Source organism: Drosophila willistoni (genome assembly GCF_018902025.1).
Source record: "Drosophila willistoni isolate 14030-0811.24 chromosome XR unlocalized genomic scaffold, UCI_dwil_1.1 Seg143, whole genome shotgun sequence".
In the NCBI taxonomy this organism is placed as follows: domain Eukaryota; kingdom Metazoa; phylum Arthropoda; class Insecta; order Diptera; family Drosophilidae; genus Drosophila; species Drosophila willistoni.
This window is the reverse complement of record NW_025814056.1, coordinates 5,730,945-5,875,123: the sequence shown is the minus strand read 5'-3', so window position 1 is coordinate 5,875,123 and position 144,179 is coordinate 5,730,945. Positions and strand designations below refer to the sequence as shown.

At 34.5% G+C, this 144,179-nt stretch overlaps 8 protein-coding genes across 21 annotated transcripts; 4 read left to right on the top strand and 4 right to left on the bottom strand.

Moving 5' to 3' along the window:
• Window positions 1–6,723: 6,723 nt before the first annotated feature.
• On the bottom strand, window positions 6,724–8,672 carry LOC6645666 (tetratricopeptide repeat protein 36 homolog). The gene is made up of 4 exons (XM_002068100.4): window positions 8,466–8,672; window positions 7,174–7,322; window positions 6,937–7,112; window positions 6,724–6,872 (listed from the first exon to the last, which is right to left on the bottom strand). Exons 1-4 carry the CDS (start codon window positions 8,627–8,629, stop codon window positions 6,801–6,803), a joined length of 561 nt encoding a protein of 186 aa, XP_002068136.1. The 5' UTR covers window positions 8,630–8,672; the 3' UTR covers window positions 6,724–6,800.
• An 8,864-nt stretch (window positions 8,673–17,536) lies between these two features.
• LOC6645663 (whirlin) lies at window positions 17,537–62,591 on the bottom strand. 8 transcript variants are annotated; one of them, XM_047011852.1, is made up of 18 exons: window positions 61,969–62,591; window positions 46,291–47,167; window positions 46,083–46,221; window positions 45,041–45,171; window positions 41,887–42,182; window positions 41,504–41,824; window positions 41,268–41,439; window positions 41,077–41,187; window positions 40,947–40,976; window positions 39,083–39,177; window positions 38,518–38,839; window positions 36,594–36,665; window positions 27,159–27,164; window positions 25,149–25,229; window positions 20,502–20,588; window positions 18,140–18,337; window positions 17,964–18,056; window positions 17,537–17,896 (listed from the first exon to the last, which is right to left on the bottom strand). In XM_047011852.1, the coding sequence occupies exons 2-18, from the start codon at window positions 47,152–47,154 to the stop codon at window positions 17,768–17,770; spliced, it is 3,147 nt and encodes a 1,048-aa protein (XP_046867808.1). In that variant the 5' UTR covers window positions 47,155–47,167; window positions 61,969–62,591; the 3' UTR covers window positions 17,537–17,767. The 8 variants fall into 8 exon arrangements, with proteins under 8 accessions (XP_046867808.1, XP_046867802.1, XP_046867804.1 ...); XM_047011846.1 differs by lacking the exons at window positions 38,518–38,839; window positions 39,083–39,177; XM_047011848.1 differs by lacking the exons at window positions 20,502–20,588; window positions 38,518–38,839; window positions 39,083–39,177.
• On the top strand, window positions 29,501–35,864 carry LOC6645664. The gene is made up of 2 exons (XM_002068098.4): window positions 29,501–29,517; window positions 35,165–35,864. Exon 2 carries the CDS (start codon window positions 35,230–35,232, stop codon window positions 35,500–35,502), a length of 273 nt encoding a protein of 90 aa, XP_002068134.1. The 5' UTR covers window positions 29,501–29,517; window positions 35,165–35,229; the 3' UTR covers window positions 35,503–35,864.
• A 5,513-nt stretch (window positions 62,592–68,104) lies between the features above and the next one.
• On the bottom strand, window positions 68,105–88,776 carry LOC6645661 (ral guanine nucleotide dissociation stimulator-like 1). 4 transcript variants are annotated; one of them, XM_023177359.2, is made up of 6 exons: window positions 83,598–84,186; window positions 77,128–77,781; window positions 71,405–71,506; window positions 70,388–71,314; window positions 70,164–70,316; window positions 68,105–70,085 (listed from the first exon to the last, which is right to left on the bottom strand). In XM_023177359.2, exons 1-6 carry the CDS (start codon window positions 83,598–83,600, stop codon window positions 68,940–68,942), a joined length of 2,985 nt encoding a protein of 994 aa, XP_023033127.1. In that variant the 5' UTR covers window positions 83,601–84,186; the 3' UTR covers window positions 68,105–68,939. The 4 variants fall into 4 exon arrangements, with proteins under 4 accessions (XP_023033127.1, XP_023033128.1, XP_023033129.1 ...); XM_023177360.2 differs by having other exon boundaries at window positions 70,388–71,311; XM_023177361.2 differs by lacking the exons at window positions 77,128–77,781; window positions 83,598–84,186 and adding an exon at window positions 88,484–88,776 and having other exon boundaries at window positions 68,106–70,085.
• A 3,841-nt stretch (window positions 88,777–92,617) lies between these two features.
• LOC6645660 (dnaJ protein homolog 1) lies at window positions 92,618–93,966 on the top strand. Its single transcript, XM_002068094.4, has one exon. The coding sequence runs from the start codon at window positions 92,747–92,749 to the stop codon at window positions 93,695–93,697; it is 951 nt and encodes a 316-aa protein (XP_002068130.1). The 5' UTR covers window positions 92,618–92,746; the 3' UTR covers window positions 93,698–93,966.
• A 4,924-nt stretch (window positions 93,967–98,890) lies between these two features.
• LOC6645659 (G patch domain-containing protein 1 homolog) lies at window positions 98,891–101,974 on the bottom strand. Its single transcript, XM_002068093.3, has 3 exons — window positions 101,874–101,974; window positions 100,409–101,812; window positions 98,891–100,353 (listed from the first exon to the last, which is right to left on the bottom strand). The coding sequence occupies exons 1-3, from the start codon at window positions 101,929–101,931 to the stop codon at window positions 98,936–98,938; spliced, it is 2,880 nt and encodes a 959-aa protein (XP_002068129.1). The 5' UTR covers window positions 101,932–101,974; the 3' UTR covers window positions 98,891–98,935.
• Window positions 101,975–102,278: 304 nt separating this feature from the next.
• On the top strand, window positions 102,279–107,191 carry LOC6645624 (dynactin subunit 1). 2 transcript variants are annotated; one of them, XM_002068092.4, is made up of 4 exons: window positions 102,279–102,381; window positions 102,563–102,613; window positions 102,678–104,066; window positions 104,523–107,191. In XM_002068092.4, exons 3-4 carry the CDS (start codon window positions 102,690–102,692, stop codon window positions 106,998–107,000), a joined length of 3,855 nt encoding a protein of 1,284 aa, XP_002068128.1. In that variant the 5' UTR covers window positions 102,279–102,381; window positions 102,563–102,613; window positions 102,678–102,689; the 3' UTR covers window positions 107,001–107,191. The 2 variants fall into 2 exon arrangements, with proteins under 2 accessions (XP_002068128.1, XP_015033259.1); XM_015177773.3 differs by having other exon boundaries at window positions 102,675–104,066.
• Window positions 107,192–114,957: 7,766 nt separating this feature from the next.
• On the top strand, window positions 114,958–143,757 carry LOC6645623 (bicaudal D-related protein homolog). Of its 3 annotated transcripts, none has more exons than XM_023177263.2 (7): window positions 114,958–115,162; window positions 117,612–117,796; window positions 141,290–141,586; window positions 141,653–141,841; window positions 142,259–142,324; window positions 142,696–142,876; window positions 142,944–143,757. In XM_023177263.2, the coding sequence occupies exons 2-7, from the start codon at window positions 117,629–117,631 to the stop codon at window positions 143,621–143,623; spliced, it is 1,581 nt and encodes a 526-aa protein (XP_023033031.1). In that variant the 5' UTR covers window positions 114,958–115,162; window positions 117,612–117,628; the 3' UTR covers window positions 143,624–143,757. The 3 variants fall into 3 exon arrangements, with proteins under 3 accessions (XP_023033031.1, XP_023033030.1, XP_023033029.1); XM_023177262.1 differs by having other exon boundaries at window positions 115,121–115,183; XM_023177261.2 differs by lacking the exon at window positions 114,958–115,162 and having other exon boundaries at window positions 117,104–117,796.
• The last annotated feature ends 422 nt before the right edge of the window (window positions 143,758–144,179 follow it).

Here is a 144,179-nt window from a genome sequence, read left to right as displayed (position 1 = left end):
CCGACTTGGGTTTGGAATTGCTGTTGTTGTTGTTTTTATTGTTGTTGGAAGGGAGGCGATTCGGGGGCAGTTGGAGGACTCTAAAGTTTTCGCCCGCACAAAACAAATCTCTGACAGTTGAACGCTGTTTGTCGTAATTAGCAGCAGCCCCTGCTACCAGTTAGTTAGTTCAACCAATTGGGCTTCAACTATTTTGACCATTTTTGGTTCGTATGCGAAAGTTCAATTTCTTGGCTGGCGGCATCAGCGGCTCAGCTAACTTTTCGGGGTTTTTACCGCGGTCGTTCGGTCGTTACCTTAGCTTGGCTTGGACTCTTGACTTGTTGGGCTGGCTGTTTGACTTTCTCAAATGGCCAACCCACACGCTGACACAATTAAGCCAAACACATGTCGCCGCTCTCAGAGATAAGCCATTTATTAACTTTTCACAGAACACACAGTCAACAGAGAGTCACCCATAGTGAGAGAGACAGAGAGAGAAAGAGAGATCCTTCTGGTTTCTACTAAATGATGCCATAATCTCCGCTTTCGGTTACGACAGATGAGAGAAGGAAGCTATCTACCAAATAATATATATAAAAGATGCAAAGATAGAATGGCAAATGATTTTTTGTAATAAAATTAAACGAATCTAAAAATACCCTTCAGCATGGAAGTACTTACATTTTATATAGCTAAACCTAATATGTCATTTATGTCTTTTAAATGCTAAAAAAACAAAAAAGTCAAATTAATCGATTCTTTTAATTCTTTGAATCCTATAAAACGTTCAAATCACAAAAATAAATGTCGTATGGGAATAAAATATATATATCTATTTAATTATACATTTAATTTTAAATGCATTTTAATATAATTATATTCTGACTTATTTTTATTTGTTTACCTTTTTCTTTAATTATTTGATGAGTAAACAAATTCCAATTTGTTTTTTTGTATGTAGCATCTGAGCATATTTAGCATCTGATTTGTCTGAATAATAGTTTTGCTTTTACATGTGATTTAATTATAAAATATTGTTTAAATTATTTGATTTATTATTATATATAACAAAGAAATTCCTTTTAACACGTTAAGAGTTTTTAGAAGAAAACTAATTAAGACCTCTTAAGTTTAAGTTAAGTTTATTAATTGAATGCATATTATTATATTAGATTTTTTTTTGGAAAATATTCATATGGCATTAAATAGTTAAGATGCTTTTTTGGTAAAGACATTAATTTAGTATTTGCTACTGTTTGTAGTTTGTTTACGGTGAGACCTCCAACGAGCGCCGCTTGACAAGACCCAAAGACGCGAATACCAGAAAGCCAAAGCCCAACAATTGAACTGCAATAAAACAATTTACCCAAAATAGCGCAACGACGTAGAGCGAGTGAGGAAGAGAGAGAGAAGAGAGAGACAGAGACACAAGAGCAATCTGCGGCTCTTGGCAACTTAAACGAGTGGAGAACTAGGACTGGGCATTGGGATACACTGTAAACTCTTGGACTTCTTCGACTCCTCTGTGAACATTTATCATTGAAATGTGGCGTGCTGCCTTTACGCAAGTTGAAGTTTTCGTTTTGGCTTTGCGGCACCAAAACGAGCCCGCGCCTGACTTCTTGGCGGTTGCTTTGCATATGCCCTATCTCCCACCCCTTCTTCCTGCCTCCTTGCAACTCTGCAATCTTTTTGACTCTTCTTGAACGTCCCTCGTTAACCACCAATCTCTGACTGGGCGGGCGGGCGATAAACTAGCCTGGGCAGTCGCGTAAGTCAAGCCATCGATGGGGGCATCCATAGAAAATCAATTCATTGAAAACATTCTGAACAGATTTCTCTCTCTCGCTCTCTCTCTCTTTATTTCTCTCTTTCTCTCTTATCGCTTCTGCTTCCTCTTAAGTTTTGAGTCTATGGCCAGTATGGTTTGACTTCCTCTTCTTCGATTTTGTTGTTGTGTTTTTGAACAATTGGCCTCGAGTTGTGGGTCTAATTTGCATATGTTTTGGCTAGAAGCTGAGATGCGACAAAGGCTCTCATAATTGCTTGATTTAGCGGCCCATTCATGCCGCTGATGCAGACTAAATGTGAGATGTGAAGATAAGTAGTGTATTGTAGAGTTGGGTGAGCTGGAGTGGGGTGGGGGTTCTATCTGGATGGCGCCGCCACATTGCTTAGCCTCTTCGAATAGTGTGGATTGCCGCCACAGTGTAAATTGCATAGATCGGTTACTTGGTTCTTGGTCTCCCCGCCACCCGTCCAAAAGTGAGTTGAATCTTCTGTGCGCGGGTGTCTCTCGTTGTCTGTCGCTTAAATTGCCAGGTAATTCATAAATGTCAACGCGTGTTGCCTGCCGGCTGCCTGCTTCTTTAAAGGCGGTGAAGAGACGAAGATACAGAATTGAACTAGGTGGGAGATTTATGAGTTGAGTGACTTTATGTTCCGCATCGTCTCGCAAACGACCAATGACAATTAAAACTAGCTTAAAATACAAAGCATCCAACACAAATCACTTAATTTTCTTTCATTTGGATTGCATTTCGAGTCTTCAATGCTTCATTGAAATTGATTTTCTTAAAGTTAAGTTAAAATTATCTAATCGTACTATCATGAATACATGATCAAATCTTTTGAATGCCATTTGACTTATATTCAATTATAAGTCAATCAAATACATTACATATAGAAAATAGCAGATCACACAAAGAAAAAAGTATAGAAAACTGAAAATTGCTTTCAAATTAAATTTCAATATGAAATAGTTGTTGCAGACTTTTGTTTTTTTTTTCTTTTTGTTTAACTTATTATTTGCAATTTCTCGACAGGACAAAAAAAAAGTTTTAGTCTAGACAGAGGCCCAAAAGAAAGGTCACATGGGTGTCATTAGCTTTCGGCGTCGTGGTGTTGAATGTTGACTTAAAACTTGAGCAGTGTCAGTATCGATGAGTCTCCAAATTTCGACTTCCGATTCGAACTATATGTAGATCTTTGTATAAAACAGATTTCCCAACCAACCAAAGTGCCTTATGTTTTGAAATTGTTGGAGAATCCTTTACATTGAAGTTGGTAGCTGAGTCCTAGTTGTGTTTCGTATGTCCTTGTCTTATTTTGTCCTGTCTTGAGGATCGTTTTATAAATAAGTGGCTTATTTGATAAGCTGAGTTATCTCCAAGTGGAATTTTAAATTAAAAATGAGTTTTAGTCCGCTTGAGCTCAAAAAATCTTATGAATATAAAAGAGTTTAAATCATAGGCAGCACACAGGATCAGCAGGTTGTTCGTATAGCTATATCAAGAATCACCACCAAATTACATTTTCTATATATATGTAAATGATATATAAGTCGCACTTGTTCGTTATTGCATCTAGTTTTTCTAGTGCTTGGTACCATGCCCTACAGTACGCCCCAGATCTATTTATTTAAAATAGGAGACAATGCTTAAATGTTTAGCATCTAATATTTACATAAAATACTTCATTCGACCTGTAATCATATATACATTCTTATGCAGTAACAATAAATTAAATCGCTAATATGAATTAGAGTTGCAAAATGGCATTAAAGGTGAAGAATGTTGAAGAAAAAATGAAATTTTAAGTCCTTTAAGCTGTAGATTCCGCTGTTAGAGTAATAAGCAATACGTCATAAGATAAGGATTATCTTTTCTCTAACGTTTTTGTGTAATAGTTTACTATTATTTGGATTATTGTTTGTTGTCAAAAAAAAATACAAGATTTGCTATGAAAAAGTGAATTATTGATTTTGAATGAGAGAACTTCACTTCAAAACTTAGGTCTGTGTAATTTGCAAAGGACGACGATAACTTAATTCTTAAATATATGGACATAGCTAGTTTTGGGCTTGGAGATATGATATGGTTATTATAATTTTGGATTCTTTACCCAGCTTAAGATTTTCCAGTTTCTATTAACAAATTTTTCTCGATTCGAATGATAGTAAAACTATTGATGATAATAAAACTATTTGATCTTACTAATTGAACTATAGAAAAGCGTAATGAGGTTGAGTTTAAGTAGTAAATTGAATAAATGTGACGAACTAATATATAAATTGGCAATTTCTTGATCAAAAAACTTGCAATTAAACCATCTTTCAGTCATTTTTTCATCGTCCTCATCCTTCTCCTCCACCAAGGGCTTTGTGTCTTCGTCTCCTTCCACCTTTTGGTGCTTGCGATCAAAATATTTGCATAAGTCCAACAGACTGAATTACAGTTGAAGAGTTGTGGTGGTGGCGGAGGAGAAGGAAGGAAGAGGAGGGTGAAGTAGGAGGAGAAGCCACATTTTCAACAACCAGCGTCATGTGTTGGTCAAGCCGGCTCAGATGCCAATGCGAACAAAAAAAAAATAAAATAATACAGAAACAACAACGAGGACGAGGACGTCGTCGTCGACGACGACGACAGCCGGCACGCGCCTCGAACCTCTGAACCCGGAGAGGAGTAAGCAGGAGAGACAGAGACAGAGAGAGAGAGAGAGAGAGAGCAACTAAACATTCAGGTACAACAAGCCGGCAGCAAAAGGGCAAAGCAAAGAAACAAAAGGACATGGATGAAGCAAAAACTGCAACTGTTGACTATACGGACATATTGGACATAAAGACAGCAAATAAGACTGAGTGAGAGAGATAGAGAGAGAGAGAGAGAGAGAGCAGATCAGTAGTGGGTAAGAGAGGTCAGGGTGAATAACCGAAAGAATCTCGCTCTAGTCTTCAGACTCCTTCGATCCGTCAAGTTTTGCTTCGATTGTTGTTGTTGTGTATATTTTGCTGGCAGGAAGAAAGCTTTTTATCGTCTCTAATATCTCTGTTTTGGGACCTTGGATTTTTCTTGGATCCTTCTTGATCAAATTACAGTTCCGGTCAAGATTATGTGTGTGCATTATTTTTCTGGTTCCGCTTTTTTCGCCTCTCATCTTTTCTTCTTTTTTCTCTTTCAGAGGATGGAATCTTCAGTAAGGTTTTATTTTTTTTTGTTTTGGGGATGATGATGATGATGATCATCATCCTGGTTGTTGCTTGTATGCGGATGTAGTGGGGGTAGGGGGCAACCGTTAACCTTAAGTTAATGATTTGCTTGATGCCTTTTTGCCTGCGCTTCAAGTGCAACATATGGCGTCCTTTTACTTCAACACAACTGACGCAGGATACGCAGGATTCTACCTACTACACATACACACGCACACACACACACACACAGTGCACGCTTCCTTCTACAACTACAGCTTAGCTCCACACAAACTAAGAGCGAATACTGTAAAAAAGATCAATCAAAAATTGGTTTTCACTGAGGGTTCACTTACGGTTCGGTCCGGTCCGGTCATCGCATGAACAGCCCTCACCCTTATGTTTATTCTCCATGTGTGTGTGTGTGTGTGTGTGTGTGTGTGTGTGCCTAGAATGCATTTCATTTCATATTATTATACCTATCTGAATAATAGTAAAGTCACTTGACTTTCAGTGGGTTATCCATTGCATTTCCATACAATAATCCAACTAATGTAGATCCCAGTAGTTTAGTCACGGCTTAGCTAGTCTACTCAATTATTTGGTCAGCTAAAACACAAATCACTTACCCATAAAGAACTTATTTTATTTGACTTAACCCTTTTACTTGCAAATCACATCAAAATTGTTTGAAAAGCAGAAAAATTTGCCCTCCTCCTTGGTATAGGGCATTTAGTTAGTCGCTAAATTTTCCGCTTCTCCTAGCTTAATATAAAATTGTAGGTCTTTTGTTTAAATTTTGTTCCTCTGTTTTTTTTTGTTGCTCTTCTCTTGATTCTTCCTTGAGTTTTTCTGTTGCTGCTGCTGCGGCTATGCACCTGCTTTTTCAGGCGCAGGACGCGCGTCTCTTGACCGCAATCGTTGCCAAGGCTCTCAATACAGACTCAAACAGGCAATAAAAACCAAACCAAAGAAAAAAAAAAAAAACAAAAAATTTAAGAAGCAAAAAAGCAAATACCTCTCTTACACTACTTACATACAACAGGCAGGAGCCAATTCAACAGAAGGCTTCGTTTAACTGTTAAAGCTTTAGCGCGCTTACATTGATCCGGGGAGACGACAATCTCCAGAGAGAGAGAGAGAGAGACAAACAGTCAGAGAGTGAGACAGAGGCAAAGAGGACACGAGATCCTGGATCCAAATAAAAAAAGCGTGCCAAAAACACAAACCGCACAAATCCCAATCCCAATCCCGAGTTCTACTACCAATGCACCACCATGCACCTTCGTCCTGCTGGGCCCAAGACAAACCACTTTCGTTTATTTTAATTTGCCTTGCGGTCGTCGGGGACTTGGATATTGGGAACCTGACTGCCTGCTTGCCTGCCTGATGCCGCCTGGTGCTTGGTGGCTGGTGGCTGGTGGCTGGTGCCTGCTGCAATCTGACAAGAAGAGCCTGCTGCATTTAATAACTGTTTTCGTTTTTGCCGCTGTTTTTTTGCTTCAAACTCGTCGTCGTATGTAATGTGTGCTGCCCCCCCGAGTGCTCACGATTTTAGCTCTGGGACTCTGATACTTAAACTGAGACTGAGACACAACTTCTACTACTACTACTACTACTACTATTGCCGTTCCCGTTTCGTTGTTTCATTGGTTTGGTTTTTTGGTTTAGGTCCACGTGCCACTTTTTGCAGCTTGCCACCAGCAGCAGCAGCAGCAGCAGCTTTACCATCACTTGATGGGTCGCCTTCCTCTTATCGCATAAAACAACGCGTCTTGAACTTAATTAATTTTTATTTATGTTAACGAGCCGTGGCCCTTTTGCTTGCAAAATCAAAGCATCATCCCTCCGTTTATTTGAGCTGATCGAAAGCCTGCCGCAACATTTGATTGCAGAGAGCCGCAAAGGGATTGATTTCCACCAGCTGAAATTGAGGTCATCATTGAATAAATAATTTGGAATTGGAATTTAAATTTGTGTAAATTTACCTGTTCTCTAGCAAATTTACTGCCCAATTTGGCGGCTGACTCAAAATCAGCACGAGCCTTATCCAAATTGTCCAATTTTCGATATAGAACTCCGCGTTGGCAATGAGCATGACATTTGGTACGAATCTGTTGATCGGTAGCCACACTTAAAGCTCGGTTCAAATCCTTAAGGGCATCTAACATAGTATTTTGTGTTTATTAAATTAATAAATTGCATTTGTGTTTATTTTTCTTTACCTTCATCACGTCTAGCCAAAAGTAAAGCTTGCGCTCGATTATTTAATAGAGAAGCTTTTTCAGTCAATTTTAGTGCTTCATCGAATATGGCCAAAGCTTTATCGATATCTCCCTCTTCTGTTAATCGCACAGCTTGCAGTTCTAATTTTCTAAATGAAACAAAATAAAAATTTTAATGTTTAAAATGACAAAAATGTTCGATTTCAAATTTGGCGGTTATTTGCATTGGCGTTGCCACTTTGGCTGTTCTACTAACAGTGCTCACCAATGATGCTGTTAAATTGCTGTTAACATAACAGTGCATTCGTTGTGAATGGCAAATTAAAAATTCGCGCGCACATCAGGAATTAAGTTTGTACATATTTGTTTTGTAAATTAATCTGTAAGGCATGCAATTTTAAGTTAAAGTATTTTCAAGTCGTGACTTTACGAAATAACTAATATTTTTTAGCTATTCTTTGAATTGTTAGCATTCAGGAGCAGGAAAATGAAAAACTTTCTTTCGGAATGCCCTGAAAATCATAGCTTGGAAATAACAATTGAGAATTTTTCTCCAACTTTTTGATTACAAACACAACCGCAAATATTAAACACACGAGATTTCAATTTGAGTAGAACACTAAGTATTGTTTTTTCGATTTTCTGCTGCCAGCTATTATTAAAATGGTTTGTAAAAAGGTCTCTAAGTAAACGAGTTCAGAGAGAAAACATCAAGGTATAATCAAAAAGCTTCAATAAAAGAACCAGTGACTTTGTTTTTTCTGAGTTACTAGTTTCCAAGTTGGACAATCAAATCGAAATCAAAAAATCTTCGCAGACATGGAAATAATCACAACTGTTACATACGAGCTCTGTTTAAAGAAAATGCTAAACATGAATAAGAAAATGGTTTCTAATAGTAAGCAAATAAATAAACTTACAGCTGAGAGTAGAGAGAGCTTGTTTTTAACTCAATAAAAGGATTCATGTCTTATCTTTAGTGACCGAAGTTAATGAATTATGGACCCCATAACTTACCTTATTATTGACCAAACGAAAGAGTAAGTTAAAAACTTAATTAAAATTAAAAGACAGAAAGATAGCCAGGATTCAAATTAGACGGGGGCAGTCATGATTTACTGAAGTCTTTCCCTCCCCTGCTCATCCCTAGCTACGTCCTCGATAGAGGATTATCTAGTTAACACAAAGAAAACACACAGAAGCTTTGATTTTCTTCTCTTTTTAAAAAGAAGTCATCTAATCTCATCTCAACTAAAAAGAGTCACACCGAAAAGAGTAACATGTTGTCTTACCGTGCAGAAGATGCTAGCTCAGGTTCCAAATCAGTGTCTATATCTGTTAGTTCCGATTCAGGATGCACTTGACTGGATATGCTGGAACTTAATTCCAGCGGATTGAATATAGATTCCAACACCTGTTGATCGTTTGCACTTAATTGAAGATTGGCTGATGGCATTTTTCTCTGTGTTGTTTTCCCCTGACTAACTGACACTAAACTAAACTATATTAGAATCAAAATCTAAATCTGAATCTGAATCGGTTTCTCTGGTCTGGATAACACGTTGCGCACGAGAGCCGCCGCCTATGCAAATCAAGAGGTTCAACCGGTTGTTATATATATAAAAAAAAAAAATTGTTTTTATTTTTAATTTCATTTTTTTTTTCTTTTTGCTTTGTTTGTCTTTTTTTTTTCTTTCCTCTTTCTGTTGTTGTTTTACTTGTTTTGTTTTGTTTTTTTCTTCTTCTTCTTCTCATATATGTATATGTAAATACCAAGGACAATATCATTTTGTTGTTGTTGTTCAATAATTAATAATATAATATTAAATCAGCGCTTCATATAATTATTGTTATTATATTTTTGCTATGCTAATGCGTTTTACTTTCCATTTTTTTCATTTTGTTCTTTTAAATTTTGATAAATACAATTAATGTTAATGTTTTCATGTTGTTGTTTTTTTTTTTTTTTTGTTTTGCTTTCAATAAGTTTTTGTTAAATGTTTAACTTTAATTTTTTGGGGTTTCATAATTTTACAATATACACAACTGAAATAATTTGTTTTTTTTTTTTTGGTTTTTCTCTCTATATATTTATGCACTAGTTTAGCTCGATCTTTTGCGTTTATGCCTGGTGTTTTCTTGTGTATTTTAGTTTATCTACCAATTTTTTTGTTAATTGTGTTTGTTTTTGTTTTTAGTTTAGTTTTTGTTTTGCTTGTTTTTCTTTTAATTAATATATGAGTTGATTTTGTCTCGCAGGAAAAAAGTAATGTTTAAGGGGGGACAGAAAGCGGGAGAGATGGAGAGGGATGTGTGTTTGAGTGTAAGTATGTAGGGGGAGGAGGAGGAGGAGGTCTTGGGTTAGCGGCTCTACAAAGCTTCAAATTAAGTACATATACATACATACATATACATATATATATATTATATGTATATCCTTTTTTCAATTTCTATATAAATATATTGTTCATCTTGTTGTTGTTGTTAGGTTTGTTCAGTGGTTTATACGGTGCTTCGTTTTTCTTGATATAAATACGTATGTATTGTGTGTGTGGGTGTATGTGTGTGTGTGTGTGTGTGTGTGTTGTTGGTATGTATGCATATGTTTATTGTTGTTGCTTTTGGTATGTATGTATGATAAAAATATAAAAGTGAGCATTCGATTTATTTGTTGCTTTGTTACATTTGTTTGTTTCTTTGGGTTTGGATTCAAGTTTAGTTTCTATACAATTTTTGTATTTTTTTTTTTTTGTTTTTTGCAGATATATAACCATTTTCTTGTTATGTACTAGGTGGCACAGTAGATTTTCTTGTAGTTGTCGTTCTTGCATTATTATGTGAGTGGTTCCGTGTGTATGAAATATATATACATATATATATATAAATATTTGTATATATATATATATATATATATATATATATTTGTTTGTTTTGATAAGAAATCAAAGACTTTTCTTATCTTGAAGATATACATATACATATACATACTTATAATTTTTGTTGTTGTTGTTGGAATGAAAAGCGAGACTTTAAAGAGATGTTTTCACATTATTTGTATGTGTGAGTGTGTGTGTTTGTGTGTATATAGAATTTGATGTGTACATATTTATGTGGTATATCTACAGCAATTCACGATCTCATCTCTCACTTGTTTCCTATCTTGGTTTTTTTTTTTTTTTTTGGGTTTTTTGGGTTTTTTGTTTATATATATTTTTCAAAAGTTCTAGATCAATCTTATCCCATTTTTCTTTTTATAATTTACATATATGATCATTTCAATTTAGTTGGGTTTTTTTTTATATTTACTTTCAACTAGAATATATATTTATTTATATATATATATATATGTATGCTATTGCTATTTATGTTACGATATTTTAACTATATAGTTGGGTTTATGGTATTTATAAGCTTTGGTTTAGGTTGTTGTTTTTTGTTTTTTGAATGATTTAAATAAATTAAATGCCGTTTACCCTTTAGCATTAGCATTGGTAGCCAGTTTGTTTTTGTTTTTTGTTTTTGTTTCTGTGGTTTGTTTTAAATATTTTGAAATTTTTGCTTAAAATTGCTTGTCATTGTCTTTACGTTTTGGTTTTGTTTTGTAAGATATAATTTTTTTTTGTTTTTGTATATGCTTTTATATGTATGTATGTATGTATGTGGTTGCTGTTTGTTGTTGTTGTTGTTGTAGTATGTATGCTATAAATACGATTACATGTTACACTTAATGTTTAATTAGTTATGCTAAGGGTTTTTGTTTTTTGTTTTTTTTTTGTTAATCTCAAGCCTTTCAATTTGAATTTGTTGTTGTTGTTGTTGTATATAAATAGAGAATAAATCATATATACCAACTACATGTACATGTACATATGTATTTGTGATTTTCCCTCAATCAATTCAATTAAAAAAAAATTGATGAAGCAAAATACAGAAACAACAAACAAAATGTAAAATATATTCCTATTTATTTATATATATATATCTATATATAGCTGATCTTGCCATATCTGTCTGTCTTGTCTGTTTGTGGTTTGTTTTTTCTGAATTCTCTCAGAATTTCATTCATTTAACATTCGGATCGGTCTACTATATACACACATCTCCTCTACTTTAAGGCAATGATTGTACAATAAATCGAATTTCCAATGAGAAAAGAAACTTTTATGATCAAGTTTTAATATTTTTTAAGGATTTTCATCATATTTTTGTTAATCTTAATTAAATAACAAAGACAGAGACAGATTTAAATGATAGAGAGAAACAAACAATAAAAAAACAAACAACTTTAGTAAATTTTTTTTAATGAATTCTTGTTAATTCTGATAGATTTACTAACAATAACTAACAGCATGCGCTTTTCTTTGCTTTTTTCCTTGATTTTCTTTATTCATTTATAGTTTTTTTTTTTTGTTTTTTGGTTTTGCTTTTCTGGTAATTTTAGCTAAAAATGTACATAACTAATATACAGTTAAGCGTTAATTTTTAGGGTTTTTTTTTACATAATAGTCAACAAAATTAACATTTCTTAATGTTCGTTTAATTAGTTTTAATTTGTATATATTTTGGTTTCCTTTTACAACACAGACATATGTATAGAAAATTTAAGCAGAGAGAAAGAGAAGGAATTTTTGAGTGCGAGTGAGAGAGAAAGAGACAGCGAGTTATGGATTTTGCCGAATGTTTTTTTTTTTGTATGTAGAACAGAAGAGCACAAAAAGCGCCATGCATTAATTTTTTTTGTGTTTTTTTTTTGTTATACACATACAGAGTATATATTTTTATCTGATCCGATTTTCTAGACACAAAAAAATGTTCATTTTCTTTTTTTAATTAATAAATTTTCTTTTAATTTGTTTTTTCTGCTTTCTTTTTGCCGTTTCATTTGATTTTAACGCTTATCACACACAACAAACAAAATCAACAATGACCAAGTGAATGATTGAGACAGACAGAGATAGTTAGATCGCATAAGAAAAAGACGGAAAGAGAGAAAAGATATAGAGAAATCAATTAATTTCCATTTTTGTATAATTTTTTTGTTTCTTAATTTCTTTTTTTTTTTTGGGGATTTTTCTTGTTTCTTATATATTTTACAATACACAAATATGAAAGTTCCATTTTGGTTTTAGATTTTTTTTTGTTTTGTTGCACAATTTTGGTTGTTTGTGTTCTTAAGTCGTGCTTTTAGTTTAGTTTAGTTTTTTTAGCTTAGTTGAGTTTTGTTTTTTCTCTTGGTTTTTTTTTTTTGTTTAGTTTTTGCTCCTGATCGCGCCCTGTCGGCTTATTTTCAACATCGTTTTAACATTTCCCTAGCTTTTCATCTTTTATTTGTTTCGCGTGGTTTTTTTACTTTTTGTATTGTTAGTATTATTATTATTTTTACTTAATGCCAATCAACCTCAAATTTTAAGCGTTCGTTTTCTCTTCTACAGCATAGATTCTTGTTTGGTTTTTGTTTTTGTTTTTTTGCGTAAATGTTTAGTTTATTTTGCAGTTAGAGTTAATGGTAGAGAGAGAGAGAGAGTAGCATAGCTTTTTACTTTTTTTTGTCATAATTCGTTTACCATTTTAATTTTCTTTTACTTTTTTTTTTTGGTTTGGTTTTTTGGTGGGGGTGGTGGAGGTGGAAAAGGGTTGGGATAAGGGAAAAATTTAACAACTTTGGATTTTTTTGTTTTTGTAAATTTAGTGAAGGGAAATACAATTTTGCAGTTAATTTTAGTTTTCTTTTTTAACTTTTCAACAAACATTGAAAAAAGTGCAGTGTGCAGTTTAAATTGTACTAATTAACACATTGTGTGGTATTCATTGAAGAAAGTTGATTAAATAATTTGTTGTAAATGAAGTTTGATAAAAAAAATTGCAATATTTATATTACAAATTACATATGTGTGTGTATATGCTCATTTCCGAACCTAAATCGACCACAATTTTGCTGATTTCGTTTTGTTTCACTCGGAACCAAGTTTAAAAAAAGTTTAAGGAGATTCGACTGAACATCGGTTCTTTTAAATCAATTTTCTGACGGTTGTTTTAAACCATTAATAGTCAATTTTAAGTTCAAAATATTGAGAAGTTTTACATATATTTTTGTGATCTATTTTATATCAATCATTTGAATAAGTATGCTCATTAATTTTTGGTCAAAAAAATGACCATTTTAATTTGATGAAAAACGAAATTAGAACAAAATGTTTATGAAATCAAAATATTCATATAAATGTTTAATATATCCTAGTTGGACATTGCATTTAGTGGAACATAGATTATGGAGAAAAGTATGCCATGTTCAAAAATTGTGAGTCTTTACCCCTCAAAGTATGCAATAGGCTTTGAACATTTATTGCTGTCAACAAATTTATAATTCTTCTTATGCCTGATAACTTAGAACAATTTTGGTTTCAGCAATTATAATTTATTGATAGGACATTCCTAAATTTTATTAGGTGTTTAAATAGACGAATTCTTAGACTGTTTATTGCATACTTTACGGAGGCATAGTTCTCCTAATTCGTAGCCCTAGATTCTCAAATGGCTATAAGCAGTCGAAAATTTCCTTTTCAGAATGTGGTAAAAGAAAGGATTCTTGTTCTTTAAACAAATTTATATTGCATACTTTGGAGGGTGAACTTTCTTTTATATTTCTAGATTTCTTTTGGATACATAAGGAAGCAAACGCATATACACATTTAGAATGTAAAGATCATTTTAAAATTGATTTGATTTTGAGTTGTTTTCCATAAGAAGGCAAAATATTCAAACAAATGCTTGACAGAAAACCTAAATTTCGAATTGAAATCATTGTGAAATTTTGATATCTTAGACTTTTAACCATTTCTTCTTTTTGATTTTCATTAGTTAACATTTATTCAATGAATACCTTTAATAGCTTGTAATACTTTTGGAAGCATTTAAACTTGGTGTGGATTATGATGTTAGGTTAGTTAGTGGGCGTATGTGTATGTGTGTGCGTGTAGGTGTGGGTGTGAGTGTGAGTGTGCCTCAGCTGCTGAGACGCATGTGAGATGAAGTGCTTCTTTGTTTAAAACGACACTTGTGGCTTGCTTTTTTTTGTTGGGGGGTGGGGTGGCAGGGGTTAAGGAGGGGGTATAATTTTATTTTGTTTAATTTCTTACGTCCTTTTTTTTTCTTTTGTATTCTTAGTATTTTGTTTTTATCAACTTGATCTTGATTTGTTGTTGTTTAATGTAGTTTTGTTTTTTTTCTTGATAATAATTAAATATGCTTTGTAGTTGTTTTGTTCTTGTTGTTGTTGTTGTTGTTTATAACTTTTTACATGTGATACATTTTAGATTATTTTTACAAATTAATTTTTGCTTTACTTTTCTTTGCTTAGGTGGGCTTCATATTTGTTTCATTGTTGTTTGTTTGTTTGTTTGTTTGATGCTGTTATAAATAATAAAGCATTATGCGTGTGTGTGTGTGTGTGTGTGTGTGTGTGTGTGTATATGTGTCTAGTGCATGTGTATGTATATTGCAATTGTTTGTGGGTGTGTGTGTATATTTAAGCTTGCCTTTCTTTCATAAGCTTTGCACTTGTTTCTTTTTTACAGTGTATTTTAGTTAGCTACTTCGTTTTGTTGTTGTTGTTGTTTTGGTTATAATTGTTCTTCCTTTCATTCTCTTGCATTACTTCTTACTTCGCTTTGCTTTACTTAATGTGTTATTCTTCTTTTTCTCTGCATTGTCGTCTAATTATTTATAAATTTATTTAAATTTTTTTTTTGTTGCTTACTGTGTTTAGAAAGGATATTTTATAATTTGATTTGTTTTGTTTTTTCTTCATTTTTTTTATTGTTTAAGCTCTGGTTTCTTATTTACTTTCCTTTTTGTTTTTTTCGGGGTGTGTATTTGCCATATTGTTGTTGTTGTTGTTTTTGTGGAAAGGAAAGGGGAAAAGTGGGTATAAGTTTTGTTTTGTTTTTTTTCTTTTCTTTTCTGTTTTGTTCTATTCTCTTACAGTAAATAACTCGTGAAACTAAATATATATACTTTCTCATATTCTTTTTGTTCAACATAATAATTCTTATTGCTTGTTTGTTTGCTTCTGTTTTAAATGACTAATCGTTTAACACTACGAATCATAAGCATAATCATTCATAATCAGAATCAGAATCATATATAATAATACAATACAAATACAATACAATATGATATACAGTTTTACACACACATTTCCATTGTTGCCAAAGTGTTGGTTGTTGTTGTTGTTTGTGTTGTTGTTTCTCATTTGATAGATATATTTGAGGGGATTCGGTTTTGTATAGATCCTTACAGAAGTCCTAAATTGGCATCGTTTTCTAAGTGTTTGTGGTTAAGGTTGTGGGTATAAGAAGAGGACCTCATTGGGGATGGATTAATGTACATATATACATATATACATAGGGATATATATATATATATGTACACACATTATAAAGTTGGAGTTATACATATCTACATATTGCATCAGTTTTAGCCGTTAAGTGAGATGTCTGCGCGTTGCTTCTGGTAATTTTTTATTTTTTTTTTGTTTTTATTTATTTTTTTTTTTTTTGGGTAGAGTTTTGATATATATATTTGTTTTTTTTTTTTTGGCAGTGTCTTAATTTTTTTTCATTTTGCTTTTCTTTCTGTAGCTGATATATTTACAAATTAAGAATCACATAAAATTGATCAAATTGAAACATTTCTCATCTGATATGCAAGGGTCGTTCAATAAGTTTTCCATGAGAATCGAAATCTATCTACTGAAATGAATGAATCAAAATGCACTGAGTGTTAAGAACTAACCATGGAAGAATCCACGGGGGAGTCCGGGAATTTATATCCAAAGTAATCAATTCAAAGTAATTCAAAGTAATCGTTCGATTTCAATAAATTCTCATAATGGCAAAATGCCTTTATCGCAATTTATTAAAATGACTATGCCAAATATCTTAAACCTCTTGAAAAATATTTTCTAGACCCCTCCATTAAACCCACTACAGATTCTTGTCGGTTTTTTTCATCTATATTCAATTCTAGCGATTTCAAACATTTTAAAGGATTTCGTTTGCTGTTCAAACTATAAAATTTTGTATAATCCGTATTCGAAACAAGAGCTCTAATCGCTCACTGCATAATTTTTATGATTGTAATGTACAAAAATATTCTGAAGGACCCTCGTCATAGAAATGAAAGAGAATTAAATCAAAGGATTTTCCAACTGAAATTTTTGTTTTTTTTTTTGTTTTTTTTGTACTTTTTTGATATATCTTTCTATTTTTATTGGGGTTTTTCTTTTCCAGAGCATTTTTTGCGACTTACGGATTTGGATTTTCACTTAACTGGAGAGTGAAAGAGAGATGGATGGAGGTGGAGGAGGGGAGGGTGTAGGTAGTTGTGGTGGTATTTATGTGGTCCAAAGAGGATCGGGAATGCGGTTGGTAGGAGCCTAGGGGAAAGCTTAGACAACAACGTTTAATTTAAATTTGATTTTGGGTTTTCATTTTTGTTTCCTCATTTTTTGTAATAGCATTTTTCAAGCGTGTTTTTCGGTTTAGCGTTTGTCTTTCATCTTACATTTCGTTCAGTGTAAAAAGGCGTGCATGAGACAGAGGATGAAAGAGAGACTAATAGAGAGTGAGAGAAAGAGAGTAGGGGGAGTAGTGGAGTTCTGGGGGGTGTGGGGTAGGCACAAAGTTTAGCACAATTAAACTGTTTACTGATTCGAATTATACTTGTTTTGTTCTCCTTGTCCAATAAATTTACATACATTTTGATGAATGATTTTGAATATCCGGTTATTGGGTTTTGAATTCATCTGCATTTTTCTTTACTGGTAAACGGAATTATTATGAGATTTGTAGCGTTGTTGCTGCTGCTGTTGCGAGGATGTTGCTGAAGACTGATGCTGCTGCTGTTGCTGATGATGATGATGATGCTGTGAATGATGATGTGGATGATGATTTGTATTGTCGTGATGATGATGATCTCGATGATGTTGCTGGTGTCCATGATGTTGGCTGTGTTCGTGTCCGTGTTGGTGTTCACGTTCCCGTTGCTCTCGTTGCTCGCGCAATTGTTGCTGTCGTTCGCGATGATGTTGCTCCCGTGTGGGAGTTGCATGTTGCGATGAGTGATCTCGTTCACGTGTTGGTGTTGCCTCTCTTGAGGCTTTTGTTGGTGTGCTTGTGTTTTGTTGTTGTTGTTGGTGTTGGTGTTGGTGTTGTTGCGTTGTTGTTGTTGTTGTTGCTGGTGGTAGTGTTTTTGTTGGTGTTGTTTGTGTATTAACCGTATTGGTACTGGGATGAGGGTTAGAATTTGAATTGGAATGATAATGTGACTGCTGCTGTTGATGATGTTGTTGCTGCTGCTGTTGTTGATGTTGTTGATGATGATTGTTGAGCGCAGTGTTTGTTGTTGTTGTTGGACTGCCATAGTTGGTATTATCGCTTTTATGATGAGGCAGTGGCGGTGGATTTTTGGCTTTTGTCAGCGGTATTGGTGTTGGCATTGGTTTTGGCGTCTCTGTTAAATCGATGCCCCATTCATAAAGGAACTCAAGCTTTTGTCGTTCCAATGGGTCACTAGCCGGCAGGGCAAGCAAATGTTAGGCTTCTAAAAATATTAACGCTGTTGGTTTCGGTTCCAAATTTGATTTTTTTGCTTCGACAACTAAGAAGGTTATTTCAGCCTTTTCACGATTAGCAAAGCATTCGGCTATTAATCGAGCAACCTCCTGCAAAGAAACAAAATGCGCATTCATCATTTAATCACAATTATCTTGTTACTAATAATAAACTTACCTGATGGTGTAGACCTTCCACCTTAGTACCGTCTACCTCCAGTATCAGTTGACCGACTTCTAGTCCGCCCGCTTCAAATGCTGCACCATTTTCCTATGACAATGAAATGATGAATGATGAATCAAGAATTGCAGCTGTGAGAAGTCATCAATATATTGATGACAAACTTTACTTACATGGATGTTTATTATTCTAGGGAGCGGGTGTTTTGTATTAGCACCACCTTCGATAGCAATACCTAAAATTGGTTTCGTTTTCTTAACTGTAATGTGTAAGTTGCCTCTATGATCAGGTACGACGTTTGGATTGTGTTCATGTGTTGTTTGTTCAGTCGTTGAACCACCATTTTGCTCAGCTGACAGACGCTGCATGGACTAGTGTTGCAAAAACACATAAAAAAAAAAACAGTTTGGAAAAAGACGAGAAAGAAAATACCAAGAAATTGGAAATTGATTAAAATTATACAATAGTACAAATTACAAAAAATAAAAATTAAAATTATTATTATCAATAAAATTTATTAATATCAATTTTTATCGTTCACTAGCACGCTGTGTGATTAGAACAAACGTAAAACTAAATTGGAATCCTACTTTTTAGCTAAATTTGTTTTGAATTGTAGCACTAACCATAGAACACATAGATAGGACAAACTCATGATTTTTTGATTGCAAACGCTAGCCTAGTCATGGAACCCCAGAGAACTTCGGGAAAACCCGAACGCTCTCACTCTCAATGAGAGCGTAAAATGGGGAGAGGGCAAAGCAGCTACGAAAAAATTTCAGTCTAGCACAGACTACAGAACGACGAAGGCAGGCCTACGTCGCTTGTGATTTCGTTCTGTCTATGTATGTGTACACTCGTCGGTACATGCTCAGGCTTCGTAGTGTGTGTGTGACGTGAAGTTGTACAACATCGCATTTCAATAGCTCGCTCGACCAAAATTTTTAATTTTCGACAAAACAGCGACAATGCGAATAAGAAATGCCCCTGTGGAAAGAATATCAAGAAATATTGCCATCTTCTTCGTATGTATCCCGGTGGCTGTGCCGATAGAGTGTCCGCTTGGCGATCTGAATGTCGCTGGTTCGATTCCCACTTCGGAACCGACCAATATGGTTTTTTTTTCTATTTTTTAATAAATAAAAAATAAATAAATAATAAATGAATAAAAAAGAAAAATAAACAAAAAATAAAGAAACAAAAAATCCACAATAAAAAACAAAATTATAAAATAGAAAAAAACATTATATAAGCCAATGATTTCGAGTGGGGAATCGAACCAGGGACATTCCCCAAGTCACATCACGAAGCGAACACTCTATCGGCACAGCCACCGGGATACATACGAAGAAGATGGCAATATTTCTTGATATTCTTTCCACAGGGGCATTTCTTATTCGCATTGTCGCTGTTTTGTCGAAAATTAAAAATTTTGGTCGAGCGAGCTATTGAAATGCGATGTTGTACAACTTCACGTCACACACACACTACGAAGCCTGAGCATGTACCGACGAGTGTACACATACATAGACAGAACGAAATCACAAGCGACGTAGGCCTGCCTTCGTCGTTCTGTAGTCTGTGCTAGACTGAAATTTTTTCGTAGCTGCTTTGCCCTCTCCCCATTTTACGCTCTCATTGAGAGTGAGAGCGTTCGGGTTTTCCCGAAGTTCTCTGGGGTTCCATGACTAGGCTAGCGTTTGCAATCAAAAAATCATGAGTTTGTCCTATCTATGTGTTCTATGGTTAGTGATTGTAGTTTAGAAATTTGTGTATCATTTTGTTTTTTATTTTAGCAACAGATATAAATTAGATTTAGGTGTTGGAGTAAAGGCAAGCAACTTTAGGAATTGATGCAATAAATAGGGAGTTTGTATTTATATATAGTTTGGTATATATGTATTTCAGGTAAGTGTATATGTCTCTGTGTATGTGTGTGTGTGTGTAGAGGTCAAACCAAATGTACATAATTTGTTTTGATATTTGTTGTAATAGCTAAAAGTAATTCCAATTGAATATAAATACTTTTACTAAGGAAAAACATTTTAGAGGCATATAAAAAGGAGAGATTTGGTTTTTCATTGAGCAGAGTTTTCAGTGAGTGAAGGGAAAATATGGATCATGAAATGTATGTAGATTAGATTAATTGGATCAAAAATTTGTATGTGCTATTGAATTGGATCATAAATTAAATTATATGATATAGAAGAAATGTATTGTAGATACATATGTTTCTCTTGCTGTGTGTGTGTGTGTGTTAAAATTGTGTTTTCCATTCAAGATACTGACAGAAAATTGTTATTAATATTAAGCTTTTCAATAGATAGATTTTCCATATCAAACCGCAAACATTTTGAGCTGATTTGAGTTTTTGTTTTTTGTTGGCATTCAGTGCTGTGGTATTTAATTTGAATATTTTATAGTTATTTTATTATTATTTTTTTTTGTTTTGTTGATATTTCTTAGTAGTTTTTTGTTTGTTTTGTTGTCTGTTTTATTTTGTTGTTGCTTTCACCAAAAAAGTGTAGCACTCACCTGATGCCTTCGTACAGCTTTATCGCCCAACAATGTGCCGCCTTCTTCCTTCATATCGAAACTTCTTGAGAGTTTTGTTGCCAACTCCTAATCAATTTGGTATTTTGTTTTTTGTTTTTTTTTTTTTGCATTTTCGTTTCGTTTTGTATCGATTTTTGTTTGTAATTATTAAATGGCCATTTTTTGATTTTTGTGAGAGGCATAGTCGAATTTTGTTGTAATTTGATTTTGTTATCGAACAAAAAAAAAAAAAATTTTTGTTTGAGTGTAAAATGAAAATAGTAGAAATATATAAATTTGCATAAGAATTTATTGCACATAGTTGAAAGTACGAGTTATTTTCTGTTATTATTATTATTATTAATTTTATGTTTTTTTTTTGTTTGTAGTAAGTTGAAATAGTTTTGTGTTACGTTTTTATAAATATTTGTAGATATATATGTATATATAAATGTATGTAGGAACTTGTTTTCGTTTCTGATAACAAAATTTGTGACAAGAAATGTCGAAAATACATTTCATTTTGTTGTTTTCCATTCATGTTCATGTTACAAACAGATATATGTATATATATGTAGATACAGGTACAGATAGAGAGTTTTAATTGAATAAAGTAAAAAATATATATTTGAATAGGTAGAGAATATAATGGAAAGAGACAAGAATTCTGTGAATAGTTTGGGCATGGATTATGGGGGAGAGCGGGGGGATTAAAAGCATTTTTGCTGCGTGCTGCTCGAGAAAAAGAATAGAAAATGGAGTTTCGGTAGGGCGGGCGGGGGGTTGTTAGAAGAAAGTGTATCAAATTGTATATTTCATCCAGGACTACTACCATTTGGTAGCAAAAAACACTGATTTGTGTTTTAGGTTGTCCTCTTTCAATGCAAAAAGGCTTTGCAGTTGATTGAATGGCTTAAGACTGCCAGAGAACTGAGGTAAAAGAGGAATTTGGCTTTTATTTTTGACAAAGAAATGGTATTCATTTCCAATGCAATTTCTCTAATTGGCATGCAAAAGTCAGTCACAAATTTGTAAATCAGACAATGTAAAGCATGGCCAATGGTTTTAAAGAAACATTGGATTTTAAAGCACATTTGATTATGAAAGTTGATTTAATCATGATTTTATTTAAGCCATATCGATTCGCGGCAATTCCCTATCAATAATTCAATTGGCTTTTTTCTTTGAATGTACTTTTAACGAATGGGTTTCATACATTTTGTTTTTCACTCGCAAACTGACATCGAATTACTACATCGTCAGTTTAATTAATACATTTTTTTTTTTTTTTGTAATTTACATAGAGATTGGAGAGCCACAGAACAGTATTTATGAATTATATAGCTTGAAGGAATGAAATGTTATCCCTTGCAATATTTTTCAGTTGCTCTCAATACGACGACAATACTTAAAACAATTAACAGATGATGTTGGCAACCCTAAATCCTAGATTTATTCAACACGGTGTGTTGTACATATGTATGTTGTATGAGTGTGTGTGTGTGTCTGTGTGAGTTAGAGGGCTACACGAATGCATTTACAACTTCGCTGACTCAAAATATCAAAGTACACATTAATAATAAGAGATAATCAGTTTTTGAATAATTCAGTCGTGCCAATACATTTATTCGTTTGCATAGATTTCTTCGCTTGACTTTGATGATTTAAAGTTAATTTTTTGTTAATAGTACGTATATAATTTAATATGTTGTATTCAAATATGAATTCGAAAGCCATTTAATGTAATTGCACGACTGAATTATTAAAAAACGTAGAGAAGTCTCTGGTTATAGACAAGTATGTTAAGTATTCATCAGTATTCAGTCTCCCACGAAAAGATTATTGATGATTGATGAATATGTTGTGTATTCATTGGTATATATATCAGAATGGGTTTTCGGAACCCTTTTTGACTCTTTTATTTCTTAAGCCCATTATTGTATAATGTTCGAATTTTCGAACAGCAAAATTCAAACATCTTTTTTAAATATTTACTTAAGTTACTCGAGTCCAAAACGCGCTTCAACTACTAAATTTGGTATCAAACGAAAGAGAAAACGAGCACGACCTCAGGTGCGCCTTGGCGATTTATTGTGTAATTTTTGTGTAATTAACAAAAGAAGAATCATGTTTTCAACGGGATTATAGCTAAAAGTAGCTATTTCCGGCTAAAAGAAGCTGAAATAGTGTTGCCGGATGCCAAATTTCGGATACTCGAATACGCGGGCTTTTTAAAACTTTTGTTCGCATTCCTCTCAACAAACGAAAATATTGTGGAGTTTAGCTTATTTCTTGATTTCAGATAACAAATATAGTTCAGAATACAATATTCGGCTGCCAGATCAGCCAAATATTCCCTAATTCTATAATTCAGAGTAAAATATTTGGCTGCGGTCAAATAACGCGCCAAATAAAAAACAGTATTTGCCAACATTGAAATCTAGTTTTAGCCGATTTTTTCACTTTTCAACACTGAAATCTCGAGTAGCTTAAGTAAATATTTACCAAAACAAGGAACTTTCCATTGAAAATGTGAACTTAATTATTTTCCGCTTGAGAGAAAATAACTTAAATTTGACCATTAAGCCAGGCAAGGACTAGTTCTAGTCCTAGTAGTTCAAACCCTACTTAAAGGGTCTTGTGCTTAAATGAATACTCCGTCGACTCATTTATATTCATTGGGTTATGTATTCATTCGGTTATTGAGAGGAGCATTAAATGAATAAGTGAGTAGTAACAACTTTGTAAGTTGCATTTATTCGATTTATTATGGGATTGAATATTACGAATGTCGATTTGAATGCATTCATCAAGCCTTCTAATAAGTGTGTGTGTGTGTGTGTCTGTGTGTGTGTTTGTGTGTGTATGGGAGTATCTGTGTGTTCTACGTTAAGTCAAGTGCAAATTATGGTATGCGAGTGCTGTGTGTTTAGAGTTGGCTCTCGAATGCATGTATGTGTGGGTGTGTGCATTTAGAGGCGTGGCAGTTCTATAAATATGTTGATCTACATATAATTTGTCTATACGTACATACATACATATATATTTTTTTCTAAACAAATTTCAATTACCATATAAGAAAACATTTTTGCAAAAACTTTAGCAACTAAGACATTTAGATTTCGTAAAATTGTTTTGCTAGTCTAAACCAAATACCAACTATTTTTAAATTTTCAGTTATTAATATTTTGAGATAAGCGCTAGCCAAAAAAAAAAACAAATGGAAATTTATTTTACAGTTCTAAAATCTACAACTAGAACATATATATACATATATATATATATGTTTGTGTGTGTGTGCTGGTGGGTGTTGTATGTGTGTGTGTGTATATGTATATAGGGCAGCAGCAATTGAAATAAGTTTTTTTTTTTGTGGGGGGAGGGGTGTGGGAATTTCACACTAATTACAGGTCAAACAAAAATAAAAGAAAACAAAAAATTAAACGAATACCAAAAATAAATACTACCAAAACGTAATGTAAAATGTGGGAAGTAAGTAATGAGTTTTTTTTTTTCGTTTGGTTTTTTGTTGTAATTTATATGTATAATAATTAAATTTATTTATTTATTTTTTTTTGTGGTTTTTGGTTTGAAATCAGGGTGACTCATGCGTAAATGTGCAAATGTATTTTTCAAGCTTTTATTTTTTATTTTTGTTTTTGGTTTTTTTTTTTGTTGCTTTTTCGGTTTTCGATTTTAAGTCTTGTTTCTAGTTTTGAACATTTCTTTTGGTTTTAATTTGCATTTGTTGATTTTCAAAATTTGAGTGTGGTTGAGTTGAGTTTTTTTTTTAATTATTTTTAGTTTGTTGTTTTTTAATACTTACATTGACAATTACTTTACAAAATAGACTAAATTCGGGGTGCGCCACGATTTAAGTACAATAAAACGAACTAAGGAAAATGATTTACTAATTTTGGAGAACGAGAATTGGAATGTTGTGTGGTTGTGGTGGTGGTGGTGGTGGTTGGGTGGGTGGGGCAAGCAAAAATATGAAGAAAGAGAGTGGAAACTAAAACACAAATCCTACTACAAGTACAACACAACTAACAAAACAAAAAAACAAAAACAAAAAGAAAAGAAATAGAGAACATAAAATGCATTTTAGTTTGCTTTTTTAAGTTTTATTTTTAACAAATTTAAGGCACTTGCATTGTGCTTGCTTTTGCTCTAAAGGTTTTTTTGTTTTTTGTATTTAAAATATTTTAATGCACATTCAAAACAGTTAAGTTTAATAAGATTTAGTTTAGAGAGCAAGAGAAATAGATAGACAAAGGGCTTAGGTGACAGAGAGAGAGATAGAGAGTGAGTGAGAGTTAGAGCATTATAAAACGTTGTAAGTATGTTTTAATTTAAGTTTTTTTGTTTTTATTTAGTTAGCAACAATACTAAAAAACATAGTAGTAGTAGTAATAGTTCGGGCTAGTTCTAGGCGAGATGCAAATTCAAAAAAAAGTCGTTCAAAAACGCAGACACGTGAAAACATTATCGTTATCCATGTAACACAATTTCTGTTTTGTGGTTGGTATTTCCTTTTCTTTTTTTTTTATTGTTTTGTATATTTTTTTATGCTTTTTGTATTACTTCATTTTTTTTTTTTTTTGTTTTTTTTTTCGTAGTTTGTACGAAAAATACATTGGCACTTACAAGAGGTCGTCCCCAATACCATGATTTGACACGTTGTGTTAAACCACCCAAATGTGAACGTAGTCCATCTAAGTAGCCGCCCTGAAATGCACACAAATGAACAAACGAGAACAATTTTTTTGTGGGGAGGAGTTCGGGTTAAGGTTGTTTTTTTTTTTTTTTTGTTTTTTGAGATAAAAACTACACAATTCCTGCTTGGATTGCTGTGACATGTTACGAAATGAACGAAAACGAAATGAAACAAAAACATAAACAAAGTAGTAACAAAATTAAATAAATAAAAACAAATTAAAACCAAAAATGGTGCCAGTTTAAATGGAAATGAAAGTTAATCATTAATCAAAGATAAACAACTCAAAAAATAGTGTGATTGAGAAAGTAGGAAAAACAGAGAGAATTGCAGATAGAAGTTTTGGGTAATTTTTCTTTTGTTGTGTGTTAAAAGGGACTCAATTTTTATTTATATTTGTGTATATTTGTGTATATATATATATATAGAGATAATTTGTATACTATTTAGGAATTATAAATGTATATCTATATAGCTACAGGGGACCTAAATAAGTTTCCATAGAATGCTACAGTTTTTTCTTGTTGTTGTTATAATTTGTTAATCAAAAATTTTAAATTTAATTTTTCTCTAGTTATTACGAGTTGTAATTGGCTTTTGTTTTAAGGCCTAGCTACATTTTATAATATAGAAGTTTTATATACATTATACTAGATATGATGATCCCAAATATATAATTGTTAAACTAAGAATACATTTTCCTATGATAATGATTCTACAATTATATGTTTTTTTATATCATATATATAGAAATTTTAAATTTCGCTTATACATAAATACTTTTGCTACAATTTCTTTCTTTGAAAGAAATTACTGTTATTGTCAAACTAACAATCTGGTGTTATAATGGAAATTTTGTTTGATAAAAATCTGTAAATCAATAAGATCTTGACCGAGGCAGCAACAGGAGCAAGAAAATACATACATATATTATGAGAAAGAGAGAGAGAGAAAGATAGATTTTGCTTCTCTTGATTTCTCATGCTTATCCATATAATCCAATACCAACACATATACTTAAAAGGCTTGAAAAATTGGTCCGTCTATGGGAGGTGAGAGATCTTAATTTTCAATTTTGTCGCCAAAAGCAGTTGAGAATAAGCAATTTATCAAACATGCGACTTTGTAAGAGCGTTGTCGCTAAAATGTATGCACTTTCAAGGGTTAATTCTGAATTTCAATTTGAAATCTGCAAAAAAAGCAATCGAAATCTGGCCCACTCTGTGTAAGAGCTAGTTCAATGGAAAAGGTGTGGCATCTTTTAGGTATTAACTTGAACTCCTAAAAGCATGCAACAGACAGTTAGTTATGTTGTCTTACAGTAGCATTTGTTGCGCTCCTTCTCAGCATCTCAGGCAAATTCGAGCCATTAGCTAATTGGCTTGAATTACGTTTTGGAAACGTTTGCTTGCGGTGCAATATCTTCCACAGCAGAGCATAAATTTGTATATATGTACTACCTGTTGCCCACCTGGCCCCCGGTTTTCGGTCTTTGACTAGTTAATGCAATGCATTTGAAAATTATGCGCACAACCAAACAAATGTAGCGTCTAAATATATATTTTCAACGCCTCCTTATGGTGTAGGAGCTTGGTTTTTTTTATATGTATTTTCCGTTTGTTCGTTCGTTTCTCTCTCTAGTTTTATGATGTTATTGCTGATTTAAGCTGCTTCCTTATTGGTTTTTTTCTTTCTTTCAGTTTTGTTATGTATAAATATATCAGTGTGTATGGTGTGTGTGTGTGTGTGTTTGTGTGAGTGTGATTTGTATGTATGTTTTAAAAAAGATAGTTTTTTTTTCATTTGTTTGTTTGGGTTGAGTTTTTTTTGTTGGTTTGTTTCTTTAAAAAAAGTGCTTAAAGTATAGAGCAAACGACGACGCACACGAAAGAAACGAATTTCAAATAAAGGAAAAAAGCGAATGAACGCAAAGTGCTTACCTGTTCCTGCATATATATATGTATATAATTGTCGTTCGATATATTACGCATACGCAGCGTATCCGAATGTAAGCCAAGAGATTTTTGTGGAAAGAAAAAAGGGAAGAGAAGAGAAAAAAAGATAGAAAAATACGAAAAACAAATTAATTAACCATGTTTTTTGAATCGTTTTGTTTTTTGTTTTAATCGAGCAAATGCAACGGTAAATCGTTATATATTGCAGCTCATCTCATTTCAATGCCAAATCGCGAGTGGCTATATAATAATATGTATTTGTATGTGTGAGTGGAAGTATTTATGTGTTTACGTCATGCCCGAGCAAAACAACCAAAAAAAAACAAAAAATCGAAAAAAAAAGAAAATAAAAAAACGTATAAAGCACAGCTGCAGTCTGTCAGCTTCAGATACAGTATCTTATAGCTACATAAATATCTTTTTGGTGTTTAGTTTTTTTTTTTGTCACTGTTGTAGACCATTGCGTAAAGCTTACCACATTTTGTTTACACACACAAACACAAAGACAGTGTGTGTATGTAAAATAAATAAATTTATGTATTTGTTACTCTTTCGATAATTTTTCCGTAATAATAATTTTTTGCCATAAATATTGTAAATCTTTTGTCTTTTAAATTGTCTTTGTAATTATTGTTATTGTTGTTGTCACTGCTGTTGTCTCTGTGGGTAATTTTGTTTTATTACTACCCCATAAAAACTAACTGAGACGATAATTCAAGACAAAGAAATGAATATGGAGACAGTGAGAGAAAGAGATAGAGAGAGCAGAAGATAGAGAGAGAGAGAGGGAAAATAGAGATAGAAAGAGAATGAACCCAAAGCAAGCTAAAATTGCAAGTAACATGACTACTAAATAGCCAAGTTAACTTCTTTACATCAAAGTCAAAGATGTCTATACACTTTCAATGTGTTATAGAAGTATCTTTATACCGTTTCAGAGTATGCTTAGATGTTTTTGACCTCATAAACTATATATATTCTTGATCAGCATGAGAAGGCAAGTCGATATAACAATGTCCGTATATCCATCTGTATGTAAGACTTTCAATAGAAGGCTACTGGAATGAAATTCGATAACTTGTTAAGCTTTTCATTGCCCGCCCAATGGAGTTAAAGTTCGCCTCTCCAGTGAATCGGAACACTATAACATATATCTGCCATAGAAATGAGAAATATCTCTTCAGAAATCTAGTAAAATCCTCACGAAATACAAGAAATATTTAAAAAAAACTAAACTAGTTAAGGAAATTATTTATGAATTAACGATTTAAAAATGACAAGGGTATTAAAACGTCGCCGCAGTTAAAGTTAGCTTCTTTTTCATCAAATTGTGGCTTGGCATTTTTATTTTACTTCATTTTCATTTTTAATTCATCTGCTAAGTTAAACTCTTTACGTAAGTTATAACATTTTCAAGTATATCCAAGGTAACAATTTGAAAATCTTTGTGAACATTTCACAGAGTATCTTACATCAGTTTTATATTTAATGTTTCATATATATAAACACTTTTTAAGTGCTAAAAATATTCTTTCTCTTAATATATGTAGAAGTAATAATCTATAAATTTAAGTACTAGAAAAGATTTCTGTATAAGCTGTTGTGATAAATTTTAAATTGAATTTCACATTATAGACACGACCCTGCAGTTAGGTCGTGTTATTGCCTTTTAAATAATTAAGAAAAAGATCTTAAAATTCTTTTCAAGTAAAGTGCAAGAGACTTATATTTCTCATTAACTCAACGAAAGATGAAACGAAATTGTCTGTATTTTAGCACACACACGAATCTGTTTAGGATATCTAATAAAAATGTGTTGAATTACTCTCAAAGTGCTATAATGTCAGAGATTTATGGCTAATGCTTTTACTATATCTCTAAGAAAAAGAAGAGTATTAAAGCATGTTTGGCTAGAGGGCTCATCTTTGTTTTTGATTGCAGTAAGAGTCATTTTATTTGGCCATTGCAAGGCTAAAAAGCTGTGTGTGTTACTATTTGTCTATATGGCCAACTCATTACACACTTCTTACCAACTCTCGGCTGTTGTTGTTGATGTTGCTGCTGCTGCGGCTGCTGTCTCTGTCGACTTCAGCTTCAGCGGTTTGGTTTGGCTTTTCGGCCAGTCGGTTTGTGTTTTTCATTTTTTCTACCTTCAACGGCGTCTGCAATTTCAGTTGCGCGTCGTCGATTGAAGCGTGAGGTTGCAACTAAAGCCAAGAGGCGCATCTACCAAGTTTTTTTCATACATTTTTGTCGCTTGTCGTTTTATTATTGTTTTGGTTTTATTTTTGTTTTTTATTTTTATTTTTTGGTTTTTGCCAAGCAAGACACAAACAAAAAAAACGTGCGTATAAATACCATTAGCAAAGAATTTATAATTATACAAATATAATAACCAAGTTGCCTTTATTTTGTGGAGTTGACAAATCTCGCGTTCGTTACCATTTCGCGCTCTGTTTGCCACAAATTGTAGCAATCCCAAAACAGAAGTTGTGGTCGCCCGCCCTCTCCTCTCTAGACAGTGTGTGTGTGTCTGTGTCCGTGTGTGTGTGTGTGTATGTTTTTGTTATATCATCATTGTTGTCTGTTTGGCGTTTTAGTTTTGTTTGTGTAACAACAATTGCTCAGGAGAAGTCTACCACATGTGACGGTAGCTCTTCTTCTTTTCAGCTTTTTTTTTTGGTTTTTGTTTCATTTTTGCATTCAATTAACTTCTGTTTCTCACCTTCTACTTGGTTTAATATTAACTCGTTTTTGCTCTTACTGTGTTTTTGTTGGTTGCGCTAATTTCTTTTGTTTATGGTTCGTTTTTTTGTTTTTAATTACCCCAAGTCTCTGTCTCTAAAGATGTTAAGTCCGAGTTGGAGACAGAAACTCAGCTTCGTTTGATTTGTTGTCCAACTTGCTTGTTGGTTTTTTGTTTTTGCCCTCAAGTTGGTTGTCTTTTTCTTTTTGTGCTGACGGAAATGAGGATTCTACTAAATGGTTAAATCTAAAAAAAAGTTCTTGCTAACCACTTCGACCCACAAAAAAGAAAGCCATTGAGTTATCTTTTGCGTTTTTAAGAGCCATTCAAAATGTAATTTTCTTCAAGAATTTTACCATAAAAAAACAAGAAAGAAAAATTCTTTTAGAAAAAAGGAACATAAATTTTCATTTTTATACCTTTGGAAAAACATGCTATTAGAAATATATTAAATATTTAACTATTTGGCAAAGGCAAAAATTTCATTTCCCAAAATTAACTTTAACCATTTTATTATTTAGAGATAAAAAAAAGTAATCGTCTCCTATTACATCTTACCAACAGTTTTAAACGTTTTCCAAACGGAAAGGCAACAAAACTTAACGATTTCTACTCAAAACTCAACTTTACTACGTTTAAGCTGCTCTGAAAGATTTCGATTATTATTTTGACCCAATTCCATAACGATTCCCCCCATTGATCAGTTATCAGTCTCGTCTGATCAGATTGCACAATAATCCCCAAAACAGACAAAACGCCAGTGATCATTCGGTTGGTCAGCTGTCATAGTTTTTCATTTCTATCGTTTGTAGGTCAATGTGCTCAAAGTTCTATTCACTCACTGGGGCGGGTCTTTGCATAAAGTTGAGTATCTGAGTCTGAGTCTAAACTTAGACCGAGTCTTGGAGATTCTGTTGTGACACAATGACAGCCAGTAAGTAAATGTGAGTCTGACTTCATCATAAAAGACTGAGAGACACTTCATAACAATAGTGTGAATTAGACAACAAATTAAAAAGGCATCTTTTGTTTAACAAAGATTAAAAGCTCAGAACGCTCTGAGAGAGCGAGATAGAGGAGATGCTTATGAGAAAAGAGATGGAAGTAAAAGTTTCACCCAATGTTTGTGGTTTGTTCTGCTAGAAGGAAAAGTTGAAAAACTTTCACAAACAAGAAAGAAAACAAAACAAAAAACACAGAATTTTTCCCTAATAACAATGAAACCTGACGTACGTCAATTGCCAACCCATTTAACTGTATTTTTCCTCAACTTTTCGAAATATTTTCGGGTTTTTAGCTCGATTGCTGTTTATATTACGCACATAATTTTTCAATTTGTTGTTTTTCTTTTTTTCTTCATCTTTGTTTGATATACACTAAGCCGCTTAGGGCGACCATTTGAAAAATCAATCAAATTTATGACTTTGCAAACTTTGCCACAGCGGTTTTTGTGTAACTAAATCCCAAAAAAAAAAAAAACGACATCAACACTCTCTGGGCACTATATACACTGCTGTTTGATGGTGGCAATCATCTTTTACCCATGGCTCATGCCATTGACCTCGTTGCGTAGCAGTTGATGACCGAACTGAAAAGTGTTGTATCAGTTTGTTGTGTGTGTGTGTGTGTGTGTTTGGCTAGAGAGCGGTAATGGGTGATGGTTTTGATCAAGGATGGCCACGTAGTGGCTCTTTTGGCTCCCGTGGCTCTTTACCGGCAGAGGCTGGGCAGAGAAAAAGGTCACTTTTGCGAGTCGACGCACACAAAAATTTGTGTGCCTCGAGTTTTATGAAGGGTCATAAAACGACCTTTTTTGGGTCGAGCGAGCGATCGTCGTCGAACTTGTGGGCAGAGGGACGGACAAGTCCCGAATTTTACGGGGAGGGGGAAAAGAGTCGCGATCTCGAGCTCGCTACTTGTTGGCAGAGAGACGGACAAGTCCCGAATTTTACGGGGAGGGGGAAAAAGGTCGCGATCTCGAGCTCGCAACTTGTGGGCAGAGAGACGGACAAGTCTCGAATTTTACGGGGAGGGGGAAAAAGGAACGCGATCTCGAGCACTCATCAAAAACAACCCTTATTTTTACTTGTCCCTCACTCCCTCTGCCCACAAGTTGCGAGCTCAAGATCGCGACCTTTTTCCCCCTCCCCGCAAAATTCGGGACTTGTCCGTCCCTCTGCCTACAAGTTCGACGACGATCGCTCGCTCGACCCAAAAAAAGTCGTTTTATGACCCGTCATAAAACTCGAGGCACACAAATTTTTGTGTGCGTCGACTCGCAAAAGTGACCTTTTTCTCTGCCCAGCGTCTGCCGGTAAAGAGCCGGCTCCCAAGCTAAATTTCCGTGGCCACCCTTGGTTTTGATGGTTTGATTGGTGTGTGGTGGTGGGAGGAGGAGGAGGAGTACGAGGAAAGGGTGAACGTTTTGTGATATATTTGATATTTTATATAGAGTATCTTGTATCTTGAACTCTCATATGCACAAAAAGCTAGCCAAACTGTCATTAGATACAGCCGATTGAAGTTGCAAAATGGTGGGTTTTTTTTTTTTTTTGTTTTGTCTCTCGTTATTGTCGTGGCTGTTTAGGTGGGAGATTTACTATAATAATTATTCAAGGCCATGACGATTGAGGTCGACATTAAAAATGATATTCAATATGATCCACAGAGATCCGTAAGTTGACAAATTTGGCCATGCAAAATACAAATGAACTTTGTTCGCTTGAAAAATAATGAAATCATAATCTGATTGGTCCTTGAGTATTACAAAATCATTTCCACTCTATAGCTTAGAGAGAAAGAGATCGTGAAAAGGATTTGAGGTTCTCTCAAAAGGCACAATCAAAAATAATGCATTATATTATAATTATCCCTTAGTTTTTAAAGAAAAATTTTTGTTTTAAATCATCTCTAAACGAAAATTTGTTTATTGCAGTAGTTTGCCTTTATATTTTCTTTGATCTAGTTTATCGAAATTTTACATTTCAAACATTTCATCAGTAGAACGAGTACTCTGAAATCATAATTAAACTTGTCAAAATTTGACAAGCTCAAATGAGAAGAGACTCATTAGTTCAGAATGACAGAAGATGAAGATGAAAATGAGAGAAGAAGATAATAATAATAATGAGGAAAGATGGGCGAGATTATGAAGAGATGAAGAAGATACTCAAAGCCAAACTCTAATCCATAGCCAAACTGGAACATAACTGTTAATAAACTTGTCAGAATTGACACTTTGTTTTCCCTTAGTTTACCTCAATTAGTTTTGACTTCTGTGTCTGTTTTTTTTTTGTTTTCTACTCTTTTTATACTCCTCTTTTACTTTATTGAGTTGCTTTTGTGTGTGCTGTGTGTGTGTGTGTGTGTATGTTGTTCTAGCCAAGTCAATCAGGTCCCCACTCCTAGCCTCTCTTACTCTTCATTATTATGATTATATTTTACACCCGTTGACTTTTTAGACCGGATTTTCGTTTGCTACGCATCGAAATGATTTATTTACGTCTATTTACATTATAAACAACTTTTTTTTCCACTGCTTGACTGCTGCTTGGTGCTTGCTTTTTGCCACTTTCTTGTTGTTGCCAATGGTTGGGGCAACAACATTTACTTTCCATTTATGTTGCTGTTGCTGTTGGGGCTGCTGCTGTTGCTTCTGCTGCTGCTGCTGCTGCTTGCTCTTGACAAAGTTTTGTACCTTATTTAGTACGTTTCTCTAATGACCCACTTTGAGTTTTGGTCTTCTCAAGCTCTTCAGGCTGTAATTTTGAGACACGACAAGGCAAAAAGTGAGTGTCCCATTGGCCAGACATCCAACAAACAACAACAACAGCAACCATAAAAAGTTGTTTGTCAGTTGTGCGGTTGTTGTTGCTTTTTAGTTGAAATCAAACTGGTTACTCAGCTGGCTTCTGGTCAAGTCAATTGCCGAATGGTGTCAGCTGTGTAAACAGGGCTAAGCAAGCGGATCGTTCTTGCCTCTCTTTCACCCTATTACTCTGTTGCTCCCCCTCTCTGTCTCTCGCATACTCTCTCTCTTTCTTTCTCTATCTTTCTTACATGTCTCGCAACTTTTCTAAATGCATCCGAAAATCAATTTTCAAACACATTGAACTTGACGGTGCATGCGATACGGTTGAACGCCTAGGCGGAAATCATTTGCAATTTTCTTGTCTAGAAACGCACACACACACACACACACACCTACACAGATACATACACACTCGCTTAAACATCAGGAGTTGAGTGGTTTTTGGTGGTTAATTCACTTTCACTTTTGTTAGACTCGCAAATTTAATACACTGCCTGCTAGTTAAGCATTGCCGTTTCTTTTTAAAACAGTTTTCATCCTTAATGCAATATTTGAATTTCACATACATTTTTAACATACTTATAAACAATTTAAATAGTTATTCCAACTAATTGCTAATAATTGCTCTATTAAGTATGTACAATAAATTTTCTTTGCTTATTAAACTACAAATAAAACGTTGTTATATGAATTTTAGCAAGCAGATTGAATGCATCTTTTAGAAGTTTTTTTTTTTTTTGTTTTTTGCAATGTTTGTGCAATTTTTGTATAAAATATTTAATGTTATTTTACCGTTTCTTGGTAACTATGATGCCGCAACATGTTATTCTTTATAAGATCGAGCTGTCCCCTTTATTTAAGTCTCAAATCTTATTAATTGAGATTCAAATCTAATTTCAAATGATATTTTATATATCATTGTCTTCTTTTTTTTTTGTCTTTAGTAGAAAATAAACGACAAAATATTGAATTTTAATTGTCTCACAGCTCGTAAATGAAAGACTTGAAGTTCTTTTAATAACGATTGGTTCTAAAAAAAATTTTTTATATAGTTTCTTAATTTTTAGGGAAAAATTCGATTCTAAAATCATCTCCAAACGAAATTTAAACGTTCTCGCATTTCCTTTAGCTTTGCCCAAAAATCTATATTTCTTAGCCCTGAAGCTGAAAATTTCCAAACTCTAGCTCACTAATTTACAATCAACCCACAATTCTGATCCAAGGATCTAAATATGTATACATATATATTTCTAAAAACAGGGCATTGCCAATTCGTGGCACAATTTAACTTGTTTAGCTTATTTTTGTTTCTTTCTCATTGCTTGTTTCCAAGTGGTTGCAATTGCAAACTGAAAACCCGACACTCCACATTGATTGCAACTTGGTTAAACAACAACAAATCAACATTTAAACAATCAAACAAATCATCAGCAGGCAAACGGAGGGTCAGCAGCAGCGATAATAGTGACAGAGGCAACGGACAAACAGACACTTGAAACATGGAGACCTATTTAACAGAGATCAAACAACTGCGCATACCGCGTCCGAAATTCGAGCCAAACAGTTGCCATCAGCAACATCAACATGCGGTGACAGCTGCAGCAGCGGCAGCGGCAGCGACCACACCCACTCCTCCTCATCATCAATGGCGACACTTTGTGCGACCCTTTACACCGCCACGCGATTATCATTTACCGATGGCCGTGCAGGGAGCAGGAGGCGGTAGTGGAGCCTGGGGTTCCGAGGAGAGTTCAAGCCACGACAAGATGTAAAGAGGTGGCGAAAAACAACAATAAACGAGGTGGTGAAAATAAAACAAAATCGAAAAAGGAAAAGAAAAGAAAGTAGGTGGAGGTGGAGGTGGAATTGGGTGGCCAATGAATGGGATATGCTGTCTATTTGACTTGCATTGCATTGAATTGAGTTGCATCATATCGTTTACAGTTATTGGCTATATAAACTTATAATCTATCAATAAAGTTAAAAGCTTTCTGTCTTTTTTCCCTCTTTCTCTCTCTCTCTCTCTCTCTCTCTCTCTCTCTCTCTCCCTCTGTCTCTTTAAATACCGCCTCCCAACCCACCCTATAATGTATCTTGATTGCATAATTAAGTTCTTAAGTTTAGTGTTAGTTAGTTTAGGATTTTTTATAGTTACAATAAAAAATTAAAATTTATAGATTGTGTTTATATATTTTATGTATGTATGTGTATATCTTATGTATGTATATATAAATGTATGTAGGTAAGTAAGTACTATCCCAACAAGATTAAGCATACCTAAAAGAATGTGTAAGTACTAACTTTGCTTATTGAAAATCATGCTAAATATATATGTATGTATAGCAAATATATAAAGATTGTGTTCAAGTCTGTGCAATACGTTTGACTTATGAAAAAAAGAGTAGAAGCCAATAGGGCAAAATGTGAGTTTTATGAATGAAGAGACACACAGACAATCGTTAGCGATTTGGAACCAGAATCATTAATATCCTTGGCTCCTATTAGTATTTATATATGTTTGTATATAGAGTTTATTATATGTATTGATCAAATGTGAATGACTTGAACTAAATTATGATTTTCAATGATCGATTTTGAATGGTAAGTACATTTAGTTTTCAAACCCTTTTTTAAACCTAAAAACTACAAAAAGTAATCAAACTCATCCTAATGAACCTAAAGACTTTACAGATTTCAGAAAATTTTAACCTCAGTTGCCTAATTTGACTTGGCAGGTTTTCTAAAAACCAAAATACCGCCTAAAAAACTATTATTATTTCAAATATTTGATTCTTACATCATGTCATTACATTTGTTTTCTGTTTTTCTTTTATGTTCAATCCGGCCAATTTGGCTTACTCACCGCATCTTGTTCATATTCCGGTAATAGGGTTTCACTGCCCCGGCGAGTTCTATGCTCATCACAGCCGTATTCCTAAGCCGGGGGCGAAATAGAAATATAGGAAACGTTTTTGAAGTTGAAAATAGCCAATTTTGTTTTTTGTCAATTATGCTGTTGGCGCTTCACATAATAAATTTGGTAGATTTTTCAATTATATAGATATGATAATAATAATTTGATTTGTTTACAACAATTAGCAGCCAATTAAGATAATTTAAAATGAAAAGAAATGAAACACAATTAACAAAACAAAAGAAAAGTGAAAGAGGTAACTAAAATTAAACACAAAACACACACCACTTAACACACTCGGACAAACATTTCAACAAATTTACTAACGTTTTTGTTTTTTGAACAACAAATAAAAAGGAAACGTAAAAAGAATACAAATACATCAATACACATAGACACGGGTTAAGACAAAATACACACACAAATTGGAATAACGTTATAATAAAATATAGAGAAAGCCTCAAACCGCGCCGATTTTTTTGGTTTTGGTTTTTCTTTTCTTTCTTTCTTTTTTTTTTTAGTACCGAATGTCAATTTTTTCTTATCCTAGTTATTTGTTAGGTATTGATACAAAGATGTATATAAATTTTAAATATATACATATATAAATAATTGTGCAGAGCCAAAAGTCTCTATTTCTAAAGGTATTATAGTTCAAAGATATAGTAAAGAATCAGAAGAGGTGCTACATACAATTGTGACCGTTTCAGAAATATTTTTCAAATTTCTAGCAAAATCAAAATCTTTTTTCGTTGCCAGCGTAGATTTCAAAAACTTTTTTTTATAATTATGAAGCATTTGAATATATTTCATTTCATTCTCTTGAAGAAGAAATTGCGACCTCATAAACTACATATATATGTAGATTCTTGATCAACGTGAGAAGTCAATATAGTCATTTCCGTGTGTTCTTGTGTACATTTTAACTTGACGCCCTTAAGTAACTGGTAACTTTTTAAGCTTTTTATTATTTACTTGACATTATTTTGACAATTTGTCGGATGAGACCACTATAACTTATAGCTGCCATAGAAACTATCGATCGAAAAGCCTTCTTAATGAAAAATATCTCAGTGAAAATATAGAAAAATCTTATTAAAGTTGGCTTGAAGAGAAATTTTGAGAAAATTTCATCTTATGAAATACAAAAATGTTTGAAAAATGAAACTTTGTGAAGAAAATTTGATTAAATAAATTGAAAAAAATTTATACAAGGGTATTCGAAGTTTGACGCAGCCAAAGCAAATTTCTTCTCGGTTTTTATCTAAATCCTTGTAATTTGAACCAGAATGTGAATCTCTCACCTTAAGCAGTTGTAGGGCTTGTCAGAAATCTCGAAATCTTTAAGGAACTGCGACAAAATCGACTTCATTTTCGATGAATTTCAAGAACGTTGCAGTGGGGTAAGGACTTTAAGCGGAAGGACCCTACTGAAGACAAGATAAGTTTCGTTTTTTACCACATTTAATGATCAATAATGATTGCAAAGGTATATAAACTTCGGCACAACCGAAGTTAGCCTCTTTGATTTTGTTGGCCATTTTGTTGTATAAGTATGTATGAAAATTGAGGAAATTGGAAAGCAACAATAGCCTGAGAAAGAGATGTTGAGAGTCTGGGGAAAAATGTATCTAGATTTGTGATAGATTTATGTGTGTGGGTGTGTGTGTGTGTGTGTGTGTGTGTGTGTGTGTGTGTGTGTGTGTGTGTGTGTGTGTGGGTATATGATGTTTGTGTGTCAAGGTAGAGAAAGTATTTAAAAGAAGGATATCGATGTGATTTGTTGTGGTTGTTGTTGTTGTTCGTTTTGGTTTGCTGTGTATTTGTTGTTTACGTGTTTATGTTCTATCACTTTTAACTCAACATTCCTGACCTGTTGCTGATTGTCATTGGTTTGCTTGAATTTCAAGTGATTTGGTCCCAACTGATGCGTATGCGGATGTTGATATTGATGCGGATGCTGACGCAACACGCCTCCTCCAATGCCTCCTCCAAGATGACGCAATGATGAATGATGTGGATAATGTTGTTGTTGTTGTTGTTGATGTTGCAGTTGTTGCTGCTGTTGTTGTTGTTGTGGGGATAATGAAGTTGTTGTTGTTGTTGTTGCTGGCTGATAATGGGATGCTGTCGGTTGTGAACGATGCAAAATTGGTCCCGCCGACATTGGGCGATAGGGCAACTGGAGTGCGGGTCTATTTCAATTGAAGGGGTGGAGGGGAGGGTAACAACATATAATATATGTAACATAAATAGTTAGACTCAATAATGGTCAAAATCTGGACAGTATTTCTATCATTATTTTAATAGTTATTTATCGTTATTATTAATTTTTTTTGTATTCTTTTTTCTCTTAAGGTGCTTTTGCATTTCTTAAAGGTTTTGATTTTTGAATTTATTGTTAATATTTGTTTTTAATTTATATTTTGTTTAGGTACCGTTTATGAATATCCGTTACGGTCATGCCCAGACCCGAATCGGATGAGGGACTACGTCCTGTGGCCGCAATTATTTCCAAATCGTCAGCTGTTACCTGTTAGAAGGGGGGAATAATGGAATGGAACGAACGAGTTTTTTTTCGGTTTTTTCTGTTTTTTTTTTGTTTTTTTTTTTTTTGCATAAGTACACATGAAAGAGTGAGGGGGAATATCCTAGACAGGACTTCTACAGAGCATAAACACACACATAGATAGAGACAGACAGAGAGAGGGAGTGGGAGAGAGAGAGGCAGAGATAGAGAAAGATAGAGTGAGAGAGACAGACAGAGACAGAGTGAGACAGCGAGAGTGAGAGAGAGATAGAAATACTATTGGCTGTTAAAGAAATTGAAGAGCGACAGATTTATATTTTGGGGTAGTGGTGATATATATGAATCATCTGGTGTGTATAGATATATGTATAGTGCAATTTCATTTTGATTTACGTGTTTATTTGAGTGTTAGCGATGTACATACATATATATCTGATATATATATATATATATTTAAAGTGCTGTAATAACTTTTGATCTGGGTGATTATTTGATGTATAGTTGTTTTTCAAAATTCTCTAAGTGCTAAAATATGTTTTATATTTTACATGAATCGATAGTGACTTGAAAAAATTTGTTGAGTGTATTGTCCCTATTGAAGTTTTGCGTTTTCGATTTTTTCATTTTGTACATAATTTTCGTAGATTTATTTCGAATGTAATTCTGTTCGGCTATAATAATAATTTCACATTCAAAATTTTGGTTTGATTAAATGCAATTTAAATCAATATATCCCATGATTCTTTGATTTGTTTTGTATCAATTCGATCATTTTTTTCTTAATTTTATTGAAATATGTAGGTATATACATATAAAGTTGCCTTTTTCTTTTAACTATTTAAGGCAACTGTACTTACTACTTAAGGCTTAAAGGAAAAATAAGTTTGTCATTTTGTTTTAGATTTGTGTGTGTGTGTGTGAGGGTGTTGCTTGTAAAAGTAAAAATTGACATTCGTTTTATGTTTTCTTTTGTTTGCTCTTAATTGTTGTTATTGTTATTCTGTTTACTTTTATTATAATGTATTATAATTGTTATTATTATCATTGTCTGTTTGCCAGAACGTATTTATTAAAGTAAGCGAGTTTTGTTGAATTTTTAAAGCTTCTCAAAATCAAAAAACATGCAGCATAAAAAAAATGAAAGACTAATAGAAATTAAAAAGTGGAAACATTAAAAACAAAATTGAAAATTGTTAAGATTGTGATGTGTTTTCTTATTATTTCTCGTACAACAATTAAACTACAAGATTTGTTTTGTTATTATTATTATTTTCTTTTCTTTTTTTTTGACTGTCAAGTGTATATATATATTTTGTCTACAGAAAATGAATAGTATTAAGAGTAAAGTAAGAGTTACAACAACACAGCGACAACAATCAACGACAACAAAACTAGGAAAAAGTTTTATTATTTTTTTTTCTTTTTACAAATAAACATTTAGAGTATAGAGTTTAGATATATAGATAGACAGATAGATAGATAGTTAGATAGAGAGAGAAAGAGGACAACAGATGATAAGACAGTTTTCGTTTCTATTAAAACAATAGTTCATTATATTTGTTGTATATATGTAAAATATAGTTGCTAAACAAATAGTAGTTGAAGTAGAAGTAGTTAAAGTTGTAGTTGAAGTTTGGAGTAATTGTTTATCATAACATGCTCAGAGATAACTTTTTGGTTTTTGGTTTTGTTATTGTTTTTTGTTTTCATTTTTGTTCTATTTAGGTATATATGGTGTCTGTGTCGTAGAATAAATCTTCTAAAAAGCTTACCGGCAAATCACGTGCTGGGTCTCCTTTACGCTGTAATTATAAGGCAAAAAAACAAGCAAAATGTGTTTAAATGCAATAAAATTCAATTCACATATCAAAAGAGGATATTAAAAAAGGATTGAATGCTTACCCTATGCCTATCCACGCTATAGGGATCTCGTTCTCTTCGATAAACCAACTCATCGTAGCGTGTTCGATCCTCGGGAAAAACGAGTTCACGAATTTCCGTCACTAGCGTATGCTGGCAAATTAATTATGGGATTTTTTTTTTTTGTTTTTTTGTAAGTTTTGCTAGTTAGTTGAGATTTTTAAATTATTTACCTTTTCGTACGTATCTAACATCTCTAATAAGACGGCAACAAAGGCATCTATGGTCATTGCTTTCGCACTATATTCGGCAATATAATATGAAAGGCTTGCAAAATGATGTCGTGGCAGCAGAGAGCGTGCCTTCTCCTCAACCATGGTCGCAATTTGACCTTTTCGGCGTGCTCTGCGAAATCAGAGTAAAACAAATTTATAAACAACTACAACTAGATGTTTCGATATGAACTTACCTCGTGCCCGTTGGACTGTACGCATCCCAGGGCTCCATTTCAATGGATGTACAGGAATGCGGCACTTTGCCCACATCACGTATCACTAGCGACATGCGCTTGTGGTATTTCAATTGACCAACCGCCTCATCGTGCGTGACATCGAGAAACGATTGGCCATTGACCTCAAGGATTTCATCACCGATCATCAGACCGGCACGATCTGCCACGCTATCCTTATCAACGCCAGTGACAAAGATGCCCAGACCATACTCAACGCCTCCGCGTATCATAAGGCCCAATGATTGCCCCGGTTCAATAAGCAGCTCCACACGTCGGATTCTATCGAAAATCAAAAGTGTGAGATGAGAGAGATGATACGGATAAGTGCGTATCTAGTTTACCTATCCCGACGATCGCTGCGTCTGCCGCCATATTCCATTGGTGGCGAGGCGGGACGACCATGACGATCCATCCAGGAGCAGGTTTGACGAAATGGTAAACCCGATCCACTGCCCGCTGCCGATGCCGCTGCTGCTGCTGCTTGATTTTGTGGTAGCAGGGGTGGCGCCATCGATGCATACATTGGATCCCTTGAGGGTGGTCCGAAACCATGGAGCGGGGCCGTCGAATTCAGCGTAGGTGGCGCTCTCACCGTCATACTGATTTGACGTGACGATTTCAATATCTGCACACATCTCTGCATTAAGAAAAAATGTGGCAATAGAAGAGACACAAAAGAGAGACAGACGAAAGATGCGAGCAAGAAGAAGAAGAAGAAGAAGAAGAAAAAACCAACTAACAGGGAACAAAGAGCAAAAAGTGATCAACGCAAAAAAAAATAAATAAATAAATAAATAAAAAAAGAAACTAACTAAAACTAACAAAAGAAAAACTATAGAAAAATCGAAAGAAAAAACAACAAATTCCAAATAATTATTTAACCTAAAAAAGTATATTTATTTATAGAACACATTCTTCTTTTAATCAAAAAGTGGGCGTGGCGTGTTTGTGTGCATGTAGGTGTGGTAATGGGCGTGTTTCAACTTTGTTGCGGTTTCACCTACATATATATTGTTGCTTGTTGCCATTATTTTAATTGTTTTGACCAAAAAAAAAGAAGAAAATTAAACCAACAACAACAAAAACTAATATGGGAATTTGTGTGTATTGCTGCGTGCAAAATTGTCTGTGAATCCCTCCAGGTGTTGACCTATTCCACTCCCAATCCACCTTCAAGCCCACCAACTCATCTATGTATATGTATTTGAAACCATTTAAAGAGTTTCAGGCTTTTGGGTTTTTGTGGTTTACTCTGGTCTGGTCTGGGCTGGGCTCGTCTGGGCACTGGCCTGGCCTAAACTGAAGTGGAATGACAGCGTAGGCGGCGGTGTCAGAAGCCAAGTTTTTATTTTTTGGGTTGGATTAAGTTTTTGAAGGACATTTTGTGGAAAATGAATGTGTTATGTGTGGCTAAATTGGATGGAATAGACAAAATCCGATGATTATCGCAAAACGAAAAGGTTCAATTTGTTGGCACTTTTTGAAATTGGTATTTGAATTTGACAATACCACTAATTTCCGCCCCCTGCCCACTCGAGTCGAATCCCCTGCCACAAAAAAAAAAACAAAACCAACGAAAAACAAAGGAAAGGAATTTAAGAAAACAAATAAAAAACTCAAAGAAAAATGCAAATATTACTCAAATATATGTTATTTACAATTAAATATCAAATGCGACTAATCTATTGCCAATTTTTTCTCAGTGTATATTTGTATTAGTGTATTTTTTTTTTGTTTTTTTTTTCGTTTAGTAATATTTATAAGTCGAAAAAAATTGTATCATGTTTATCATGTAAAGTGCATAAATAGGTATATAAAAAGAGGGAACTACTAAATAACGTTCAGAGCATACATGACACACACACACAGACACACACTCACACAGGGTAAGAGTAGAGCGAGAAAGGGAATGCAATAAGTAACCCAAAACAAGTTTGTCGAAAAATGGTTAAACTTTTCAAATTGCAAAAGCAGCGTGAGAAATGGTACAACATGTGCACAAATACAGTAAAGGCTTCTTTCTATACAGCAAACAACGCCTACCCACTGAACTTGCTAGACTAAGGGTCTCCTAAGCTCCCTACCCAACACACACACACCCAACACACACAGACATCACCCCACGAACACATAGACAATATGAAGAATTATATTGACTATCATAACGTGTCACATAAAATATTCTACAATAAATTGACTTTCGTTGTTAGGCAGCTGCTGTTAGGTTACTGCCGGACTAACTGACTGACACTCTTGCTCTTGCTTGACTTTGGCTCATAAAAACCTCATAGATGGTCGAACCCCTAACTCGCTTGCCCCCCTTTCTCTACCTACATGGAATAAATATATATATATAATATGTATATACATATATGTTTTCGTAGTAGCATAGATAGCATCCATTATCATCACTATTAACTACATACACCAGCTTCTGCTACAGACGGCTGTTTGGCGCTGCTCAAGCAAAATCTCATTAAAAATCAATAAAGTGTACAATAAAATTAGATTCTTCTTTTTGTGATTTTTCTTATATATCCATTTTTTTTTTGTTTTGTGTGTGTTGCTCACACAAGAAAGAAAAAAAAAACAAGTACATTGAAAAGACTTTGGCACGGCCAAGACCAGAAGAAAGGCTTGTAAGCTGACTTGTATTAGTCTAAATTATAGAATTTAATTCAACTATAGGAAACATAAAGTAAGTACTTTTTAAGTATTAATCAGTACAAAGTTAATGCGAAATTCACAAGGTTGTAACTATATTTATCAAGTACAAAGGATTTGGCTATATTCTAAAGCCTTCCAACACAAATAATTGAAAATTATTCGTAAATGTCTGTCAAACAGTAAAAAATCTTGACAAAATTTGATTGATTTTTTTTTCTTGCCAAGCTTAAAAAGTTTCGCCCAATAAAAATTTTTTAGTCTTATTATTTGTCTATCTGGCACCCTATGCGTATACATTATTTGTTAGCTGGCAGGACGTTTTAAAGCCTAACATAATGAAAAAGAAAAGACATCCAAGTTTTAGTAACACGATCAGTTAAATTCACCATTTCGTTTGACCTACATTTGCTGGGCTCAATTAAAACAGTTCCATTTAAAGAAACTTAGTTAAAACAACTTTTAAATTTCGGTTGGAAATATTCTAGAATTGTTTAGGAATATATGTACTTGTATATAAGTTAACTTGTCTGTGGCTGTACTTAAAGCATGTCCTTTGTCAGTTTGCCTTAAACTTGCTCTACTTCAAAGTGCAATCATGTGAACTGGATGAATAATAAAAAAAAAACATAGCATACTTTTTCGGGCTATGTGACAAATTTCAAGTGGAAAAATTTTTTTAGCTTGTTTCTTTTTGGTGTTAACATTGTGGCCTGTGTTTTTTTGGTTTGTGGTCATATGGGGTGATGTATGCTCTAATCGATTTTGTCTCTATATATGTATAAAGAACATTAGCTACTACATAATATTTGATATAAATAAATAGATTACCTTCAGCGCCTCCTCGTGATTGATTGAGGTAAAAGGTGTACCATTCACCTCTAGGATTGTATCACCGGGTCGCAATCCGGCCCTTTCAGCCACCGAATTCTCTTCGATGCGTGAGATGTAGACACCTAAACCTAAAAGGAGAAGATAAAAAGAGGAAAAAAAAACAATTAGCAAAGCATAAATAAGACACGCCCATCTCCCATAATCATGACGCTTCATTCCCGCTCCCACTTTACACCACTCGACTCCATTCCATTTAGTTCAGTTCACATTGCTTTTTCTTGTTTTTGTTTTTGGTTTTGGTTTTGTTTGTTTGTTTTCTTTTCATAAGCCTTTTTCATTAGGTAAAAAAGTGGGAGCGGGAACGCCATTTTATGTTTAACTTATAAAGCACGTGTGTCTGAAAGACCAGCACATTCCATACATAAACACACACAAACACACTCACGTAATATATATATATATGGATGGATGAATGTTTGTATGTTTGTACACGGAAGGGCCAAGCCTGCCTGCCTGACTGAATGCCTCGTTGCCTCTTGCTCTCCCTTTGAAAAAAGGGCCCAAGACTTAAATAGATTTTTATCGATTTTAAAGCCGACACTAAAAATAAAATGTACGGACAGGAAAAGCAAAAAGGAAATGGTAATGGAAGAGGTACCCAGGTGCAGAATGCGCTTGAAAATGTCAAAGCTGCTGGTGCTGCTGCTTCTGCTTCTGTTTCTGCGGCGGTTTGTCACATACATTGAAAGACAAAATATATATATATACGTATATATATGTATGTATATCTATACTAAATGTATACACATATAAGACTGGAACAAAAAACTGAACCAAACAGACGACAATAAAAAGGGGAGACAGGGAGAGAGAGAGAGAGAGAGAGAAAGAACAAGCAATTGACTGGGCGTAACATCAAATCAACGAACATGAGGCGTGGCCAACTGGAGAAATGAATAAAGGAATGAATGTTTGATATGGCGGCTCTTTAAGACAACGAGATTCCCCCAGAGATCAAGTGAAATTTAGCCAAGTATACCTGAGTCTTTCCCTCCTTTGACGCATATGCCAAATCCATGATCAATTTGCTGATCACGCGACATGGATACAGTACGCGTTGTTAGCTCATGTATATTGGGCACACTGCGATCTCGATCTCGTTCACGATCTCGATAGATCTGTTAAAAGAAAACAAAAACAAAAGGGTTTAAATTGAGAAACTAAGATGAATGGTTTTAAACGCTCACCTGATGCGTCGTTGAGGGTGGACTGCTGGCAGGACTTCGTCGTCCTGTACGATCCCTGGTGCCGCCATTGCTATAATGATAGCTACTCGTAGGAACTGAAGACGATTGTGTGGCGCCAAACATGCGCAACACTTGCTCCGGCGAAATGGGTCGCTTCTTATTGCCATTACCCATGGCCGACGACGATGAGCCGGCGCCATGTCGCCCACTGGCCGCCGTTGATGTGGGCAATGTGCCCGCCGTACCGGCGGCCATATGACTAGAGGGTGAGGAGCTAAGATACGCTGATCCGCGACCAGGCAGTGAACCACCCTTAGTTGGCACACCAGCCGAATTGTAATAATAATGCGGTGAATGTGGTCGCTCAATGATTGTGTACGATGTGCCTGGCGGGGAATAATAGAGGCCAGACCGTCCACCTGCTCCCACTCCCACTCCACTGCCTACTGCTGCACCGCTGCTTGCTCGCAGCGAACTGGTACTATTACCGACACCAACGCCCACACGTGAGGCGTAGGGTCCGCTACCTGGCGGCGGACTTATCATGCCAAAGGCCAAGCCAATATCCTCGGCCTCGTAACTGCTTGGCGCTCCGGCGCTGCTTCGTAAATGGTGTGCCGTGAGTCCAGCTGATCCGCCCGTTGGCACACTCGACGATGATTGTGTAGCACTGCCGATTCCTCCAATACCCCCAATTCCACCGCCGCCAAGTCCAAGGCCAGCTGCTCCAGTTGCATGATAACCATAGGCGCGTGCACTCCAACGTGAGGGACCAAGATCGCATAATTCGGCATAATCGTTGCCAGCTGCGCTCATTGTCAGGGGGTCGCCGTCGTATGGTATGCCACTGCCCCCCAGGCGCATTACACTGCTGGAGCTGGCAAAGCAACAAAACGAAAACACACAAAAATAAATTCATCAATTTCTGAATTATTAATCCTTAGGCTTATACACAATAGAGTAGATGACTATGTTTTGGATATCCATATTTAGAATTTATTCTTAGTTCGAAACCTTTTCAAATTATTTCCCATAAAACAAAAATTTAACCTAGTCAAATCAGAAATATATTAAATCTTTGCAGTCCTCGGTAGATGAGTTGTCTAATTGTAAGTGGCCCCATTTAGTCAACTGAACAACGAGGATCCGGGTTCGAATCCCAGGCTAGTGTATGGATGTAGTTTTGGTCTAAGCCGAAGGCCTTAGTTGCCAGTGCTTGTAAAATATAGTTAGGTTGATAGTTTATAACTATATCCTATACTTTAATAATAATATCAATATTAAATCTTTAGGCTTAGGACGGCCCCAATCATTACCTTACAAACATTTTAGAATTTTTCACATGGGAATGATGAATAAGGATGAATAAGGCAATTATTCTAGGCGTTCTGCATAATCATTTAGATTCCAAAGTCTAGAAAAGCTTCCACTGCTCTAGTTTCTGTTAAGTAGTAAATTCTAAAATATTTTAAGTCGTATGTTAATATAGATAACAAAATCTTGTACGAACTATATGTTCAAACATCTCCAGGATTCAGATTAAGTACTAGACTACAAAGAAATATCTTTAACTAATTGTTAGGGCCAAAGTTAAAAGAAGCTTCAACAAATTCATTAAACGTTAAACAGAATTAAGTAAGTAAGTCGTCCCACCAACTGCGAGTTAGGTAATCATCAGTAAAAGTAAAGTAACTAACCTTAATCCTTGAACATAAACGAAAATTTTGAGATATTTTGTTTATTTATTTTTAATATAAAATGTCTTACATTCAAGGCCTAACTTCAATACTTAGTCGATTATAAATATTTTATCCTCTTGTCAACTTCCTTAGACTCGTGTGAACATTTTTTCTATTGGCGATAATGGATAATTAAACGATTCAGAGATATCAACAGATAACTTTCAGAGCTCAAACAAGTGCTAGCTGATTTTAGATTGTTGGGCAAAAGTGGGCCTGAGCTCAATTAAAACATTACCCACACACTTTTCCCCTTTTAGAGTCTACTTAAACTCATGCTAAGGACACACAGCCAGAGGTGATCAATCAAATTGAGTGTAAAATGTGTGGGATCTAAAGTCTAGACCTTACAGCAAATACACCTAGTTAGGACCTTCAGCTCAGCCTCTAGCTCTACCTCTTTGTTCTTTCTATTTTATTTGTACTTGACTATTATGGTATGGAATCCTATGGGATAATAAGTAAAATTAGGTTAAGCATTCATTCTCTCACTGGTTTTATGGGTGGAGAAAGGAGCAAAATGGAGAAAGGCAGGCACCATCAGACTGGCATCATTTTGCTTTTGGCTGTAGGTTTTTTTTCTTCTTTGTTATTTGCTCATTCATTGCATACGCAACCGCTAAGCCGCAGCTCAGACTAGTCAGTAACTACACATGTGTTTGTGTGTGTGTGTGTGTGTGTGTGTGTGGGCTTGTCCGCATACATATGCAGACACTGTAGGGCCACCACTGCCATTACAAACAATAGCTTAATCTCCAGAGTCATATGGTTTTTTTCTCTCCCCAAGTCACATATACACCATTACGCGTGCGTGCGTGCATGTGTGTGTATGTGTGTATGTGTGTGGTCATACATATACAAGGATGGCCCATTTGTTTGGCTATGCCTTTTGTTTCGAAATCAATAGGAACTTATGCCCCATGCTTCATTATTTATGTGCCAAAAAAAAAAAGAAAACAACAAACTTTGTTGGACCAAAACAACAGAAGCTCCACACAGACACGCCCGCGCACCACGCCCCCCTCTATCCTCCCCGGAGTGCCCTCTATATTCACATTTACACATTCACACGGATGCGAAGGGTTTCCTTTTTTTTGGATTTTGTTTGTTTTTGCAGGAGGCACTCATAAATAGTGAGCAAAATTGCCGTGCTCACACTTTTGGCACTCACTTTGGCACACCAAATGTCGTGCACATGGGCCATAGCTCACACACACACAAACACACACACACCCATAGATGATTTTAAATGAATTTTAATAATAATAAAGATGCCAAAAATCGATAGAAAATGCTTTCAAAATTGATACGTTAAGTTTTCCATAAACAGATATAGAAAACGTGTTAAATGCATTGTTTAATCGAGCAGATATATGTATGTGCATTCATATCTATATCCTTGCGTGTGTCCGTGTATAAGTTGAAGTTAAGCTAGAGTGCACTCTGGGCAGCTAAAAGCGCTAAAAACAAAAGCGTGGTGGCAATTTTGTTTGACGCTTAAGCGCACTTAGTGGTCGACGATTTGCAAACACAAACAGGACACACACACACACACACACCCACACGTATGGGGAGAAAAAAAGAGTGCGAGAGAAACAGAGAGATAGATAGACACCTACGTAATGGTTGGCAATTGTGCTTACGTCTAACAAGCAGCCAATAATGTCCTTTTTGATTTACGGATACACATTTGCATTTGTTTCCACTACAAATTGGCAAGCAGACGCCATTATAACAATCACATACAAACAAACACACACACACACATACACATACATATGTATATATGCATATGTATTTTACTACAAATATCAATAAGAAACATCAAGCTTTTTTCATATACATTCATATATATATCTATATCTATCTATCTATGTATGTATTTAGTATATACATAGAACAATAAATTTTCTGCGTGTTGGTATTTTTATTTTTTTTTCTGTATTTTTTTTTTTTTGTGTTGTTTTGTTCTATTCCATTTTGCTGGCTTTGTTGTAAAATAAACAGGCAAAAAACAGCATGCTCCAAAGTATTTACTCATGACCTTGCTAAGCAAAGCCAACACACATACACACACAAAATAAGGGAGAGATATACACAGACCGAGACAGTGGCAGGATACCATAGAGAGCGGTGGCAGTGGCAGTGCCAACGAGTTTGCCTGGCGTTGGCGCTTGTCACAAGGACATTTTTCATGTGCGCAATGTGACATTTTTGGAATTTGTTACTCTGGCGCTCTGGTTTGTGCCGGGCACACACACACACACACACACACACACGCATATTCACACACACACAGTGTCCTGGCGGTTTATTAAAGAAAAAAGGCAACAAAAAATCATTACAATGCAAATACATAGTTTAACATTGACTTTTAATCAATCAGATAGGCTGTCAGGCAAATAGGCAGGCCTCTTTTTCAATAAGTATAAATCGATGACGATTACACTTGATTCCCTAAACTGGTGTGTTTATATTGGACCATTTTTAAGAACATTTATATGAGAAACTTATCATAAAGAAAGGAACATTTGGCTTTCATCTTTTTACATGAAACATAGTTTGATATCTGGCCCATTGAATTAACGATTTTTTTAGTATTTTAGCAACTAAATTTTTTCACTAAAGTTTCATATTATTTTCAAGAATTTTTCGCTTCATGTAGTTAGAATACCCAACTATTTTGGTGGTTCTTGAAATAGCCATAGATTTATTGACTACATGCTGGCTAGTTTCAAATATATCGATATCATAGTATAAAGCTTACTTGTTATCGGCTAACGTACTGCAATACTAATCGAGAACATACAAAACGATTATGCAGTTGATTAATATTGAACACAACTATAAAGTATTGTATGAAAACTGGAGAACCTTGCCACACAGTAGTAAAAAGTCAAAGGAAAAGTTTATGACATTTAGGTAGAAAAGTTTAAATCATTCTAAGCTAATCGAAATTGCTTGTAAAAATCTTTATTTCGATAATAAAAGTACATTTTATAGCATGTAGTATTTATTTGGTGTCACTGTGCAAGTGAATTCCTTTTTTGCTGTTGCTTTTTTGTGGCTGTTCCTGCATCTGTCGCATTGTTGTTGTTGTCATTTCTCATTCCACACTTCCCTTCGCCGTCCTTGGTGTGTGTGTGTGTGTGTATGTGTATGTGTATGTGTTTTTTTGTATGTGTCGCTTTTTTACTCTTTGTTGTTGTTTGATTTGAAAATAACTTTTGTATATTCTTCACTCCAGTTTTTATGGCACTCAAGCACTTGGCATTTTGCATGTTGCATGTTGCATATTATATGTTGCATGTGTGTGTGTGTGTGTGTTTACTTTTATCTGCGGTAGTTCTTTTTTTCGTACTTGTTTTGCTTCTTTATTTATTCAGTTTTGTGCCGCCCAACTGCAACAAATGCCGGACAATTAGGTTCCCTTTTGTTTGCTTGCCCCTAAATGTAGGCTATAAAATAATTTCGCTTATAAATAATTCATAATTAAAGTGTGTGTTGGCATTTAATTTGCCTCAATTTTTTAATAGTTGCTAATAGCATATAAAAACATTAAAGCTTTTTATTTTTATTTATGTTTTTTTTTTTTTTTGGGTAGAGGACAAATTTTCCCTCTCATCGCATCCCTTTTTAAAGCTAAAGAATTAACGCCTTTTCCCTTTTTTTTGGCAAGGACTTTTCCTAATTTTTTCTGTACGGGTGATTTTTTTTTTGGTGGGTACTGAGCCCTCAGCATTCATCAACATTTTCAGCATAATTTCGTTGTGCATAAAATTCCGGGGAAGTAATTATGATAAATGCAGGATATACACATCCTACGTGTAAATGGGTGTGGTGTGTATTGGTGTGTGTGTGTGTGTGTTTGCCTCTGAGGCATGTCAAACTTGTAACTGGGTTAATTGCGCGTACAGAAATGAAAAAAAGGTAAAACATAACATGCCCATATTATGTCTGTGTGTGTGTGTGTGTATGCGCGGCATTATGTCTGTGAGCATGCATATGTATGCGTTTCTCATTTCCGCTTGCTGTCAATAAATCTTGAAGATCTCAGAATTCTCGATAAGCCAAAAGACAATATGAAGAAAAGGCAAAAAAAGAAAAACTGCTTCCTCTGTTGAGTTACGTGCAAAGTGAAGTCTCGGAGCCTTCTTTATTCTTTATAGAATTGTGAGTGGCATATTCTTTGTAAAGTTTGGTTTTTTTCCTTTCTTTTTCATCTTCTTTTCCTGTTTTGTTTGTTTGATTATGATGATATGCATAAAATACTGTAACGTGCTTTATATTCAACTGCTTGATTTTTGGACCAAATGATTGCAATTAAAAGTTAGCAAAGTCTTAAAGAACTTGGTTTGAATAATATTGACACATAACGCATTCAGTTTCAGGGAATGGAAATAGAGCATTTGAATAATGAGTGTTTAACTAGATTATTCAACAGAATTCAAAAACAGTTTTGTGTTTTGTCTTCATTTTCAATAGAAGAGACAGTGCACTATAGCCCAATTAGCTGACGCCGGCTGACAAAAATCAATTACATCGGTTTTAACTTATTTTACTTATCTTTCTCCCTTTTTGTTTCCCTATGCCATTATAGGGAAATTTCGTATTTATGCCAGAAAACAATTTCTGGACCATAGTAAAGTAATTTAGTGAGCTAAAAATAAATATACTTTAGTTGTAGATAAAACATAAAACGACAGAGTGACAAAATTGTTAAAATTATTCCAATTTGGTTCTAGATCTAAGGGATTTTTAGAAAAATTGTATAGTCGGAATTTGTAGGACATCTCTTAATAGTCTTCTAGAGGTAAAACATCGTTTTTTTAAGGTTTATCTTAACAATCGCTAATCCAAATTTCATAATATCACCCCAACAAACAACGTATTGTCTAAGTATTACGTTATACCAAGATCTGCCTAAAAAAATTTTGGAATCTTAGATTTTCTGCTCAACTTGTTGTGCTTTTGATGCTTTGTTACAAGACTAAATCATATTGGCGACCTATTTCAAATGTGTTACATAGGAAAGTTCACTTATTTCCCTGACGCGAACAAATAAGGATGGTGATAATTGCTGTTGCATTTAAAAGGAAAACTTTTTAGAGTTTTTTATAGTTACAGATAAACTTTAGAATATTAAAAATTGGTCCAAGTTTTAGAAAAATCGTTTGCCTAATCGATTATTTTCATTTCTTTTCATTTAGTCGTGACTAATAATTGCCAGTTTCGATTAATTATAAGAGTCAATAATTGATACATTATTTTTTTGTCATCCCTATGAAATATTTAAGTTTTTACTATTAATTGAACTTAATTTCTACATTTTCAAGTTTTTTTTGCTCTTGGTTTTATCTATCTTTGGTAAGACCAAAAAAAAATATGTAGATTGTTTAATTGTGTGACAATTTCTTCATGTAACTCAAAAAATCGAACTTTTATGATTACGACTTTCAAGTAAAATTTAACATCCTACTAAAAAAAGTTTTGTCTATAGAAGACTATTTAGTGATGTCCTGACATACGTATAAACAGTTTTTTTTTAAATTTTGTCATTCTTTAAATCGAATTAAAACGGTTTCATAAATATGCCACACTATGTAATACATACATAAATCGAGATGTAAATGTTTTCTTTAAGCTTCTTCATTAAAAAGCTGCAATAAAAATAAGTCAAACGGAATTTCTGTACAAAATTTACGACCAAAAATTAAGTTAACATATAAACAAACATAGCTTAGTGCTTCGATTGAACTTAAACCTTTCACAAATATTCGTTCAATAAATAAATAACTAATTGCAGAGAAATTTGTTAAGTCTTTTGATTTTGCACTTGTGAAATGGATATAATCTATTTATTAGTTAGTTGGTTGATTGCATTGCCAAAAGCAAAGCAAAGATATCGTTTGACAAACAAAAGGAAATTCCATATACATATGTACCTACACACACACATACACACATGGTTTGTAGATAGATTTACAGAGATGTGGCAGATGGCCACAAATACTTATATTAATAAGCTTTGAGCATGTTAAGGCTCAATTATGTGAACAAGAGGCCGTTGGCTATTTAAGTACCATCTGTAATAATAGGGGATCAAATGCTTGACTATCGTGATGGGATAATTGTGCTAAGAAAGAGAGAGATAGAGAGAGGCAGAAAGAGAGAAATGCAAAGCAGAGGGAGAGGATTAATAAATCCATTGGATTATCATTACAAAATTACAAAACTTAAATGAAAGCTAATGAAAAAGGGAAAAATTATACCTATTTAATTGAAAGGCCACTCTGTGTGTGTGTGTGTGTACGGGCAAAAGTAGGCAACAAATTGATCAGTTGAAATTGATTTATTTGACAAACTGGCTACCAGCAATTGAGTGCTTGTGTAAACTCACTTAAAAACCAGGTAACTTTCTACAGTTAACGACACTTTTTCTACTACATATTTCATGAGATGCCTACGAAAGATCTGACACATTTTATATGTAATCTCTCCCTTTCTCTCTCTTTCTCTTGCAACTTCTTTTGCTTTTTCAATTTTCTTTTGAGAAATTGCCTTGTTCGAGGGATTTTTCGTTCTTATTTTTTTTCTCTTCTTCTGCTGTTTTTAACTGGAGCGTCACGTAGACAGAAGACAGGCACAGACCTAAGTAGAGAAAGAAGTATGAGGTAAAGTGGTATGCCAAAGAGGGTGGGTAAAATGAGGGGAAAGGAGGAAGGGGGAGCTAAAGAATCTGTTATAATCAGATATGCGCAATGCACATGCATAAGTTAAGTATTGTAAGTAAGACGGCAATGTGTTTTGAAAGCAGAAACAAGAAAAGAAGAAAAGAAAAATAACATAAGAAACAGAGAAACGCCAACTAAGTTGACTTACATACATGTCAAATATTGATTTTTTAATTAAATATTAATGAAGCACAACGACGAGGAAACAAAATATAAAAATGGCACGAAACCAGAAAATAGGACGCCTTGAGGTATGCCATAAAAAAATAAAAGAAAAAGAAGCAGCAAGAAACTGACATACAAAAAAAAAAAAAGAAAACCAAGAGAAGAAAAAAAAGGGAAAATATATGGCCAAATTACGAATTTTTAATCACACGTCGCGTTTCAGTTATATAAGAGGAAAGAGGCAGTGACAGAAACATGGCGAAGAAGAAAGAGACAGAGGAAAAAGGAAACCTTCATTGGAGGAGGACAGAAAGCTCGAAAAAAAATATTACGAAAACTAAATCAAATAAAATAAATATGCAAAGCGGCGTCTCTTCGTAGTAGGTCGACATTGTCTATGCACAGACACGCAAAGCAAAAGGCGAAAAGGAAATGTGTGGAAATGTAAAAGGCAAATGAAACTATCTAAAGGGAATGACGAGCAGCAGGAGGTGGAGCATGAGGATGTGTGTGTGTGTGTGTGTGTGTGTCAAGTTGTGCCAGCTGAAAGACAGAGCTAGACAGACATTTCCTACCCAAACGCCAAGCATTTTGTCCAGTCACGAAAAAGTTAGTCTAACAAAACTATATGAGTGCAGGTTAGCAAGACCCACTCAAGTTGGAAAACTACAGACTTGTAGTTATTTTTTTTGCTTGTAGTTTTTTTCCCCAGTTAGTTCGTTTTTTTTTTTTTTCGTTCTTTTTTTGGGCGGGGAGGTTCTTAGCCAGTCTGGAGTACACTGACTGAAGAACGCACGCAATTTACAGGCAAATAGTCAGCCAGAAGAAGGAGATGTAGTACTAGAAGAAGGCATGCCGTCCTATTGAGGCATTATGAAGGCATAACGTTAGTTATTTTTATGTCTCATATATTTCTAGTTTGCTTGCCCCTCGGTCTCTCTCTCTCTCTTCTTGGGTTTTACGTGCAACGTTTTTTACGAGTGGATATTTCTTTCTTTTCAATTAAATGTTTGCATACGCAAATAGAAAATTTATGAATGGAAATGCAAAGCAAGAGAAAGAAAAAAAAGTGAGTTATTTTCCTTATATTCAATTAAATTTAATTGATAGCTTAATTTATTTGACAAAAACATTTTATTAATTAAAAGACAACAAAACATTGCCAAAATTCAGTTTGAAAAAACAATTAGAATTTAATACCATGGAAAATTCGTTTACTTTTTAAATTTATTCTCATATCTACCTTTTGAATAAAAATGTATAATAATATATAATATAATATGTATATAAACCGATGTATATGATTGAAATGGGGTTAAGACCATGATCAGAGAATTTCTACGGTGTCAACAAGGCGGCGTTTTCTTGAAAAATTGCTTTTCCATCCGCCCTGTTATCCAAATTTGCCCCAGGGAATGTTTTAGTGAGAAGATTTTTAACTTTAAAGATTAAATTATAAAAACAACGCTTTTCCTAAAAAATGTGGAAAGCTTAAAGATATAATATCCATATTGACTTTTCGCAAATATCTCGAAAAAGTTGCTAAAGAATAACAATCTGATCTCTTTACCATGTTACTCGACCTTTGAGTACTGCAAGAAAGTTTTAACTTTTTAAAGTTCCCTTTTAATATGTATAATGAAATACAACCTTCTACAGACATTATTGCATATCATGGATTTCACGTTACTTATATTAACTAAACGTGTAACTCTAAATATGTATATATCTTAAAAATAAGTAGAAATTGAATACAAATATTATGTCAAACGGATTTCTTTATATAGGCCTTTGGCTTATTCTGCTTAAATATCGCTCTCTCTTCTTATACACTCACTATTCTTCACTTCCCTAGCTTCCTCTACTTCCCTAGATACTTGATACTCCAGAAAATCAGTATTATTTTTGGAGTAGGTCCTCCATTGATCCACCTACTAGAGACTCACATATAAAGAGAGATTTCATTCAACTCAATCTAATTCCTCAATATGATAAGTGACTTTTTAAATGATTATGATATCCCATAAGTAATTCTCTCTTATAGTCAAAAATCAACAATTTTCCGTTTTCTATAACTAAAAAAGCCCTTAAATTTTCCATGTACCGCAAGTAGGATCTCTATTGTAATTTTTAAAAACAATGACATATATGTATAAATGATGATTAATGAGTAAGATAATAAAAGGTTTCATTTTCCATTTTGCATTTCGTTAGAGTACATTTTGCATGTGTCAGAGAGTCTGCTTGAGTTAATAAATCGCTCAATTCTTGAGAATACATACATACATATGTATTCATGGATGTATAATAAAAGTTTCTCGATGCCATAAAATACAAATAAGCCAAGCATAAACAACAACTAAACAAGAAGTAAGAAGAGTAACTAAGCGAAAGCCAAATGCAAAATCAATAATGAAAAACAAGTAGAAAAAAAAGTACAGAAAACGGAACGTCAAACCAATTGAAGACAAAATGTCACTCAAATTGGGATTGGGAGAAACAAAAAACAAAAAATGTCATAACCATTATAATCGTCAAGTCGCGTGGTTAAGGATTCGTCGAAACCATTTGAATGGGATAATAATAAGCCAGCAATTAGTGTCACAGGGCAAAGTTGATAAAGAGACTCAAGAATAGACACACATTTAAAGCACAAATAAAAATGCGAATGCAAAGGAGAACATAAGAGAAGAAAAGAAAAAAAAGGAAAAGGTTAAACGATTGGGGCACACCACACATTTATTATCCCACATAGCCATTTCCATTCAGTTTTCCCCTCTGTTCTGGTTAGAAAAGTTGCCAGGCTAAATCGCAATTCCACTTTTATTAATATTTCTTTTTCTTTTCATTTATTTTTCTTCTATTTGCCTATGGAAAACTACTAAGAGTTTTCTTCTTTTCAAGGAGAAGAACTTTTCTATTTTCCTACAAGATACTTAAAGGACGAACAAGTTGAAGTGAGAGAGCCAACGGCGGGGCTCAATAGGAGAACAAGAGAGATAGCGTAAGAGAAAAAGAGGAGAGTGGGAGGGAAAAATAAGAAGTCCAGCATTCAATTGGCACCTTTAGCTAGCGAATTCTGAAGGCTGAATTGCAATAAGAATGTCTATATATAGATGGTTATAGGTGTGGGTGTAAGTGTATATATATGTATGTACTATATGTGTGTGTGGCGTCTTAAGTGAATTAAGAGAAAAACTTGCAACATTTTTTATTTCCCATTCCCTGCGCCATTCTCCTTTGCTTCTTCTTGTGGCTCATCAAGGTTTTTCTCACTTAATGAGAAAGTCCTTGCCCAAAAACCTAAAAGCAAGCATCATATAGGAGGGTGTTTCTTTTTCCTTTTCCTTTTTTTCTCTTATGGAGTTACAGTTCGTAAATAAGAAAGGATTATTTTTATGGGCCAAGCTTTGGTAAATACCTATTAATGATTTCTTTTCTCTTTGGCCTGTCTTCAGTTGGCCTTGTCCTCTTACGAGGTGCCAGGTGGCACTCCCACACCGCCATATAACCGCCCGCACCTCTTTGAGTTCAAGTGTAAGGCTTTTGCGTTGCGTTTTAATAAAATAAGATTGATTGTTATAAGGGTATGAAGGGTGTGGGATGGGTGGTTTGGCCGTACATACACAAGCACTGGCTGGCAGCCACTTAATGATTTCGAGCAAATTTTTGCGGTGTTCTTGGCCTGCTGTGCCTTGGTCAAGGATATGGCATAGGGCAATTATTGGCATTCGATTTTTTTTTCTCCATTCTTTTTTTTTTTGTTGCCCTCCATTGTTGTTTCCATTCTTTTTTTTTTGTGTTGGTTTTTAGTTTGTGTTGTGTTACAATACATAATGTAAAAATGGGGCCAGCTGAGAAGTACCACAAAGCATACATACATAGGTATATATATATACATATTTATATATATATATATATATATATCTATATATATATATATATATATGTATGTGTATTGTTCATTATGGTGAGAATTTTTTTTTGTTGTATACCCTTGGTAAACGGGTAATTTTATTTTGAAATATGTTTATAAGAAAGACTTCTCTTTTTATCTGTTTGTATGGATCAAGTGGATTATTAGCTGAAGAAACATAGCTAGTTCTTTGATAACACAAAGGTTTATGTAATTAATATTGAATATATATATAAATATAATGAAAAGTTATTTCTTACAAATAAATATGAAACTTTTACCCAAAAGGTCTACAGTTTTGTTCTAAATCAACAGTGAAAGCGCATAGAAACTTCGACAAGACCAAAATTTAGGCCGGCCTCTTTTTTTGGCTTCGCTTTATGTTGCTTGTAATTAAAATTTGTATGGGTGTGGGTGTGTGTGTGTGTGTGTGTGTATAGAAATTGGTCGATATTCCTGACACACATATTGGTTATCAAATCGGTTGTCCTTTGTTAAGAAAAAAAACACCACCTCTTTTTGCTCTCACTTTTCTTCTAATTTAATTAACCTTGCCATAATGTCATTTATTATGTTGACTTGACCTACCTTTTGGCAAATTATGGTATATACTTTATTATGGTATGGTAATACCATCATCATTTACAATGATGTATTGTCAAATTTTGACTTGACAAATTAATAAGAACTTTTAGCATTTTGCACTGACAGTTTTCGTTGGTGGCCGGAGTCAAAAATGATAGTTCTGCGGGCTTTTTGTATACCACAGTCGTCCTATAAAATTGCTCACTCTTCTTGTTCATCTCTTTGGAATTCATTTTGGCAGTAACTTAATTATGATCAAGGCATTTAATTAAAATTTGCGCCTAATTAAATGTCAAAAACGCGACGGCAAGCTGACTAGCTCCATGACAGGACATTACTAGGCGTATGAGTGATGCCTATATTTCTATTTATAATTCTATTTCTATTTGCTTCTCTGTGTGTGTGTGTGTGTGTGTGTGTGTGTGTGTGTTGGTGTGTGTGTGTCTACACATAAGCGTCTATTTAGTGGCCGCTTTTCGCTAAACAATTTTGTTTATTTGTTTGCTTTGGGCATTAATTGAAAATTGAGGATGGCAGTAAATTGAATTTTGTGATTTTGATTTGACGGAAATAAATATTATGACTGATTGATTTTCAAATGGAAATACGTCAAAAATAAAAACAAAAATTTAAATTATAGAAAATGTGAAATAATTACACAAATATACACACATACACACATGTACATAGAAACATTCATAAAATATATAATTTTTAGTTTAATTGACGGTCGAGCTTTTAATTGGAACTGAGCTGTGGTTATTACAAGTGTAAGAGGATGGCAGGAGGCAATGTCTGAAAGGGTCATGTCAGTTAGCGTTCAAATTTATGCAAATTAAGATTGTACTTAAATCCACCACACCCCAAGCTGTCAACTAACCGCCCATAGTTCATTGTCCAACGCCACATTCAGTGAGTATTGAAGGGTAAATTGCAATTATAACGATATATATAAGTACCATACTTCAGTAATTGGAATGCAAAGTGACATGGCAATATAAGATTTCTCAGAATGCATGCTCGAGTGAAGAACTTTCGTTATCCAATTAATTTTCCCAAATGTTTTCCACAATTTCATTCGCAAAAGAAAAGCATAAAGTTGTTAGCGAGATCACAAGTCTTTAATAATTTTCATATGCACCTTTATTTTCCTCATTTTCACAATCTCCAAGCGTTTTCGTATGACAAATAAAAAGCTATATTCTTTAAAATTTAATAGACTAACACTTTTTTTTGTTATTTGGTTAAAAATCAATTGCAATTAAATTTTAAATAATATAATATAAATAAAAAGTGTTTTAAGTTCACTACTTAGATGTCCTATAGCAATTATGGGGTGCTGATCACGACCGTGTACTTAGTTTTTGTCTATTTCGTCGGGTTTTGGAAAAAAACGGTGTTTAAATTTTTGAAAATATCTGTATTCGCAAAATTTGATTCTATTATATTTATTTAGATATTTAATACTTCTTTGCAATAATTCATAACATCTCACCCTTTGGGTGGCATTCTAAAATGTGTAAAATTTGCACTCAAAAGTATGCTAAAGGGAACGATTTTTTTTTAAATTAAAGTATTTTTTGAATTATTTGTTAATAATGATTGCAAAAATGGCCATTCTATTTTAAATAGGACACTCTAAGATCTGTTTAAAATTAATAATTAAAAAAATACTTCGACTGTCTATAGCATACTTTTGAGTGCATATTTTACACGTACTATACAAAATCTTCACGTGGTGGACAAAAAGCGAGCTCATATTCAAAATCATCGTACCCGAGTAAAGTTTTTGAAAGAATTCATTTGAAATACCCAATTAACTTATTTAATTCCAATTGAAATTGAAAACCCTTAGCTTGCATTACTTGTAATGTTTTATTATTTATGAAAGAAATCAATGGTAAAAACGAAACCTTTCATCAGATCCTCAATTCAGATGTAACTATAATAAATATAGATGTATATCTATTGTAGGTTTGTTTTATAATTAAAGAAGTAAACATAACTTGTTGCATTAAAGTAATAACTCAAATAGTTTCGAATTTAAAATATTCTCGTATATATGCGTTCAATTTGGTTTATAGCATACTTTTGAGGGCAAACAAAAGTTTCCATATCGCAGTATAGTTGATTAAGTATCGTTAGAAAACCCCTTGGGATAAAAATTTTAAGATTATCATTCATATAGCTTATCAAATATTCAACGTTTACGAAAAGTGAAATGGAAAAGGGACTCTAACCTGATGACGCGCAGTGTATTTTAACGTGTAACAAAGTTAGACCAAGTTTATTTTTATGATTCATGAATAATAATAGTTTTTGTTCTAATAGTTTTGCTGTTATATGTACATATATAGTAACCTCATTCCATAGTCACTCACTCATTTATTCATTCGTTCATTCATTTGTTTCAATAGATATGTCATAGCCCCGTAATTCCCCTATCTCAGTTCCTTTTGGGACATAACAAAAAAAAAAAAAAAAAAAACTTTTCATAAAGTTTTTCATTGCATTATTTGCTTGATTTTGCTTTGCTCACCTGTTTGAAATTCTAAGGATACATTAAAATTGTGTTTGGTTTGCCTTTTTTTCAGTTTTATTTTTTTCTTTTAGCTATTGTTGTTTGAGTTACGTTGCGTTGCGTTTCCTGTTATATCCTGGGCACTGCACAAATGTTTGTTCAAAGGGAAGGAATGACAGAAAGACAAAGAGATAGAGAGAGAGATAGAGGAGGCTATTCAATTGATTATGACAGGGCCGGACGGAGTGTATAGTTGTAGGCCGTCGTCCTCTTGCCTGTCGGACTTTCTGCAACAGTCAGCTGCTGCTGATTACTGCTGCTGTTGCTACTGCTACCGCTGCTGCTGTTGCTGTTGCTGCTTGTGGCATGCACAAATAAGGATAAAGTTTATTTCTCCGATTTTGCGGACTTTGCTGCGGATATTCGTGTTGATTTTTAGTTTTGTTTTAGTTTTTTTTTGTGTTTTGGATTTTGGTTTCAGTTTCGGTTTCGGTTTAGGGTTATTCTCTCTCGTTTTGAGTAGATTGCCCTGACAGTTTATGCGCTTCCTGGCACTTGCGAGATTCCGCCACGTTGTGCCGAGAGTGAAAGTTTTCTTCTTGTTCTTTTTGGGTTTTCTTTTTCGTTTTTGCTTGTATTTTGTCTTTGTCGTTTTTGTTCTTGCTTTTGCTTGCGTTTTCTTTTTTTTTTCTGAGTTCAGAGCCTAACAGTGAGGTGAATTTCTCTCACAGAGAGCTAAACACATTTACTGGTTGAGTTGGTTAAGTTGTTAACAATTCTGTTCTGTTCTGTTCTGTTCTGTTTCTGTTTATTGAATTTTGTGTTTTTTTTTTCCTTTGTCGAATTTTTGCCAAGAATTTGAGAATGTTTCAGAGACAGTGTGTATGAGAGTATATAGAGGAAAAGATTTGGATTTTTGTCGAATTATAATTTGTTCATTTTATAGGTTTTGTTCTTTTCTTTTTTGTAGTGTTTTTATAGTAGTAGGCACGCAGTAAATTGGGGGTGTGTGGTGAGGTGAGGTGGCGCGGGTGGTGTCTACTCGTCGGATTTCGGAGTATTTTTCGGAATCCGAATTGTGGTACGTGGCGAATTTTGACGTTTTGTAATTTAACCTTCTGCCCTACTCTCGAATGCGTCATCGAGGCATCGAGTTGCCTTCACTTCACGCACACGCTAACGTACACGAACACACACAACACACACACACACACACGCAAACACGCACACACAGAGATAAGACATTCACATAGATTTGTTGTATTTTGTATATTTGTTGTTTGTTTGATTAAGGGGTTTTTTAACCATATTATACGTTTTGGGCCACAAACATTTCTTAGTTTGCAATGGAAGCAATGCCATGTTGTTGTGCACATTCAAGGCTTAAAGCAGAGCTTAAAGAGCTCTTCTCTTTATTCTTCCTTCTTTGACCGTCTCCAGTTTCAGTTTCCTCTCGTCGTCGTGGACGTACTCCCCCTCCACCTCCTTCTCCTGTTCTCAAGGTTACTTATTTTCGTATTGTTTTTCTTCTCTTTGCTTTTATTTTGCTTTTTGTTATTTATTTATTTATTTAGTTTGTGTATTTAATAGAATTTCATTAAGGTTGCCATAATTGTATATTATTTTGGTTTTTGGGAAAGCGCATTCATCAGGCTAATGAGCCTGATCTACGGAGGATATCTACATGTTCTCCATGCACACACATCTCACACAATATATTTCAAGGAAGTGCTCCTTGTCGAGTAAGCCCATTCTTTCGTTTCAAACTGCTCATTTTGAAGCATTCATTTTATTTCATTTCATTATTATATTTTAATGTCGAAGAAGCCTTAATTTATTGCACAGAATTAAAACAATTGGGTATTTAACTTTTTGCTTGTTTCTTTTTTTTCTTTTATATTTTTTTTTTTTAATAATTTTGCGTTTTCCACAAAGCGCGTTTCAGTTTCTCAGATTTTTCTGGATTTGGTTTTTTTCTTTTCTTTTTTTTTTTTTGTATATTGGCGGAGCTCCCCGTCTTGACCGTGTGGCTCCACTTCTCTGACTACTTTTCGGGATTAGAACTTTGAGACTCGTTGGCTGATTGTGGGACTCGGGACAATTTTGCAAAAGCTTTTCCCCAAATCAAATATATAGGCTCGGCAAATGGGATCCCCGTCGAGACTGACTGGCGACTGCCTGGCGCAGCAAAGCTCACTATTTTACTCTCTCTCTCTCTCTCTCTCTCCTCTCACTCGTTGTCCTCTCTGGGGCTCTATGCCTCTCTTTGCACTCAAAAGTTTGCGTTGTTTGGATTTTGTTATTTTAATGTCTCTGAATGCGGGAGGAACCCTTGATGGAGGAAGGCAAATGGTAATGTATTTGTGTGTGTTCGTGTGTGTCTGTTGTCTCAGTCTCAATCGTAGCCTCTCGTTTTCCGTGTGCTTTTTCGAGGATTTCTTTCGTGTAATTGTTTTCGTTACGTTTGTTACGTTTGTTATGGGCACCAGAGTTAGTGAAAACAGCCATGTGCCCAAATGGAGACGTAATTGTACACCAAGAGAAAGATGGCCCAATAAAAAATGCTCAGTAATCTAATTTTTCTTCGAAAATTATTGTTTTTTAAATAACCTATCAAGTCTATTATCCTTTTTGATTCCAACGAAATTCATCGATATAAAAAATCATCTGTATCTGCGTATTATCGTTTTAATTTGAAATTTGGCTACCTCAATCGTTTTCATTTGATTGACTTTTTGGTCAATATATCACTTGAATTTCTTTAATTAGATTAATTTAGATTTTCAATTTCATAAATAGAATAAATTATAGAAATAAATTCAATTTTGACTATCTTGCAAAAGCTTTTTGAAACCTTATTTTAACTAAGTATACATATATTAAAATACATTTTTACGATGGTCTAATGAAAAGGACAAAGTGGAGTATACAAAAGGGTTTAAGTGAAATTCCAAACCTGTTCCTATTGTTTAAAACATGGTATATTTTTGGAAATGTTAGATAGAAGAACGAAATTAAACCCAATCGTCTGGAACTTCAAATAGAAGTCCCAAACGCTAATCAATCAATTTTTGGGAAAGATTGTTGATTTTTTAAAACTTTTTGGTAATTTTGTTGAACCTATACATATTAATCTTTGTTTGAAAACATCTTTAATTAAATCATTTCTGGTGACTTATTCGAAAAATTGGGGCAAGTTTTATTTTATTTTTATCTTTACTACTATTCAGTTTTTTTTAGTTGGAACATTTACTTCAGTGTAGTCATAAAAACCATCCAGCAAACAGCACGTAGGCTAAGCAACCAACTATGCCACCCGCGCCCATTTTTTACGCCTCGGACTCGGACCGGGATCCGTACTCGTACCCGAACCCCGCCAATCTTATTCCACATGCATTTCTTGTGGCGTCCCCGTTAGTGGCTTTTGCAAAAGAAAAACTCACTCAATAGTCCGAAAACCCCGAATGAGGAAAATCAAGCCTATAAGCAGTCGTTGAGACCTCCGAAACACCAGGTAAACGATGGGCAAAGCCGAGGTGAAAAGCTTTTTTCTTGAGTCCTCTTTGCTCTCTCTCTCTCTATCTGATTCGTTCTCTCGGTCTGGTTGTTCTCTCTCAGTGCCAATCGGAGAGTGTTTTGTTAGTCTCTCCCACGATGTAAAACTCAACACAGTTGGCTAGCTAAGAAACGTCAAAATGCTTGACAGCACCAAGAAGAAAATACAAATTGAAGCAATGGGAAAAAGTTCATCAGGTAACACATCTAGGAAGCTGAAACAGCCAAAAAGAGAGAGAGCCACTGACAGAGGCAACAAGAATGAGAGAGAGAGAGAGAAAGGGAGAGTGTGAATGGGTGCGAGCAAGGGGGAGCATACTGGAAGTAGGTGTGAGTATGAGCGACACGTTGTTGCATTTCCTAGCGCACAAAAGCAGGCAACACAATTTCGTATTTCGAAGGTTTTGCCTCTGTGCTTAAAGTGTTGATGGCGGGGATCGATGGTGGGTGGGAGTGCGAGGAGGAGTAGGAAGAGGAGCAAGGGGGGGATCGGGATTGTAGGGGCTTGCTGATTGAAGGCTAAGTGTTGTTCCCAATTTTGAAAACTTTTTTAATTGAATTGGTTTTCTTTGCTTTTTTGACTTTTGGTTTGTTTGTTCTTTCGAAAAACAAACAAAAAAAGTTGAACCCAGACATGGACCCGAACCTGACTTATCAGTTTTGGAATTATGTCATTCCGGCTGCGTCATTGTGTCTGCCCTTTTTTTATTTCGTTATATTGATTATTTTGTTGATGGGTTATGACGAAATGAGCTTTGCACAACTAACTATGACGTCATTGTTAACCCCGGAACTTTCACTAGTTTCATGCTACGCCCACCATAAGCCCCCCACCGCCAACAGACCCACCAGAATCTCTATGACCTCTTCGCTTCACCTCAACCCCTCGCCCTCAACAGACAAACCTCGTATCTTCCACTGTCAACTTTTGATGTCAACTCAAACTCGAACTCATTTCCATTTCCATTTCGCGTTGGTTGTTTGTTGAGAAAGTTTTTTTTCTTTCTTTTTTTTTTTTGCTGGCTTTACGAGAGCTTTTCAGGTCCAGGTCGTCCCCAGTTTCGTTTCGCCTTTTTTGGATTTACTATAAAGATTTATTTTTTCGTCCCCATCCGCTTACCCTTGCCCGCACCCCCTTCCTCACACATTCGAGTAGATCTAATTAAAGTTTATATCAACCGAAATTTTGTTGTTTTTGTCTGTTTTGATTTTGCTGGGGTTGTTTTTCCGTTTCACTTTTGCCAGAAAAAGTAATTTATTTTAATGTAATGAGTTGTTTTGACCCCGCCAACTTTGTAATCTTAGCCTTGTGGATGCTGGCCAAGTTGTTGGCTGTGGCATCAGCTGCTACAGAAATCACATTTTGCGGCCTGACATTTTTTTTCTTGCTCTTTCCTTGTGTGAAATGGGTTAACCTTTCTCAAGTCAAAGCCCAAGCCAATCAAAGTCAAACAAATGGCATAAATAAGTTTTTTTTTCCCCACTTTCCCCTCTCAACTTAAGCGGGGAAAGCAAATTACTTGGGCATCCCAAAAAAAAAAAAAACCTAAAATTAAATCTACATATTTTTCAAAGCCTCTCTCTTCTCTTTTTTCTTCTAGTTAATTAGGTGTTTGAGTTTATGTTAATATTTTGAATTAATTTATGCTTTATACATACATATGTATGTAAGTATGTATTTGTATATATGTATTTAGTCCCAAAAAATGTACTCAAAAACTGCCTACTCGGTAGCCCATTCCAAATTAAAGAAATCAGTTGTTTTAGTTGACTTTATAATTCTCAATTGTGGCATAGATTGAAACTCTTTTTTATGAAACTATGCAGCAAACATATAACAGATGCAAATTTCTTATTCACATTTTGGGAACACCGAAAACATTATTAAATTGAAGAATAAAACAGATTGTTTTACTAGGTAGCCCATTCTTAAGAATTACCTGCAATACGCAAAGTTTTTGATTTCACACGCATCGAGTGATAATTTACAAGAACTTTTGTTCCAATTTTTTTGTTAGGAGCTTGCCAATTCATTGGCTTTAAGACATTTTCTATGCCCAATTTGAAAGGGTTAAGCTAAACTTTCTCAGTGGTCAATCATGCTATTTAATTATACTTCGTTCTCAAATTAAGTGACTCATCAAATTTTGATTGTCTTCTAGATCCACCAATAGTAAAGAGTCAAAAAATGTGTAAAAGTCAACTTGTATTTGAATTGTTGTAGCTCTACCTATCATTAGATTAAACTTAATTGATGCTATCAATAAGTGTTCGCAGGAAGTGGATTCCACAACCCCCTAAGTTAGGCATTAGAAACCCTTTACCATATCATTAAGCCATTGTTAATTAAAGAACATCATTATTATTATTATCATTTTGTTTTTTGTTTTTTCTCTCTTTTTTCTGTTTTTTGTATATATATACACAATATTTCATTTTTGTTGCATTTTACTTCAAATTGCTTCTGTAACAGCTCTCATATTTTAGATGTAGATGTATAATTCTAAATAAATGTATATATATATATAGTATGTATATCGTATATATGTATAATTCTTTATATTTTTCTTATTTTTTTTTTTTTTTGTTGTTTTTCATTTCTAACTTTTATTTTCTGTTTGTTTTTGTTTCTTACGATTAATGTACAAACAATTACAATATTCTCTTAACTATATTTTCTTTCTAAATATATGTAAAATTATGTGTAGAGAGCGTTGACAAAGTTTACGCCAAAAAAAAAAACAATTTTCTGTTGTGCACTCCACGAAATAGTTACAACTTGTTGTATATTTTGTGTGTGTGTGTGTGTGGGCATTGTTTGTTTTGTTTTTGTATTTATAATACACGTACAGTGGGTAAAAAAAGAGACATCTATACAAATACGTTTTATTTTTTTCGTTTTTTGTTGTTGTTTTATCTTCAGTTGTTTTTTTCAGTTAAAATAAAGTACATACATTCAACGAGTCGATTCGATTTAAACCTCAAAAATTATTGTACCACTTTTTTTGTGTGTGTTTGATTTTGTTTTTTTTTCGAATATCAATCGTATATAAAGACATATGTATAGATATATATATATATAAATATCAGCAATTATTCCAGTTATAAAGAGTCTAGATAATTTTCAATAATGAATTCTCTCTCTCTCTTTCTCGTTCGTTTTGCATCTATCTCTCTCTATTTCTATCTCTCTCTCTAAATTAGCGGGGCGTCCAAAGGGGAGGGGTCAGATAATAGGAGATTACAAATGTTATCTTAATTGACGAAAAGTCGAACTCTTGATCCAAAATAAATAAATTAGTTTAATATAGTTTAGTTCTTTCAATGTCTATAAACTATATATACACACATAGATTGATAGATATATATATTGCCGCCTAATCCTCGCCCTCATATCCCAAGCACCACAATTGGGATAGGGGCACGGCTGTGGACTAGCTACCACCACCAAGACCCTCATCTTTACGTGGTCGCAATATAAAATTGAGATTATAATTCGTATTAACGGCATAATAGACATTCGCGTTCTTGGGCATAACCAGCTCCTTTTCGGGCAAAACCTGGGCCAATGTATAACGATCGGGATCATCTTCTAAGCCCAATTTAACCATGGCATTACGTATAACCTGTGGCGTTCTTTCATTGTTTCCCAACATTATGCTCTTGTACAATACAATGCCATCCAATTCAATGTTATCGGTCTCATAGGTAACACGAATAATATAGAAATCTGGTGCAGATTGTGGTATACCACCGGCTGGTTGCACCAATTGAGCATTGATATGTGGCGATCCACCGCCATTTGATGAGCCATTCAAATTGGCTGCATTCTTGAGGCCATTGCCCAGAGATTGGGAATGCGTCAATTTGCCCGACTGCCGACCACCTGAATTACTCGAATCCATTGACAAATTGGATACGCTACTAGAGGCGGACATTAGAGATGTGTGATGAGCGTCACGATCCAGGGAATTGTGTCGAGAGCTTGTACTGCTATTCAATTCACAATAGAATTGAGATCCTGCACCGCTACTCGAGTTGGAGTGTATGGAATCAGTCTTCCTATGCCCCATCCCCATTATGGAGGCCGTGGACGAGGCAGTTGTATTGGTTAGAGATGTATTTGTACTAACCACCGATTTGCGTGGTGCCTCCAATCGGCAGCTTAAGGCGAATGCCTCCCTCTCATCAAACAATGGCATTGAAACGAACCAATGATCAAAGAGAGCATCCTCTTGCAAATTGTATGTATTGGCTGCTCCTTGTAATAATTTAATTTGTGCCAACACCTCAAATTCCTTACGCTTCTTATCGAAATTGATTAGTTTATCTTCGGTTAAATAATCTGGATTGGCTGTATGTATCATTGTTAGATCGGTGAGAAATGTACCCAAATATGGTATTGTGCCATGTGACGTTTGGGTACCCAAATTCTGAATGATCTTATGTAAATGACGATCTGATTGATCACTAGCCGGATCAGGGTTTTTGGCGGTACCCTCACGTTTTAATACCTCACGTAAAGTCCATGCATTATTCTCCTCCGAACAGATGCGAGCAAGTTCCGTAAATACTTCCATCTAAATGATAACAAATGAAAAATGAATAATCAATATAAACTGTTTGAACTGTTTATCAAATCAAAAAGCTTAACTTACACGCTCTTTAGGCAGAACTTCCCAAATTTTTGAAAGTCGATATATTGAATTGGAATTTAAAGCCGATATAATAGCTTTTAGTGAACTAAAATTCTTGAGCATACGTAACTCTTGGGCAATATCAATCCAACGGGAAATGTTTAAGGCGCGTTCCTGGAAAATAATGAAACAAAAACCAATATTATAACAATTTTCCTAGCTGCTTCATTCTCTCTATCTCTTACATGAGGCTTTAGACGATCAATTAGAATACTGGAAACTACACGAAATAGTACAGCATTGAACTGATTAATGGTGGCCACCACAGTCTCAGAACCCCCACTGTCACGTCTGGCCCATGTATGACCCAAACATTGATGGGGTATCAGTCGTTTGAACAATTCCGTGTCCATGCGTGTTAGCTGCTCTGCAAAATGTCGCACCGGCACATGGGGAAAACGAAAGGCTTGTAGAAAATGTGTTGGTCCTCGATAGATGGGTCCACCTCCCATTGTGGATAGATAAAGGCCATTAAATTGCTCGCTTAAATCATATGTGGAGCCATAATGTGGTGGCATCATAAATTGTGCTTGTTGTACATTGCCACCTCCAGTGACTCCAGCAACTGCTAGCCAAGGTAATCCATTTGTTTCCATACCTACATATCCACCGCCACCTCCTCCACCACCTCCACCACTACTACTACCATATACCGACTGTCTAATCAATCGCTCCAAACGATTAATCACTTTTTTATACAATTCGGAACCATTTAAGCGTTTGGTGGCAAATGCTAATATCTGCTGCAGATTATCCTCATGCCAATCCTCGGGAAAGCCATCTAACCACACATTCAATGCCGATACCAGAGTCTTTTTATGCTGCTCATGGTTCGATGATTGTGACTCATAGCTGGGATTCAGTTTATTCTGTTTAATCTCCTCCAAATGTTCCTCATGCAGGGTATCATAGCGTTGCGTTAACAAACTCAATACTTGTTTCGGTGTTGAGAATGTACGATAGGTTGATAGAAAGACATTTATAAATGTCGATTCCAATTCACCATCATCGGTGGCCAAAGCCTCGACCAAACGAGCCAATGTCGCCGCCTTGACAAAGCGCACTCTTACAGTTTCCCACTCCAAATGAGAGATTTCATCATCCGAGTCCTGCTGCAAAATAGTGTAAGAAGGAGGAAGCAAGAAATAAATAGTTTATCATTTTAATTGAATTCTATCAACTGTTTCCAGCATTTTACTTACATTACTGGCCGTTGGAGTGGGTCGATGATAGCGCACCTTCTTCAGATAGACGGTGAAAATTGCATTCTTTTCGTGCTCCTCGCCCCAAAGGCGCCACGTGGGCTATAAAAATTGATTAAGGAAACGAAATGAATTAGTGAAATTGATTGAAAAGTGATTCAGTTTGCCCTTGTCCTTGTCCTTCGTCGTTTTGTGTGAATTGATTTGCTACCAATTTCATTTAATAGCAACCCAAATCGATTTAATTGACATGCTGCTAGATAGTAATTGTATCCATTAATGACTACCTATCTGGCTAACCACCAATTGAATATTTAAATATCAATTATTTTAACATCAACACTGGAATTATTATGACTTCTTGTTATGTCTGTGTCTGGTTTGGTATTCTTTTTGGGGTATTTTCTTTTGGCCTATGAGCTTGTCATGGCCTTGATTAGTATTAATGATATCATATAGTTTATGTCCGATATGATAATATTTGATACCAAGATTTTTATTTTAAGAATTACGGTATTCTGTGCCGCCAAAACTTGTTAAAAAAAAGTAGAGAACAAAATAAAACAAATTATTGGCGAGTTTAGTTCGAATAGCTTAAGAAATAACGTTGTTTATCTTACTAGGACATTTTTTCGACCTTTTGTTCTTTTAATTTGATACAGTTTTCCAATCGTTCAGTGAAGAATATACATTTGAAATAGCTTTCAGTACCGATTTTGTGTGTGCTATCGATATCTTGACTTAACTTTTAATGCTGTTAAGGATAACATATTCCTACATGTACTTCAAATATTTGATCTAATTTAGTAAACTTTGTTAATTTCTATATAAGTTTCCTCCTTGACTCAAAATTTAGCCAAAGTTTAAAGTGTGTGGCTGGCGACTCTAACTTTTATAACAGAAGGACCTTCTAAGGAAACCCTCGTGCCATGATTGAAAGGACTAGAATAGACTGTTTTAGAATACTTCTACAGTGCTTGCAAAAGAATAAATGTAGGTACATATAGAGAAAATCGATTAAGTGCATTGTTAAGCACAAAATGAAATGAAAGCTTGTGGTCCACATCATTTCATCGCATCCCCCGACCCTAGCCCTAACTGCTACACATTCTCGCCAACGTATTGTGTCAATTTATCATTCATCTAATTTTAGCCCACAATTTCCGTTTTGGGATTTTTATTTGTTTTCCTTTAATGTGATACGATAACTGTTAAATATTTCCAATATAAACATTATGTCTTCCGAAATGTCGAACTATAAAAATGTTCTGCCAAATTGTATATGAAAGAACTTTTCATTTTTGCTTCGCTTTCCCTGTTTCACACTCTCTCACTCTCTCTCTCTGCAAAAGAAAATGAAATTTGTTTTTCATTTTGTTGGGTATTCGCCACAGACTTTGTCTGTCTATCATTTCCGTTACCGTGTACTGAAAACAAAAAGAAAAACAAAAAAAGAAAGAGAAAAAGCCAAAAGCGAAAAGCCGCCACATTTGTTTTGGACTTGTCAGAGATCAGAGATTGCTACATTTATATAGACTCTGGTATTTTAATTGCCAAATAAATAGCTGGCTAATTTAGTAGACGGAAAGTGTTCTTTTCTTAATTTTTTCGAACCAATAATTTGTTTAATCGAGAGTTTTGGTAGTCTTGTTATCATAATACATATAAACTAGAAGAATGTTTCTACAATTGCATTAAATAATTTGTCTGCTTATTACAAGGACCATATCTCTAATAACGATATTCAAACATATTCCAACATATTATTTTCAATCTATCAAATGAATCAGCAGAAAATAATTTAAAAGTATAATAAAGAATTAGTTGTATATTACCTCTTATCCTAAATCATGTATCTACATTATTAAAACCTAGCTAATACAACAATTCTGTGAGAGTCGTCAAAACAGTTTCAAATTGCAATTGTTATTAGATGACGAATCCTTTATCAAATTCAAATAATTATGTTTGAATATTTGATAAACGATTTCATTGCTCACAAAATTATTTTATATTTTTTTGCACCTAATTATCGTTAATGTATAAAAAATTGTGCATTTTTAATGGTCCATGTTAGATTTTCACATATTGTGTAAATTGATTACGATCGGCGTGCCGTTGGATCGAGCATGAAATGGCATTAAATGTTTAACTGAATGAATGAATAAGTATGCACGATATGTACACATATATATACATATATATGTACATATGCGAGAAGCATGAGCCAATAATAATAATAATAACAACAACAACAACAATGAAGAGGGCACACAATTTCAATCTGAAGCGCCCCCCGCTCTCAGAAAAACCAAAACCAAATACAAAAACAAAATCAAAAAAAAAAGGCAGAAGCAAACGAGAATCATAAACAAATTACAACAAAGGCAAACCAGACAAGCGACAACAACTGACTGACCCCAAATGAGACCCCGAAAAACGCGAAACATAAACATGCCCCCAGATATGTATATACATATATGTATATATACATACATACACATAAATATGTATGTAGATATGTATATAGATGGATGTATGTTTATACATATAAATGTACTCAAACAGAATTTCATGTTCGGCCAATTAATTGCCCGCATGCGCTTTAATTACATCAAAGCAAAACAAAATACATAGAAAACGAAATTTTAATCGACTTAAAGACACCCTTTAATACACAAATAGACCCACAAACGAATCAATCGAATTTTATTTGTTATCGATGACCTATCTAGAGCGTCGATTACCACATAAAAGTGAATTACCTGAATTGCATCATTTAAAGCCACAAGATATTTAGTAATAATATCCAGATTGAGCTTGTTAAACTTAAAAATCAAACAAATTACCAAAAATTTAATTTGTTAACTATAACCTATCAAGAGTTATCGAATGTCGATTATTACAATTAAGTGAAATATCTGAATTGAATCATTTAAAACCACTCGATATATACATATACATACATATAGAGCTTATTGAACTTGAAGTGATCTTCAATAATAAAATTAAAATTGATTTGTTGTCTTTATCGAAATTTATCGATTTATCGAAAAACGATTATCAAATTTAAGTGAATTAATTGAATTAGAGTATCTAAAGGCATATTGTAATTCTAAATAATGTATATATTGAGCTTGTTGAACTTAAATATCACACAAGTTAACTAAAATTTGATTTAAAATTACACAATAATTTAAAATTATAGTGTGTCTATGGTTTATATTCAAGAAGCACCTATCCTCCCCGTTACATTAATTTTATAAGTACCTATATACCTGTGACTGTGTGGGGTAAGAAATTTGTTTAAATGTTTTGTTATAATTTTCTTCATTTTTTTATTTTGTTTCTGTGTTGTTTTTGGCTTTTGTTACGGCCTCATTTCGTAAAAGTTTTCTGTATTTCGTAAATATAAAATAAAAAACACTTAAGTGGTCAAAAAGTGTTTGTTGCGTTTTCGTTTTGTATTGTAATTGTGCATAAATTTAAGTTTTTAAAGTGCGAGATGCCTGGAAACAGCTGAAATATTTCCAGTACAATATTTCAAATGGCCTTGCCAAAAACAAAAACACACAAACACAAAAAAAAACAAAAGAAAACAATGAAGAGAACTGTGAAATAGAAAAAGAAAATTGGCTGGAAATTTGTGGTAGCTGCTTTTAAAAAATTCCACCAAATGTTTGCAAAATAGAAAAATATGAACATAAAGATAATACATAATCTAGTCAATACACATTTAATATAAGGCGTATACCTCTATGGATTAATATAACTTAGTTACAGAAACTAACAAGGGCCACAATTCACAGTTTATATTGAACAACTAGTTTAGTTTTGCAACTAAAATGCCAACGTAGAAATTTCAAAAAACATACACTCTTAAATCTTTTCCTTTTAAAAAAAATGCTGGGCTGTTTTCGTTTTCAATTCGGAATAAATTCTGTCGGAATTGGAATCGATGTCTGTCATTAATAAGTCCATATAGTCCACTTAATCTGATTCGTTTAACTTTTTAAAACATTTAAAGGCAAATTTCCAACTCAAAAGGGTCTTGGAAATTGAATCAATTTTACAACTTAAATCGATAACAGACCTAGATTTGAGATTATCTTTGAAAATTTCTGTAACATAGGAAACTAGAAAGATTTGTTTCTTGTTTAAAGCCTTTGCGTCTTAAGTTTTTAAAATGAAATTTTGTTATTTTTTCAGTTTAATTCACGGAAATTGATAATCATATTATACATGCATATATATACATGATCGGTTAAAATGTGTGTATATGTATGTTTGTGTTTGGGTTTTTTCTTCGTTTAATTGTAGCGTGCTTAGGTTTAATTGAGCACTGTTTGTATTTTATATTTGAATTTTTTGCACACTGGCGCAGATACATCGGAAATCTATGCTATATATATATATATATATATATATATATAATACATATACAATGTGAAGGCAACTTTTAATCAATTCCGTTTGCATGTCTCCTACTCATGAGGCATGCATAAGATCAGCCAGCGACGATTTTTTTTCTTGGTTTCTTGTCGGCAGATGCCGATGCCAAAAACAAAAACCCAAATATACGAAAATTGTCTGTGTGCGTGTGTGTGTGTGTGTATGTGTATTTATTTAATTTATTTGTTATTTATTTGGCAATTTTTGTGTTTTGTTGCTCTGTGTTTAAATGTTGCTACCGGCTGCTTCTCAACAGTTATATGTATGTACATTTTTTTTTTTCTTGTTTGTATATAAGTATACAATATATTATTGTACATATGTTTGCTTCATTTGTTTTGTTGTTTAATTAATGACGCATTATACCAGCAGAATTCTCTCAATCTCAATATCTTGCCCTTCTTCCCTCTGCCTCTGCCTTTCTCACGCTCTCAATGTACATATTTGCGTCAAAATAAAGGAACAGAAAGGAAATAATATTTCACTTAACATTATGATTAATGTTAATATTCCCAACATTCTTTTCGAAAACATTTTATGAAACATATTTGTTTGAGCCATGAAAAGAATACACAACACACTTTTTTTTTCCCCCATAAACTAAAAATGTTGCAAATATAATAACTAAAAAATGAACAATCAAATTATGTTTGTAAATATATTCAAAATGATGTTTTACAATGTCTAATTAAACAAAAGTGCGAAAATCGTCGGTCCCCTTCTACTGTATATAGACTATAGTCAACCGAAAAAGTTTCCTAAACTATTAAAAGGACATCAAATCCTCTTACGTTTGAAAATCAAATTAAGAACTGTTTATATACATAACGTGGCAAGTTTTATGGTCAGAATACTGATTTTCAAAAATTTCTGATACTATTACCAGGTATATGGTATTACTCCCATTAAAGAGAGAGTCCCAAGCAACATACACACCATATAAAGGTGCATGGCGGGTGCAATGTTGCATGCAACTTGTACAATTAATTAATGTTAAATGGCCAAACAATTAAGTAAACATCATAAAAAAATAAAATCGCAAAATACATGTCAGTGTCAGTGACTCAGACGACCATTCCATGCATTCCATTCCATTCCTTCATTCAATCATGTCATCATTGTAGGCCGAGGCGACATCACTGCAAGGCGATGCCTGGCACATACAAAACCCAAACCGTAACCGAAAGATAATCAAAAAGAAACCGAAACATATGCATGTACATTGTACCTACATAAATACATATATGGATTTAAATTTCGAATTTATTTACCTTTGTATAGGTATATTTCTTGGCATGTAAATCTTTGGTCTTCTTTGATAAATTACGCAGTGTGGCCCCCGTGCAGGCGCATAGATACTTAAGGCTGGCCACCACTTTTCGTTCGGCATTGACCACCGCCGATGTGGCATCCAAATCATCATAGGAATTGGAGTGATACGAGCTATTCCTTCTTGCCTTGGCCGATGCGGAACGTGACCGTCTCTGCTGGCAAAAGGATGTGGGCGTGGTGGGTGGTTGTGGGGTTGATGATTTCTTTTTTTGACGCGGACATGTGTGATGATGATACAGCGGCTGTTGCTGTTGATAGTGATAATGGGGCTGATGTTGTTGCTCCTGCTGCTGCTGCTTCTGATGATAGGCACATGTCTTGTGTTGAGTATTATTGTTGACATGTCGCCATGCATTGCTGAAATCGGTGTTATCCAATGGCGGCATCAGGGCACGATTGTAGCCAGCTAAATCTTGCAGCTGATAGGCACAAGTGTGACTTTTAATAAGCGTGGACTTTGGCTGTGATGAATGTTGTTGCTGCTGCTTTTGTAGATGTTGTTGTTGTTGCTGCTGCTGCTGTTGTTGTTGCTGGTGTTGCTGGTGTTGATGATGGCTATGTGGGCAACTACAGTTTGCTTGGCTTGTGAAATTCTGCAAATTTTATGTTTCGTTTTTCATTTGCAATTATAAATCATTTCGAAACCCGGTATATGTTTTTGTACTTGATTTTGGTTTTTTGTGTATTTTTTGTGTGTGTTTTTTTTTTTTTGATGGTTCTGGTTCATTGATTGACATTGGCCCTCAACTCTCAATTGGATTTTCGTATACTCTTCGCTCTAACCAGTTCATTCACACATGCGCACACTTGAGCCCCTGACCTTGGATACGATTTAAGACTTTGGGGAGACAAGTCTCACCAAGCACCTCTTCACCCACCACCCTCGCAGCCATCGAGCGAGCTCACACAATCAACACTCATTTTGTTCAGCTGTTTTTTCTTTCTTGTTGCCTTTTTTGTTTTTTGTTGTTTTTTGTTTTTGGAACATAAATAGACTGAACAACAATTGAAGTATCAACAAACAAGCAACATAAAAGTCAATTTTGACAACTCGACATTTGTGCTTCAAGTGGCGTCTCGTCGCGTTTTATCGTCATATCGTCTCGACTCATTTGAACTATCCATATTTGGTTATATGGCTTTCCAACCCCTCCCCCCCAAACACCCCTCCTCTCTGCTGAATTATCTATTAATGCCGTGTTTTTGTTTAACAATTTTACATTGTTTTAAGGCTCTCTCACTCTCTCTCCGTTTCTCTGGTTTTGTATAAATAACTTAAAATAGTATATACCACCCAAATAGGTATGCTTAACTTTTCCAGGAAGTTATTATTATTATTGTTGTTGTTGCTAGTATTTAGTATTGTTAGTGTCTCACGCCCATTTTGCCATACAAAAAATGTTCATTTCTTAAAACAGAAATACTCTATCATCATGGAAGGCAATACTGATTACCATATTTGGGTTTAGATTGAGGATTGAGCAAGTTTTGTAGACATTTTTAATATCCTTTCACCTGCGCCAAGGCTACTTCTTAATCCTTTTGTTCATTAAAAACAATCTTTGTTTTCAAGGATTGACATATTATATCTATTATTCTTTTGTTGGATTCACTTCTTTTTTCTCTATCGAAGGATCAAATCACATCACTAAGTTATGATTTTTATAGACGGATTCATTCATAATAAATCAATTAAGTTTGAAATGATTATTTATCACATTACTTTATTTATTTCAACTTTAGTTTTCTTTTTGGGAAGGATAATTCTTTGTTACCATTGAAAAATTACAAAAAAAAATGGTAAGTACTATATTGATAACTCTTAAAAGATTAATAAAAAAAAAAATTAAATGGGAAGATTTGCAAGAAACTGCTTTAGTATTTATGATTGGAACTATAGAAAAGTTGAACAAAAAAAGGGCGAATAGAACATTACATATAAAATTTACTACTTTAATAGGTATATATATGTACCTATATTATTTTTTTATAATTCAACTATTTACTGATTTGTATAGAGTATCTAAACTTTGTCTTATGTATAAAAATATTAATTGGCATTTTTTTTTAGTTTTGTTTTCCCTTGTGCGGAAACTGCGTTGCGTTTTCCTTTTTCTCTCACTATTTTTATGGGCTATTTTTTTTTTTTTTTTCTTTTCGTTGTTGCCTGTTTGGGGTAAAATGAAGTGGGGAAAAGGGGCCAAAAGGGGGGTGTGGCTAGAGTTTCTGGTACAACGAACTAGTGACAAAGAGATGAAGAAAAGATGATGATGGACCTGCCTCCTCGCACTACTATTCAAGACCATTTACATTCGAGTTAAACCATAAATTTAGGCCAAGCAAAAAACAAAGAAAAAAAGGTAATTTCCAGATGACCTGCTCTCTCTCTCTCTCTTAACTAGGCAATTACATAAGTTGTTTCTTGCATATGGTAAAATGTCGCACTCAATCTCGTTGCGGACTTTCGGATATGGGTTCAAGACCAGATACAGGTTCAGGTCCAGATCCAGGTCCAGGTCAGACGTGCGTAAGATGGAACGAATGAATGAATATACGAATGAATGATTTAACGTTTTGCCCGGAACGTGCTTGGATATAAAGCACAAATATCAAATTATATATTGCAAACCCCCCAAAACGAATCCACAAATCACATATACATATACATATGTACATATGTATATATAATAAAATTAAATCGGGCATAAAATAATACATCAAATTGCCATCTAATCAGGCACGTTCCATGATGTGCCTAGGCACCATTTCATATCCAATTGCTTAAGTTAAGTGAAGAATTGAAAAGCCCAGACGACTTAACATTATGAGATCAAGTCTTTATATATACATAGAATATTACAGTGCATTAAAAATAGCATAATACTTATTCATACATATATGTATATTGTTTGAATTCAAAGTCGAACGCGTAATCTATTCATTTCTCACGCTTAATCTCTATCCTATGCGTTTTGAGTAGCGCTAAAACCTAGACCCATATATCAGTGAAACAATGAATGACCTGCCATGGGTTTCTCCATCTACATATGTACATATACATATGTGCCTATCTCTGTGTATATAAGTACATATTTATGCCCTGCCCTTCTCATCGATATGTACATACATTGCACTCATTCTCAGTGCTTTAAGCTCGGAGCTCAGAACTCGAATTACAATAACAAACAAAAAAACAGAAAAAAAAACACCTTTTGAATCATTTGCATAAAGTTTCGTTTCATTTCGTTTCGTTTCGTTTTACAAATGCATGATTCATCAGAGAATAATACCTTCAACCCACCACCCAACATCTCTCATTCCAACAACATACATATGTATGTATACACACAAAAATACCCAAACCCATTATTATATAGTATGTATTGTCAAAACTTAGACTCTCGCGCCTCAATTATAAAGAAATGAACTAAAATTATGGCAAATTGATGTTGATGATAATGCCGATGATGACGATGTCGATGTCGATGATGATGATGATGATGATGATGATCATGCGGGAGCCCACATCATCTGTCTATATATAGAGCAAAGTGGACGAACATTCTGACCTTTCGATAGCTAAGGCTTTTCCAGCTAAACGTGTGTGTAGGAGGAACAACATTAAGGGGGATTTCTAATTGAATGCCCACAGAAAAGATATTGCAAAAATAGAATAGCGCAAATAAAATAACAACAACAGAAAGGAAACGTAACGAAAACAAAAAGCTGAAAAAAAACGAAGCCAAGTCAAGCCAACATCAAAGTTGATGGTCAAATGAATGAAGGAGTGGACCGCTAACGGGGGAAGGTGGAGGGTGGTGGGGCATAAGAAGGTGGTTATGGGATTCTCTATTTTTATAGACGACCCCAAAGACCTGCCGCCTCTACCGCCTGACTAACCAAGTGAGTGACTGGCTGACTGACTGACTGACTGGCACGGGTTGTTGGCGTCCAACATTGCAACAGAGAAAAACAGAAGTCAAATAAAGCAAAATAAATGCAAAACAAAATTAAAAACTATAGGAGACAAAACAAAACAAAACAACAAAATAAAAATAAATTGAAACTAAAAACGTTTCAAGTCTCGCAGCGGCGGCAGCTATGTCTCTCTCTCTCTCTCTTTCATCTCATGTCTGACTGACTGACTAAATGACTCTGACTGTGAATGTCAGTTACATTTGAGTGCATCCGACGCACTCAGCTTGACAAGAGATGCCTCCTCCCCGATCGGCCCCCCCACTCAATCCATATTTTTCCCTATCATTCTGTTTCACTCTTTCCATCTGCTTCTCCCTCACTCTTTATGAAACCACATCCGCTATACAAAGCGGATACAAAAATATCAACATAAAAACAAACAAATACAAAAAAAACCAATGTTCGAAAAGACTTTACAAAAAAAATTTACCATATAAAGTCAATTAAGAGAGCTACTTAAAGAATTTCTCTAGATGAAACCTAAGAATGGCTTTCGCCACATAATTTATCCTTGAAATCTTTCGAATCTTGATCTTTATTTAGATTAAGTATCAGACTAACTGTAAGTATAAATATCTAATACTTGTTATTATGCCCAAAGTTAGGAGAAGATTTAACGAATTCATTAGATGAGATAAATCAAAACTTATCATAGCATATACAAATCTGAATATCTATATTAAAACTAAATAAATATCATGACAAAATTATATTGAATTTCAGTATACTTTGCATGCCTTATTCAATTTTTTTTTTGTTAATTTGAATGACTACTTTTTCAAAAAAATACGAATTGATTATATGGAAATATATGTATGGATATATTATGATCATTTGTCATTTTGAAACCCTTACTAATATATACTAAATAATTAATGATTGTTTTTAAATGGAATCAGGCTTTGAACAAGAATAGCATTATCAATCGTTGTTTTCCCATTATTATTTGTCATTTTTGAATCACCAACTCAAATTTGTTATAATATCAACAAAGAAAGTACACTTCCATAAACAAATTAAAGACTTTAAATATGTACATATATCTAAGTAGTTGAAAATATTAGGAAATTTGGAATTAAATCCATTGTTTAAAATATTTTGTCAAGACTGATTAATATTCTAATAAACCTCTATTTTGTCCGGATGATTTCCAGTTTTGACTATTGGTAGAACTATTAAGGGCGTAGCCAGGTCTGGTCATGGCAGGAAATCTGCCACCCCCTAGAGTGTTCAATTTTATACATTTTTCGAAGAACTCATTCAATTTAAGATCAAATTTCTTGGATTGCCTCCCCTAACTCGAATCCTGGCTACTCTCTTGATAACTTTAGCTCTTTTTCACCCTTTTGAGCAATTTCTTTTTTGTAGGCAGCAATTGTATAAATTAGCTAGAAATTTAGTTAGTATTTACTGCCTAAACTATCTTTAGTTTTTGTCTATTTTTTCTAACCATCTTATATGATGACCCATTAAGCTATGTCCTTGTATGTACATATAAAATACCCCAGCAAAGAGACTAGCAATTGTCTGCACTGCTAAAAGGTTAATAAATAAAGGGGAAAAGGTTTATTACCCTTTAATTAATTAATTTTAAAATCTATTGTAGGATATTCTATAAGTCCTTTTATATTTCTTCAATTATCTAACTAGGTTAAGACAGTGACCTAACAGGTACATGTGTGTGTATATAATATACCTAGTATATACCATTTCAATTAGATACTTCTAGTCCTGCTATGAGGTCATAAAAGGTCCTCGGCTACTGCATGCCATTAATTTATTTACTTAAGAAAAAAAAGAAAACAATTTCTTTGTTGTGGTCGAATAAGATAAGTGCTCAAAGCCAATAATCGTATTTTTATCCAAGTGTAAATAACATTAAAGTTGTCATATATCGAGTAAACTTAAACCACACACCCATGGGTAAATATTCCATGTCACACATACACCCACACACACACACACACACACACACACAGCCATAGGTAACTATTGATGAGTCAAAGCAAAATACACAATTCGAAAAAAATCAAGTACAAAAACACTTTCGGATTCTGTATTAATGCAAAGGCGCGCATAGTAAGTAAGTATGTACCTATAGTAAATATTAAATTGATGTAGGTTCTAGACAAATGGATTGTTTTTTGTTGTTCTTTGTTAAGCAGCTCACTGCGATGGTCCATTGAGTCAAACCATCCACCACCCACTCATGTATGTTCCTGGTGGGGGATGTTCATATTATCTCAATGATTTAGGTTATCCATCAGATTGAAATGAAGAACTAATTTTGTTCTTAGATGATTTTCATTGAGAGTTTCCTGACCTATCGACTGATTTTAATTACATTTTGCTAATACACACATACATACATACATACATATGCGCGCCTTTGTCTTTAGATATTGTTTTTAGTTTAGTTATGTTTTTTTACCATTTGAGATTAACTGTTGTGAAAATTGCTTCTCTTTGGTAATTTATGACCGTTCAAAAATGAAGGAAAAACAAAATCGATATTCCGATTGCTCCTTTTATAGACCACAGTGCCACCTTCTCTCTTTCTCAGTTGTTGTTCTGTTGTTTTGTTTAGCCTGTAGTAGTAGCTCCCGGGATGATGATGTTGAGGATGACGATGATGATGATGTTGTTATTGTTGTCGTTGCTGATGAGTCAACCCACACAGCACTCACACACACACACGCACACATATACACAGGAGTATTGCTGGTGATGGTGGTGGTGGGGTACGTGTCCGTGTACGGATCCTTGGTGCAACCCCCTGCTCTGCTATACAGCCGTATCAAGGGTTCGTTGCACTACGTTCAATTGACAGACAGAGTAAGTCTGGCCTAGCCTGGTCGGGCCTGGTCGCTGGTCCTCCTCTAGTCGCTGATTCCTTCTTATTCTATTTTCGCTCTTTTTAAAACCGTTTTTCTTCTGTTAGCTGCTCCCCTTTATTAATCACTTTGTGCATCTCGCATATGAGATGTCAGACAAAAACAATTTCTTATGCATTTTTCTCGGATTTTTTCTCTTTTTTTTCTTTTTTGTTTTTTTTTCTCTCTGTTTTGCTCAAGTTTTTGTTTTTTTTTTATTTTTATTTGAACAAAAACCACAAGAAATAATAATTATAAAAACATTTAAAAAAAAAAAACAAAAACCAAAAGGAATTAACGCACACACAAAATTGTCGGTTTTAAATTTTTTATTTTTTGTTGATTGTGAGGGTGGGCGGGAAGGGCGCGCGCACGGGACACACACAAATATGTTAGCTCTCTGGCTGAAACGGAGGAGCACACAACCGCCGCCAACAACTGTCGAAAACGCACACAGGCAGAGGAATAGAATGTCGTGCTGCCGCTGCTGCCTGAGAGAACGATTCGTTCTCGCTCCCCCATTGTACACTGAGCCAATTTTTGTTTGCATCGACTTTTGTATACCCTTTTGAATTTTCATTCTTTGCTGGAAAATGCCATAAACTCACATTAAAGACTTACAAGGGAGGTAAGCAAGGTGATAATGGTCGATCCCATATCGAAAGGGATGGGATAATGAAAGGGCTTTTTGAGTTTATATAGCTTTCAAATATTTAGAGTGCAATTGAAGTTTTACCTTTTTAATATGATTCCCATGCAACTGTTACTTTACTTTTTCGCTAGTCCTCACGCCTTACTAATGCATTTTCGAAGTCGTCGGGCAATTTAAATAAATAATAAAAAAAAGCTCCCGTCAAAAATGACGCGTTAAAAATCTTAATATTTCGATGGAATACTTTTGGAAAATATTTTCTAGATCCTTGTTAGATTTGTCTCAAATAACAAAACAAAAATTTACTTGAAATTATATCAATAATAAATTAAGCTACGAAAAGTAAATTACTTTTATTTAAATATTCGAAAAAATTGTTCGATTAAGTTTGTTGACGTAATAATAAATACATATCTATTAAAATTAAATGTAAAAGTATTAAATCCATCAATAAGTAACAAACTTCTCAACAAAGTAAATATATATTTGTTTAAAAAGGGTAAATTTTACTCATTTTTGAGTCTGCTAAATAACAGACTGCTAACTAACAGCACTAACTAGCTTTCATTCTAGCTCTCTCTCTATGTTCTCTGTCTATCCATTTTGTCTCTCCATCTCTCCGTAGTGAGGGTGGTTTAAGCGGCAATTGATTACAGTTTAATTGCGTCGGCGTATCCCGCATCTCTCTTGCTCTCATGCGCGTTTCTTTTATAAAAATGTATCGGATCGTGAGAATATTAATACGAAATCGGGCTTTTCCCTCTGTTCATTCTGTTAAATGTTTTTAAATTGCTAACCCCCTATTTTTATACCATACACCCATAGGGTGAAATGGTATATTAAAGTCGCCAAAATGTATGTAACAGGCAGAAGGAAGCATCTCCGACCGCACAAAGTATATATATTCTTGATCAGGATCAAAAACCGAGTCGATCTAGCCATGTCCGTCCGTCCGTCCGTCCGTATGGACACCTAGATCTCGGAGACTATAAGAGCTAGAGCCACCAAATTGCAGTATGCAGTCTCGTGTAGTATGTACGCTTATCGAGTTTGTTTCAAATTTTTGCCACGCCCCCTTCCGCCCCCAGAATTTACATAAAACTGTTTTTCTTAAAAAGTATAGCAGATAGAAACATCAAATTTGGTTTATATACTCGTTTAGTTAGCGCGCAGAAAATAATTGTTCCAACTTTTAGCCACGCCCCCTTCCGCCCCCGGAATTTACATAACTCTGATTTTCTTAAAAACTATGAAAGCTACCGACATTAAATTTGGTATGTAAGCTAGCCTAATAGACGCACATATATTGACTATTTTAAAATTTTGCCACGCCCATTTCCGCCCCCGAAAATTAAACAAAACAGATTTTCTCGAAAACTAACAAAGCTAAAGTCACCAAATTTAGTATGTATATTGGCTTAGTATGCGCGCAGAATATATATATTTTAACATGTTGCCACGCCCACTTACGCCTCCATAATTTAGAAAAAACCGATTGGCTCTTGCAATTTTTCGACCATCGCGATCAAATTTGGCAGTCTAATAAATCTTATCTATTTCTATCAAACTACCAAATTTGATTGAAATCGGACTAGAAACATGCAAAATATACGTATGCCCATAAGGGCAGAATTGGCCGTTGGCTAGCGGCGGCGCTAGAGTGCTCGTGTGTTTGTAGAGTGAGCGAGATAGCATATGGTATGGGCATGTTAAAACAATTTAATAGACATACATTTGGTTTTCGAAATTTTAAATATTTGTTTCACCTGGTGTATGGTATACCCAAGTCGGCGAGACGACTTACTTACTTCATTTATTATTTTTGGCTTGCCTATAATTTTTCAACAGTGTGGCAACATTTTTAAAGCTTAACAATTGAAATGCATTTCAATCTAAAAGGAAATGTCATTTGTTATTGAGTCTGAAACATGATTTGACAGTGGAGTGAAATTATCTCTTAACAAATTAAATTCCAAAGGATGTATGTATATTAAAACAAACGATCTGGCTATAAAGATTTTTTCTAACTTTAACCTTGCAGCTTGCCGGCCGGTACTGCAGGTTCCTTTTATGTCCTGTTTCCTAAGTGATCCCATGGTGACTGTCTCTACAACTAAAACAAGTTTGTTGGTTGAATATTAATATATATTTATGGGAATCACTTTCTCCTTTTACATGAATAGGATGGCGATTCCCAGAAAAGATCTTGAACACATTTAATTTGGTTTAAATTTGTTAAAATTAACCATCAAAGTAAAAGGATTGTTGTAATCAAAGCAAAATAGCAATATGTGAAAATTTAAAAACATCTTGTTGCAAAAACAAAAACCCAAATGAAATATACATAGTATCTATATGTATCGGTTGATTTCCAGTTCATAAATACATATGTATGTATAAAGTCAATTTGGAAAACTGAAAGACAACTGTTTTGAAAATTTGATTATTATATTTCCCACATCTTTAATTTTAATACAAGCATTTTTTTCTAATTTACATTTTCTTTTATTATATAACAAGTGATTTAATAGATTTTCCATTCAAAAATTGAACCTGAATAAAACAACTTTGTCAGATTTTCACCAAAAAAATTTTAAAAAATGTTTCGCTACCATACGTATAATATTATTGATGATCATCTTTAGGCATTTTACCTGTTTTCGGTATGGGAAGTCAAGTCGTGGAAACACGTGAACCCAAAACTTTATGATATAATTATGTTAATTGGAATATACCCCCCCCCCCCCCCCCCCCTTTCCCACATACAAATACAGACACACATTGTCTCCAAGTCTTTTGTAACAAACATTGCTATTAAAGAAAGAGAAATCAATGAAAATATAAACACTAATAGCAATAAAAAAAAGTAAAGAAAACAAAAATTAATAAACGTTCATTTACGTAAGCGAGGCAATTTATACGTTTTGTCTTGTTTTGTCCCCAGAGGTGGGTAAACATATATGTATATAGTAGATATATACATATTTGTATATACATATATAAATATATACATGATAAAGTATTTGAAAACAAACTGGGGGACCTTAATAACGTCAATTGATTAATTATCAAGACAATGAAAAACGATTTGAAGGCCATATTATAAAATTATAAAAACAAAATACATAAATATTATTATTATTATTATTTAAATACATTGTAGTTCGGGGAAAAAAGTAAAAATCGCCCTATAAAAATAAGTTCCTTTTTTTTAAATTTTATACATACAAATGGGTAAGGGTATAAAATTTTGAATAGTTTTGTTTTTGTCAAACGCATTTCAATATTCATAATAGCTAACGCTTAAAATAATAGTTATATTGTCTCTAGATTGTAAAAGTTTCTCTCCAATTGAAAGTAATTATTTAGTGCTTTATAAATGATTTTATACCTAAATTTGGATACATATTGCATATCAAAAGATATTGAATTGGCTATTTGTGCATCTTTTTGTATGTTTTATGTTAACTTGGCTTAATGCTGTAAGCAAATAGATTTCACATTCGAAATATTTATAGCAAAGAGAGAGATGGAAATGTTTAGCACACAATTAACAAATTTAAATGCAGAAATACCAAAATAAACCAGTTCAAAGACTTTTTTAAAGTCAATATTAAGCCAAACAATTAGCAGCAGACACAAAAAAAAAATAAATTAAAAAGATTTCATGCTTAAGCCCTTTAGAGATCTAAGCTTGAGATACGCTTTTTGCTTTCCACTTAATTTGAGTTTCCCAGAGTTATATACATACATACAAATGTACATATATGATGTGTACTTTCTACTACTCACCAAACTATCTGCCACATTTTGACTCATTATACTCCACACTGTTGATAATGACGTTGGAGATGATGACGATGATGATGATGATGGCCAGCTGGTGCAATTACTTTAACTTTATCTTCAATATGCGTGCTTAGACTTTGGTGAGATGCAATTCCAGTTGCCGTTGCTGTAGCTATTGCTGGATCTGATGACTTTTTTGATCTGTTGGATACACGCATTTTGACTAACGACTAGCGTTGACAAAGATCAAGACAAAGACGAAGATACACGTGTTTTGATTTTTATTTATTTATATTTCATACATATATGTAGATATATATATGTTGTGATTGTGCAACTAGTGTGTTGTTGTTGCTGCTGCTGCTGCTGCTGCTGATGTTGGCACAGGCGGATGCGACCAAACTTGCAATCGTGCTTTGCGACACAAATTTCAACTGTAAGTAAGAAAGCGACAACGAAAATAAATCAGTGAAAACCATTCCAAGTTAAACGCGTTTTCTACATTTATGTACGTCCATCAGTCTATACACACACACACACATACATACATGCACGCATACCTATGTATGTCTGTTTGTCCGTCTGTCAGACGGTCAGTCAGTCTAAAGGAAAGTGCCCCCCAACGTAAATGAAATGGTCAATAAAAAAAAAGCCAAAAAAATAAAAAACCGAAACCAACAAAAACCAAGAGAGAGAGACACAGGAAAAGTATTCAAAACCATAGCGACTTGGCGCGACCTCCACCCATTACTTAAGCTAGCTGAAAAATGTAGTTTGAATGGACCGTGCAGCTGATTTACGATATTAGACAAAAGTTACATACGCCACAGTGAACAGTGGGCCATAACAGAGTGTACAATTTTTTGTGGAAAACTCTTGACAACTTAAGGGCCTTCGCGGACTAAGAGCTGTGAAACGAGGGGGAGTTTTGCTCCCTAAAGTATGCAATGGTAAAGAGAAGCTTTCATTGTTTTCAATACATTTATAACTTCTCTTTGCTTCGTAACTTAAAAATTGTCTCTAAACAATGTTTTGTACAAAGATTATGCTCTCCGAATTTTTTTATATGTTCTTAGAGTGCTCATTGCATACCTATTTTAGGGACCAAAGTTTCTCCTTTTCAAAACCCTAGATTGGCCTATGGATTATGTGACTTGTGATCTCAGTTTTTATGCAGATGCTCTTTTCTTTCATTACTGTTGACTCCAAAAAACCAACTAAACAATAACTACTGCAAATATTAATGAATTGACACAGAGCCAGCTGAACATTTAAATATAATGCGAACTATATTAAATTTCAATTAAATTTGTCATCAATTTAAAGTTAATTCAATTTCCAAGTGCCTAATTAACACCAAATTTTTGAAAGAGAACATTTTGTATTTTTATTATTTATTTGCTTATTTAATTTTGATTAGTCATCTTAACCTATTAAAAACAGATAAAAGATTTCATTTTTTTCAAATGAGGTATACGACATATTTAGAAAACTATATAGAACATCTTTAAGAACATTTTGTCAAAAGAAAACAAATATTTTCTAAAATTTGCAGTTACTTAAAAAATGAAATGCTCTTAAAGTGGTAGAACATTATACATTATCAAAAAGTTTTTAAAGATCAGCTACCTGAATATCGCTTCAAATGGATTCGGAAAATAGATCCTAAAAATGACTGAATGATTTAATGACTGTAATACTAAAAAACGACCACTTGAAAGGTATTTTTAGATTAAAACAGATTTTTGGTTATTTGTTTGTGCCACTTTCGATGTTTGGTTAAAATTTTGTAATGTTTTTTTTAGAAATACAAATTATGTATTAGAATGAACCACTGTGCCTTAAAGACGATAGTGACAGCTTCGCCTGTCATTCGCGCAAACCCAAATGATGAATTTCTTTTTTACGACTTATAATCGTAGTTGTATTTAGTACCCCCTCCCTGCCTCCCTGCCTCAATCATTCCCTTCTCACACCCTTGTCTGTCTGTCTGTGTGCCACACCAATCACAGTGGTAAGATAGCGGTTTGGCGAAATATTTAGCAAAACGCAAAACGCTAATGAAAGTTTTGTTGTTATTGTTATTTGTGCACCACCAAAGAGTCGACGAGCTCACTGGCCTTACCTTTACCTGGGCCATTTGTCGTGTTCGCATTTAGATTCAACGTTGTTTGTTGGTATTATTGGTATGTACATACATACATACATATGTATGTGTTCTGAATAGCTCAGAAACCAGAGGCAGAGGCACATGAAAAAATGCGGAAAATGTTTGTGCAGACAAAATAACAATGGCCAAACACAGAACAGGTAAACGAATATCGTAAGTGAGAGCCAAGAGCCAAGTAACGTAATCAGGTGTTTGTGTGCTTGTGAGTGTGAGTGGGAGAGAAAGAGATAGAGACAGAGAGAGAGAGAGAGACAGGTCGTGAAACTGACTAACATAATATCGTAAATTCTAGTTGAGACTAGAGCGCAAGCGTAAATGACGGCATTACCACAAGAATTCGATATTAAATATTTGAGATACGAAGTAATTGATTGTGCCTTAAAGCTAAGAATCATCATATACATTTATGTAGATTTATATACTTATATAATGGAAATTGCATTTGTATATGTACGTGTAGGTACACATAACTGTGTACATTAGAAACGTCTCTCATTAAGGGCAAATCTTGTTGGTTTTTTCCTTTTGCCCAAACGCAGAGAGAATCATTAGAATCATCATCACCTTGATTACCTTGGGCACACTGACCCTGTATATTGCATGACAACAAACAGACTCAACTAGAGTCTGAGCTCTTAATTATGGCCAGCAACTGTCCGCCCCTGTTTTTAATGTTCTAAGAATCTAAATTCATTTGCATTTTAAATTAAAATAAAAACTTAAGCCAAATTGTCTGTCATCTCACTATGAAAATGGTTTTATTTATTTTTTTTTTTTGGTTTTATTTTGTGTTTTTTGTCCATCATCTAACTACGATTAAAGTTGGTCTTATACCATGCATTCATAGGTTGAAATTGTATATCAAAGATGCCCAAAATTATTTTTATCAGACAGAAGGAAGCGTTTTTTACCCTATATATTGATCAATAATCGATTTGATTTGGTCTCGCAATATGTAAGCACGAGTAATTGGTATTAACATCTTACGCAAAATCGGATGTGAGAGTGAGAGAAATAGCCTGAAATTGCTACATATGAATTTGGACATTTTAATTAGACTAAAAACCAATACAAATGAAAAATATCAAAGAAGCTAACATCGGCTATGCCGAAGTATATATACCCTTGCAGTCCTTGGTAATAATAATTTTACATGTTCAAAATTTGTTTTCTGCAACTCAATTCATCAATATACAAACAAAACAATATTACTCTCTATTTTACAATTATTTTACAATCACATATGTAAATTTCATAGCATACTCCGATTTTTATGAAAATGTTTCTTCTAGTTCTTCGTGAGCTATATGATATAGTGGTCCGATCCTAATGGTTTTCATACTTTATTTTTCCCGGATAATAAAAAACCCCGAAAAAAAATTTTCAGCCCGATAGCTCTTAAGACGGCTGAGTAAAACGCATTCGCACAGACGGACGGACAGACGGACAGACGGACATGGCTATATCAACTCAGCTTCTCATGCTGATCAAGAATATATATACTTTATGGGATCGGAAACGTCTCCTTCTGTGCGTTACAAACATCTGGCCAATTTTATAATACCCTCTGCAAGGGTATAAACATATGCCTAAATACTGTTCCTCTATTTAAAATTTTTAGCTTGAAACGAAACATGTACATATATTGGATAATGCACATATTGAATAAAATGAATAGTTGTTTCACTTGGTATATACAGGGTTGCCCATATTCGACGGACCCATGTTTTTTTTTTTTTTAATCAAAGAAAAGCACGGTATGTCATTAAGGGATCTGACGTCTTTGTCAAAAGATACAGGGCTGCCAGATGGGTCCGTCGAATATGGGCAACCCTGTACTTCAATATCAAACAACAAAACATACCGAAAACAGGGTGGGCGTGTGAAAACACAATTTTCTCGTCAGAGAGTGAAATAAAGAGAACAATTAAAGCAAAAAAAAAGTGTCAAACAACACAACTGTATTGAATTCTCAAGTGAAATCCAATAATACAATAATAAAGACAAACCGAAAAGAAGCAACACAATTTCCACTGAACTTGGTGGAAAACTCAACTAAATATTGAAAATTAGTAAAGCTTATTACAACAAGAAAAATGGGCAAAGACTTCTACAAGATTCTGGGCATTGATAAGAAGGCCACCGTCGATGAGATCAAAAAAGCCTATCGCAAATTGGCTCTTAAATATCATCCCGATAAGAACAAGTCGCCACAAGCGGAGGAACGATTCAAGGAGATTGCCGAAGCTTATGAAGTGCTGTCAGATAAGAAGGAGCGCGACATATTCGACCAACGTGGTGAAGATGGTCCCGATGATGATCCCGAAGATGATCCCGAATATGAGCCCGGGCTGTCCGGTAGCTATAGTAGTAGCTATAGTTATCAGTTCCACGGCGATCCGCGAGCCACATTCACACAGTTCTTTGGCTCAGCAGATCCATTCAGTGTGTTCTTTGGCGGTGGCGATAGTATGTTTGGCGGACCCGGTCAAAGTCAGAGTCAAGGACAAGAACCAATTGAACACAATCTCTATGTGAGTCTAGAAGAAGTGGACAAAGGATGTACCAAGAAGATGAAAATATCCCGCATGTCGATGTCAACCGGACAAGCGCGCAAGGAGGAGAAGGTACTTAGCATTACAGTGAAACCAGGCTGGAAGGCGGGAACCAAAATCACTTTCCCCCGCGAAGGTGACCAAGCTCCACAAAAGACCCCGGCTGATATCATATTCATCATACGTGATAAGCCACACACTAAATTCAAACGGGAGGGCAGCGACTTGCGTTACACTGCCCAAGTGAGCCTCAAGCAGGCTCTATGCGGAACTCGGCTGACCATTCCCACACTGCAGGGCGATTGCATTATCGTCAGCACCCAAGGAGAGATTATCAAACCCACTACCACGAAACTCATCAGTGGGCTTGGATTGCCCTTTCCCAAGGAGCCATCACGACGTGGCGATTTGATTTTGGCCTTTGATATCAAATTTCCCGTTTCGCTACCTGCGAATCTGAGATATCAGTTGTCCGAACTGTTGCCAAATTAATGTATGGTAGCTCAATCGTATCCACTAACTACACTAATTCTTTTTTTTTTTGTATTCATTTTTAAGTAAGGCCCAAGAAGTTTCGCCAAATCGAATTCGGCGAATATGGAATATGTGATACATATACATTTATATAGAACCTCTTTACTATTTTGACTAGAAACATTTACTCCGACACATATTCCAAATTCGAATCGATTCGATCTGGCGGAAGAACGTAAATGCCTATAATAATAATAAAAACCTATGCTAGTTTCGTGTATATTAAATATATATATACTCGTTATTTTTACCGTGTAGAAATATGGAGTTTCAAAAGCGAAACTCCCAAAAAAATCAAAACTATTGTAAATCGATTCCTAAAATTCGCATTTTTATACCCTAGCAAAAAGGGTACATTAATTTTGGTCAAAAGTGTGCAACGCATAGCAAGAAGCATCTTCGACCATATAAAGTATATATATTCTTGATCAGCACAACGAGACGAGTTCAAATAGCTATGTCCGTCCGTCCGTTGTAGGCCGTTCTTTCGGAAACATTAGCCCTTCTAGCTTAAACGTTTTTCCACTTTGATGGCTATAGGTAAGGAAAAAGTTACAAAAAAAGTTGCAAGGGTATACAAACTTTGAGGCGGTCGAAGTTAGCCCCGGCCGTCTGGTTTTCTGAAAATTTTGGCAACTTACAAGCAGAGTATATTTTTAATAAATTCGAACTTACTATAATTTAAATTATTCAGTAATTTATTATATTTTATTCTTAGAAGTTTCAGTTCCATTAATTCCATTAAATTTAAAAACTACTTCCAAAAATAATATACTTCAAATTTATATGTAATCAATTTCGATTGGAACCATTCTTAAATCAAAGTGATTCTACTTTTCGAGATTCTATCCTATGCAAAATACCTCATATTGTGCTTGCTCAACCTCGGACCTCTAAAAGATCGTATTCTTAGTCCGAATATTTATTTATACAGACCTATATATAGTCATTTCACTTTAATTTGATAAGGGCTAAGTAACCCTAGACAGTCATATGTTTTTCTTTTATGGTATGTTTTTAAAAATATACAAAGCTAATATTTTCCAAAACTTTTATGAGATGAGATTTTCAGCATCTAATTTTTCGACGATTTTCAAATATGATGATTAAACATCGAATCATTAGTCACACTTTTGTTTGTAGATGATCCAGAATATATATAAATATAGTTATATATATGCAAATGAATATACCCTTTTTGCCAGAGTATAAAAAGAAAATGACGCGCGTTTTTTTTTTTTGTTATTTTTACACCTTCACACAGAGCTCAGCTGTGACCATATACGATATGTAAGCTATACAATGTTATATATATACATATTGTATACTATATATGAAATGATATATGGCACAATGCTCTGCTTAAATTGTGTTTCTTTTTTGATTTTATTCCTCTCAACATTTGTATTTAAAACAAAAGCAACAACAAAAAAAATACGTAAGCGAATTTTGGGCAAAAAGTTCTCTCTGACTCTCTGACTATGATCTCACACTGTGTTGTTTTTTTTTTCTCCCTTTATATTTACGATATCAAATCGAAAAGAAAAAGGAAACAAGGCCCAGGGGGGCAAGTGGAGGGAGGGCAAGGCAGTACAAGATCGACATCGGCCGACAAAAAGCAGTTAAATCTTTTTATATATATAGTTTTGTGGGATTTTTGTTTTTAGGTTTCTTTTGTAGCTATATTTTCTGTTTTTTGTTTTTCTGTTTTTGGCACTTTAACACTCGTTTTGAACGTGTTTTTTGTTTTGCTTCTTTTCGGAGCGAAATAAAACTTTGATATAATTTATCTCTATTTTTGTTTTTTTTTGTATCGTAATTGTCAATTGTACCGAGTAGTTGAACTGATAATAAAAAACATACATACATATACAGATACATAACTACTTAAATGTTTTTCACTTTGTTAACAAATTTGTGCATTTTGTGAAGATTTTGAGTTTTTGGCTTCTAGCCGGATCATCTTTTCTACGTGATCGTATGATTTCACTCGTTTTGAATAGATTTCTATAACGAAATTTCCCATATCGGTGTCGCACCTTATAGTTAACTTGGCTTTAGTTGGTTTTTTTTTTGTTTTCGTCTCTTGGAATAGCAGCTAACAAAAAAAAAAAAAAATAACAATAATAAAAAAAAACACACACGTTGCAATTGGCAACTGGTTTACAGCTATGCAACGGCACACACATACAAGCAGACCCAAACACACACTCACACAGAGAACACACACACACACACACATAAACAGATGCATCTACCTATAGGTAGACACAAATACTAGCACAATCAAAATTACAGGTGTGTAAATGCCAATTTTTTTCTTCTTTTATTTTAACTCAAATATATATACATAAAAATGTATATACATAGATAAATTCCTGTATTTCATTACTTGATATTTTATTAATATTTATACCAAGTTTTTTCTTTACATTTACCTTTTGCATATTTTGTTTTAACCAACTATTTGTGCACTTTTCGTTCACTGTTTTTTTTTTTACATTTCTTCTCTTTTTTTTAATAAATTAATAAAAAACCAAAACACAAAACAAAAAAATAAAATAAAAGGCAAAATTCGTTACGCTTTGGCAGACATTACGAGCCACGCTCCGCATCCGCGTCCCTCGCGCTAGTTGATCTTTATTTTATATGATTTCTTGTTGTTGCTCTTTTTTTCTCACTGCTGGTGACCCCGAACAAACACACACCGCCGCGGACTCTCGGACTCGGACTCGGACTCGTCTATCTTTGGTTACACGTAGTTTGCGACTGAAATGCCATTTCCCAAAACCCGCTACCAAGCTGAAGCTGGCCCAGAAGACAGCTCTAACTGCCAGAGAGAGAAAGAAGGAGAGAAACAGACAGAGAGAGAGAGACAGAAGGAAAGCAAGAGTCTTGTCGAAGTTTCTATACCCTAAAACAAACTGCTCAACCAATTAGTTAAAACTCGATATAAACAGAATCGAACATTGACATGTTTAGATAAAAAACAAACTAGTTTTTACCACAACTTTTAACATAAACTATCAGTTCCGATTAATTTAATTATTTCAGAGATTTTACAGACTTATTTATACCAAAACCTAACCAAATTGAAATATACCCATTTATCAAGGGTATACCAAAGAGTACAAGAGAGAACAAGAGCTGCAGTCAATATCGTAAGTCTAGCCAAGTTTCAAACCGTTAGGCAAACAGCCTCAGCTAAGAAATAAACGAAATTTGCTTATCACCAAAAATGGTTTAATTGTTGGGCCGTGTATGTATGAAATGCTTGCCAAATATTTAATCAACAATTAAGACGCTTAATCTAAAACGGATTTTGGTTATAATCGAGATTACAAAATTGTGTGGGGAATTACAAACATAAACATTATCTATGCATTAAGTCGACTTTGATGGACTTTCTAGATCTTGAATGAATATGCTAATGTGCCATAGATTGATGGAATTCGGTCCAGCAAGCCTTTACCGATGTCTATTCCAGTTTTATTCGCTGTACTTATATGAGTTTTACCTTATTTGCCATTATCTTTATGTTCGAATTAAATTCGAAAGATATTTATAGCCTAAAAACTGAGCTCATTTCATCGACCGATTACTATGATGTTGTTCAACTCCTTATTATTTCTATATCTCCTGATTGGGTTTTTTACTTCAAATGTTTTAGTTGATTTAGTACTCTTTTTTGTTTTTTTGATTTAACATCAATATGTTCCTCAATTCTCTTTATTAGGAGAACGGCCTACATATTAAGAAGGTATTAAGGAATAAGTCGTTGCCTCATTATTACTTTTTTCTCACATACACTGCGCGTTATCAGGATAGCACACCTTCATATATTTGTATATGTATATATGTGTATGTATATGTTTTTTAATATTTCCATGTTTTAAATGAATTTATGTTGGGTTAATTAAGCAGAACTGACGTAGTAGAACCTTTTCCTATCCTTAAAACATTATCCCATCAGATAAAACCAAAAAAGGTCTAAAATCTTTGTTGAAATATTAAACTTTGGTTAAACGACTTGAGGTTTTAAAAATTCCCGAATTTTCAAAAAATCGATTTTATTTTTTATTTAGCATCTAACTCAAACATTGAAATTCTGCAGCGATTCCAGAACAAGCTTCCACGCCGAACTCTGCGTAACTCAATCATTCACAGAGACCTCAATTTGGCGTCAATTAAGTGCGAGATCCGGAGGTATGGCATTCGATATCTCTCCAGGCTAGAAACCCATGAAAATAGACTTGCACTCAAAGTGCTGGACAACAACATGCAGATTAGACGTCTGACGTCCCACTTGACCTGCCATTTAGACCAGAGACGGACTGGTGATTTCACCCCCATTTACCTTTGACAATATATTCTTAATATTCACTTAGGATAGATCAAAAATAAATATACTGTCTAACTTTTGGAAGGATATTTCCAGTAGAGTCACGTGGCGGCATCAAAACTTTACTCAAAACCGTTTTTTCGGCTTCTAGTTGTCAAAGAAATAAACCTCTTCCACTGGATCATCTGAAATTTTAAAATGTTGCTGACAACATCAAAGGCACGTGCTAGAAATATTAGTATTTTAATTATTCATGTTACAAAGGTTTACAAATTTCGGTGAATTTTTGGACACGCTTAGGCAAAAACGTCTTTCTGTTTATTTTCGCTCGCTGAATTCAAATCTGTTGCCCGTTTCTCGCCATCAGGTCAGGTTTCAAAAAAGTTTTTTTACCTGCTTGGGTCCAACACCTTGTAAACCTGTGTTATTGTTTTTAAGAAATTGAAGAAAACTCGGATTGTTTTTTTATTCCTGTACCCTTCTTCTCTTTTGTACCCGTCCAGGTCCAATTATAAGTGGTCAACATCAGCGCTATTTTTGAAATGTTTAAATTAAATATTGTCGAGATCAAGAACACAGATTTCTCTGTTCTAAATAATATTCCAAAAATTCTAGAATTTTGGTTCCGAAAAAAATTTAAATATGTTTTTATTCTTTTTCCTGAAAATTCTTAATTGGTAAGTATTTTATTTTAACCGAAATCTATATACAAGGTGGCACAAAAGAAGTCATCCGGGCCAAAAGAAGTCACCCGATGTTGTTTGGCTCTAATTTTGTATATATATTTGTTTTTGTTGCATAAACCTAGTTTTATATGTATAATTTCTTAAATTGATTTAAAAATATTTCTTATCCTAGTGTTTGCTCTTCTTTTTCTTGGACTTGTGCTTTGTCTTGTCACTTTTTTTCGATTTTTTTTTCGATTTCTGTTTAGATTTTTTGGACTTTTTTAATTTTTCAGTTTTGTGCGATTTTTTTGCTTTACTGGATTTGGACTTCTTAATCCTATCCGAGCTGCTGTCACTGGAAGCATCAGTGTCACTGTCATCCTCACTATCATCGCTGGAATCGAGAATCTTTTCGACCCATTGATCAGGCTTGCGTTTCCTTGAACCATGCTGCAGGAGAAGCTCTTGGAGTTTAGCATCGGTAGATGTCTCTTCAGAATCCACCGCCTGGATCTTTTGCTGACTAGTTGGTAACTTGGGCCCATAGAGATCTTCTTTTGGGACATCAGCCATGGCTAGTTCTTTGTCGTTTCGCAAACGTTCTTCGCGGGATTTGTAAGATATTTTCAGTTTATTACCTTCGATGGGTGCGAATTTCGGAGGCGGAGTATCCTTGGGCGGCTGATCCTCAGCAGGAGGCTTAAATAGGGCAGCAAATATGCCACGAGGTGGTGAATTATTTCTAAGAATATTTACAGCCGCTGCCGATGATGTGGATGTACTTGGTAGCCCTAAGGCTGCTTGCATGGCGGATAGTTTATCTTCGGGTAACTCCTCCACAGCGTTTTCCACCACTTGTTCTTCTTGCTCCTCATCGCTATCATCGAAGATGCTCTTGAAAAGATCGACTTTTTCCGAGATGGGACGATCCCGTGATTCATCTACAGCTTTCTCTAAAGCAGTTTTCGGCACAAAAGTGACTTTACTAGACGAGGGAGGAGGATCAATAGATTGCGAAGATTTCGACGCTTCCAAAACGGGAGGAGCTAATGGTACTGGAGCTGGAAGAGGTGGAACTTCTTTCGGCTTCTCTATATGCTTGGGTATTATGGTTGGCGTTTGAAAATTCGCTTTGGTATTTATGGAAGTTTCCAGATAATCGAATATAGACATTTTGGGCTTCGCTTTCAATTCCTTTTCAGGTTCTATCATCGCTCCACCAAAAGGTTCAGCTATATTGTAGCGTTTACAAAGCAGTGAGGATGGTTTCCACATGGTTTTTGTTCGTTCCATAATAATCTGTTTAGTTTCTTGAGGAACGGCGTCCTTAGCACTGTCCACCTTATCCGCTTGGACCGAGGCCTCTGAAACGAATCTATCGTACATAAGGCCTGCCAGAGGTCGATAGATTTTTGCAGCCTGTATGAATTCCTTTTTTTCCATTTCTCGATCCCATAAAGAAAGTGTTACAGGTTGCAGATTCGATAAGAACTCTGTAATCTTTGTTTCATCTTTGAGATTGGCTTCTAGAAATTTCTCATAACGCTGCTGTTTGGCCTCATCAGCGAGAAATGGCTTAAATCCGGCTTTGGGTGCCAAGGGAGCTAAAATAGAATTACAAAATGAATAACCCAGAAAACTGTGACATGGCTATCTTACCCAAATCCTTGGTTTTTAGAGAAGCTTTCTCTAAAATGGCTGCATTTGATTGTACCACCTCTTTGGTGACATCAATAGCCTTTGGCTTTTGAGGCTGTTCTTCTCCCGTTTCTGTGATTACGCCACCCGTGGTAAAACTATTGCCCTTGGATGTGATTCTTTCTAGCAATGATTTTCCCTTATCTTTGAAAGGATTTTTCTTGGTGGGTTCCTCTGCTGATATGGCGGCTTCACCTAATAGTTTTGCTCTCTGGTTGGGATTCAAATCATGCCTGCCAAGACCTGCCTTTTTATACTCATTATCCGCCTCCAATTGTCTGATCTTCTCCTTAGCCAAGGGTTCAAAGCGACTTCGACGATGTAGCCAATTTCTAGGACTAAAATCCCTTGGCAGATCAATTGCAAAAGGCTTCTGCGAAGATACTCCAGACTTGTCTTCACTGAATCCTTCAATCACATGTCTTTGCTGGACATGTTGTACCTTTTTTTGTTTGGGTTTCTTATTTTCCAATGTAAAATCGTAGCGCGTCATATCATCGCGGGCATAGATATCCTCGTCTTCTTCCTCGAATGCGCCAACACCGAATGCCTGGCCTCTAATGGTTACTTTCTTGGGATGCGATTTAGTTTCCAAATCACCAAAGAGATTAAACTGCTGCATGACATTCGCCCCAGATGCGGATGACGATTTGGACAAGATGGGATCACGATTCAAGCCAGAATAGCTCATGCCGAATCGATTCTCTTTAGGTGTATAAAATACTGGTTCATAATCATCAGGAGCAAAAGTTATATCCTCTTCATCATCATCGTCATCGTCAGCGTCAACAACGGCCTCGTCTTGCTGTTGATCTTCTTTTGGCTCTGCTCCATAATGCTCAAGAAGATACTGTTCTCTCGTGTTCCTCGTCTTAGCCTGTTGCTTCTCTTTCTTGGTTTGTCTTGGTCCCACACCCTGTCCTGGTTTCCAGCCCATGCTCTTGAGTATTCGCACTGCAACTTTATCTTTGACCGGCTTTAAGAGCTGCTCTAGCACAGGTACTCCAGGAATTGGACCCGACGCTGGTGCCTGCATTAGTTTTCGCTTCCTTTGACCTGTCCGCTGCTCTAGCTCGCTTTCCTTGGCAAACTCATCTCGCGTGCGTATTCCTTGCGGTGCAATACCAAATTCACCCAAATCCTCCTCGTCCATGAAATCCTCTGGCCTCTGTTGAGCCCTTGGTGTGGCCTTCTCAGCGCGAGAACTCTTGAAATTCTGTGGTGTCCATCCCTCCAGTGAGCCGACAGTGTTCCAAAAGCCAGCACTAAAGCCGCCGGTAAAGGCTCCATGGAATCGCCGTTTACCATTCTCATCCTTAACAACTTGATCTTCTATGCCCAACGGTTTCTTGGCGGGCACTTCATCTGCATGAGCATATTTGGAAGACATATTAGTTTGAAAATTGGTCATTATGGAATACTTTACCTTTTTCCAAAGGATCCAAAGGTGTTCCATAACGATGTAGGTGCTCCTCCTCATCCATAATTTTGTTGTTTTAATTTAAAAACGATTGAGGTTTTTTGAGAAGTGTGACCAAAGTGCGCAAATTAAGCCGTAAAAACAGCTGATACTTCGCAGATGCAAAACAGTGCAAATCAAATTTTGGCCATAAAAACAAATATAATATTTTACCATAGTAAAACTTATATATGTATTACAAAATTAATATTATATTTAAAATGAATATATATATTTTAACGAGCTTTTACATACAAATTAAAAATTTAAAAAAAAACACTTATATTCAACAGTACATAGTACAAAAAATATAGCCAAATCTGGCTATGCAAATCGCCAACACTGGCACACACTGCTGGGCACCTTGAATTTGCAATAAACCGTTAACGGTCATACTTAAACATTTCTACAAGGAAAAAAAGAAATTATTTTTTATTATTTTTGAAGATTTAGCTGCCTTAGCAGCCTTTAAATGGTATGTATCTATGAATTTTGTGTGTCCAGTTCCACCAAGTGTCCCGAGAGGGTATCAGTGGGTCAATGCTGATGATGTCAAGTCCCAGTGAGCTCTTCAGCTTGATTCGTGTGTCTCTCTCTCGCTGGGTGTCTCTATGTGTAGGTGACTAATGATGTCAACATATTTTCTAACTTTCAAGCCGCTAGCTTAGACGAAAAGGTGAACAAAGAGCCGTGAATTATTTATATAGGTAAGCCGCTAATATCAAATTTCCATTCCCATCCATCTCTCATTGCCGTCATTTTCGCTAGAAGAAAACCGGGGCAATGTCGGAGAAGAACATCAAAGTGGGCGCCCGAGTCGAACTGACCGGTAAGGATCTGTTCGGCACGGTCGCTTATGTGGGCATGACGAGCTTTGCCGTTGGCAAGTGGGTGGGCGTGGTACTAGATGAACCGAAGGGCAAGAATAGCGGATCTATTAAGGGTCAGCAATATTTCCAATGTGATGAAAATTGCGGAATGTTTGTGAGACCCACCCAGCTACGTGTATTGGTACCAGCTCCAGGATTAGCTGGTGGTAAATCATCCAGCGAGGATGTTAGTGGAACACTTGCTACACCCACGCCCATGGCCCAACCCACTAAGGCACGGCTGAGCGGATCACGCACTTCACTCTCATCCAGTCGCCAATCATTATTAGGCTCTAGGACACAATTGACCACATCATTAAACGAGAGAACCGGCTCCAGCACAAGCATAGCGACCCGCAAATCCTTAGTTCCCCAGAACAGTAAGGACAAGGAGACCTCATCGTCATCATCTCTGGCAGAGGGCGCAGCAACAGCAGCAGCAGCTGGTGGAAATGGAGGTAACGGTGGTTCTCACGCCTCTTCAAAGCGTGCTTCCTTTGTGGAGACTGGATTCCTTGAGATACTCAAGCCCCAGTTTACACCATCGCAGCCTATGCGTTCGCCCTCGTTCAGCAATCCAGGTCAATCCGGCGAGGACAAAGCCGCCCTTTTGGAGGCACAAAAAACCAGCGCCGAGTTGCAAACTCAGCTGGCCGATCTCACCGAAAAACTGGAAACATTGAAGCAACGCCGCCAAGAGGACAAGGAACGCTTGCGCGAATTTGACAAAATGAAAATACAATTTGAGCAATTGCAAGAGTTCCGTACAAAGATAATGGCGGCTCAAGCCTCACTCCAAAAAGAATTGCAACGTGCCAAACAAGAGACGAAAGATGCCATCGAGGCTAGAGAGCGTCATGCCCAGGAAATGGCTGAACTTTCCGACAACGTAGAGATGATCACTCTGGATAAGGAAATGGCTGAAGAAAAGGCGGATACCTTGCAATTGGAGCTAGAAGCCCTAAAGGAACGCAACGAGGAACTGCAAGTAGATTTAGATCTGTTGCGTTCCGAAATGCAAAATAAGGCGGAGACATCTATTGGCAACATTGCCACCGAGGGATCCGCTGGCATGTCCACCTATGAATTCAAGCAATTGGAACAGCAGAATATTCGTCTGAAGGAGACTTTGGTACGTCTGCGAGATCTTTCCGCCCATGATAAGCATGATATACAAAAGTTGAGCAAAGAATTGGATATGAAGCGTTCCGAAGTAGCCGAATTGGAGCGTACCAAAGAGAAATTGAGCGCTAAAATCGATGAACTGGAGGCCACAGTCGCCGACTTGCAGGTAAGAATGCGCATAACAATGAACGTCTCCTTTCTTGCCTTTATCGTTATAGAATCGTCACAATTCACTTTTTGCATGTAGCTGCCACAAATCTGAGCTTTTCTCACTTCACATTTTATATATGGGCTTAAATTTTAGTTAACTTGGCTGTGCGCTTTACTCTCTCTATTTCCTGCAATTTTCCCCACCAAATTTGTGTACAAAAAACATTTCTCTAAAATTTGCTTTGAAAGTCTAAAAAAACATTCAAATTTTTTATTTCATTTCTTTTTGCTGGCCTAAAAAAAACAAAAAAAAAGGAGGTAAATGCCAAAAGACCAAACATTTTCAACAACATTTCCCTTTTAAACCCCCACACTTAATTTACATACATCCAAAAAAAACAAAACAAAAACTGAAATTATTCTCATATTTTTGATTATTAAAATTTTAAACACGATTCAATTCCATTCAAAGGAACAAGTTGATGCCGCACTTGGAGCCGAAGAGATGGTCGAACAATTAGCTGAACAGAAAGTGGAATTGGAGGACAAAGTGAAATTGCTGGAAGAGGAAATCTCTCAATTGGAGGCCCTGGAAGAGGTGCACGAACAACTGGTGGAGAGTAATCATGAATTGGAATTGGATTTACGCGAAGAGCTTGAAATGGCCAATGCGGCCAAGAAGGATGTATTGCGTGATCGTGATGCAGCCATTGAGACTATATATGATCGCGATCAAACAATAACCAAATTCCGTGAATTGGTGCAAAAGTTAAATGAACAATTGTTGGAATTGCGTGAGCGTAGCTCAACCAATGAGCAAAAATCCCTTCAAGATCCGAGCCTCAAATTGGCAAGCGAAACAATTGATTATAAGCAAATGTTTGCCGAATCGAAGGCCTATACCAGAGCCATCGATGTGCAATTGCGTCAAATTGAGCTGAGCCAGGCCAATGAACATGTCCAAATGCTAACAGCCTTTATGCCTGAATCATTTATGAATCGCGGCGGTGATCATGATTCTATATTAGTTATACTCCTAATATCACGCATCGTTTTCAAATGCGGCATTGTTGTCTCCCAGACACGAGAACGTTTCCCGGCCGTTGAGGCGGTTACAAGGGAGGCTGTCACCCAGGGACACACTGTCCAGCAATATGCATTCAAATGTCGCCTCATGCACTATATACACAATTTGCAGTGTGCTCTACATCAGATCCTATATGGTTTGAATAGCTGCCAGCCAGATACACTATTGCGTGCAGGTAGTTCGCTACCCGAAATGATTGCCCAAGAGAAGATTGTTGATGGCATTATTGAATTGCTGAAATCCAATCAATTGGATGAGAATAGCACAACCGATAATATTGAGAAATGTGTGGCCTTCTTTAATGCCATGAATTCGGTTCTTTTGGCTGGCGAGCAGCTATTGAATGAGACACAAATGATACGAGATTGTGTAGCCTCTTTGAGTGCGGCATGTGAATCCATATTGAATGATACGGCCATTGCAAAGGTCATTATCGAAGAGGCTGGCAGCACAAGTGACTCTATGCTGCTCATTCAGTTCCTTAACGAGCATATGGAGAGCATTAAGCAGCAGGTGAAATTAATCAAACGTCGCCTACCCACAGATCAGCATGTGATTAAGGTGGGTCTCTCCCAGCACAAGGTCGATGCCATTCGTGTATTGGCCCAAAATATCAGTCGCATAATGTCGACCATGCATCAGGCCTCGAAACAATCTCTGGCTGCAATTGTCTCCAACATTGAGAGTGATAATGCAGCCGAGCACACTATACCTCAGGATAAATATTGGTCTCTATTATCAGCTGCTTGTGAACGTATTTATGAGCAGGACGATCGCGGTCCTACACACAATTTCAAAGCACTCCTCGCCCAGGCAAATTCGGACCTACAGCATATAGCCCAACATTTGCTGGACAAGGAATATGAGATTATATCGGCTGCAAATGCTCTGCAGCAGCAGCAACAGCAACAGGTACCCGGTGGACAGCAACAGCGTCCAAATTCATTGAGTACTCCCATCAATCAGAGGGCGCAGCTCATTAAAAAGCAATTGGAACAAAAGAACATTTTGGCTGCCACATTGGAGAATCGTGAAGCGGATATTAAGCAACTTAAATTGGCTGCCAAGATGAAACAGAATGAACTGAGTGAAATGCAAATACGCAAAGATTTGGCCGAAAAGAAATTGAGTGTCCTTCAGGGTGAATATGAACATGCTGTCGATAAATGGAAATTGCAATATGAGGAGACACGCCAGCAATTGCAATTGAAAGAAAAAGAATTTGAGGAGACAATGGATCATCTTCAAAGTGATATCGATGCATTGGAGAGTGAGAAAATCGATTTGAGGGATAAATTGAAATTGAATACAAGTTCAGGGAAAAATCAATCATCCGATTCGCATTCTTCGCATAATCTATCAACAACGGCCGCCCATTCCACTGGAGTGGGTGGTGGTGGCAGTGCCAATGTCAGTTACTCTGCACCAGCTGGAACCGCTCCCCTAGTGGCTGAGGAAGTTCAGCTCCTTAAGTGCGCCTTCAATCAGGAGCGTAACGAGAGATTGCGCCTACAAGCCCAAGATATGCGTGCTAAACTTCAACAATTCGAGCCCCTGCATGTACCACAGCCTCAGGATCAAAAGATAAATGCTTTGGAATCGGAACTAACCAAAATGAAGCACGCCTGGGTGTTATCCCTCCTACAAGTGCAGGCCAATGGCATCCAATCTGGCAATATCGATGCCATAGCCCTTCAGCGTCGTCATCAACCAGTGCCGGCCAAAGCGATGATCAGTTCGAAGGCTTCTCAACTGGCTTCCGACATCCTATCAGAATATTTGCATAGGAAACCGCATCGGGCGGCTCGTGGACAATTCGCGGCCTTCCCCACCGTCGATGTGAAGCGTGTGCTGCAGATATAAAGATTGAAAACCAGGGCAATAATTTAGTATAGCAAATCGCACAAAAATGTTTATGTTATGTTGCAAATGGCATCACAAATGCTTCTCTGGGCCCCGGAATCCCCCCTCCTCCCTTGCAGCAGCTAATATTTTGTCTCTAGCGCACCAAAACCAAGAAAAAATATTTAATTGTTCTTTGGAATATTGTGTTTGGTTTTTTGTATCTCTTGATATCTTTTTGATTTTTCTCTTCTTTTTTCGTTTTTCGTTTTTTTTTTTTTTTTTTTGTACAAAAGGAGTATATAAAAATATATTTATTGAAACCTATGTGTGAGTGTGCGTGTGCTCTCCGAGCAGACCTCCTCTGAAACCTAACTCAAGCGAACATTTTATAAAACAAAACAAAACAAAAAAGAAACTATAAAAAAAAAACTGGTATTATTTATGATGAATGAACGAACTAATGTGAAAGACACTGGAAGACATATTTATGTAACTAATAAAACAAACAAAACAAAAAAAAAAAAGAACTAATAAGGAACAGAAACAAATTAAATTTGCATACAAGTATAAAAATATATTTTGCGGATGTTGTATAATAAAAAATATATATATATAAATATAAAATAATATGTCTTTTTATTTTCAATGTAACATTATTATAATAATCATTAAAACTACAGAGAAAACTAATTTAATTATTCAACTGATACTGAAAGTAAACAGACATGACATTTAATATATATTTTCATGCATTTCAAGATCAAGATTATTGACTTATTCTAAAATTCATAGTCAAATCGTTTTCTAAAACTTCTAACCAATTGCCAAATTTATTGATTTCGCTAGTGATTGATTCTCTTAATCTAAATAATATAAAAAAAGAAGAATGTCCTTGATGAAAAAAAGATGCATTTTACCCATTTTCAGCCTGATTTCGATTTTAAAATACAAAGTGACTTTTTATGGTAATTAGCATACAAGGAATCCAAATCGGTGGTCAAAATAATTCTGCCTATTTTTTTTTTTTTTTGAGCAGAACTAAACTGTTTTATAGTTGATTTTCAAATTGCTTTGAAGTAATTTTTCTGAACGTATAACTCTCAGCATAACTCAGGATTGTCTCAAATGAGAGCTTAAGCCGGCATTAGATTCATAGATGCAATTCTGATCCTGATCTCATAAAGTATTTCAAATTTTAAAAAACTAGCACCTTTTTAATATTCTCAATAGGCTAAAAACAATCGAAAAAAAATGTTTTCAAACAAGAATGCTGCCTGAAATCTACAAAAAATCGCATTAATCAATCCATTTTTATTTTAAATATAATTTTTACATTACACAATCCGATCCAGTTTTACACGGATAGTCAAAATTTAAGGCATCCAAAATATTTTAAGTCCACTATAACAAAATATAAAGAAAATGTTGGTATGTAGGAAGTTAATTATTAATTTTGTTTCATTCATTTGTGGAATACTTTTCAAATTTTTTGTATTGAAAATTTGAGTGGGTGAATTTAGTATGCTAAATTGATCGAAAATTTGGTGATCAAAAACGAAAATATATTTTCTTATTTTTGAAATGTTTTTGTTTTCCAAAATGTAAAAAAGTTTTTGAGGCAAATAAACAAACCTGCGCTTCTTAAAACATAATAAATATACGGTTCTTTTTTCTCATCTGAAGTTTTATGATTTTAGTTAAATTTATAAATTTGATTCTTAGCAAAAATTTGTGAAAAATAGAGGGATTTATGTATTTCTACCCTCTATGAATATTGTAAAGCTATAGACATAAAACATCTCACATATGTATATGGTATTCTCTCTTAAAATTGAAATATTTGAGTGAATATATAGTTTTTTTTTTTAAAGAAAGTGATCGTACATTACGGATGTTTGTTCCCAAACTTAGTCTAGTTTTCTTGTGGGAACCAAATTCAAGCGTTTAACATAAGTTCCACATGTAACCCACATCTGATGTGTCTCTCTTAAGCTCTGCTCGTCTGCTCTCTGTGTCTCTCTTAAGTGTTAAAAGACCGTTTCCGTCCTCTTGCCCAACAGCAACAACAACAAACATAGAAAACTTCAATGCCGCCTGCAATTACAGCAACAACCACAAGACAACAACAAAAATGTAAAAAAAAGAAGGCAATGACAACAACAGCTGCAATGGCCAGAAACTATTACACTGTTCCGACCATAAACCATGATGGCCAAAATAACAGCAGCGCCCGACTAGTAAACTAACCCCGCCGCCCTTACCCGTCACCCCTTCATTAGTCGCTGCAACCGACCAAACGACCAACCGTCCAACCGACCGACCTACCATCTGCAAATGGAAAACAATTTTCATTATATCTTTTTTTTTCCACTGCCCTTTTGCGCTCGAATTGACCCTATTCTGGCCTTTGGTTAACTCTTCGTCTTCGTCTGTGCACTTCCTCTAAATGGAGTTGAGAGATTCTGGCTCCCAGAGTTTGGTCTTGCCGACCATAGAGTGTTTTACACACAATTGCTGTACTTTTATAGAGCTGCTTCTACAGAACATGGCGAATACTACCCAAACCCATTGCCCATTAACCATTAACCATTTCATTGTCAAATTCTCACGCCCAACTCACTAACCTTTTTACGGTAACTCTTTTTTTTTTTTTTGGGCAAGTGTATTTTGTAATACATATGTATGTATCACTCTCCATAGTGATACAGTTTCTGGGTTAAAAGCTACCAGAGCAACAGGCAAAGGCGTTGACTTTTGTTCTCTACTTCGCGGTCTGCTTGCAGTGACCATCACAAGAAGAATGACAAAAGTGACAGATCCTTCACTGCCATTGACACACATATCCAATAACCCAACCCAAGCCCAATCTCAGAACTCTAGTCATTGCGCAAAAAGGCGAAAAGCAACACTCATAAAAAGCTTTGTAATGATCTCCCCCCTCCCTCCCTCCATCTCCCCATAGAGTGCTTCTCGGATCTAAAACTCGGACTTGTGGCTGGTAGTTGACTCATGCCAAACGCTGCAAAAAAAAAAACAAAAAAACAACATAATTATTGTATTATAAAAAAATGTATTCATATGTATAGAGATGTGTATGAACAAAAAAGCGTTTTTCTGATAAAAATACGAAGTCTATATACTCTAAAAAATGGAACAGAGGGAATCATATAGGCTCTAGAGTTGGGAAAATAGGAAGAGTAACTAATATCAAGTAATATATAGCAAAATACTTGAGAATAAAAACAGAAATACGATTTCAGAAATCTGTTCACAGAAATATATTTAACCACTTATTTAAATATTCGAACAAATTTTGTGGTTTAATCAGTTCTGAGTAAAAAAAAGGAAAACTCAAAAAAAAATTTATTTTAAATTTTTCAAAATTCTTAAAAACTTTATCTTCGAATTTGTAATTTTATCAAATTGCAACCGATTTTTAAACGATTGGTAACTTATTTTAATGGTTTAATTTCAATTTTGAATATTCTTAAATAACTCAAAGTTTGTGGGTCTGTAAGTCTGTTAATGTTTTTCAAAATTCAGTTTTCTTATTAGAAAGTCATCTTTAAGTTTGTATTAAAACCTCATAAATTAAAATTTGGCCAATTTTTTGAAAGAATTATTTTAAAACGCCGCTGGGTCACATTTTAATAATATCAATAGTAAACATAATATTTTTAGGAACGCCAATTTTTGATATGTTCGATAAGCCGATTATAGCTTGTTAAAACATTGTTTCATTGATCAAATGTTAGATAGGGGATTTACAATTTATTTGACTGTTATAGTAGGATTCCATATTTGAATCCTCATCCTCTCCTACTTGCTAAACCCTTACAATATGCAGTATACTATGCATTTGATCTTGACGATTTGCTGGAATCTTATTTTTATAATGTTATTTACATAGTTGATGGACCTGGGCGTCCGGGGGTTTGTCCTGGGAAACAAATGGAATGACGATGGACTTCGTTTCAATAAGAACTCTAAGTCTTTCATTAATCGTTCTTGATCCCCTTCCTTATATTTTATGAAAATTTCATTCATTCTCAGATGTATAATTATATAGTTAATCGATTCTTTTAAGGGAATTTTGATGAATTCAATTTTGTTTTTTAATCTTCTTTTGGAAGATTGATCCCGAGCCTGCTTAAATGCAAGGTTTGACTTAAATTTCCAAAAGGTCGCAATCTAACATTTCTATCCATCTATCATGTAGGCTTGTATATACTGCGTTGTATATCTCGGATTCAGCCGGATCAGATCACTACATCATATAGCTCCCATACAAACGCCAAAGTCACGAACAGTGACTTTTCTCAATAACTTCGTTATTTTTTTTAGCTATTGTCGTGAAATTTAATATTGGTGGGTTTATTACACATACGACTAGCCAAATTTAATCAAGATCGGGTGACTATATCATATAGCTCCCATAGGAACGAAATTTCGAAAACAGTGGCTTTTGTAAATAACTTCGTTACTTTTAACGCGATTACTTTTAAATAAAACATTTGTTAGTTTAATATATCTGTTAATGACTGTTCCAAATTTGATCAAGATCGGGTGACTATATCATATAGCTCCCATAGGAACGATCGGTGACTTTTGTCAATAACTTCCTTATTTCCTATGCTAAGATTGTAGGCCGTTCTTTCGCAAACATTAGCCTTTTTAGATAAAACGTTTTTCCACTTTGATGGCTAAAGGCTAAGGAAAGAGTTACCAATAAAGTTGCAAGGGTATACAAACTTTGACGCGGTCGAAGTTAAACCCGGCCCTCTGGTTTTATTTTATAATCGCGAGAGTATCATTTGGCCATTGAGCACCGTAAAAGGGTGTTCTTTTAAAGAAGTCTCAAGGATCCAATATTATCCTTTATGATTCTTCTTATATTTTAAAAGACGTATTTTCAGATAAAAATTCTACCAATAATCAATATCAAAGAGTTTTCATAAAAAAATTAATACATTCTTACATATGTATGTGTACATATATCCCCTTAAAGAATCTATTGCATTATTTGGTGCACCTTCAGAATAACCTCTATTTCTATCTCCTTAAATTTTTTATCCTTGGCGCTCTAAATAATTTTTAAAGGGAGGTTTGAATTGTTAAGTAAAAACTTTTCTTGTAAACAATTTATAAAAGGACAAGACTCAAACTCGGAACTTCGCATAAAAATATTAGATACTAGATTTTGAGAAAAAAAATAATAGTGATAGAATAAAAACAGCGACAATTTATGTACATATACATGTGTATAAAATACATACACATAAACAGAATGATAAATTAACTAAGATAAAACAAAAAACAATAATAATTATAATTAAATAATAAATAATAATTAAAATACATATATTTTGGTTGTTTATAAAATCTAATTATTGTGCAAATTATGACTAACTTGCAAGTATGACCAAAGTAAATTCTTTTAATTATTCTTTTATTCAACGTTTAGTTTATTTTTATTGAGCAGAGATAAAATTGTAAGAAATACAAATATATTTTTGTATAAACAAAACTCATTATATAGTTTATAAACCCTCTCGCAGAAACCAAAAAATGTAACAATAATTAAACACAAAAAAGAAGAAAAAAAAAATACGCCAGTACAATGCAGAGCACAACAAAAACCAACAACAAAATGAGTAGAGAAACAAAAAAAGAAGGCAGAAACAGCAACACCGAAACCAGTTTAACTGAGGTGAACCCATAAGATTTGTATTAACTGCTGGCGGAACATTGAACAAGAGCGAGAGTATATTATAAACGAGATCTCAAGAACATATGTATGTAGGTACATACACTATAGCTTACACAAAGACCAAGAAGACCTGAGAAGAATCATCTGAAGAAGATGCCCTACAAATGTTCAAGAATGGATCGAGATTGAGAAAACCCAAGGCGATTAATCTTTAACGGAAGACCGGAAGTTTCACTCTTGAAACAGAAACCACCTCGGGTTAGTTACGCCTGGCTAGTTCAAATTGGTAAATGACCAAACAGTAGTCCGGCGCCAAAAACAAAAAATGGAGGAAAATGGAAAATGGAAGGCACATACGAGTATAACATAAACAAAAGACCACGCAACAACATGGATGGTGATGATGATGATGATGATGATAATGTTAATGATGATGATGATGACTAGGTTGATGGCTACCTAAGAACAATGGTTGCAAGAACCATCTTTATTTGGCCACTGTGCTGGGCACTTGAGGCGCTTATTGTGCATGTGCCTTGCCTTGCCATGCCATGCCAGCCATGCTTGTTGTTTGCCTGCCTAGCTCAAGGAGCCATAAGTGGATGTGGATACCACGCACTAGACCCCATCTCGTTCTGTCTTTCAGTTTTTGGGGTCTGTATACATCTTGTCGTGGTCTCTATTGTTATAGCCGTTCTTAGTTACTTCCCCCCTTTTTTGCCTCTTTGGCTAACCATCCATTGTTGTTGTTTTTGATGTTTGCTTAGCGTCGTATGTAAATTTTTCATTGAAATATATCTGTATGCACGTTGTGGCTTTGGAGGTCCAGGTCTGCTCCTCCTCGCCCCCCCTCTGTCCGACGCAATTTTTAGCCCCCTTTAACACTTGGCCATAGCCGAGCTCAGTTTCATTGTTGTTCATTTGGCCGACTGTGTTGGCCGCTTTCGTAAGTCAGTCTCAATGCAAACGACGGCTTAAGAGTAAAGACAAGAGGCATTCCACATTTATAGTGGAACAGATGTCACTTAAGAGAGCTAGAGAGAGAGTGAGAGTTGCTTTCCGTACAGGTGATGGGCTATACATGTTCGTAGTTTTCAAGTTTTTGTTATGGCTAAGTCTAGGGTTGTCACTATCCTTAATATATTTAAAGTTTTACCTCATTATATCAAAGTGAAATCATGATCAATTTCTCACTGTAAGTACTAAGCAAATTTAGTGTCTTATATGTGAAATATATAGCGAATTGGTACACGGTATCAAATTTACATACTCTCAACCTTACAAAGAAAGAGATGGAAGATACTTGGACAGCTTCGCTTAACTTGTCATTCAAATTGTCTAATTTGTCATTCGATTTCGATGAGCTCCATCAAAAGACCAATAAAATTACGCGAAAGTCGAGCAAATTAGCGTTATATATATATATATATATGGCTATATATCCCGCATTCAAGTTTATATTAAAGCCGCCAAATTTAGGGGACAGTCAGAAGAAAGCATTTTCAATTTCATAAAGTATTATATGTTTTTGATATTATAATCTTAATATAAATATTAACTTTAATTAAAGTCGGAAGAAAATACATATAAATTGCACCTTGGAGATGTCGCTAGGGGCGCTAAAGTGCTTATGTATTATAAGAATAACAGTAAGTTTCCATTTCATTACCATTGGAATACATCCAAGTGATATAGGATTTCATAGATCAATTTATTCTAAAAACGAACCAACAAGTTTATTTTCCAAATTCATTATCTTTTTCCTATAAAAGTACCTTGTGGATAGATAAATGTATGATTAATATATGTAAAGGGTTCTATAAGATTTTCATAGAATATCGCCAAATCGAATGTGTTGTAACTTTTATCTGCATTGCACATTCATATCGAACTAACCTTGTATTAGATAATAAGTAAGTAATTATTAACAGCATTTAGGCTCCCTTATCGTGTACACACACATATGTATGAGTATTTGTAATCTAATCAACTTTATTGTTTATACTTTGGCTTACTTGGCAACCCTAAAAACCACTTGAAACTCGCACTCTCTTTATTGTTTAGCACTCTCTTAAGAGTTTCACTACCACCCTCGCACCACTCTCTCTCTCTGTCTCTCTCTGTGTGTCACTCAACACAGTTAAGAGAACTTAACGTGGTTGGCAAGCTTTGTTTTCGTTTTGGTCGCTTGGTTACTCATTTGTTTTGCCAATTTTTGTAGTAGCATTGTATGGTGTGGCTCAGAGTTTCAGTTAATAGCGAACGTTCGTGTGTGTCAGAGCGCCCCAGCGGGCACAAAATCACAACTCTCAAAAAAATATCTCAAACACAACAATAACAATAACAAAAACAACACCAATAAAATACGTCAAAACAAAACGAAATATACGCGACTTTTGCCGTTCGAATCGGAAGTTCTGTTTCAGTTTCTGTTTTTTGTTTTGTGTTGCTGTTTCAGCTTTTAGCCGAGGTTTCTGCCATTAAACCATATGTAACATAAATCTATCTATAGATTATAAATATAGTTAAGACTCTCTAGTTAACTCTGTGCGAAAGTGGAAAGTATCTCAAAGATACTTTCCGGTTGTTTTTATTTTGTTTGTTTTATTCTTCTTCTGCATCATTGTTTTTTTTGTGATACTTTTTTTTTATTGTGGGTTTTGTTTTGCTTCTGTGTTTTTGGCACTATATTGTTGTTTTGTCAATAATCTCTCAGATATCGAGCTATATACATAAATGTATATAAAGCAAAAAAGTGACATACATAACGGAAATGCGCAACAACAGTTGTCTATATGTAACTTGTGTTGCTAGCCAAAAATATACAAAAAAAAAAAAACCAAACAACAACAAAAAACACCTTAAACGTAAATTAAATTCAAACAACTAGAGTTAATGCTGCTACTACCAAATGCAGCAGAGCGTGAAGTGCTTGCCAAATGGATTTTCTATATATATACTACCTACATATAACAAATAATACAACTAAGCCAAAAAAAACCAAATAAATTTGAATTTAGAAACTAAAGAAACAAAGCCAACAAACTACATACATATAACTTAAACCTTATACAATATGGAAAAGTCATAAGCACTTTGAGGTTTCTAGGCTATATACTATATATATGTAAAAACATATACCCCAACTTAAAGTTGAATCCATAAACTTTTGAAACTGCTTCATATATGTTTGTATGAAGAAATCTTTCTTCACTCTGGGATCGCTCGCTCTATTGACGTGAAAGTGTGGCGAAATGTGAAATAACCCTTAGAATGTCATCACTCATAAATCTTAAGCTACCTAGAAACATTATCTGTTTGGCCTAAACTTAAAACTAGCCAAAATAATGATTGAAGATCTTAAAAGCTAAAACAAATTGTACATCATAGAACAATTAATCATTAATTTTTTAATTGATTTTGCAATTTTTGCAGGTCAAAACAATTTAAACACTTGCCATTTTCGTATATTTCAATATATTTTGCACTCATTCTGTTGATGCTCTCATTTAACTTATGCTTTTAAGATCTTTCTATTTGAGTATTCATTTAACATTTAAATCTATTTAAATTTTGGAAAATCATCAAAACTAAATCATTATGCATAACCCATTAAGCTTTTGACTTGAAATAAAAACAACAACAAAATTCCATTTAAACGTATATTAACCCCTGTATTGCTTAACACACGGTAGTTATATGTCATCGCACACACACACACACAGTCTCCACTCCCCTCATCCATACAACACTCTGTATTTAGATACTTTTTGTTTTGTTGTGTTTCAAACCTTCAAACACTGCAAAACGTGCTCAACGTGACCAATACGCTCCTTATTTTGGTTAGTTTAAGCTCAGTTTACGTGCCAGCATTTCGACTCTTGTATTATATTACCCTAATACCCTTCATACAATTCTAATACAGTTCAAAACCAAAAAAAAAAAAAAAAACAAAAAAACATTTGTCGACGATCTGATCTGGGTGACGGAATCTTGCCACTACCCTAAACTGCATATTACTTACTCTACTCTACTCTACTCTACTCATACCGCATGAAAAGCTGCTTGTTTTGATATATTATGTGGAGGGCAGCAGCAATAATGGATATGGAACTATCATCACAATCATCATTATCAGCATTATCTACGTCGTTATCAACATCAATTTGGAACAACAACAATGCCAACAACAACAACAACAGCAACAATACCATCAACAACTACCAAAAGTGCAGCAAGAGCAACAACAACAACAACAATATCATTTAAAAACCTAAACTAACACCATAAAAAATTAAAAAATAATAATAATAATAATAATCAAAAAGCAAGAAAATCAAATTAAAAAAAAAAACGCCGCTAACAAAAGCCAAAAAGCAAAAACGAAAATATCTTAATATATTTATTACTTTTTTGTTTGTGTTATTATATTATGTGTGTGCTGTACATTTGTCGTTGATCGTTGTATCGTAATATACCCTTTCCACCAAAAAAAAACAAAATATCAAAAAAACCTAAACGAAAAAACACTTCAATCAAATCAATTGACCAATTCAACTTACCTACCTACCTATCTGGCCTATTACCCTTTCCTCTCCTGGCCAATCCATCGCACTCGCTCTCCCCCTATTTCTGTCTCACACACACACACACTATCTGTCCTGCTCTCTTGCTAACAACGATCATGCATAAACCAAAGCTAGCAAATGCTATAACTGCTGCCGGTATTGCCTCATCTATATCAAACAACAACAACAATAATAGCAAATCAAAACGCGCACGTCAATTTAGCGTTCAACCAGCAGCAACAACAATTGCAACAAGTGCAACAAGCAACAACGATTCAACATTGGCTTCTTTATCTTTATCCAATTCATCAACAACATCATCATCGCTAATTGGCGCTTCAATTGATTTAGAACAATACATCAGCGCCATGGAGGCCAGAAGACATGACAACGAACCGGATGTTTGGGCCCAACTTCAGCAAAAGGAATCCGACATATTGTTGGCAGCCGAATTGGGAAAAGCTCTACTTGAGAAAAATGAAGAACTAGTTAAACAGCAGGAAAAACTCATTGAGGATTATTCAACCAAAATTGAGGTGAGTCATTGATATCTAGACTTTGTATATGGAAAGTATAGAAATTATAAATTCTCTGAAATTTTTTGAAAAATATTCAAAATATATGAAAAAACTTTTAAGCAAATGGACCAGGGGCGTAACGAAGTATTTTGCCACCGAAACCATCAATCGAAAATGGAGTTTTAGATTCAAAACTTTGTCATTTTTCAAGCGATTCTTAAAATATGTAACATATCTGAGCATTATACTTTTTTCAATGGTGGTGCCAATTTTTAGAAAAATCGGACGATTATTTAATATACACATGTGCCTCCCATAAAAAAGGTCTGTCCAAAAGGTTCTTCAGCTAGATAACTTTTTTCTTTTTTTGTGTTCTCGATAACACTCCTAAGTCACGCATAATATATCAATTCTATTATTATCATTATCATTATCGGCTTATTGTTAGATAAAAATTACATCCATTCACTAGAATTGATCCCCCATTCTCCTTGTTCAGTTACATGTGAACTCTAAATCTGCTAGATTTCTTGAAAATTGGATGATTACATCATAAGGTTGTAATATAATTATATAATAAAGTTTCCTTAGTCAAAAGTGAATCTAAAACTACTTCTTTTTGTCTCCTTATATTATACAATATACAACTTAGAGTCTTCTCTAGAGACTTTAAACTGTGAATGAAGTCTTACATTGACTTAGGTGTACTTCATATAAACATGCAATATAAATGAATAATAAAAAAAAAACAAACACTCATATCAAATATTTAGTGGATGGATAGTTTGCATTGCATTTACTTTACCACTTGGCACTGTCGTATGAAAAATTGTGGGAATTTTTCTGTGAGTCATTTGGTGGATTTGCATTGATAATCAGGTATTGACGTGTGGTTTTTACTTAGGTATGACCTTTTTCATATATATATGTGTGTGTATGTAGACAGACCCACACATATTGGCCATATTCCCAGATGGACTGATGACTGACTACCTGTGAATTATTTAGTGCATATTGATTATTTTTTCCTTCTGTCAACTGCAATGCGTGTAAAGAGTTCGAGGGGGGAAAGAAGAAATATTAAATATTTAGACAAACAAATATAGAGAAGACTCATTTACTTAGTTTTTTTGAGGGGTTTTGCTCTTTCAATTGTGGTCAACGTAAGTGCTTTTTTGCCTGTCCATGTGTCATTTTAGACACACACGCGCAGTAAACTACTGAACTATATAGTATATGTACGTTCCCGTAAGTTTTATTGATTTTCTTATTCTTCTATTCAGTTATTTTGTTGGTTACTTTGCATTATATAGTTGCAATAGCTAATAGACTTTTGTACAGTTTTAAATTGTGAACAAGTGTGTGGCTATCAGCTGATAGCACTCAGAGAGCTACTAAGTGTGAGTGTGAGCTGTTAACAGCTCTAAAAGGCAATGTTGGGTACAAATGTCTGTTTCGTTGTCGACCTTGAACCGCCGCTTCACGTTGGCGGGTAGAGGGAAGGAAGAGAGTTTGACTTTTTCACCTGTTTACATAGACTGAAAATGACAATAGAAAAGAATTTCCGATAGATAATAGATAGACCCCGAAGTTAACTACGGTTCAAGGCATATTTATTGCCTAGCTCAAGTTCGTGGTCGTTCATTAGCATATTACTACATAGAAAGTCTCCTATTTCTCCAACTCACATCCGAAATGATAGTTAGGCTAATGTACTTTTGTTTTGACTGTCAGTCGTCGAACCGTAATAACCAAAAAAAAAAAAAAACAACATTGTTTTCTTATCAATTATATGTCTGTACATATACATATACTACTACTACCCACCACCGAGTAACCCACCTAGAGCACCTACCTTTAGCTTAATGACATACCAATCCATTGGCTGCAGTTGTTCGAGTTATTGCCAGTAGTAGGTAGGTAGACAGGTAGAGGAAACGATGGTATGGATAGTGTCAGTAACCCAAAGAGAGGACAAAATGAAACGTTGAACTTGAATTGGGATATTTACGTATTTTTTTTTTTTTTTGTCATTTCGAAGGGGGTTTAGTCATGCAAACCGCTTGCTACTTGCTTGCTTTTTAAATAACGTTGTATGACTTCATCTTCATTTTTACAAAATGAAAGTGCGAAGGCCAATTGTTTGAGTTTCTGGCTATGTAATATCCTGTTTCTGCCACAATGTTGTGATAAATGCCTTTACTCCCTTTTGTCCCCATTTACTAATTTCTATTATTGATCGTTTTCATTAGTTAACTGACTAACGAAATTCGCTAACAATTTTCTCACTTCTCCAGAAAGCCATTAAAATTATTGCATACCGCGAAAAACTTGCGACAAAAAAGCATTTGTCGTTTTCCAAGATACCCTTCAAAAAGAAAAAGAATGAATCTAAATATTAAAATATTAAATAAACTTATTAGTTTATTTCTTTACAAGGACATCAATAGTTTTCGATAAAACATAATAATTTGCTTAAAAAATTTAAACATTTTTTGGAATTTGTATAAAATTCTTTTACATTTTTTAAAGTTTTTCAACAGTTTTTTGGAAAATAAAATTTAAAACTGCTTTTAAATCTATATTACTGTAAATGTATCTCGAAATATGTTGACTTTACTTGGATTAAACCGTAAAAAAGTAATATTAAGGGGAGTAGGAGAGCATGATAAACTCAGAGCTGTAATTCTCAAGTAGTTTTAGCGTTAAAGACATAAAATGGCCAGTGCAATTTTGAAATTCTGCTTACGTGTACCAATGGTATATACCCCAGACATATATAGGGTAGAGAAACGTTAAAATTCCCATGTTCCACTTTCCATTAAGCAACCACAAAAAGGCAAAAACATGCTGCAAAAATTGACTTTAACCACAAAGGTCAACTCACTTTTTGTACTCATTGGTTTGGGGCCAATTGTCATTTAAATTTCCAGACCCACTCCAATGAATGGTATGATGACTCCATCATTCACTATTGCTCCTCCCTGCCTGACCTTAGATATTAAGTATATTTCAATTAATTTGGCTAAATAAAAACCCTATGTGTGGCATGTGGATGCCGCATAAATCTTGCAAATTTCTTGTCACCTTGACTTTAACATATATCTTCTACATATGTATGTATATTATCTGGGTTTGGTTCAAGTTTAGGTTTAGTTTGAGCGTTTAGCCATATTTTTGTATGATATACTCTTCTTTTACTTATTTTTTGCGTGTTTCATTTAGTTTTTTGCGTTTTTGGTATGGCCAATATGCAAAAATTGTTGTTTTTTTGAATTTTTTTTTTTGTTTTGGTGTCTAATTAATTTGTTGGTTTTAGTTTTTTTTCTGCTTTCGTTTTGTTATTTCGTTGCGTTTCGTTTGGAGCTCACAATGTCATTTGTTTGCCTTTGTGGTCATTTTAGTTGAAGACTAGCCTATATGGGGATGACTGACGTAATTAGAGGTAGGTAAAGAGAGAGAAAGAGAGGAGTAGGTGTTGGCCCAAAACATTCGCCCAGTTTATTTCATTCTGTCTCTCTCCCTCTCTCTCTCTCTCTCTGTCTGTCTCTGTCTTGCTATTTTGCGGTCTGGTGAAGCGTGTGTGCCAATTTACGAGCTTGGACTTTTTATATTTAGCTTAACTTAGATTTTTGCTTTAACTACTATATAATATTATAACAAAATTTGTGTGTGTTCAATTCTGGAAATGTAAATGAGCTCACAGAGGCCTTGGAGATTCGAGTGTGCAAATGGGCCAAAAAAAAAAGTAATGTTCAATTTCCACTTGAGTAGTGAATGTGGATAGATGTTGATATTAATGTATAGCAGACTTTAGTGAGTAACAACTTGACTATTTTTAGAGTCACTCTTTTTGAATGGAACCCCTCCTTCTTGTCATTGTTCTCATATTGAATGGCAACAATGATCTCGATGATATTTACTTGCAAGCATATATATGTACATATATATAACTAGTTCACAATGTATTTTTGGCCACAGACAATCCAAATCAGCCAGTCACCAACTTGGCTATTGGCCATTGTCTGGGCTAAAACGTGTTTCTACGCCTAGTTGACCAAATTCTTCTCTGAAATAAACAACAGATATTGCTTTTACAAAGAGAGAGAGAGAACAATTGGCAAGGGATTTGTTGAAGTTGGATCACGATTTACACCTACTTGGATTTCTCTTGGTATTGCTTTTTTCTCCCCCTTTGTTAAGCGGAAAAGTGGGCGTGAATTTGTTGTCCCCTTTTTATTTTTACCTACGTCTCTGTATATTTGATTGCTTTAATAACTTTTTGTATTTGTATTTTGTTGCTATTGACCAACCAGTTTTAATTCTCTCTATCTCTTTCACTAGCGATTTATTATAAACTGCTTTTAGCTTGTTGTCCGTCGTGGAATATTAGAACGGCAAATGAAAAAAATTCTCAATTGATTGCAATTTGATCACAATTATGATAGAAAATGGTTTGTTTCTAATTTCATTTAAATGTTTCCTCAATTGGCCTTGATGATAGTTTCCACAAACAGGATGCAGAAACTAGAAGTGAAAAAAACTACTACTAATGAGAGGAAAGTTAAGAGGGACAATCACAAACCAAAAGAATGGTCTGATCTATGATCAATTTCCGTATACATCAATATCTCAATCAGTCAGTCATCAAGTCATATAAGGTAACGCCTCCAACATTTAACATTTAACCATTGGCGAATTGTGTGAGTTGAACCAACACCACCACCTACACACATAAACATAGACATATCTGACCAGGGCCGATCTATGATTATATAAAAATGTTCTTAAAAAACGAAACTCAAATGAAATAAAAATAAAACTCTCCTCACGTCTCACTTGACGGGTGAAGTCATCACCATCATCATCAACACGTTGCCTGTTCGCTGTCCAACGATTTATCGAATGGTTATTCGTTTTTCGTTATTTTTTCCCCCTCTCTTTTTTTTTTTTTGTTTTTAGCGAATAAATTCAAAATAAAAATTAACTAATTTGCATGCCAGTCCCTGCCATTTGGTGCAAAACCAGTTTCACATCTCGTATTCTTCTGCTTTCGATGATCCAGCGCATGAGTCATTTGAATCTGACAATGTGAGTTAACTCCAAGAGTTTGGAGCACTTTTACGAGCTCATTTACCTGAAGCTGTTGGGACGAAGCTAAAGGGCGGTGGGGCGGTGTGGCGGCGGGGCGGCGGGGCGGCGGGGCGGCGGGGCGGTTAGGTTTGAGGGTTCAGCATTTCTTCAGGTGAACCTCTCTGCCCTCCATTTCCACTTAACGACGAGTATGCAAATTCGCTAACCGACCGACCAACCAACTAACCAAATGTTTGGGGTAATGTGACAAGGGGGCCATTCATGCACCCTACATACACATACACAAATATAGGGGACCAAAATTAAGGTCGTTCGACATAGTTCGCTATGATTATTATTGGACATTAGCTGGCTAGTGACCCGCTATGGTCAGTAATAGCATTTCTTTCTTTTGCTTGTTTGTTGTTTGCTTTTGCAAAATGTCATGGTGACTGCAAATTACTTTCCTTATTGGTTGCCCATTTGTTTTATATTTATATGTATGTAAGTATTTGCTTGCTTATTTTTTGTGTGTCATAAGGGAAACTTGAGTTTTTAATGCGGATTTTCCGTATTGGCTATTGCTATTGCTATTGCTTTTGCTTTTTTCATTGCAAAAACTAATGAGCTTTAGCCACACCGAGGCAACTTGTTACCGTTTCAACCGAAACTGTATCAAGAGGGTTTTGAACTTACTTCGATTTTTCATATTCTCGCATTCCATGAGAAAGTTCTACAACAAACGAAATTAGTCTAACAATAAGAAGAAAACTTAATGGCAAAAGTAAAATCATATTAAATGCGAGTGTATTTTTATTTTTCTTGACATTCTTTTTGCATTTCTCGAGTATTCAAAGCATTTTTGCTGAATGAACGTGTCTTGCATGAAATTTCTATAAAATTAAATATGAACTTTTCGCTAAACTAGAATTAGTAATTGGTTTTCAATTTATGCATTTAGCATTTATGTCTCGCAAAATCTCAAAATAACTCAATTTAATGCCAATTCATGATTTACAATGTAAATTTTACATTGTGGTTTTCCTTATAATAAAGTCCTTAATATCGAGGTTTCACAATATATATGTAGATATCATATAGCTGCCATTAGAATGATCAAAAATTTTGTAATTTTTAAGAGAATTTATATAAGATGTAAAATATTGGCCTCATATATGTACTTACTAAACTTCTTAAAGATTGGGCGACTATAGCCACATATGTATAGCCTCTTTAAAAACAATCGACTTGTTGTTGTTGGTTGAAAAAACATTTTTGTTTCTTATACGATTAACAGCAAACTGCGTTAGACTGAATCTTCGATTTTTTGGCGGGAAATTCTTGTCAGTTTTGTAATGTTTTAAAGCAACTCTATTATCAAGTATACCAAGTTTTATATCGATATCGACGATTGGGCCCAAAGTGTAATAGTAAAAATCTTGACTAATTAAAGTCACAAAATCAAGTTTTTCAGCTAAGACTATAAATCTTGAATCTTAATATTAGCTTTGTAGTTGTTGTTTTTTGTTTTTAATTTTAAGCTCTACTTAATTTCATTTTGTTTAATTAACCTCGAGGAAATTTATTATTTATAATGCTTATATGTATATTTATTGTTTACGGTCGATGGGAAAACTAATTTCAAGTGTCCATGGAGCAGATGCCATGGCTAGTTATTACCTCACTCTAATTGTCACAGTCTATGCCTCTTCAAATCGTTCGTCGTTGGTCGTTGGTCGTTCGTCGACTGTCGTCCATCGTCATTATCAAATTACATGTCTTATGATGGTGGTCGACCATCAAACCCTGGGATCGCTGGACGATCGAGGTGGGGGTCTTGGGTTTTCTTTATGTCTTGGATATTCATGATCAACTAACTGTAGCAAAACAATAACCAATACACATATTTCCATGTTATTTAATATAATTTATAAATATTGTCTGCCAGTGTGTGTGTGTGTTACAGGAAGCCAAAGAGAGAGAGATAGAGAGAGAAAACAATATATATATCTTCATGTCCGCTAATCATATTTGATATTGATTTAAATTTTACGTTCCGTGAGGCACAAACGGTAACAAATTATTTTGCTGTCAAAGTTTATTGATGTGCAAATTATGCATAACAACTGCAAATTAATCAAACTGAATACCAAAGACTCGACCAAAGATTGAGTTGTGTTTCCCGCTCTATAATTATATTGTATTTCCACTTACAATTACAACAAACATCCATAGTATATATACAAACACATGTGTTTGTATGTATATATAATAATTTAACTTTTCGCCAAGCAATTTATTAAGGCGCCAGAGCACAAAAATTTTTGTTGTCTAAGGGCGCCTTCTCCTTCTCATCTCTTCTCTACAATTCAAATACAAGACAATGAGGGCCATCTTCTATGTCACATACAAGGTGTGTGTGCATGTGTATAATTTGATTTAAAAAAAAATATATACAAAAAAAACGTATATATGTTTTTACATTTTCTTACAAACAAACATTTTTTGCCAGTCTGTGTGTGTGTTTTTTTTTTCTTCTTCATAATGAATTGCTGAAGGTGAAAGCATTTTCACTTTCCAAAACAATTTTTGGTGTCAAAGCTTGGGAACAATAGAAATTGAATTGATAATATGGTCTGAGACCAACTGACTACAAGGCGCAGCAGAAGGAGGAGTAGGAGTGTGGAGTAGGAGGTTATTGTAATCGAATCATCATCATCATCAGCATCATGATCAACAACATCATCAAATGTTATTGAACTTGTATACATATATCCAATGAATGTGATCCACGGCAAGAATTAGCAATTCAAATTTTATTGCACCCTTTAATAAGGCTTTGCAAATTAGCTTGATCTATTGACTGATTTAAGAGAACAAAACCATGAGAATAATTGGAATAATTTAACAAAAAAAAAATAGACAACTTTGGCTACAGATTTCTAAGCGAGTTAATCAAACGAATTTACAAATAGAATCTGGGTTATCCGAGGCAAGAGAAAATCCTCTTCAAACGAAAGAGACATAAAAAATTTAGAATTTAAATCAATTCCTACCTTTTGGTTGATAAAATTCGTATATAAAAGTTGAAATAAATTACTATAGCTTAATATTTCATATTGAAAACATAGCTTAGTTTGGTTTTTCATTGAATTCCGAAGTCGAACAGTCTATTTATGACTATTATTAAACGGAGATTTAAATAAGTAGTCAGTCTTTTTGTTAAACTACAAGAAGTAAGTAAATTTATTGATATTTTATTTCACTTACTTGACTGGTTGTCGATTTCCTTTCCTTATTGAACTTTAGAAGGGAACTCTGAAGGGCAATTGTGGCCATTGCAATTCTGCAGTCTCTAACAAAGGGCATTCTATTTACTAATCGAAGCCATAATGTTTTAATTGTTAAATATATTTCGTATTTTCCTATGATACATGAATAAATGCAGTACCTAAACGATTTGATTACTTGACGATGAGTAATTGTAAATTAAATGTGATTCATTATAAACAATAGGTAAATATGTACATAAGTATGTATGTATGTATATAATACTTTGAGGCCGAAATAAAAGGCTTAATGTATGAGTAAAGTGCTAAAATTATTATTACCAAACTCCTTCTGATTGTCAGCCTTATTCTGGTTTAAAACCAGAAAAAAAGCAATTTAAACTAGTTTTTGGAATATTGATTGTCATTTTTGTATATAATTCAGCCCATGAGTTAATTTTGAAATTGGCATTCAAAATACATTCAGATATACATGTACATATACATATGTACATACATACACACATAGATAGTTTCATTAAATGATTTATGTAATAGTTTATGCATTCGCTGACATCCCATTCTTGGCAAAACTTTGCGATAAGATATCATCCGGTTTTTGCAATTAGCCAATATGAGCTTTGGGTTAAGTCATTCGAATTGGGTGCATAAATTACTGTCATTGGCACGACTTGAGATTAAATTAAATAAACAGAAATGGCCCAAAAACATTGACAAGAGTGTCTCGGAGTACCTCCACATCCTCCAATTGCCACAGAGAGACAGAGAGAGAGAGAGAGAGAGAGAGAGATCTCTGGCTCTTGCCACATCTTATGGCACATTGTTTATGCCACTTTGCCTGACACTCAAATTTGTTATCCGATTTTGCGTGCTTCACCAAAAAAGCAAAAAAAAAAAATCAAATAAACGTTTGCCTTTTGGCTACTTGAACAGGGGCTACGCGGGGGGGTTAATATCGTATTTTGTGAAATCGTCTATTATTGTCATCATGCTAACGTTCGATTGTATTGTATATACATATACATACATATATGTATGTATATGTATTTTGTCTATTTATTTGCATTTGTATTGGCTTTTGAATTTTTTTTGTATGAACAAATTAATATATACAAATACATACTATACATATTTATATATGTATATATATATATTTATTATTTGCAATGAAAGCTTGCCAATTAGCAAGGCTTGTGTATATATCGAAAAGTTATATACATATATGTATGTTTATCAGTGACTATATCTATGTATATGTGTGTAGATATTGTTAATTAATTGTCAATGAGTCAGCTGCCAAAAAGGGCGAGTGATTTGGGTGTGTGTGTTGGGGGGTGAGGAGTGGTCTTTTATGGGGGAGTTGTCTTGTTGAGATAAGTTTTTACAAGTGCAATGTCAAGTTTTCAGCGGAAGTTTTTGCGATTGAAGAATGTTTTCCTTCCCCCATCCCCCCTTTACACAATTTCTGTTTTCTGCTTTCGTTTTTCAACCATTATGAATTATGAAATAACGAAATTGAAATTGTAGCAACCCGATTTTGATAAAATTTAAAACTCTGACACATTTTCTATTTAAGACATTTTACAATTACAACATTTTTTTGGGTTCGTTCAGCTTGATTTACAAGGTCAAATAATTAAAATCCAATTTAATGGCCAATTAACAAATCAACAAAGAAACAAACAAACAGACAGACAAACAGAGAAACAGACAGTAACAACAATTAGAGATGTTCATGTTCAAAAACAGATTTAAGATGACCAAACTAAACTGACCGATCAAAGCTATCTCGTTGGGTTTTTGGCGATCTCTTGCACAATCGTTTGCTCATTTGGATGTACATATGTGTGTGTGTGTATAAATGGTCATATTAAAATTAGTAGAAACATCAAAGTCTCAAAAGCCCAACAGCAAATCGAATGACCCATTTTCATTTGAGTGACTCAGATCAGACAAACGACGCGTCGTTCCATCCATTGCGCATGCGCAACGTGCGCCAGCCTAGAAAATGCTTCAACACAACGCAAAATTGACTAGATAGTTGCAGTTGGAAACCGTTTTAAACAAAATAAAACATACAGATTATATATATACATATAGTATTTATATATATAAAGATTCAATTCGTTTCTATTGTTGTTGTTGTTATGCAGTACATAATGCAGCAAGTGTTTTTTTTTTCTTGGTTTGCTTTCTTATGTAACGGCTCTTTTGGACTAAACGGCATTATTTCTGTGTTGTGTTTTGGTTTTGTTTTTTTCGCAAATGTGTTTTTATTTCGTCGTTTTCAAATTGTCTTACTCTCTCTTTCGCGCTCTCTCTCTCTCTCTCTCTCTCTCCGGCAGTCGGTCTATCTATCTATCTTGTTTTGCACCTACATGCTGGTATATTGCAATTAGAGCTATTTCCCCTATTGTTTTAAGTTTGCGTAAATGTATCTTGTATATGCTTAGATACATGGCTAGGTACACACAAAGTGTTGCCCCTCCATGGGCGCATTTAGGACTCTTTTACCTTTTGTTTTGATGGGGGTCAAAAATATTCAACAAACTAAGGAAATAACCAAACTAGAACTGACTAAGGAGTAAGTGTAAAAATGTTATCTGGCAATATCATATATTTTTGCCTTAATTAAAACCACATTTTAAAGGAAATCTTAATGTCATAAACACAAATTTTTGATTTAGCCCAATAAGGCTCAATCTCAATTTATTCAAACAATCGGAATATTATTGCTTGCCATAGGAAAATCAGATGATTGAACATAGATACGCTACGCAATATAAGATTGTTCCTCAGCAAAAGGATAAATCGACTACATAAGTAATTAAGCTATACGTTTAAACATTTAAGAAACTAAAGTTAAAGTTTACATCAATTTTACATACATATTTTTAATGGTTTATCATAAATTCGATTGTAAATCTTGAAGAAACGATCTTCTTGCACATTCAAGAACAAAAAATTTGTTTGAAAAGTACATAAATATAACTTTAAATAAACTTGGATTAATTTTGGAAATTACAAAAACAAAACATAAAAATAAACAGATAACTTAGACTATCTTAGACTTAAAAATAATTACTTGGCCTAACTTAGACTAACTATCTTAATGGTAACAACAATTTTGTTTTGTAAATACAAAAGTGTAAAAACCATTGGAAGTTAATTTCGTTCTTTTTTGAAACTTAAACTTTATTGAAATATTACAATATATGCAATTTACCAATCGATGCATAGAAAATTGCCATATTTTTATACATATATGTTTATATAAATTTTGATTCACTACAAGTCAACATAAACTGATACATGCTAAAGGATTAAAAAGGTTCACAGCAACCCTTTTTGGGGGTACTTAAGTACCCCTAATAGCCCCTCTAAGTGAGCCTATTGGAATAAATAGTGTGCTTGTGTGTGTGATTGTTTCTGTGTGTGTGTAATGGCAGTCCCAGTCACAGTCCCAGGAAACCATTTAGCATTGAGGCATGAGAACTAAGTCGCATGTCACTTTGTCTATTATTTTTGTTTTACTTTATTGCTGTTGTTGCTTTTCTTGCACTCTAAATAATTTTGTTTTTTTCTTCTTTTGCTTTGCTTTTTTTTTTTTGTAACTAGGTAAAAGGTGGCAAACTTGGGTTGAATAATGGTTAACATAGCAGGTTGAATTATGGACAGATTGCCACATATATTAAGTAGCTTGTTAAAAAACAAATGCAAGAGAGGGAGAGAGAGAAAGAGGAGTTTAAGCAAGAGGATGAGTATAAGTACTATAGTTAGTTGGTAAATGTTGCCACGTTTAATTTAACCAGAGCTGTTAACTTACAGTTGGATAAGATGAGACATTTTGTTGCCAAATGCCATTGCAGCCATTTTCATGTAGAAATAATCATTAACATCTCAACAGTTTGACGCACCCACAAAACATATGATAAAAATAAAACCCAATTTTCAAATTTAACAAATTAGCAAGACGAAATTTCACCTTTACATACGATGAGAAGAGGGGGGTAGTAGCAGCGGGGTAGATGAGTTCATTAAAATGAAATGATAAAAATAATCATATTTTTCATTTCATTTCATTTTTGGAATTAACATGACTGACTTGGTGGCACTTCCTTGTTGCTGAGAGCAGCTGTTTTTAAAATGTCATTAATCTTTTTAGTAGCTAAACACAGACCATTAACTAGGCAAAATCTTCAGTTGGCCGACTGCCTTGTGGCGGTCAATTCATGGCCAAAAAAAAAAAAAAAAAAAAAAACTATGACTATGACTAACAACAAGTCTTTAAAACAAAAGAAGAAGATGATGACGACGAAGAAGCATGACCCTAACTAACAAGTTGCTGATGAGTTTAAGATCTTAGATTGTGTTTTAGCTACTACATACACTTGGTTTATATTTGTGTTTTCTTTCCTCATGAGATGAGCTCACTTTGTAAGCGGGTGGAATAGAAGAGATTATTTCATCTAATTTCTCATTGTATCTAACGATAGCTTTAGCATGTTCTTCTTCTATTTGACGGGAGAGGAAAAAACTTGAAAATTTATGAGTTCATTATGTATTGTCTAAGAAGACAAGAGAGAGGGGGGGAATGGATGAGTCTCAGGGTGGGCGGGAAGGATGAAATTTTTTTCGTTTTTGGGGGGAAAACATGTTTTATGACTATACGAATATGTATATAACTAGTATGAGTATGTCTCTTCGGCTTTGTTTATGTTTTTCTTTTCCTCTTTCAGTTTAACTCCCCTTGACTTGGTTCTTTTTGTTATTGTCTGTCATAAATATTTTGGGTAGCTATGGAAAAGTTTGTTGTTTTTTTTGGGTGGAACTCTTTGGAAGGGGGTTTGGCATTCAAAGTCAATGTTATTGATTTAGACATTGCAACGCACTGTAAGTCACTAACTAATTGAGCCACAAAAACGGGTTTCTACTTTGCCTTAAACCAAATTGTAATCCCCAAAAGGGTTTATTTAGACTTTAATTTAGCCAAAAAAACCAAAAATGATAAGATACACTTTAATCTAAGTTGTACTAAACGAAATGAAACAATTAATCAATCGGTTCATGATTATGTCAATGCATTATCTTCGATGAAATGATTTGGCAAATAAAAAAATAAGTTTCAAATTCCAAATCAGAATTAATATTAAATCAATTCCTTTGTGACAGACTTGAAAATCACTCAGCTTTGTGAGTGTATTTTATATTTTGTTTTTTATACATACATACATACATTTTTGCGGTTATTGTATAATGATTTATTTATACTTAAACAGCTGTTGATATATGTATATATAAGTATCTCCATCTATATCTGTATCTGTATCTTTTCTTTGTGCGAGTTTTGAGTTCGTTTACTTTGATACTTGTGCTACAATGTTGCAGGTTGTTTTTTTTTTCCTTAAAAATATTTGTTTTGCAATATTATTTATTAAGCTGCGCGTCATTTAAAAACTGTTAGGCATATGAAGAAAAAAACAAGAACAATTTTTGTATAAATGTCTTTTTAAAAGGCTCAAGACAAAAAACAGAAACCGACAAAAGAATTGCGGTTTACGCTTTAAATAAATATACATAAACAACAATCAAAAGCCCAAACCAACAACAATAACAACAATAGTTAGATGATGAAAGACGTATTTATAATTTGTTGTGAAGTATCTATTCGAAAACTCCTTGAAAAACTAATGAAAACTATAATTATTACGATGATTTAATTTAATGATGCAATCTTTTATTGATTTGCTATTTTTTATAATATTTAATAAAGAAATCTATATGAATTTTCAATGAAAAACACATTGGAAAAGCAGAAAAACTATGCAAATTAACTTAGAACAGAAATTCATATAAATTTTAAATTTAAAACACATTGGGAAACTTAAAGAATTGACCAAACAAACTAAGCAAGTTGCAAGAGCTAAAATCAAAATATGCAAATTTGAACTCTGAGATACATTGAAAAAGAAAATTTTAAATTAATCATAAAACGTTTTTCCTACTTTAAATATTTCAATATATATACATATATATATTTCAATAGATTTCAATATATATAATTTTCTTTGTTTTTTGTATGTATTTTACCACCCAAAATCTGACTTTTATATTGGTCTTTAAATATTTGACTATAGAAAAGCAAATAATTGCAAATATCTGATATAGTTTTCTAAAAGAAATATTTGTTATTATTTCAAACTTCAAGAGTTCCTCGGATTCGTTGCAATTCCTATAGCTTTTGTATAGAGTATTTCCAAGTCTTTGACACTTTAGATCTTGACATTTTAGCGGACTTTTTAAGCGTTTTATGTACCTAAGTACAACGGTGACTAATTGTTAAAGCTCTTTCACCGCTCCATCTCCACCTCCGGATGAAAACTGAAACATTTTTTGATTACTTTTCTGGCAGCTTCAAAAAAAGAAGCAAAACAAAAACAAATGAAACCCACATACTTACTCCAATGACTGTCATTCAATGTGAAAGATGTTGGGATAAGTTCAAAAAACAAAACAAAAAAAAAAAAGAAGAGAAATATGGGCTCCACCTTTCTAGTCATTCTCTGTCTCCCTCCTCTTACCAATCCCCCCTCTTCTTCCCTCATATTAGGCTATCTTCGTTTCAGACTTGTGCGCATGCGCAGTGGGCGTCACATTTTGCCGTAATGCCACATTTATGGCCTAATAATTTTTTCTGTTTTTGTTTTGTTTAATTAAAGTCACTCTGATTTAGAACCTAATGCAATTTACCTCGCTTACCTCATCCTAAATAAACCAAATAAACAAAAAAAAAACCTAATAATAAAAACAAAAACAAACGCAAAGAATATTTTGGTTTTTTTTTTTTCCTTATCAACTTTCCAGATAAGTTGTCTGATTTATTTGGCCATGTTTCACTCTCTCAATGATAAGATAAAAGTTTAAACACAATTGCACCGATTTCATTCCATTTCACTCTGGCTCTGACTCATTATGACAGATCGGCCTAGGCCCAAAGGGGTTTCAAAAATAAAATGAAAAAAATCCGATCTTGCCCAATTTTGTCATCGTTTTCACAATTTCATTTGAACACAATGGTGGAGCAAAAATTACAAAAAACGAACAACCGTCAATGTCAAAAAAAAAGGCCTAGATAAACTGATATTAAATAGAGTGAATGTTGCTTTTCGCTTACCATCAAATTGCAAAAATAATAATAATAATAATAAAAATAATAAATGAAAATAATTGGAGCAATGAAACGCAAACACAGAAACTGTGCAAGACTTTTTTTTCGGCAAATTTTGGGTGATTTTTGGGTTGGGTTTGAATTTAATCGTATTGGTTTGGGTCGTAATTCGTAATGAAAGTTAACAAAAATCCAATGAAATGAATTGAGGTAATACTTTGCCCATAGCTTGAATTGGTTCTAGATTGGTGGACTATATCAAATATATAGCTGATATAGAAATCATACAAAAGAAGTCTAAACATGATCATTTTGAATGGCTTAGAGAATGTTTGCTAACACTTTTTTTTTTTAAATTCTTCACTTATTATTTTTTATATATTATATATAGATGATATATGTCCCCGATATTCATCCAATGTGCTCAATATGGCATTTGCTTTAACCCTTTCTAGTCACCCTGACCAACTTTTTTTTTGTTGTCTCTTAAGCCCATACTCCTCTTCCAAGGGCATCTCAAATAAAAATTGCATTGCCTATCTGCCTTTTGTGTTTGTCCAACAGCAACAACAACAACAACAATAACAACAACTATAACAACAACAATGGCAACCTCTGTGGAAGGCTCATGCATTGCATTATGTGCCATTATTATTATAGTTATTATTTTGACTGCTTGCTGCTTACTTCTTTTGTCAGTAGTAGTCACTCAAAAGAGCTCAGTAAGTTAGTCAGTCAGGCAGTCAGTCAGTCAACTGTAACTGCGGCAGTATTTTCCAAGGGTTGCCACGCCTCTATTCACCTTCCCCTGCCCCCAACAACTGGTGACCTTAGGCGCATAAACAAAACTAAAACAACAGAAAAACAAAACTTTTTGGCAAACGCAATTGAATTGGACTTGAATGCTTTATTTTTCTTTAATGACTTCAAAGGTTTAAATCAAATTGCTTTAGGGCCATAAAAATGCATGTGGCGTAGGGTCATTGATATTGCCCAGTTCTGCATTATGCTTTGTCTGTCTGGCAGTATATGTATATGTACATATGTATGTATGTATCCGTTTGATATATATTTTATTTACTTGAAGTACATAATATTGTGTATTTTAAAAATGCAAGATGGTCCCTAGGTGAATACGGTCGTGAAACTGTCATTATCGATGAGTTGAAAACGAACGGAACTTTCAATGACGACAACTGACGACTTGTATTTGCTATATACATATTTTATCACAAAGAGACAAGGGTTTTTTTTGTTTTAGAAAAGTATAATAAAATTACCTTCAAAGCGCTTTAAATTGAATAACGAAACGAAATATTATTATTATTATTATGAATAGTTTACTTATAGTATAAAATTATTAGCCGGCTATACTTAGTATATACAGTAGAATCCGGTTATAACGACTCCGCTTAGAACGTCCGTCCGGTTATAGCGACTAAAGTTCGATGAGTGATTGGTTGGTCCCAATACAAACTTATATGAAAGGGTTTCCGGTTAGTACGTCTTCCGGACATAGCGACGAAAATCGTCGGTCCCTTGAGCGTCGTTATAACTGGATTCTACTGTAATAATGAAGAATAAGGCACTTAAGTATACGAAATAAACTCTCCATATACATAAAGAATGGGTTTGACTTTACTACAATTTAAAACACTTTTTGTACTATTTTGCGATCTTTGCTGACACTTCTATAATATTAAGCTAAAACTTGTTGGGAATCACAACTATTTGGAGCAAAAATGGAAAACTACAAAATTGACATTATGCTTACATATATCCCAAATACGTTAGTATTAAAAGTTGTATCTTAAAATAAAAATTTCATGACTAAACGTTACTTTAGTCTTAATTGTGCAGAAAAATTCAATACAAATGCAAATATGTATAATTAAAAACCAAGACATTCCAATTTATTTTTCGATAGTATCTCAGTTTTTTGTTTTTGTCACTTTGAATTAACAATAGACAACATTGGCCAATTATTTGCTAAAACGAAAAATTCTCGCAAATTGTTAACAACCAACTAAAAACTGCATTGGGCTCTCCTTCGTCGTCTCTGTCCGGTGATGAACATGCCCGATGACTTGGGGTGTTGAAAGCCAACTTTGATGCTGACTGCATACGATAATTGCTGTAAAATAATTAACTAAATTGCGCTTCGAGAGGCATGTTTGCACCGACAAAGAAAGAATCGTGTCGCACTTTCAATGCCTGTCAAAGTATTCTTGAACAGACAACAGAAACAGACAGACAGACGAGTAGAGAGAGAGAAAAAACAGGCAAAAACCTTTTTGCGAATGTCAATTGCAATTACCTAAGCATTTATATTATTAATAAACGTTTGCCCAAAACATTTGAATTGCAAAATTCTCGAAAAATGACTCAACCAAAACACAGATTGACTAGTCTGAGCTCACATTGAATGAGTCAATGGCCCAATCCAAAAAAACAGTCAAGCAACAGCAGCGAAATACATTTTGGTTGAGTTTCCTTTGGCTAATTTACAACAAATTGCTATTTGATTTTCCACATACCTAAACTGCATTTTTGTTGTTTTGTTTAATGAATTTTTTATGCCTTTTTCATGCGTATTTTTATGGTCAGTTAAAAAAACAATGGAAACAACTTAAGATAAATCAACTGCACTTCGTTGCACAAATTGTTGCGGCAGCAGCAGCAACCAAACAATAGTTAAGTGGCGGGGGCAGGAACTTTTCACTTTGCACAGTGTTTTCCCCAACTTTTCCCCCAAAACAACATGTGTGTGTGTGTGTGTGTGTGTGTGTGTGTGTTTCTGTGATGTGCATAATTATTTTTAGTGATTTTCTTCTAATGCAGAAATTGTTTATTTATTGGCATGCAAAATGAAATGTGTGTGTGGCTCAGAAATTAATGCAAATTATAGAGTTTGCTTAATTTGTGCGCCTTCATTTAAATGCGAAAAACTCTTTTAATGATCTTTGATAACACAAAACAAACGAACAACAACAACAACAGTTGTATTTGTTGTGAAAGAAGGCCATTTAAATAATTGGTGTATGTGCAATTGCAATTAGCAAGAAGCGAGAGTCAAATAATTAGTTGAAATTTCCACATGGGGCAACAATTAATCAGATTGAAATCTATTTACCTGCGCCAAACAGTGCTGAACAGTAGTCAATGTGCGATTGTTGTCACAGTTGTCAGTGTTGCACAATATGGAAAGTGTGCCATTTCCGTAATTAGTTTCAGCACTTTTCAAATAGGCCAAAAAGAAAGTTACTTGGAATGAAACAATCAATTGGAACTGTCGACAAAGAATCCTTTAAATGAAGAATAATAATCAATTTGATTATCTATGAAATTTGTTTCGGCTTACCCAACACTCACAGCACTTCGGTTAAGTTCCGCTTGTGACTCTTTCAGGAAAAATGTCAAATTAATCAAATACCAATTCATGTTGCTTACTTGCCACAATTTTACTTGACATTAGACAGCAAAAAAAAAAAAAAAAAATTTTGCCTTGGACTGGCATTTGCGAGTGATGTAGTTATGTGGCATCTTCCTGAAGCACTCTAGTTTATGTTGATGAGTCATCCAGGTAGAGCTAAGAAAACCACCTGTCGTCACTTGCATATCATTTGTATTTACCATGCCACACAAATCGTGTCAATTGCCACAGACATTTCCTGCACAAATTTTCGCTGCACTAAAATATCTATAATTTCTTTTTCTCTCTCTCTCTCGCTCTGTCTCTATTTGTCTCTCGCTATGATACCAAAAATGGCAACAAATAAACACTTAAGGTATATGGCTTGCTGCATATGTGTATATGTATATAAAAAGTAGGTCGGATTACGTCGCATTTGAATAATAAGACATAGGAGGAGGCAACAGCAGCAGCAGCAGCAACAGCAACAACGGGCCAGCAATTGTCGGCAACATGTTGCTAAAAAACCAATACGAAAACAAAATGTTGCCAACAAATTACGCTCTTTACACTATGATCCAAGTGATGATGATCATGCAATTGCAATTAGCTGTAATCCAACAATAACTACAACAATCATAATAACACCAACAAAAATTTGAAAATAAAATACGTAATAAAAATTTTCTACAAGAAAAAAAAACAAATACAAAACCAGCCTGACCATCATGAAATTGGAGGCAAATTTTTTGTTGCAACTAAAACGAGAAAACACAAGTCCCAAGAGATGATATGATTTCTGTATACACTAACTCTCAAGTAATATAGCTTGGGCTAATCATAAGATTTTGAAAACTATTTAAGTAGATTTTTTAATCACAGCTTGAGTCTGAGTTTGTTCCCTTTTTGCGGATTTTGGTGGTGTTCTGTCACTCTACTTATATTTTCGACGCTACAACTAGTTGAGAATTACAACTATATGAAACAAAAGAAGAGAAAGACTGTCGAAAATGTGTTAGAAGCTTACAAATGTGTGTAGACTAAGGCGGTTCATGTAAGAAACTAGAGAATGTGTCATCATTTTTTTTTTAGTCTTTATTTTTTTTTTGTAAGTAGTCGAATTGCAGAAGTTTTGGAATAAAGAAAATTGTTTTAAGGGATAAATCTGTTTAATTGAAGAACAAAATTTTATGACTTTAAGAAAAGGGAAATCATTTATTCCAAATTCCTTTTCAATTCAATCTTAGAAAAACACTTAAAGTAATAAAAGGAGAAGCAAAGGTTTCCGTTCAAATTTTCGCTTTGTTTTTTCTAGGAAAAATGCAGAGAGATGTGAAAAGTCTGCTTACCTTTCTGTAATTTCAATGTAATTTAATTGATAGGGTATACGAATGGTCGGCTTCATATTTGAAATCATATTTATTTGGCTTTTTGGAATATGTGTACTCATTTCTGTGGCTGCTGTGTGTGAATCCAATTCCAACTCTTTGCGGCGGCTGATGGCAACTTCCGCTGTGGCGGCTCTTGTTGCTGCCGTTTGTAGTAGTTGCTGCCGGTCTCTTATTGCTGCTGTTGTTGTTGTTGTTGTTGTTGTCTGCCATCATCAACACATTTCATTGAGCGTGAAATAGAAACAGAGAAAGTATGTACAATAATTTTTTCGCTATTGTTGCTATATGTGCGTTTGCATTTTTTTTCTTCTTTTTATTATTTTGTTATTAAAGTTTTCCAATTTGCCCAGACGACTGCATTTTTTCCATCAACAATTTATTTTTTTTATGTCTCATATATGCAAATTACTTGGTGATTTTTTCTTTTTGTTTTCAATCATTTACAATTTTGTCATTGCGCCAATTTTGTTAGCTTCGATGTCTTTATGACTATCTTTTCATATATTTTTGCTGAAACCGCAATTCATAACTCATATTTACAGACTGTTTTGTACGTGTTGGTAAAAGGTTTTCCGCCTTTTTTTGCATTTTTCTGTTGTATCGCCGATAACGAAGAATCTGCAGATTTTCAATATATACATATGTATGTATGGGTATATAACTATAACTAACTATTTCCAAGTGCTAAACCAGAGGAACAAAAAGGTCTTTGCCAGAGTTTTATAGCAAGGTCTTCATATCGATTAAACTTTGCATGCAAATTTGCAATGTCTCCTTGATCTAAAAACTATATATACATGCATACAGACATAGATATACATATATATACAATATAAGTATATATATTTGTGTATTGGCCCCCCAAGCGTCGATTACTCACTGTTCCATTGCTGGGTATAGAAAGACCGGCTGAGACCTACGCCTGTCAATTATGCAAATTAATTGCTGCTGCTGTTCACTTTGATAATTGAATTAGACAAACGAAGAGGTTTTTTTTCTCTTTTTTTGTTGGGTTTTTAGGGGCAACACCCCTCACCTCTCCCCACTCAAGCACCTTCACACACCTTTGTTAGCAGGACCCAATCAATAATAAAAAATTGGACAATTGTCATTAATGCATGACCAAATCTTTGAATAAAGCAAAATCTTTTGAAACTTAAAATTTATTGTTCCAAATATGAACTTTAATATTCAAAAACTAGTTAACAATTAGCACATTATACTTGACATTTATTTGCTGTACTCAAAGCGAATATATCTCGTATATAAACTGAAACGTTTACATTTAAAAAAGGTTGAATTTGTTTTTTAATCAAATTTTACCAAATTATGAATTAGCTGAATGTTTCTCAGTTTAAACTGTTGATCAAGTCATTTGATATTTCACCTGTTGTTGATTGAGAAATGATTATTTACATACTTTATTAACAGAAGATCAGAAAAAGAAGTCGAAAAGAGGATGCGAAAAGGATTACGTTAACTACAGGCTTTTACTGTAAATCAAGATTGATATTTTTCCTTTTTTTTAAAACTTATTTTATTTGTTAGTTATTTATTAAAACACATTTATAGGAAGATGGGAATGTATGCCTTTAGATAAGTATGTAGAAAAGCAAAAAGGAAGAATTTTAATGATTTTAAATTCATTGTAAATTTAAATTTTTTAATTTAAAAGCGATTTTCAAATCGCTTTTTACGACGCACAAAAAATGACAAAGAAAAGCAAAGTATTCAAATTTCGTCAATTTGGAATTCAAGTTGGAATCAAACTAACTAAGAAGTTAAAAGTTAGAGTTATACCAACACTAAGAAAATTTGAACATTCGAAATTCTTAGTACATTTCCAAATAACATTTCATAGGAAACACTTTTAATCTTATGAGGTTCATGTAAATAATTGGACGAATTTGAAAAAATTGAAATAATCCAGTTTTTTTATGTTCTTTCTGATTAATCAAAGTATTTATCATTTTATCCAAAAATGAATATGAATATATTAAAGGCACTGCAAAGTGAACTTGGAATTTTCCATTAGTGGTTGACCTTTACCTTTAAAGCCTTTTTGGGATACAAAATAGTATTGGCCACGTTTTTCATTTGTGTATTGATCAGGTTTTCTCCTGAATATTTTTAGATACATGAAATTTTCTCTTTCTTGGTGATATCTGATTAAACATTGTCAAGCGAAACCCTGTGCTTTAATCTAGATTAAAAAATATACTTGATCTGATCACCATTTTGGCTACCCTTGGAGAGTTGTCCTCCAATGAACATTGATCGATTTGTTAAGTATCCGTGAGTTATTTTATTGCTAAAGCCAAAACGAACCACCACAATTTACCTTAATTTATTCGACAAAAAGAAAAAGAGATAAAAGGAAAAAATTACATTTTCCCTGATGAAAACTCAAACAAATGGCTGAAAATTGCTGTTGGCCTGTTGTTGGGGAGTTTTTTTTTTTTGTTTGATGCGCTTTTAATTTTCCACCATTTGTCTGCAAAGTATCTCAAAGACTCTGTCTCTGTTTGAGGCTGCCTTCAGCATGCTTGGCTCTGTGTGTGTGTGTGATTGTGTGTGTTGAAGAAGTGAAAATTCAATTGCATTTTAATTTGAATAATGGGAATTATTTTTTTTGTATTTTTCTTTTATGTTTTTCTGGTGGTTTTGCTTTGTACACGTTTTTCCACACTCTTTTTTTTTTTTTTTTGGATGTTGCCAAGAGTGTCAAGAGGCATTGGCATTGTTTTGGGAGTTGAAGTTTTTCCTTTTCTTGTTTTGCTGCACTGTGGTTCAAAACCGTGGCAAAAACTGAAGTTGAGCAAAGTTATCTTGAAGAGTAATTAAAATAATTAAGTGCGACAACATGAGAAGATAGAAGGGCGGTGGGGTTAAAAGAGGGGAAGGAGGTTGTAAATTGCAAATGCAAATAAGTTATTGTAAAAAGCAATCAGTGCTAGAGCGCTGAGAGCTCAAGTGCCGTCTGGCTATGGAGTTGACCTTCAGATGTTGATCCGTCGTCGTCTATGCTACAATACGTGAGGTTTATTTGCTTTACTTTCATATTGTCATAGAACAAAAACAAAAAAATAAATATATAATACATATTTTTTCCACTACGTTTTTCCATTTCCATTTGCTAATTAGCTTTCCATTTTTCTTGTGTATTTGATATTGCAGAAACTTGAGCAAGAGAAACATGTATTGCGTCAGAAATTGTCCATAGCTGAGGATGAAAGTGATCAGCGTGTCCTGGAACTGCAATCCGATCTCAATGAGCTAAAGGATAAACTGCAAACACAAGATGCTGCCATAAGGCAGGCGGAAAAAGAGAAAACCATTCTCATCGATGAGCTGCAGCATCAAAATACACGTCTCACGGAGCAAATACAAGAGGCTCATGCCACAGAATTGAAACTAAGCGGACAGATACAAGAGCTAAAGGATCAGTATCATTATAGAAATAGCAGTTTGCAGGTAAATTTGTCACTCTTAGATTTTCTATCCAAAATTTCTGTACATTCTGTTAATTGATTTCTACAGGAACATGTCAATAGCTTAGAGTCTATTAAGACCGAACTCAACCTCACGACTGGCAAGCGGCAGGAGCTGGAACGTCGCCTACAACATGCCCAAGAGGAGAAGGAGAATCTTACCTCATCACTGGAAGAGGCATCCGATAGAATTCATATGCTTGAGCGCCATGCACGCGAGCAGGAAACAAAATTAGAGGTAAGTGGAAGGGGGAGGAGGAGCGTCATCATTTGTTCGTCAATATTGAAATCGAAATTCAGATTTTATTTATGAGCCAGAAGAAAAGAAGAAACTGCGCAGTTTCTTAAGTGGTTTTAAAATCAAAAAAAAAAAAAAGCTTCTGCTGCTTATCTGTATCTGCTCGACGACAAAACTTTCTTTTCTTTTTTTTTTTTTGCTTTGCTTTGCATGATAAAGTCAATTTTTGTGCTCTATAAATAATTATGGATTTTGATTTGTGCCTAACTAATCATTATATTATATTTATTAGTGGGTCGACAGAAGAAACTTTGATTACTTCTTTTTTAAAAAAGTCCTGAGAAGTTCTATTTTCATAATTAATAATTTGTTTTAGCTTAATTTTTGTTGATATTACATTAATCATGTTTTTTACAGACCACCTTACAAGCATTGGAACGCTCTTCACGGGAGAATAATGTGCTTAGTGAACGTTTGGGGGCGGTAAGTGTTGGAAAATTTCCAAATTTCAAATTGAAAGCAACTAACCTCAAAATTAAGCATTCCTCAAGGATTTAACTAAACTAAAAATTATTTATAATAACTCAATTGGTCATTTAAATAATATCAGTACTAACCCTAAACACAAAATCATTAAAATCCATAAACATGTTGAGAAAAAAAACCGAAAAAAACTCATTGTCAGTAAATTTTCGAAAAACAAATCCGGAAGCAGTTTACTTTGCCATCAAAACATCATTTGTAAATAGAAATCGATCAAACACATTTATTCACCTCAATTCACCGCAATTCACCTCACATTTTTGGCTGCTGCAAATTTGAAACTGTTGTTTTTGCACAATCCTTGAATATAGGACGCCAACTCGAGCACGCCGGGCAAAAAGAGTCTGCAATTTGAAATGGAATGTGATGAGGATGATGCCAGCTATACGGAGACTGGGAAACCCAATCAAATGTGGGTGGAGGCACGTTCGGTGTATATACAACTCAAATCCCTGGTGGATTCGCTAAAAGTGAGCCATGATGATGACTCAGGTAAGCAAAACGATTTAGATTTACAGACACAGAGAGTGGAGAGATTCATATTCATTGTTTTGATTAGGTCTAAACTCAGACATATCTTTGGATCTGGAATCCATGGACAATACCATTTCAAGTACGGAACGCAATGATAGCGGGCACATGGCTATTGAATTCCGTCAGGGCATGCTATCGGCCATGTCGGATGAGCTTACACGTTTGCTTCTCAATCTGGATGCGGGTAATTTCAAGAAAATGTTAGACCAAACACGTAACCTGGTCCTAGAGCAGGAAGATGAAATCAAACGTAGCCATCAGTTGATACAGCAATTAGAGGCTAAGGTGACGGTGACAGATGTCGAGTTGCAGAATGTGAAAGAGGAACGAGATCAGGCACGCGGCGATCTTGTCGATAATACCGATCGCGATGAGTTGCTCTCGAAAGCGCAAAAAGAACGCGATGCGGCCAACGAGCGAAGGACCAAGGCCGAGGTGGAATTGGCCAAAACGCGAGTGGAACTAATGCAGGCCAATAGCCAGCTGCTCGAGTCTATACAACAGAAGGTGGAGCTGTCACAGCAGCTGGAGCAATGGCAAATGGATATGCAAGAGCTAATCGATGAGCAAATGCGCTCCAAATTGATTAATAATCGCAAGAGTCTATCGTCCGATTTGACGACTCCGTCTCCACCCAGCAGCGCGGCGGCCAATTTGGCCAAAAGGGTGTCGAGCTATAAACTCTGGAGTTTATTTCAGCGGTAGATGGTTAAATATAAATCTCACAAGACGCTGGAAAATCTATGCTACACTTATATTTCTAATGTAGATTAGATTTAGGATCTACTAATCGACGGACGGACGGATAGACAGAAAGATATATATTTTTAATATTTATACCACAAATAAAAAAACAAAAAACAAGAAAACACACAGATCCACAAACACACACACACACACATACACACAGAGATACACACAAAGAAGAACTTGGGACTTGAATCAAAGCCCAAGAAGTAAAAAGAAAATGTATTTTATTTTGTATATTTTCTTCTGTTTGTTTTTTTTTTTTAGTAGTGAAATCTATATCTTAATTACGCTTTATTAATTTTAATTATCATTATTATATATAAAAAAAACAAAAAAGAAAGAAAATTGTACTGTCGTACCTACATCTAAGCTTATTGCTCTCTACCCTCTTTCCACTTCCCACGTCCACCCCTTCTCTTTGTCTCTCTCTCTCTCTCTCTCTCTCTAAAATAATGTTTAATTGTAACAAAAAACAAACACGTAAAATAAATAACATATCGAGCCTTTTTGT

What these genes read in the sequence shown, in the direction of transcription:
- LOC6645623 (XM_023177261.2), top strand. Translation starts at nt 117,377, where the DNA reads ATGCATAAACCAAAGCTAGCAAATGCTATAACTGCTGCCGGTATTGCC. An exon ending in ATAGAAATAGCAGTTTGCAG is followed by an intron (nt 141,587 to 141,652) that starts GTAAATTTGTCA and finishes TGATTTCTACAG; the next exon opens with GAACATGTCAATAGCTTAGA. An exon ending in AGCAGGAAACAAAATTAGAG is followed by an intron (nt 141,842 to 142,258) that starts GTAAGTGGAAGG and finishes TGTTTTTTACAG; the next exon opens with ACCACCTTACAAGCATTGGA.
- LOC6645666 (XM_002068100.4), bottom strand. Translation starts at nt 8,629, where the DNA reads ATGCCATCAGCCAATCTTCAATTAAGTGCAAACGATCAACAGGTGTTG. An exon ending in GAGCTAGCATCTTCTGCACG is followed by an intron (nt 7,323 to 8,465) that starts GTAAGACAACAT and finishes TGTTTCATTTAG; the next exon opens with AAAATTAGAACTGCAAGCTG. An exon ending in GTAAATTTGCTAGAGAACAG is followed by an intron (nt 6,873 to 6,936) that starts GTAAATTTACAC and finishes CCTCAATTTCAG; the next exon opens with CTGGTGGAAATCAATCCCTT.
- LOC6645659 (XM_002068093.3), bottom strand. Translation starts at nt 101,931, where the DNA reads ATGGATGAGGAGGAGCACCTACATCGTTATGGAACACCTTTGGATCCT. An exon ending in TTTGGATCCTTTGGAAAAAG is followed by an intron (nt 101,813 to 101,873) that starts GTAAAGTATTCC and finishes ATGCTCATGCAG; the next exon opens with ATGAAGTGCCCGCCAAGAAA. An exon ending in TCTAAAAACCAAGGATTTGG is followed by an intron (nt 100,354 to 100,408) that starts GTAAGATAGCCA and finishes ATTCTATTTTAG; the next exon opens with CTCCCTTGGCACCCAAAGCC.
- LOC6645624 (XM_002068092.4), top strand. Translation starts at nt 102,690, where the DNA reads ATGTCGGAGAAGAACATCAAAGTGGGCGCCCGAGTCGAACTGACCGGT. An exon ending in CCACAGTCGCCGACTTGCAG is followed by an intron (nt 104,067 to 104,522) that starts GTAAGAATGCGC and finishes TTCCATTCAAAG; the next exon opens with GAACAAGTTGATGCCGCACT.
- LOC6645664 (XM_002068098.4), top strand. Translation starts at nt 35,230, where the DNA reads ATGGAGACCTATTTAACAGAGATCAAACAACTGCGCATACCGCGTCCG.
- LOC6645663 (XM_047011852.1), bottom strand. Translation starts at nt 47,154, where the DNA reads ATGCGCCTGGGGGGCAGTGGCATACCATACGACGGCGACCCCCTGACA. An exon ending in ACCCAGCACGTGATTTGCCG is followed by an intron (nt 39,178 to 40,946) that starts GTAAGCTTTTTA and finishes CCCTTCTAACAG; the next exon opens with GTAACAGCTGACGATTTGGA. An exon ending in GGTATTGGGGACGACCTCTT is followed by an intron (nt 20,589 to 25,148) that starts GTAAGTGCCAAT and finishes CAAATTGATTAG; the next exon opens with GAGTTGGCAACAAAACTCTC.
- LOC6645660 (XM_002068094.4), top strand. Translation starts at nt 92,747, where the DNA reads ATGGGCAAAGACTTCTACAAGATTCTGGGCATTGATAAGAAGGCCACC.
- LOC6645661 (XM_023177359.2), bottom strand. An exon ending in TTGATCGTCTAAAGCCTCAT is followed by an intron (nt 70,317 to 70,387) that starts GTAAGAGATAGA and finishes ATTATTTTCCAG; the next exon opens with GAACGCGCCTTAAACATTTC. An exon ending in AAGTTCTGCCTAAAGAGCGT is followed by an intron (nt 70,086 to 70,163) that starts GTAAGTTAAGCT and finishes GTTATCATTTAG; the next exon opens with ATGGAAGTATTTACGGAACT.